The sequence below is a fragment of the Xenopus laevis genome, chromosome 1L (genome assembly GCF_017654675.1).
Source record: "Xenopus laevis strain J_2021 chromosome 1L, Xenopus_laevis_v10.1, whole genome shotgun sequence".
Taxonomy (NCBI): domain Eukaryota; kingdom Metazoa; phylum Chordata; class Amphibia; order Anura; family Pipidae; genus Xenopus; species Xenopus laevis.
Genome location: NC_054371.1, coordinates 175,425,427 through 175,550,720, shown reverse-complemented (window position 1 = coordinate 175,550,720; position 125,294 = coordinate 175,425,427). Strand labels below are relative to the sequence as shown.

The window sequence follows — 125,294 nt, the reverse complement described above, 5'->3', positions numbered from 1 at the left end:
GGCACTCCTGGGCTATGACTTGCAGCTGGTTTCTTGTTACTGGACAATTACACAAAGAAAGCTTGCAGGAGGTGATAAGGAAGCTTTGAGACATGCTTTATGTCTATAAATCATCAGCTCATTTAAGTGGCTTTTTCACATCACAAGTAGCTATGGTCATTTAGCTATATAACAATTCATAGCCCAATTGTGTCATTACACATTTCTCTAATTGGCCCTCCTGTCAGTGCAAACGTGTGGGTAAATGTCAATCTCATCTCTGTAGGCAGGACAGAAGAATAAGACTCTTGACCCCTCCCCTGGTATATAAGTTATGGCTCCACCTCCACTTGCCAGTTCTTTGTCCTGCCTCGGAGGTGAAGGACAGATTTTATTGGTTTATTACATTTTTTCTTATTTTATTATCTGGATAATTTTAATTTTACAGAACAAAGGCACAACTCCTAGAGGACACGCAGTGCTGTCCATCAGGTGTGCACAGCAGGCAACAGAGGGCACAGATTAGGGTATGCAGAGCTACCCGCTGCATTCCAGAACTGCTGTTGCAGAGGCAATACATGGCAGGCAGAGCTGTCAGATGTCACAACCTTTAGGGTACGCAGAGCTACCTGCTGCAATCAAGGGTTGATGCTGAGCCTCAGGACAGTGAGAGTCCAATCTCCTTGCAGTGTGCTGTGCAGCAAGTGAATTCACTTAAAGGGATACTGTCATGGTGAAAATTTTTCAAAATGAATCAGTTAATAGTGCTGCTCCACCCGGATACCCAAAAAGACCCCAGACATGGTCCACTCTTGCAGTGGGTGACTCGTTTCAGATATCTTGGCATAGAAATTCATAGGAATCTATCACTATATCTTGAACTTAATCTGACTCCAATTGTCAAAAGCCTTAAACTTAAAGTACAAAACTGGGCGACTCTACCACTCTCCCTCCCAGGGCGCATTAATCTACTAAAAATGATTTTTTTTTATCTAAGTTTTAATATGCTTTTCATAATGCACCAATTATACCCCCCAAAAGGTGGTTCGCAACAGTAGATGGTATTATGCGGGGCTTTATTTGGGCAGGACAACGGCCGAGGATTAAGTGGCAGACCCTACAGGCCCCAGTTGCTAGAGGCGGTTTGGCGCTCCCAAACCTTCTACTCTATTTTTATGCCAGTCAGTTAGTCTATGCCTGGTGGTGGCTGAACCCTAACCCGAACAATCAGGCTGTGGTCCTTGAGGCAGGAGTAATTTCCTCCTTTGAAGCATTGGCCAATCAGTTGCAAAAAGGCCTCTCCTCCATATATTCCCTTACGCCTTGTATGAAACCGGTGTGTACAGTATTCCAGAGGGCAGTGGTGTCCCCATATAGGAAGAAGAGCAAGTGGTCAAGGTGGTCCCCCCCTATGGGGCAATAATGATCTCCCTCAACTCAGATTGCTACCTGATGCGGCCACCTGGGCAGCGGCAGGGATCAAAGTCCTTGGAGATATTGTTAGGCCTGGGGAGTTTAAGCAGTTTCCACTACTGCAGGAGGATTTTGGCTTGCCAAACCGTATGCTCTTTAGTTTTCTCAGACTACGCCATGCACTCCTGACTCAGTTCCCCGAAAGGGCCCCAGAGGTGACAGAGACCTCGCTTGAACGGTATCTGAGACGCCCGGAGCTTCAGAAACCGCTAAGTTGGTTTTTATACCCTTCTTGCACAAGATGCCTTTGACCCACTACAGCACTTTTGCCAGAAATGGCAGCCTGACTTTCCCCAACTAGATGAAGGCTCATGGAAAGATATTCTCAGCCAAATACCTGAGGTAAATATTTCCATCAGAGATAGGTACATTCACATCAAGTTTCTCAATCGAATTTACCTGACACCTCACAGACTGGCCCGGATCTATCCTGGTCTCCCAGATGTATGCCCCAAATGTAATCTTGATCAGGGAAACTACATGCATGTGTTTTGGGACTGTCCTCATATTCAGAGATTCTGGACAGAGGTTTTGGCATATGGTGCACTTAAGCTTGTGCTCCCTAATGTTCGCTCTCCTGAGCTCTGTTTGTTGGGTATTACTGAAGGACTATCGCTAACCCATTATGAACGGATGAGTCTGCTGCAACTGTTACACTTTGCCAAGAAAGCCATCCTGATGACCTGGAAAGCAACAGCTCCTCCGACAATAGGCTTCTGGAAAAAGCTTGTAAATGATGTTCTCCCTAGTCAAAAACTTACTTAGTACGAGGCTGCCCAGACAAATTTGGGAAGATATGGGGTGGCTGGCTAGAAAGTGACATGGATACCTAGATGCTCTTCTCATCGTAGGGCTGGAAGGCAGAGTGATATAGTTACACTATCCGAACCCGTGTCTAGAATGGTACCCTTATACGCTTTGATTAAAGTTCTGTACAGGGGAGCCCTGATACAATCTTCTTCTTCCTTATCCCTTTTCCTACCTTCAATCTCTATCTAATCTATTTGTTTGTAAAAATTCAATAAAAAAAATCTTGCAAAAAAAAAAAATATATAGTGCTGCTCCAGCAGAATTCTGCACTGAAATCCATTTCTCAAAAGAGCAAACAGATTTTTTTATATTCAATTTTGAAATCTGACATGGGGCTAGACATTTTGTCAATTTCCCAGCTGCCCCAAGTCATGTGACTTGTGCTCTGATAAACTTCAATCATTCTTTACTGCTGTACTGCAAGTTGGAGTGATATCACCCCCCTCCCTTTCCCCCCCCAGCAGCCCAACAAAAGAACAATGGGAAGGTAACCAGATAACAGCTCCCTAACACAACAGCTGCCTGGTAGATCTAAGAACAACACTCAATAGTAAAAACCCATGTCTCACTGAGACACATTCAGTTACATTGAGAAGGAAAAACAGCAGCCTGCCAGAAAGCATTTCTCTCCTAAAGTGCAGGCACAAGTCACATGACCAGGGGCAGCTGGGAAATTGACAAAATGTCTAGCCCCATGTCAGATTTCAAAATTGAATATAAAAAAATCTGTTTGCTCTTTTGAGAAATTTCAGTGCAGAATTCTGCTGGAGTAGCACTATTAACTGATGCGTTTTGAAAAAAACATGTTTTCCGATGACAGGATCCCTTTAAAGATATCAGCCCTGGATGGAACAGAGGTCATTCAAAGATCAGTAATTCCTTCCCTGCTCATATTACAGCAAGTGGAATCAGTGCACACCATGCTGCTGCTAGGCCCAATACCATTCAGCAGCACTTGTATTAGCGTAAAAGGTATGCTGAGCTACCTATCATTACTCCTTATGGCCAACACTGTCTTGTGTATTAGAGTAAATGGTATGCTGAGCTACCTATTATTACTCTCTATGGCCAACACTAATAAGGTGAGAGTAATACAAACTACAGTTTCTTATAATTACTCCCTTAACCCCTAAAGCGACAAGGTTGATACCTGTGTTTTGGCGCCTTTTCTCATGGAGCTTTTGGCACCACGTGTGTCATGCGGGCGTCAATTCAGGAAGCGGGCGTCTCGTTATCGGCGCCGGTGTCATTATTGACACGGGCATCCAGTTTCTCCCGCCACGGGCGTCAAACCTTGAAGCGAGGGTCAAAACGCCGCAATGCAATGACGCCACAAACTGCACGGACTTCTCAACACTGTGTCACCACAGAGAAGTGCAGCAAAGACGTATATAGTATATTACACTCTGCACCACAAGACTCTACATCGAATGTGAGTTACTAGTGGCCATAGCACAAAAGCACAGAAGCCTTATAACACGGCTCTACAGTGCTAAGTGGGTTACCATTGTGCCATAGCAGCTCTGTAATAACAGCACTATGGAAAGCCAGATTTCTTAAGGGAACTTATGGTGGATGTTTAGACTGCCAAATCCACAGAAAGGCAGAAAAAAGGGCTGAATTGCAAAAGTTGCATACACACCTTGGGAAAATCTGAGCACAATTATTGTTCTGACAGTATTCCATCCAAGGCACCTATATTATCACAGATTACTACTACTTCAGAGAATAACTCTCTGTTTAATACCTACAATGATAAGGGGCAACAGCAAGGTACTACCAGCTCCCCTTCAGGGTTAACTTAACTCCCCAGTCTAAATCTGTGGGAACAACTATCCACATCCCAAATGCATGAAGGGTACTTTCTGGAAGGGATAAAAAACAAAAAAACAAACAAACACCGTCCAACCTCCACCTCAGCATACACACGTGCTAGGAAGAGGAGGGCCAAAGATACCATGTCAGATTCCTTTGAACAAAAATCTTTTTCCCATGAGAAGATGTGGGAGTAGGCAATATTTCTGACTTGCTACTTACTATAGCGGTGTCTAAAGCAGATTGAATACTAGGAGTGCAACAGAAAAAGACGCTCTTTTCTAGTATTTAGGTTACTACTCTAACTATAGACACTGAATGGTCACAGCCAGAGCGCAGCTCAGCCTTGACCAAACAATTTTTACAACACATACCCTATTCCAGACGAACAGGGCAAAACAGGAGACAGACCCTCAGGTTGATCCTGCAGTTGCACCCCTATCAGAACAAACTGCTCCCCCAACAGAGGACAGCAGCTTTTACAGACCCCATGGTCATGAAGGTGGAATCAGCTCTCAAAAGAGCCTATTCACAATCAGTAGCATCCAGTAACCGCAGTCACGGGACAGTCAAGTACAGATAAACACTTGGCCCAGGAACTAATGTATCAACCACCTCAATCAGCACAACTTTAAGCTGCAGAGGTGAGGAATCTCCATGCTCCACTCGCTCTATTAGCAGATTCAGCTTTACACATAGCTCCACTATTGGCAAAATCCACAGCCAGGACAGTGGTTGCCAAAAGGGCTCTATGCCTACTGCACTGGTCAAGCAACACAGCTTCTCACTATACCAAACATAAATTCCAGTTTTCAAACTAGAACAAACTCAAAATTTTAAGAAACCGTGTTTGAACCAGATTTCAAACAGATCCTTACAAAGGTGACAGGAGGTTATAGCACCTTCCAATGGGAAAGAAGGGACAACTAGAGCAACATCAAGTGCTACTATAGTGTAGTGACTTGACGCAATGCTTTGCAATGCAAAGTTTTAAAAAAAAAAAAAACCCACGGTAGTCTCCAGAGGGATCACTGAGAAATAGACTCCAATGGCAGAAACCAGAAGGCAAGCCAGGAAACCAGTCGTATCAGAATCCATATTCTCAGGAAGGTTGCCTAATACAGTTACCGCCTCTACTGGTAAACATGTGTCATAGCAAGGGGTGCTGCACTTCATCCAACTTGGATATAAAATCCCTTCCCAACCCCCCTCCAGAACAATTTGTTTTGGTTTTGCTCTCTCCACTACAAAGAGAGGCATTACATTGAGCAGTCTTTTCTCTGCTACGAGCAGAAGACATCGCTCCAGTTCCAGTAGAAGAAGTACAGACTAATCACTAGTATTCAGTCTTTTCTCTACAAGACAGAGAATCAGCGGCAGATTACTACAGCTACTATATAGTAGTACTAGTGACAGCACTAGAAGTGAGACCTTCACATGTGACTATACAACGCAACTTCCCTCAATGCGGGCACAAAGATCACCAAGATCTTCAGCAGGTCATTTCCATACTTCCTACAACCAGAGCGAGATTATCCTGGTGGACAGTGTGTACTCGTTTGTCCCAGGGCAGAAGCTGGGATCAACCACAGTGACAGATAGCTACAACGCCGGCAAGTTTGGATGGGAGTAGGTTACCATACCTTCACAATACAAGGGTGTCGGGAAACCCGAAAACTGCAGCTCCCTATAAACATCCTGGAACTACGAGCAGTCTAGCTATACAGATGCACTGGTAATTCCATAGACTTTAAATACAATGGATGCATTCCCTCTACTGGTGATTCTACTGAGGATAATTGCCAAGATCACATAGGGGGCCGACCAGACTGCGTAACACTGACTTGGTCTACATGTCACAGTCAGAACTTGCGACTACCTCTACCAAGGGAACTTCTCACAACCTGGCCATGCTCAAATAGATGGTCTGGTTCATGAGGCCCAATTGTATCATGAAAAAAAAAAGTGATGCTGTAGCTCAAGGGTTTCATGCCCTTGCAGTGCAAAGGTTGTTTCACCACAAAAGCATACCACAAGGTATGGTATACAATTCTCGCACGGACAGTACACCACAGGTACTCACAGAATTACATACAGATGGCCTCAGTTCTCAGCCTTATCAGCACTCTCAACTATTCAGTGGGCACAAGACACCACTATATACCTTTTTACAAGGAGCCGAACAGGCCAGTTCACCACGCTGCAAAGACCACCTTTCCAGACCATAGTCTTGTGTGAGCTTAGATGGTTGTCACTCAAGGTTGCATACCTCATAGCCATAACATCAGCTAAGAGGGTATCAGAAATGATGGTTCTCTCTGGTAAAGAACCATGGTTGGTTACAGGATAAAGTCGTCCTCTGAATAGTACCAGGTTTTCTACCAAAGGTAGTAACCAGTTTTAACATTAATCAGGAGTTGGTATTACCATTCCTGTACCCAAATCCAGAGAATGATAAAGAAAAACAGTTACACAAACTAGATGTAGTAGGAAAAATTCGCATCTATTAAAACGGACTGCAGTCTTAAGGAAATCAGACTCTCTGTTGCTATCTTATTCCGCAAATCACAAAGGACAAGGAGTTTCAAAAAGAACCATTGCTAGGTGGTTAGTAGAGACAATCAATTTTGATTATGAAATTAAAAAAAACAAAGCCCTTTCAAGTCAAGGTTCACTCTACTAGAGCACAAAGTACATGGGCCTTACAACACTTGGCTACACCTGAACAAATATGCAGGGCAGCCATTTATTCCCCCAATACTTTTATAAAGTTTTATAAACCACGTTTTTACTTCATCTTCGGCCATGGTTGGCCGCAAACTATTGCAGACTGCGGTGGCACATTAAGCCCCCGTGGTTAAAATACTACACATAACCGTATTCTTCAAATGTCCCCACACGTTTGCACCGACAGGAGGGCCGACTAGAGAAAAAGGGATTTTATACTTACTGGAAAATCCTTTTTGTAGTAGGCCCGAACTGTTAGTGCAATAAGTCCCGCCCAGGCTGATTTTAATAATGGGTCTGTGGACACAAAATTTTCTATATGTTTATGTCTCTTGACCTTACTTCCTACTTTCTTGATACACTCCACCTCATCATGCTTTACAAACGAAATGGCAAAGGGAGGTGGAGCCACAACTTATATACCAGGGGAGGGGTCAAGAGTCTTATTCTTCTGTCCTGCATCCAGAGATGAGATTGGGATATCCAGCTGGAGGCCGGACCACACAAACACAGACATTGATAGCAGGAAACTGGGAATGATTCTTCTAAGCTGTGTGCTCATGCACATAAATTGAGGTCAGCACACACAACAAATTGTGGCGTGCACAAAAAATTTTGAAAACTGGTTTTTTTTTTTTATATTGTGACCTGACAGTTTTTAAAAATGTGCACTCAAGTTTACAAATGTATGCACAAAATAATCTTTTTGTGTACATAGCCAGATAACAATTAGAGGGAACATTCGCTTGGGTTTGAATACTGCACATGCTTGGGCTGTAATTCGGTTGCATACATTGTCAGCCATGCAAGTGTTGACTCTTTCTGCTGCCTATCTCCACATTTGCACTGTGGTAGGACTTTGCAAAAGCTTAAAGGAGACATATTGTGTCAGTCATATTTAATACTATTGTCCCCTTACTTTAAAATGTATAGTACTACTGTATAAAAGGCTTTAAAAACAGTATACTTACTAAAAAATGTACTATACTAGAGCCACAGAGAGATCCTTTCTCCTCAACGTCTAGGCTGGAGTGTCATTTCATTCTCCCTCAGGAAGTGATCATAGCTACCAATGACAATTAAGAGCACTACAGTAGCACCCCAATCCTGCCTCCAGTCCTATTGTCACTTTACTCACACCTAAAATGGAAAGCTTTTTTAGCTTATTTTTTTTTTTTAATAAGAAAAATTGGGAAGGGGGACCTCAGTCTAATTCACATAGCTAAGCAAAATGCCACGAGTAACTGGTTAATATGGATGCACCGAATCCACGATTTTGGATTTGGCCGCTCTCTCGCTTCGGCCGAATACCGAAAACATTTTTACTTGCATATGCATATTGGGATTCGGTTCGGCTGGGCAGAAGGTGTCCGGCCAAACCAAATCCTAATTTGCATATGCAAGTAAAAATGTTTTCCCGGTTGAATCCTGGATTCGGTGCATCCCTACTGGTTAATGACCTTATTTAAGGCATTGCTTGCAAATAATTTTCTACCTAAGTTTTGTACCATTTTATCTTATTTTAAATACAATCAAAATATTCTGTACTGTTTCTGAGTTTATCTTTACTATTCCTCTCTCAGCATCTGTTCTCCTCATTCTGTATTCATTCAGGAGTTGAGTGTAAGATGAATGATCCAATGTATCTTATAGGAGGGGCTCCTTTTGCCTAGATGTATTAGAGTTCACTATTAAAATCACAAGCCTGTCTCTCTACATGCAGTATTTGTGCAAAAGGCAGTTATTTGTTTTGATTTTGTTTGTACTGGAATCAGTTATTTGAATGAGCTCTAATACATCTGCTAGGAAAGGAAGATATATTGGATCTAACTGTCAATGACCATCCAACACCCAACTGCTGCATGAAGACACAATGAAGCGAAACAAATGCTGAAAGAGGGATGGTGAAGATAAACTTGATTATTTCAGAAACAATGCAGCATATCTGATTATATTTATAAAGTTTATTACTTCAGTATGAGGCTTATATAAAATTTTATTTTTCACGATAGTTCCCCTTTAAAAATTATCTGTTAACATTATCCTTCTCGTCACGTCATGCTTTCCCCTGAATGCCGTACGTAACTTCTGACAGCTACAATGTATATTCGGCTCAGTGCTTCTCTACCAAAAGGGATAAAAAACGGCAGCTGTCTGTATCTCACCGAAGCTTCTGCCGAAAGGCTTCAGAGCTGAACATTCCTTGTACACAGAGGCTCAACAAGCTTCTGCATCATAAACAAGCTGAAAGCCATGCCCACCCTTTACTCTACAACATAGTGCCTACAAGTGCTGCTGGCCTCTTGTGAATACTTTCAGAGATAAGAAGCGGAATTTAGGGAAAGGGGCAGTACTTTAGCAGTTTTACAGCTTTTTTATTTTTTTTTTACATAAATGAGATTTGAAAAATATGTTAAAAATAGTTACCTTGGATTTTGAGACAAGTACAAAAAACTGATGGTATATGTCCCCTTTAACTCATTCCAGCAGTGAATATTTTAATATAACTGCAGAGCTTAAATAGAACATTAACCAAAAAATGCAGCACCACGTTAGAAGCATTAATGCAACTTTTATTCTACATTTTTCTGTCCACCTGTCCATCGGATAAAAGACTTAAGCAACAAAAACAAGTCACAATTAGCAATAATGGAAAACTGCTAACCAATTTAGGTTGTTTAAACCTAAGAACAATAAATCAGCGTACTATGAAAATATAAAGGGCCTCATCTTGGCATCAGTGTGCTGTAGAAAAAAAACAAAAAACGCTACCATGAAGTAGTAGCAGTGAAGTAACTTTTGAAACTTCTTAAGTATAAACAAACTGTTTATGGGTATGCCATTTATCCATGATGTACTAAAAGAATATTTAAATAACATCCAATGTCTTATTTAAAAATCCATTAATAAACAGAACAACTTTATTAACATTCGGCCTGATCTGGAGCAATATCTTATAGAACTTTTGATAACATGGTTATGTTCAAAAACATTGCACCAACATGAATATGTCTTCATATCAACAGCATGTGTCGAACAAATCTATCAAGTAGAAACTTAGAAACTAAAATTGCTTCCTATTTTCATTTTTAATGAAAATAGTTGGAAAACATTAACACCGTATCACAGATCTATTTACAAAAAACAATTCTGTTTTAATAAGTTAAAGTCAATGCAATATCCATGCAAGCTAGAACTCTAGCCTTTTGGTTACAAGAACATGAAATATTGACAAGTCCAAAGTAGTAAAGACTTTAAAATTCAAATTTTTCCCCTTCAAACAGCATCCATTCCTCGCATTGATGAAGTAAAACCCAAGCCCATTCCTCTCTGAGTATGAGTTTGTGATCTCGCCATTTCATACTGCGCATCCATGTTTCGGAACATCTCCTCTTGCTGCTTGAGTGTCTTAAAACTTTCAGCATCAACTGAACTAGTCCCAGCTTCTTCCTCATGCTACAATGTTAGATATGAAAAAAATATAAATGTCTGCGGAGGTTAATATACAGTCAGCATTTTTTACTTTATAAAAGGAATATTCACGGGGCAGTGAAATGGTCATATCAATGTAAATCGAGGAATACTTTATTTTTTTACTCTGAACTCAAAATATATATAGTTTTAAAGGAGAAGGAAAGCTACAGAGGCATTTTATTGCCAATAGATTAGCTGCAATAGTGCAAGCTAGAATGCTATATTTATTCTGTAGAATGTTTTACCATACTTGAGTAAAAAGCTCTAGAAACTCTCTGTTTGTTTAGGATAGGAGCTGCAGTATTAATGTGGTGTGACCACTTCCTGCTTGAGTCTCTCCCTGCTCTGGGCTCAGATTACAGTAGAGAAGGGAGGGGGTGGGGGAAGAGGAGCAAACTGAGCATGCTCTTGCCCAGGGCAATGAGGTTTAAGCTGAAGGCAGGAAGTCTGATACAGAAGCCCATGAGTACACAATAGAAGGAAAGAAATGCTGTGTTTCTTTTGACAGAGGACTCAGAGCAACATTACTTTGGGGGTTTACTTCTATATTTAGATGGACATTTCTGATAAGGCTTACTTATTTTTAACCTTTCCTTCTCCTTTAAATGCAAAGCCTCTCTATCCAATACGAACTGCGACACTGGCATGCCTGCTTCTGGGAAGCATCTTTATTAAAGGTGTAAGCACTTCAGTGCAGGGCCCACTTTACATACAAAAACGTATTGACGGTTTTGATGTAATGCAACTAAATGGGCCTTAGTGTCCAGCTAACTATAACCAAGATCAAAAAAACAAACTGCAGAACTCTGCAGTAGCCACTTTTTAAATAAAAAAGTAAAACTATGAACAACCCCACGGAGGCGAATAGAGCCAATAGAAATGTGGCTTAACACGGTCATTAAACACAATGTATAAAACTAAATTTTTTTCCAATTTAAATTAGTTTCTATGTTTACTTAACATTTTCAAATCTCAAGTTTACAGAGAAACATACCTTTATTCCCATTAACTTTCTAAACTTCACATTTTGGTCCTTGTTACCAAAATTTAGTTTTTCCCATATTTCTGCAGATTGAGATTTATCCTAGAGTGAAAAAAAATAACTTGTCAAAACTTCACAATTTACATAGTGAAACGCAGTTTAAGACAATTTTTATTTCATGAATGTGTTATATGCATGTAGGATATTACCTTAGTTAAGTCTAAAAATACAACAGCCAGAAATATATATTAAAAAAAAAACAGAACAAAAAAAAAAAAAAGTAAATCAATGTTATACCATTTAAATTTTAACTTCCTTACCCCTTCCTTTTTGCCTTGCCAAAGCATTTTACGTTTCTTTTCTTGTTCTGCAAATTTCATTGGATTCACTGCTGCTGGATTATAATAGCTGGGGACAGAAATGCCAGTCTGTGCCAATGCTTTAGCTTGTAGTGCAGCCATCTGTGCTGCCATCGCAATCTGAGGAGTTACTTGAGTCCCCGAAGCCAACAGAGCTGCTACATTGATAACTGATCCTCCCCCTGCTGCAGCCACTAACCAGAAGAGCAACTTTGTTATGTCCGTTCAAAAAAGCATGATTTTAAAAATGAAAAGTAAACAATTTTATAGCACACGTTAGAGATTATCATACAGTTATAAAAGCAGAATTGTGGATTTACGAATTATTAGTCTGGCATAGACTTGTAGCACTCTTATTATAAATCAATTTATCTCCAAGCCACTTTGACCTCACTACAATTAAGATGCCCTTTAACAAGTACATGAGTGAAATGGATAAAGATAGTGTACAATAGAAAAAAAAAATCTATTAATCCATCACCTGCTGCTATCTCTTGCTGTTTTTCAGCCGACTCTTTTTCACGTTGCTCCTGCAGTTTCTTTGCTCTTTCCAACCTAAGAAAATGTTGCATAAGAACAAAATGATATGGTGTGCGTTGATACACTTTTTTTTTGTAAACCTACCAATACAGCAAGTAATTTGGAAAGGAAGTAAATCATCCCAATAATTTACTTGGAATGTTAAGTAATATGTACCTTCTAGCTAAGGCTTCTTGTGCATCCATAGCGGCGTTTCTCCCTCGAAAAGCTGGAGGGCTTGGAGGTGTCTGGCTTCGGCTTCTACTGTGCCTTCTAGGTTTCTCTATTCTCTTCTTCTTCTCTCTACAAAAAGATTTTACATATAGATTCAGTCTGCCACACAAAAATGTAACAAGCTTGTGCATCATATTACATAGAAAGGTATAATGAATTACCCAAATCTACCTCCTACACCTTGTAAAGCTTCAAAAAATGTCTATGGCATGTAGACCTCTGAAATACTGGGTTAACATAAAAGCTTTTGGCTGTTTAAACAACAAAGCCACCTTAGGTTGTTGGCAATAATGTCCTCAGAGGCTAGTCACACACCTGTATGCAAAGCAACCACCTACTGTACTTAAGCTATTGCTTAGACACTTTAAAATATTTAAGTACATAGTGGAAGTATGATGACGGTATTTTGTGTAGCCAGAACATTCCGCATTTATTCTGATATATACAAACCAGAGGTGATGAAATGTTAATGGTTAACAGATTTACAAGAAATACTGCAACCTTCTCCAATACATATAAACATAAATATGTAAACTTGGTCCAAGGCAACTGAGGTTATGCCCAGATGTATATTTTTATTGAGAAAGGAATATTCCCTTTAATACAATCAACATTAAGCAATGCCAAGAGAACAGAAAAATGTTCAAATTTTAGACTTACCGACTTTTGCTTCTACTCTTGCTTCGATGTCTATGTTTAGATCTTGACCTAGAGCGTGATCTGGGACGCCTTTTCTTCTCCCTACTTCTTGAACGTGACTTTCTTCTGTCATGGCTTCTACTACGATGGCGCCTGTAATTTATGTATATTTTTCATGTTAACAGTAAGAATCGGGGATGCACTGCACCCATACATTTTTGATTCAGCTAAATACATCACAAAGGATTTTGGTCAAATAGTGAATCAAACCACACTTCCAGAAATTACCAGGTCTCAAGCTTTCTGTCTAATAATTGTCATACATTAACTTGTGTATATAACTCCACACTATAAAATGTTTACACAAAATGTCTTACCTCTCACGTGAGCGAGACCTGGAATAACTTTTGCCTCTAGAGGATCTTTTTTCTTTTCGTCTGTGTTTTTCGTCTCCATTTTCTGATGAATTTAGTCTGTCTCGGATCTTGTCGGAATGATCTCTGTCAACCGTGTCATCAGATCGATGTTTTTTGGAGGACTTCGCTTTAACTTCATGTCTTCTAGCCTGTTTTAAGAAGAAGTTGGTTCTTTCAGGAAAATAGTGCAACAAAGAGAGTTAGTATGAATGCCAAAGGATAGATATGATATGTTGTGAAGCAGTAATTGATTAGCTTTAATAGTGAACTACTTGATGTTGCACTTAGCACAACACAATCAACTGCAAGGCCGAAACTGTAAACTCCTAAATTTCTTGAAAATCTGAGGCTACATATTAGCAGTCTTCTAGTATACTGAGTGTATGGCAATCACACAAATTACAGTGAAGGTCCTTCAACAGAACATATCTCACTAAATCCACAAAGGCAGGTTAACACTTTTTTCTTTAACAAAGTCATCTAGGCTTAAAAATGTTTTTTAATTGTATTCTGGCTGAGCCTGCTTTGGTATTTCAACCTGTCCTTTAAAGTGAAAATGATAGAAAATAAAAACCCTTTAGACCCACCTAAGGAGAAAGGAAAAAAAAAAGGCGGTCAGAATTTGTCGTTTTTACAGACAACATAAAAATGATACATTAAGAAAATTCATCATGAAGTTGTAAATAAAAGCATAGCATCAATAATTAAAACATTAGGGATATAGTGTGATTTCCTTGTCCCTCAACATAGAAAGTTGAATTTAACAGGAAATTTTATTTACCAGAGATGGGTTTAAAAAAATATTTGTTTAGTTAAACGTTTCTTTCTGAGTAAAATCATAGGGGGTCATTTATAAAGTTCATGCAGTGCCTATTTATTTGCAAATTGTTGTATTGCCCATGCTATTTACGAACGCTAAAATATTGCACTGCTGTGCTCGATTTTCTGTTTTTTTGGGAATTTGCATTGTGAATACATTTTCACAAACGGCTAGCTAGGAAATGAGATGGGAGTTTGCGAGAGCGCACCCAATTTGCAAGGTTGTTGTGCGCGAAAATAACGTTGACAGTAACTTAAATTTGCACTTTTTGAAACTGTTTTGCAAATATTTTCTCCGCCACCAAAGTTGTGGCGTAATTCAGTTGCAGAGTGTGCGTATAAATATTCGCAATTTTGCGATTTTTGACATATTTAAAAAGCTCTTATAGACATTCACATTGTGACAAAAAAAAAAAAAAAAAAAAAGGGCCATCCTGTTTGCACCGCACTTATTTAACTTTATAAATATAACCATGCGCAGGGCACTTTGCGAACGAATCTGCCTTGTGCAAAGTTTATAAATGTCAGAAATGTTGTTTAAAAAAATTGCACTGAAAAGTAAGCATCACGTGTTATATATAGCAAATATTAAAATTTTAATTAACATAATATCTATGTATATTAAATATAAATGACATGCTAAACTTTAGCTCCGATTTGTGGATTTCCACCCTCAAGACACAGGTTTCCGAACATACAAATCATTTGTAATTTTGGCCTTACTATTCAAATATCTAGGAAAGTGTGACTACCTTAGAGACAGATTAAAGGAGAATTAAAATCACTGGATGGTGCCAAATGTTCGGCACCCTCCAGCGATTGTGATATATTATCTGATACCATGGACCAGTGCTCCTGTTAGCAGAAAACTGCACAGGCCTGGGTTATATCTGCGCAAATTTTCTTCATCTTCTCTCCGGGAATGGCCATGTGCACTAGAACGAAGAAGCCGGCTTTTTGTTTCTAAGTTCGGCTTTGGCTCTACTGTGCATGTACTTGCCCGAACTGGAACGAAAAAAGAATCTGGAAGAATCAGAAGTAGACGGTGGCAGATATTCTGCAGAAATACCTTTGGCCGGTGCAATTTTTAGGCAACAGAAGCAAGCACTTGTTTAATTTTAATCATTGTGCCTAACATTTTGCCCCCCCCCAATGTTTTAAACTTTAGCTCTCATTTAAAAAGACCATCCCAAAAGCCTAATAAAACCAGCTCCACTGGTCCATACAGAAAACGCCATATGGCAATGCCTTGTCAATAGGTCATTCGAAACAGCACAAGGGGAAACGGTCAGCTTCCTTTATTTCTGCCACTGTGTGGATGTACGCATCAGACAATAAATTGCCATTTATTCTAATCCACTACTAGATAATCAGTCATGTCATGCAAGGGACATGAGACTCTAGCATAGAGGCTCTTTTATTTACCCATGAACCACATTTAAAGGTAGAAAGTGCTGGGGAGCCACACATGCCTTAAAAAGTTTTCTATGGCTTGCCAAAAAACAGGGGCTCTGATTTGCTGTTTGTTAGTCCCATCTGGACTGCACCTTGCAGGTACTGACTTTTAGATCACTATGAGCAACATCAAAGAGGATAGCGAGCGACATGAGCCACTGATGTAGCAACTAGCTAGGGACTGCTCTGAAAATGTATTAAAAATGTGTAGTTTATGCTTTTTACTTCCTTGATTGTTTCTGCCCAAGATGGCTATAAAACAATTGCCCACTATAATCATACAGAAAATATAAGACATAGTTTTAGGCATCGTGCACATTACAGTCTAGAGTTCAATTCCAGACAGACAATCTGTCTGTCATGTAAAATAAACAGTACAGGGGTCCATACTTTCAAATATATTTAGAGGCTTCTACTGAAGTGCAACATATTCACCAACTGTGCAACCTTCCAAAGCCAGTCAAACTTTGAGTTACACAAACTGGATCACACGGAGCACAATCATCAATCAGAAACCTATTGTTGCAAGGATCAAGGTGTACAATTATGGCTTGATCTACATTATGAGTGGCACAGCTGAAATCAGATTTAAGTTTGTAGTATGCATGAAGGCACAGAAAGGACATTTTTGTGGGACAAAGTAAAACAAACAAACCCCCTTAAACAGTCGGCTTAAAAATATCGTATAAGGCAATTATTAGGTTGAATAGCTGATAGTTACCTTATCATGAAGTAGACTTATTATTTTGCTATGTGAATCTGCAGCGTCTTCAGTTCAGTCTCTTCGTGCTTTAGCACGCTGAGTGTGATTTATTATAGAAATGTTATCATGTGGACTAAGCAAAATAATCATTAAATATAAATGCTTCCTATAGTAACTGAAAACCAAAACACCACATCTGAGTTATGAGTTTGGATTTTAAATGTTACTTTCTTGAGCATTTTTATGAGAAGGAAAGAAGCATCCATGTTATAGACCCAAAATGTGAACTTGTGCACCATATATATTTCAAAATGCTTTTTTCCCCCCAGACTCCTGTCTGCTCAAAAATGAACAGAGGAGGATGGTGATCATTTTAAGGCCATCTGATTTCAAGAGGAAAGGAAAATAAAACAGAGGAAACACATTCACATTAGTGGTAGAAACAGGATAACAATCATTTGAACAACTGCCCATCAACATTATATAAAATCAAAAACTGCCAAAAATAAAAAATAAAGTATATAATAGAAATATACTGTCAATGATTTAACATACTGTTGATTAACAGTGGGAAATGAAACAAATAAGAAAACTAGGAGCATATTTTACCTTAGGGCAGCAACCCAATGTGCCTTACAGTTAAATATACTTACCATTTAGTAAAAACACATTTGTACAAGCAGTATACAGTCAAAAGTTACCATACACAACAAAGTAGTATTAATTACCTCTTTGCTTCTGCTCCGACTTCTGTGTTTTCGACAATCATCTATAGAAGGGAAGAAATTAAATACCAACTTAAGTATTTTTTTTTTTTTACCATACCATAATTAACAGTAAACGTTAAGTTTCCAGCCTACCAGATTTTCTTTTATGTTCCCTTGAACGCGAGCGGGATCTTGTCTTGTGTATTACTGGAGAGTGTTTTTCTGGTGAACCACCATCTCGTTCTGTATCACTTGACTAAATCAAGAAGCAAGGCAATATTAAACATGGAAAGAGAAAGCAGATTTGAAAAAATTATTATATTATAGATTTTAGAAATGTTGGTAATGGTAACTTAGTATGGCACATATAATAGATTTGGTGTTCATTAATTAAGCTTTCTAGAACTGCAGAAGGCTGCAAATCCAGTGCTGGTTAGACTTTAATGGTAGCACTCTGTCCTGCACTTTCTCCTACAGCAGAATTTTCCTACTTTTTCCATTCAATGACACAAGTATTACACATACTACATGTTAGAGGGCTAGATACTATAACAATAAAAACCTAATGGCCTACAAAGAAGTCTATTGTGTTCCTGGGTCCGCTGGGAATGAACAAGAGACCAGTGCATAAGGCTTCAATATACCATTTTATCTTAAAAGGGACAGGAATGATTTTTATGGTGTAGTTTTTATTTCTAAATGACGCTGTTTACACTGCAAATAATTCACTCTACCATATAAAATGTCATTCCTGAACCAATAAATGTGCAAACTGAGAATATTATAATAGCCACATCATACTAAAGGTGAATTTAAAGGAATACTACCTCTATGCTCTTCTGAAAGAGGCAAAGCCTTTGCTGACAGCATGCAACATTTAGCAATGCTCCCTATGTACTTAAAGGGGAACACCACAAAAACATAAGCTTTTTGAAAAGTAAACACAATTTCAAGCAACTTTGCAGTATACATTAATTAAAAAATATGCAGACTTTTCATGATTTTTAATGGTTTCTGACAGTTCCCTAAGCCTAGCCCCCTGCTCTTCTGCTGATCTGTCTGACTACTTTGCTGAGCTGCCGGACTACTGTTACTTTGTATCAACAGCCAGCTGTCCTTATCCTGCAGCCTCCAAACCCAACAATTCCCTGCACACAGGGAATTGTGGGGTTTCTGTGTTATATGGGCCGCTTTATCAAATTTTGGTTTGGAAGCCGGAGTTCCCCTTTAAGAATAGCGATTTATCATGTTAAAGCGCATTCATAGATAACGCAACTCTGTGATCTAGAACTCATAATAAACAAGCAACCCCTGGTGATAATTCGTTTCCAGGTCCTACCGCTTCTCTTTTGCCATGTAAGGAAACGTGAGACGCACGCCAAGTTTGTGTTTCAGACAATATAAATAGCAATAATGTAATCACAAAAAAAAAACCAGTTCCCGTCACAGGCTTAAAACAGCAGCAAGTGAATACTGGAAATAAATGTAGGGCTTCCCGTTAAGCCAGATCGGTTAAAAAGTACGAATTAAAGTTGGGATGGCACCTTGGAATCATGGCCGATACGACAATACACCACGGGCGCCATTTTCTACATCTAAATCTTCCCAGCTCTCGTTTTTTAACTTCCTTGCACCTACCGCCATGTGTCGCAAGGTATGTTTTCGGCTCCTACGATGACTATTCACCGTCTAAATCGGGGAATACAAGTCCATCCACATCAGCTAGAAAACGAAACCGGACGAGAAGGGTGAGGTTCACAGAACCGTAAGGAAAGACACAAAGAACGTAGCTGGCGCGCAACGCATGCCGGGAAGTTGCAGTGACGCGTGCGGGTCACAGTGACGCGTGCGGGTCACAGTGCTTTACGTCACGTCTGCGGACCCGCCAATTTCGAGCTTCCACTGAAACACACCGGCGGCTGGTAAAAGTTTCCTCGTTTCGCTTGGAGGGGGTTTGTTTAGGAAAAAATAAATAAACAGGAGCCGGGTGGGGGAATTACATGGAGAACATATGGGTAGATAGCTCCGTGTTAAGCTATTTAAAAGTTGTTGGTCTTTGCTAAATCTGACAGGTCACTTGTTTGGAGGGGTAGTTGCTGTCTGACAGTATGTGAGGGCGCTGCCGCAGTATCAATACAAATGACACAATTACTGCTATACAGTCCTGAAACGTTAAAATCATTGCAGCCGGGATATCGCTTTTATATCGGTGTTTTATTTCGTTTTAAGAGATATTTCTTACTAGATAGGGCAGATATTCGGCTATGTTATATGGTGGCGCAAATAAATTCATTCGGATTAGAAACCTGTTGAGTGAATTCACTTTCCAATTAACTTTTAGTTGGTTATTTAAAAAAAGCATTAAAAAACCTTTTTATTCTTTATTTTGTATTTTTTTCCTACTTTTTGAATTCTTTGCCTTCCACTTCTACCCCATCTTTCAAATAGGGGGTCACTGACCCCAGCAGCCAAGCAAGACTATACATAAAACTACATAGGAGACTTTGATCAGATTTTGTGGGTCAGATTTTATTTGATTTAGCCACGCAACACCAGGCATCTCCACGTGATTTGTAGTAGTGATTTGAGGGCCGGCCATATACCCGCTGGTATGGGCCGACCTCTCACCCCTATTACCGGGTCACGGGCCGGCTTCTGACTTCCAGGTTGAACTTTTATAGATGAGCGCCTGCACGCCCGCCCCTTTTGTGACATCATTGGCGGGTCGGTACAGGTCTGTAAAAGCAACACAGAAGTCAGGCCCGTGCAGGCATGGGTGGTTTCGGGTTCGGGAAAATCTCGACTCACACTAATTTGTAGCATGCTATGAAATATGATCCTCCTATAGCTCGAATGTGAAGTCAGATGAAAAAAATTTGGATGGTGTAGTATGTTCATGCATCTACATCCGACATTCAGTGTATTTCAATGGGAACAAAAGTCAGTCAGACACTTTCAGAATTGATCTTGTCAGATGAAGATACAGCATTTGCATCCAACAATTATGTGATGGCGGATGAACAATTTTTCATGCAGTTTATACATCAGCTTTTGGTATCCGTTCCATTATATTTTGACCCATGCAACTATATACGACTTGTAGGATTCACTTTGTCAATCCAACACCATCCTACAAAATACCCCATGGGGTTTAGCCCTATTTCGCTGTTGTTTTTCCTTTAAATAACTTATCTTTCTGTTCAGGCTCTCTCCTAAAGGTGGCCATACACTGGGAGAGCCAATCATTGGGCAATATTGGGCTGATTCGATAGTGGGCCCTAGGGCCCAATAATCGGATCACAACAAAAAGTATACGGGCCAGCAAGGACCCTTTCTCAAGTCACACTTGAGAAAGGGTCCTTGCTGACTCAAAACATGTATTGTATTTTGGAATAAAAGTTTTGCAGCACAGTACTGCGGATGCTTTGTGGCCTCCTTCATACATTGTGTATTGATGAATCTTTTGGTCTTTACGGTGTGACCCAATTAAGAAGGTGAGCCCACTTAATAAAAGTTAAGGGAAGCGCTGGGAAAATTGCATAGGATTAAAAAAGTATACGGGCGGTCCATTCATTATCGCCATGTGATACATCATGTGACAAATGTAACCCTTTCATTGTTGCATTTGTCCATGGGTGAAATATAAAAAGATCAAAGTTCATAATAGTTCATGTGATGTATTGCTTGCAAAATGTAACAATAAATATTGTTATAATCTTTTTAAAAACAGATGTATATGTAAACATAAAAAGATACATTGTACAAATTTATAAAAAAAAAAACCATTGTAGGTTAAAACTCTACTTTAATCCTATTGGTGAAAGAGAATCTAGTCTTTTCATCCATACTGCTTCCCATTTTAATAACTGTTTACATAAATTATGGGTTTACATGTTCTAATATAGTCCACCTCAGTTGGGCCACTGATAAGCATTCTTTCTATTCATCCTATTTTCTACTTCCATATCTGGTACAGATTTTTTTTTATACTGCTCTTTTATGTTCATTTAGACGGACCCTTATAGACCTGCATATCTGTCCTAAATAGGGTAGTCCACATGGACAGTGCTGTATAAAAAATGTCAGTTAATTTTGTAGGATATTCTATAGTTTCGCCACATACAATGCCAGCATAATGGCAAGTTTCCTCGCAAGGCAACTTCGGGGGACTTCAGAAAACTGAAGTGCTGTGTATGGTTTCCCGTGATTTACTTTAGTAGGATAGTATTTTGGGGAGATTTGTCGCCCATGCTAGCGCAGACTTAAACACTGCAACACATCTCCCTGTCTGCCAGTACCCTTGGGGCACACTTTGGATTTTGACTCTTCTCAAATACACTGCTCCCTAGGTCGGCTTTGCAACTAAGCCTTGTTTTGAAATCTCCCTGCCTTAGGTTTTCGACAGCCTGGGGATTCCTTACTATATGAAACAGAAAAAGAAAAGGTGCTCCACAATATCAAAATAAATAGCTCACCAAGTACATCCAGTGGTCCAGGTGCACCAGCCCCAGACCCTCCACTTCAGGGAGCGGCAAACCAGTATATGCAAATAGAAAAAACCAGGGCTAACGGCTAGGCTAGGAGATTGTGGTTTAGTTGGATTTTTCAAGATAGGTTGTTATACAATGAAAACATTGTTAGGTTATAAAAAGCATATAGACATGATATATTCGCCGCATTACTGTGATATTAATTGTGCAGATAAATGTTTACTTTTGTACTACTTAACTGTCACAGTCCTATATTGTGGAAAAGAGAGGTTTGATTGCCATGGCTCTTTCTAAGAATACTCCAGGATACATATGTCCTCTGTGCCATTGCTCTAAGGATTATTTATCAAGCATATAAATTGGTTTAAGGTTTGCAATTTTCTTCTGCTGTAGATTAACACCAAAAACATGTGGAATGACATTGAGCTATTAGCAAATGACGACACTGGGAGTTGTCGACTGAACATTGATTCACGGCAGGAAAGTGGAACAGCTTTGTACCAAGTGGATACCCTACTTAAAATTTCTTCCCATGAAAAGGTAAATAATAGCACAGGTTATGGAAAAAGTGCATTTTAAATGTTTAAATAAATTACATTTGATGTAGCCAGTTGTATGGCAAACTAAGCTGAACACAACAACCTTTAAAGTTGTCCCTATAATAAATATAATCAATAACTAATTGAAAAAAATGTATCTCCTGTAGCATACCCAACCCAAAATGTTTTGTTTGCCAATAGGAACAGCATGGAGAACAGTTTTAAAAAGAACTACCCATTTAATTTAGTGGGGAGCTTCAGTAGTCAATAAGTTGAACAAGGATGGAACTGTCACCTGTGAATTTGGCCAGCAGGCGCTAGTCCTTTTCTGTCATCTGTTGTGTGGGAAACCTGTGTGACAGTACTCGGTTGTTCATTAAAGGGATACCATAATTAAAAAAAAAAAAAAAATAGTATTAGAAATATCTATCTGCATCTGTTGTTCTCCAGATCCAATGCAACCCACAACTGTTTGCCTGCAGTTCTAATGAAGGATGCGTAATTGTTGCGGACAGATCAGTATCTCTTCTTGACAGCATTTGCCAATCTCTACAGCTTCAGCTACAGTTTGGTGAGCAAAATTTATGTTTTAAGCATTTTAAAAACTGCCCTACCTCAACTGAGGCCAAAGCTGATTATTGTTCATGATGTCCCACAGGCAAATATCTAAAATGTGGGTTGAAAGATAATGCAAACTTAACCCTTAACCCTCTAAAAAAACCAAAAAACTGCAGTATAGGTTATGTCTTTTTGGTGTTTGTCAATTTTACTGCAGCTGGGATATTGATGACAGACAGCTTTCCAGATTCTTATAAAGCCTTTATTCAGACATGGGCTATGACTAGGGTTGCCACCTTTTTTGGAAAAAAAATACCAGCCTTCCTATATAGTTAGATTTTATCCCTATTAATAACATTGGGGTCAATTTTTACTGGTCAGGCAGGTAAAATACTGGCCAGGTGGCAACCCTAGCTATGACCCGAATAATAGCAACGTTTCCAACCTGTTTGGTCTTTTATAAAGCTACTAATCAATTCAAAGTTTAACAACATGGTGCCTTCTACTGGTAACTCACATTATTACAACATCCCAAACCTGTGCAATGTTGCATTGTTACAAAACATTCTACATTTTCCACATAAAGATAATATCCCGAAGAAGAATAAATAGAATAAAACTAATGAAAAACCAGACTACAATAAATGACCAATATAGTGCTATGGATATATTTTTTGTTTAGGCCATGGGGTGTTCGTGTTTCTAACTGGCTAAATTAAATTTATCTCCACACAGACCCAAATTGGCAATATTATTAGTAACTTAAAATTGTAGTTGTTGCACCCCATGGCCGTTTTTGAGAAAATTATCAGGAACTGCTTGATCCATTTTTTTTTTTATATTTGTGTTCCTGGATTCTGTCCCTAACACTTTGAGATGTATGTCCTACGTATACTGGTCTAGATGGACATTTGATCACAATTTATGAACTCGCACATTTATAAAATACTTTAATCTTTTTTTGTATACCCTTCTTTGGGTTGTATTTCATACCCCCTCCTGACAATTAGAACAGCAATTGCATCCCAAATAAGAGAAGTCCCAGTTTTAGGTAGCATACTTCCTATTTATGATTTCACTTGCATATAACCAGTAGTTCTTGACTTTTTGTAGGACTTTAGAGGGGGTTCCAGTATACCATAGTAGTGAAGGGACCAGTGTCTCCTAATCACCTTTTACACTGGTGTGCTCACTTTATTATATTAAGAGACAAAAGGAATCCAGTTCTTTGTAGTTTATTTCATGTCTTGTTAAACACATTTTTCGCAACTTCTATGCGCAGTTTTCCAGCAATGTGGCAGGTTATGTCTTAGGACTTCTTTATTAGGATTGAGGCCAAATATTTGTTAATTATACTACTGCTTGAAAATGAACAGACTGACCACTAAACCAGTCTTTATGTTTTGTGTTTATGTAAGATTTTATACATCTCCGACAACACATTTTTTTTTATTTAGATACTGAAGTTGATGTTGTTGGCCTGTGTCATGAAGGACAGTTTCTTTTGGTTGGAGAGAGAAATGGCAATATTCATCTAATTCATGTATTATCCAGACAAATCCTGATTACTAAAGTAAGTGAATTTATTTTTTTGGTTTATCAGTGTAAACCAGGGGTGTCCAAAAGGTAGATCGGGATCTACCAGTAGACCTTTAGCTGGTGATCAGTAGATGTTAAGACACTGTCAACAAACAGCTTGTCTAAATCTCGCTCCTGTTTCATTCTTTTTATTCAGATATTTATTACGTTAAGATTACATAAGAAATAGTTTTGTTAAATATAGCAATATACATTTTCTCATAAATCAATATTTAAGTAATATTTCCCATGGAACAGAATGCTAACTGCTTTTATGGATGTATTAGATCATAATGGGACAACAACACTAAAAGTAGATCTCGCATTAGTAAAGTATGGGCACTCATGGTGTAAACATTTAAAGTTGACTATAGGTAGTGCAAGGCATTTCATCTTTGATATGATCAACATTATTCAGCAGCCTTGTCTTGTTTCCTTGTTACATAACACTCAGCTTCATTAATCAACACTGATCTCCTGGGCAGTAACCAACAGCAGAACAAGAGTCAATTTATTTACTGTATATACTCGAGTACTCCAAAATGTGCTGAAAAAGTCTACCTCGGCTTATACTCGAGTCAGCGGTACCCGACCCGAGTAGCTGAGATTGCAGTCGCTTTTGATCATTCCTATACCAACAGTTCACTTGGGGAGAGACTGCAATATCCCACAATGCCCTCTGTTGGTTATATGAAAGAATAACAGTGCGCCCTCTGTTGGTTATATGAAAGAATAAAAGTGACTGCAATATCACACAGCGCCATCTGTTGGTTATATGAAAGAATAACAGTGACTGCAATATTACACAGCGCCATCTGTTGGATATATGAAAGAATAACTGTGACTGCAATATCACACAGCACCCTCTGTTGGTTATATCAAAGAATAACAGTGACTGCAATATCACACAGTGCCCTCTGTTGGTTATATAAAAGAATAACAGTGACTGCAATATCACACAGCACCCTCTGTTGGTTATATCAAAGAATAACAGTGACTGCAATATCACACAGCGCCCTCTGTTGGTTATATTAAAGAATAACAGTGACTGCAATATCACACAGCGCCCTCTGTTGGTTATATGAAGGATTAACAGTGATGGCAATATCACACAGCACCCTCTGTTGGTTATACGAAAGATTAACAGTGATGGCAATATCACACAGCACCCTCTGCACATGGTAGTGGGACAGTGGGACAATGCACACAGTAATCCGTTTGGCAATTCTCTGTCACCATCAACTTTGCAAAGAAGTCCGGTTGATCGCTGGGGGGTCGCTTTGGCAGAATGTGCGCTGCTGGGAGACAGGGCTGTAGTTGTGTCTAGGCTTATACTAGAGTCAATAAGTTTTCCCAGTTTTCGTAGGTAAAATTAGGTACCTCGGCTTATACTCGGGTCGGCTTATACTCGAGTATATACGGTAGTGCAGATTCATTACTGGGTGCCCCCTGTAACTTATATATTAAAGGAACAGTAACACTAAAAAATGAAAGTGTATTAAAGTAATGAAAATATAATGTACTGATTGCTGCACTCATACAACTGGTATGTTTGCTTCAGATGTGCTACAATAGTTCATGTTAACAAGCTGCTGTGTAGCCATGGGGGCAGCCATTCAAAGGTGAAAAAAGATAAAAGGCACAGGGTTCTCAACAGATAACCGATAAAATATAAAATGGGATTCTTCAGAACCTATATGTGATCCATGTGTATCCTGTGCTTGAATAGCTGCCCCCATGGCTACAAAGCAGCTTTTATATAAACTATAGTAGTGGTTTGGAAGCAAAAACAAAGTTTTACTAGTGCAGGGCAACACTACATTATATTGTCATTCCTTTAAAGCACACAATTCCATACACAAAGTGCAGACTTTGGTTAGTACTGGAAAATGTATTAGCCATTTTTTTTTAAAAAAAAAAAGATGATATAGGAAGGATAATATAAAAGAAGAGTGATGTAATTTTTCTGTCAATAAATGAATCTCTGTGCTGTCAGATACATCATATTGCTCATGATTGTTTCAACCTAATTTAGCAGAATAGGTAAGTAGGTATAACTCTGCAATTTCATTAAAACATGACAAAAACTGTTGTAACTCGGCTTTGGCGCCAGGAGTAAATACTGACAGCACTTTAGGAAATTTAAATCTCTGCACTGCAGTGACACCCTCTGTGACAAAAATTTATTTTGTGAACAATGTGTTTTAAGCAACCTTGTTATCTCCATTAAAGTTTTAAGAAAACAATTGTTTTGTATTGCTTTTCTTGTAAATTAAACAAGTTTATATCCAACTCTACAGCATGCATTTTACTGCCTTTCTTAATAGCTTGGCTATTGAAGAGCATTTGCTTGTTGGATATGTCTACCCAGTCAGAATAGCTGCCTAGTCTCATATGTGGTTTGATATATGTCGAGTTTGGGATTTAAATTTATTTTTGCTCTATTCAACTTGAATGGCTGCACCAAGATGGCTAAACCGCAGCTTACTTTATTTAAAATGTAGTAGTGTTTCCTGAAATAAACATAAAATGTTTCACAGTGCAGGCAACAGAATATTTAAAATTCACACTTTAATTTTTTTCGTGTTACTGATCCATTACATAAGGTTGTGACCAAATGTTAAACTCAGGGGTATGATTTGAACAGAAACAGTCCTTAAAAATGTCTTCTGTATAGAGCATGAATTTGCTGGGTTCTGAATAAGATCTGCTTACAGTGTTGTAAGTTTGTGGAACAAGCATTTAATACAATTTTGATGTTATCTTGCCCCACAGCCTTTGGTCCCGAATGGATCAAAAACCAATGAACAGACATATCAAAAGCTGTTACTGGAAAGGGATTCTTCAGATGAAGGTTTGTACAGCTAAAAACATTTTTATAGAGGACAAAATACATATTTGTGGATTTTCAGCTGCAAAAAAAATATGATTCGAAAACATTTATTGAAAATATATTTTCTTTTGACTTATTTGGCTTTTTTTATGCAGGCAAATTTTTTTTTTGAACTTGAGTTCAAACTCTGAGAGAGGTTTACGCTAGTGTCTATGCAGATCTCGGAGAAACGCAGGCTGAGAATCCGCGCTTCTGCTGCTGCCCCGATGCTCGTTGTGATTGCACCCGAATACCTTGACTCAGCTAAGGTGCAGACAGATGTGGTGGATTTCAGCACGTCTGTCTGCACCTGAGGCAAGGCACTTTTTTTTGGTGCAGGTACAACAAGCATCAGAGCAGCAGCAGAGGCACCCAAATAGGGCTGAAATTGCACAAAAATTTAGCGCATATGCCAGAGAGCCGAGATAAGATGGCGGCGACGAGGCAGCATGGCCTTCTACTCCCAACATGCAACAACAAGCTCCGCAACCGCCGATACAAGGCCTGCCGATCAACCAGGTCCTCACAGCAATTGCGCAATTGCGGAATGCCAAGCAACAATGATGTCTACCTTTACCAATAAAATAGATCAACTGCCCACTGAGTTATCCATTCTGTGTGGCAGCAGAATCCCGCATTAGCAACCTAGAGGATTCCTGTACTTCGCTGCAGGGAGAAGTTCAGCAACTCTGCATACGTATTAAAGGAGAAGGAAAGCTACAGAGGCATTTTATTGGCAATAGATTAGCTGCAATAGTGCAAGCTAGAATGCTATATTTATTCTGTAGAATGTTTTACCATACCTGAGTAAATAGCTCTAGAAACTCTCTGTTTGTTTAGGATAGGAGCTGCAGTATTAACATGGTGTGACATCACTTCCTGCCGGAGTCTCTCCCTGCTCTGGGCTCACATTACAGCAGAGAGGGGGGGGGAAGAGGAGCAAACTGAGCATGCTCTTGCCCAGGGCAATGAGGTTTAAGCTGAAGGCAGGAAGTCTGATACAGAAGCCCATGTGTACACAATAGAAGGAAAGAAATGCAGTGTTTCTTTTGACAGGGGACTCAGAGCAGCACTACTTTGGGGGTTTGCTGGTGTATTTAGATGGACCTTTCTGATAAGGCTTACTTAGTTTTAACCTTTCCTTCTCCTTTAAACAAGCAGTTGCTCACATTGAGGATCTCAAGAATCGTCACCGGCGCAACAATGTGGCAAAATTGTTAAATTACAAGGCCCGTAACGCAGCCTTGGCGGCAGCACGGCACTTAGGAGACATACAATACCAGGGCAAAAAAATATTGCTTTACCCAGATTTTTCATCCAGAATACAGAAAAAAAGGGTCTCATTTACTGGAGCTAAGAAACGACTCAGGGACAACAACGTAACATACGCAATGCTTTACTCAGCCAAGCTAAGGATACAATCTGATGGGAAAATTTTTTCTGAGCCACAAGAAATAAATGATTGGCTAGATGGAAAAGGCCTGAAGTGGGGATGCCACCCTCATGATAACTATACCGGAGCATTTACCTTTTTACATGATCAGTAAGGGGTATTTACCCCACACCTCTATATTTCTGTAACTACAAGCGACTCTAGGATATCCAGCAAGGAGCCAGACCAGGGCTGTTCTCGCAGGGGATGGTTTCGACTGTCACCTCCACATATATGAAAGGGATACTGTCATGGGAAAAAATTTTTTTTTCCAAAATGAATCGGTTGCTTCAGTAGAATTTTGCGCTAAAATCCATTTCTCAAAAGAGCAAACAGATTTTTTTATATTCAATCTTGAAATCTGACATGGGGCTAGACATATTGTCAATTTCCCAGCTGCCCCAAGTCATGTGACTTGTGCTCTGATAAACTTCCAACACTTTTTACTGCTGTACTGCAAGTTGGAGTGCTATCACCCCTCCCTCCCCCCCAGCAGCCAAACAAAAGAACAATGGGAAGGTAACCAGATAACAGCTCCCTAACACAAGATAACAGCTGCCTGGTAGATCTAAGAACACCACTCAATAGTAAAAACCCATGTCCCACTGAGACACATTCAGTTACATTGAGAAGGAAAAACAGCAGCCTGCCAGAAAGCATTTCTCTCCTAAAGTGCAGGCATAAGTCACATGACAGGGGCAGCTGGGAAATTGACAAAATGTCTAGCCCCATGTCAGATTTCAAAATTTAATATAAAAAAATCTGTTTGCTCTTTTGAGAAATGGATTTCAGTGCTGAATTCTGCTGGAGTAGCAAACCGTTTTGAAAAAAAACATGTTTTCCCATGACAGGATCCCTTTAAGGTTAACAACAAGTTTTAAAAGTTAAGGGTAGTATCTCTTGTAAGATGATACCTGGTGGGATTGGGTTTTCTTTGGGATTTCTTCTTTAGATGTTTAATTATGTTTTATTAATGTTTTAAATTGCCAACAGTACTTTCGCTTCCATATACTTGTATCTGAAAAGGTTGTATGTGATACTAACTGTGACAAGACAACATCCCAGCCCCCTTCTCCTCAAATCCTCCCATCTGTCTCTCTTGTGCTGACTAACACCCAAATTCACTATGGAAGGGACAGTTAGGCTGACTTCATGGAATGTAAGAGGAATTAATGACAGAGTTAAAAGAAGAATTATACTTAAATTTCTCACAGACCACAAATCAGATCCTGCTGCAAAAAACCCATCTCACAGGCAGTAAAATTATGTCTCAAAAAACCATGGATAGCACATCATTACCATTCACACTACTCATCATGCTCATCTGGATTGCCATCCTAATAATAAAGGGAATGCCATTTACATTCATAGCACTGCAATCAGATCCGAGAGGTCGCTATCTCATACTACACTGTATTTTAGCTCACTGCCCCATAACTATATTATGTATTTATAACCCACCTCCCTTCAACTTAGACATGCTACATAAATAATGAAGACTAATTGAGCAGTTACTAAGAATAGGTTGCTCTGACACAAGTTTATTATTAGGCAAAAAGTATTTTCAGCACAAGCACTAAAAGGATGTTTTCTGCCCTTTGAAATAGTTACATTTTGCTCCCATCTGAACCACTGTTAATCATTTTCTACCAATAGGTGTCTATCACGTGTTTGTTTTGACTAATGGAGGCCTTTACTGTATTATGTACTTCCACCTTGCACAAATTAATGAAGGTAAGTAAAACATTTACTGTTAACTACATTTACTGTTAACTGCTACATATTTATTGCTCTATACCTATTTTATATGTTTGCAATGCTTGTTTAATGTTTGGTTAGACACTCATTTGTCTTTTGTTTGGTCTTTCTTAGTACAAGTTTACATAAACTGTGTGTGTGTGTAGACTGATACAAGTGTGTGCATAGACAAGCAAAAGTTCTGCATTCATGCTTTCTACTGATGTCCCAACATCCAGGAAGTACAACGCAGGGTGTTAAACCTGCTTTACACATAATAAGCAACCCCACTGTCTGTATATGTAATCTGCAGCTCACTTATGGCCCTCAGTTATTTGCACAACCTTCCTCATATAAGGACACACTTAACACTTACACAAATAACAGCGGTTGATGCAAAAGACTTGCAAAAAGAAATTCAACTGAGCACTACTGAGCATTACTTACTGAGGGTTTATTACCTGACATTGCATAACTTGACATTGACTATAAATAAAACATCCACTGACCAGCTGAATGAACCATTATATTTATTTATGATATTGCATACAGTATTTTCATATAGCAAAATTGATGCATTTTTTTCACGCAGCAATTGAAAATATGGACTTCAGTTCTTCAAAGGAGGTACGCTTATTTGTTTCCCCCACTAATGCCTCATTATTTTATGTCTTTAATATAATTTCTCCAGGGCAGTGATTTTGAACCTCGAAGTTTAAGCCCCATCTGTGGCTCCTACCACAGTCTACTTTTGCTCATGCAGCTCTAGGGAGCATGGCCAAACCTAGGTATTAACAGTGCCCACCTCCTCTTCCCACTGTATGCTATGAACAGAACACTGCTTTGCCAAGCTGGAATATTCCTATACTTCAGTTTGTCAAAGCCTTGCATGACCCATGGGCACGGATTAGAGGGGAATTTACTTCCTTATTGTACCTACTAATAGCTGCACTTGATAAGAAAAGATCTGAAAAAATAAGTGTAAGGCTTCAGTTAATTGAGCGGCACTGTTACTCTAACTACTAGATTTTCACCAGAGGAGACCTATTACCCTCAGTGGTAAGCCCTTGTAACGGTGTGGAGGCAGGGAATTCTGTAAGTAGAGTTTCCAAAGAATGGGCGCCAGTGGTTCTTGGAACATTAACCAAAACTGATTTATTAGAACAGATCCACAAAGGAGAATATAGCTACGGTACAGTCCTTGAGTAGTCCGTACATACTCAAAATAAAGCTCATTAGCAGAGCAATCCCTCCAATAGAGCTTGATAGAGGAGTATCACACAGTCCACCCAGAGCTTCTTGTGCTTTTTCTGGTAACACCTCAGGTAACAGACCCAGGTGGGAATTTATCCCCATAACCTGTACGCTGGTTCCTTGACTAGACAACAATGCCGAATGAGAAACTTATCCCATGAAAATCTTATCCCATCCAATACTTTTTGGTGGAGCCAAAAGCTGCTCATCTATATAACCCTACATCTGACTGGCTCTCATAGAGAGACCTATTACAGAAGGCTTACCTGTACTCCCTGAAACCTATGTTGAAATAGGGTTCCACTTGTTCTTTCTTCCCTTGGGGAAGCTACTAGCAAAAATCCCATAGAGCTGCATTGCTTACTCTTTCATATTAAAGGACTATATCATCTAGTGGCCAAATCCGGGAAAGCTAGGGGTCAGGCTTTGACCCAGGAAGGGAAAAACTGCTCCCTCCAATAGACTAAGAGCCCCTGTGGTGGCCAAACCTTAGCGGAATGCAAAATAAACGAGGACACACTTTACCAGTGCTCTACATAAGCTTTACATATTTTTCTAAAAATACAAAAAAAAAATTTTAGTAATGAAATTCTAAAATCAGAGCAAATGCAATATCAGTGCTAAATTTAAACAGACAGCAGGATAAAGCAAGATGTTGGGCCAGAATCAGTGCTAAATTTAAACAGACAGCAGGGTAAAGCAAGATGTTGGGCCAGAATTACTATTAGATGGTGTAGTATAATAGTAAGTTAGGTTTAAAAAAGACACATGTCCATCAGGTTCAACCTTTTAACTCTATTTTAACCTGCCTAGTTGCTAGTTGATCCAGAGGAAGGCAAAAAAAAAACATTCAAAGCCTCTCCAATTTGCCTTAGAGGGGGAAAAATTCCTTCCTGACTCCAAAATGGTATTCGGACCAGTCCCAGGATCAACTTTGTACTATGATCTATCTTCTATATCCTTGTATTCCCTCACTTGCTAGAAAGCCATTCAACCCCTTCTTAAAGTTATCTACTGTATCAGCCTGTATGACTGATTCAGGGAGAGAATTCCACATCTTTACAGCTCTCACTGTAAAAAAACCCCTTCCAAATATTTAATCGGAACCTCCTTTCTTCTAATCGGACCTTGTGTCAGCTGGAAAGACCTACTGGTAAATAAAGCTTTAGAAAGATTATTAGATATCATATATTTATACATAGTTATCATGGTGTTATTGGACCTCTAAAGGTGTGGCATGGTCTCTTTTCTGCCTGTTTTATTAGAATTCATTTTTTTGAGAGGAAGATAAAAAACTATTGTCTATTATTTTGTGACTTGCCATACCATACTAAGACTATGTCAATACCTTGCATTACTTGCTAACATATTTTTTTATTTAATAGTTGGAAGGGAAAATCAAGACCTGCTTTATCTCTACAGAGCAGTATCACACCAGTGGCTGCTTAAATTTGGTGATTGGCGATCTGATGAGTGACATCCATCTTATCATAGGGGTAAATAAAGTCTTAATACTGGCATATATATTTTTCATGGGTTAATAAATTACACTATAGATATTGTCTTTTGTCCATTTACAAGCAGGGCTAAAAGGACATTATCATTTGAAAGAAAAACTACACCTGAATACCATGTGTAATGATATACAATTCTATGTATTTAAAATATATATTTTTAAAAATATGTTCATGTCCTTATGCTTTAAAGTGATCATGATTTAACAGGAACATGTCATTATAGCTTTCATAAACTATATGGTACTAATTGTACTTTTGAATTATGTCACAGTCTTGGGCTTCGGCTTCCAACCCATTGTCTAAGTACCTAATAACCATGTTATTGACATAAACTATTACCAGAGGACCCCTGCACAGAACCCTCTTTCCCACCCACTTTCCCCTATCTGCACCAACAAAGCCCCCTCCAACAGCCCTGCTCTCCCATACCCAAAATGTAAAAACTGCTGTACAGCAAGGTTAGCAGCTACCATGTCTGACTGCTTCATTTGCTTTCCCTGGCCCTTTCGTAGTGATTGCAAACCAGAAGCACGCGCACTAGATTTAGAATCCTATCCTCTTAAAATGTGAATGCTCCTGTTCAGCAGTCAAATGCCTAGAATAGAAGTAGTTAGAAATAGAAATTCACATTCTCATTTTCACTTCAAGTATGGGGCCATTATTGGGGGTCTCATTGTTGTGGTTGGTGGGGTGTTTGTACAGCGGGGGCCTACTGTAGTGTACATTCTCACCTGTGAAAAAGATAACAGCTGCACAGTCCTAATACAAATTGCAAATTGCTACTGGATATGTTCGCTGGATGAGTAATGGGAAATATCTCACCCGGTAACAGCAGTGACCTGGGTGTACAAACCCCAGGTCAATCACATAAATGAAGATTGTGGTATAGAGTCTCCAGTAAATGAGGGAAAAGCACTCACCCGACGTTTCAAGTGGTCCGGGTGCATCGCCCCGAACCCGTAGCTGCGGGTATATGCACTTGTGGAGTTTAGGAAAAGGTCAGCAAGCACTCCGGAAACCTCTTGTAGTAAGTAAAAGTTATTGCTTTATTTCAAAATACATTAAAACCATTGCATCCTGACGCGTTTCGTATCCAAGCGATACGTAGTCATAGGCATATGCCTATGACTACGTATCGCTTGGATACGAAACGCGTCAGGATGCAATGGTTTTAATGTATTTTGAAATAAAGCAATAACTTTTACTTACTACAAGAGGTTTCCGGAGTGCTTGCTGACCTTTTCCTAAACTCTACATTCTCACCTGTGTTGATAAGAAGTTTTCCTTTTGTCCCTTTGGAATTACAAGATTTTTATGTTTTTATAAGCTTATATGATGATTCTAATTATTATTATTAAAAGTTTTATTATGCTTGACTGTCTGTGTAAGCATTGATTAAATGTCACCATTCTGCTGTATTTCTCTCCACTCTAGGGTAAAGGAGATTATGTTCTCTCCAAATGGAAAATGGATCCAATAAAAAAGCACATAGCTCTACAAGGTCTTGCTGATTCAAGCATGATACAAGGTAAAATGTAACAGAAAATAAATTAAGGTGATAGACACCTGTATGCAACATGCACTCCATAAATTGAAGGATTGTTTTGGAAATGCATTCTGCCTGTTGTTTTTATTATTTTTTAACAAATAGTACAAAATAGTGAATTTGAATACCAATTTTCGTTTACAATTGATTTATACAATTGGTTAACTTTGAGGGAGATCTAAGGGCTCAATTACAGAACCTATTGCATGCATCTTAGTGCTCAAGCACTTGTGCCCCCAGGACTTCTGCTCTCTTCAGTGACCACTTAATCAAAAATATGTTGCTTAGTTCAGAGAGCAGCTTCAGGAGGCACAGCTCAGCCCTGTCTTTACCTCCTGACTTTGGCAGGAGCTAAGGACAGGACTCTGATGAGAGCTTTGCTTCCTGCCTCTCCCTACCTTGTTCAGGCAAATGATGCAGAAGTTAGGTGTGGGCAAGGGGGTGCCTACATTCCTCCTTGCAGCCCTCTTTTTTTTCACTTTGTATGCTACATTCAGATTTGCAAATGAGGCCTATAATATCACAAGAGATTATGTAAAACAAGAAACCTTAATCATTACCCCTTTCTAAATGTCAAAATATATTAACTTTTTAAAATTAAAAAAAGGCAGACTATATTTTCAATTCTTTTTAGTTCATCTTATGTATTCTGGATAATGCATTTTCTCTTTTTAAGGCGCAAAGAAGTTTCAGGTTTTAAACAATCTACTGTTTGTGTTGGATGAAGATGTAAGTTTCTTATCTTTTAAAATTATTCTTCATGCCAGTCTGAATTTTTATTTTGAAACTTGATACTGATGATAATTATAATTTGTCCTATCTATTTTTGAAGGATATATTGAGTGTTTGGGATGTATACACTTTAGTAATGGTATGGGATTGGACTTCGTGTAGAATATCAGATTTTCTTCTATCAACAGAAGGAGATTCTTTGTCTTCTGTATCCCAGTAAGATATTACAAAAATGTTGTTTTTATGGTTCTATAAAGAGTGATTTTGCACATAAGAACAAACTTAGTAAAGTCTTATTCAGAATGCAGGGATTGTCCACTGATTTTACAAGAAGGACACCTTCAACAGGGTGCATTGGCATAACTTTCCCCTACAGTTTTAGCAGCTTTAGGGCCCTTACTTAAGGGCATTTCAGTATGCATTCCTGTTGGCCACTTTTTTTGACCATGTGTACAAGATACATCTGTGTGGTGGAACACATCAAAAACCACCTCACTGGAACACATACTAGTGTCTGTTTGTAAGGGCAATTAAAAGGAGTAATTTTCCCATTTATTTCTGTAAACTGTGTGAAAAGAAATATTCAGTTGGTAGAGAGAGCAGAATTTGAATATATTAGTAAAATGTAGAGATAAAATGGCAATTAGCTGGAACCTGGCAGTGAAATTATGGGCACAGTAATAATCACCTGCCATGTGCACCTGCAGGGTCAGAGTGATTTCTATGATAGTTTATAAAGGAAATTTGCAAGTGTTTTGTGTCTGCTTATGAGTAAGAAATGGTACTGGCAACTGGATCTACTTTTACCAACGCACTGGATCAGAGCTCTGGTAAAAGCAGGCAAGGAGCTGTTATCAGTATAGACAGCAGAATCCTTCAGGAGATGTGTCTGGAAGAGCTGTTATCCTGTTACCTGTCCATTGATATGTTCATATATGTTCATAGGCTGACCAGATCTGTCTATGTTTTCATGATATCAGCAGCTAGTTGGGAAGGGGTTGGCTTGACATCTCTCCAACTTGCAGTGCAGTAGTTAAAAGAGACAAAAGCTTAGAAGAGCACAAATCCTCGGGAATTGCGAAAGTATTTCTCACCACTTCACATTTTATCATTTAAATATTAAAAAAAACTTGATTTTCTGAAAAAAAAATATGAATTCCGTGTCCCATGATAGTATGCCTAAGTTAGTACTGTCTGTGTACAACTGTGTGTCTTCATGAAAGCTAAGTCTTGCTTGTAAATAAGACACATGTCATTGTTGGAGCAGTCTTCATAAAACCCATAACATGGGAGACTCAATGCACAAAGCCACAATATAATTTAATATAGATGACCTGACCCAAATATGCATTGTTTATTTTATGCTGACTTGAAATAGCTTACAACTTGATGTATAACAAGTAAATTATCTATTTGCAGGCAAAGACATGCAAACCTTAAACTCGTTGCATTAACTGTTCCAAATACCAAGCAGGTAGGTTTTGCAATTCTGATAAGTAATCAGTTTTCAAGTCATCTGGCTAGCAAGGCTTTAGTACTTCAGTTGTTCTTAATATACAGTTGGATGAAATTTTACTGTGTAATTATTTAAAAATAGAATTACATAAAATATTATGGCTGTTTTCAAGAATTATTTTTACTAGTACAATTAATTTTTGTTACCGTCCTTTAATCCTCAGATGAGAAATTTAACAGTTTACTCTTTGCCTGCCATGAACCTTTTGTATTCCATTGAAGTTTCTGATTTATCCACACTTGTGCAAACTGGAATTAATATGGTATGTATTTAATTTTTACTGTACATAGTGCAGTTATTAGATTTTTATGAAATGCTTAGTTGATTTAATTTGTATATATACCAACATAGCACCGTAATTCAACATTTAATTTCTGGGAGCTGCAGGACATTTTTTATTACTAGATTCCACACCTCTCACTCTGAATCTTGATAAATAATCAGAATGATCCGGTGAAGAGTCAGCCATTTTTGTTTATAATATAGCGTTGAGAACTGGTTTACCCCAGTCAGGACACCTTATTACTTTGTTTCTGTAGCCACTGTGTCTTTTAACCTTAAAAGCTTTCTATTACCCAGTAAGACTAGCTTAAGTACTAACTGAACTGTATAATTAAAATTTTATTTGTGTTGATTTTATTGCATTTTAAGCAATTTTATGGTGTTTTGTTCCACTTTGCTGTTGGTTATTTATTTTGCCTCTTAAACATTCATTGACCAAAGAAACTAGTAAAACTAGTTCCTGAACTTAGACCAGTGAGACTGGGATCTTTTATAATCACTTTTTTAAATCGCTTTTGCTCTTTTTTATTGTATTACTTCTTTTTTGCATAATGGGCATAAAACTATTTGGTAGACCCATAGCATTCATATTTATGATGCTTTACCCTTGTACCTCAGAATATACTTTAGATAAGATGCTTTAAATTGAAAACTCTGAGCCAGTGTTCTAAAATTTCTAAAAATGTGTTAATTTTAGCAAAGTCTCTCGTCTTGCCAGCAATATATCAATACTTAAAATGACAGTACCTTTGTAGATGCAAAGCAAAAGGGTTGTTTTATGTGATACTTGTTTTGCTTTTGTAGTCGAGGATGAGTAGAGTATAACAGTGCTTTATTAGCAGGATCATGCAGCCAATACACAACAGTAACTGCCAACTCTATCACTCTTAAGCAGTATAGAAAGTACTATGTATACACAGTATAACTCATGTGCACAGTGACACCTGCAGGCCATTTGTATAAACACCACAATACTGGCATGCTATATATTTCTTTATATTAATTAAATGTTTTGTAAATGCAGTGCCTACATCTTTTTCAGTGCTGCGCAGTAAATGGGAAGTATATTTGTACCTTGAACATACATATTACTTTTCAAAATACGACTGATAACCAGTAGTAGAGATAAACAGGGCCCTGCTCAAAAGAGTTTATAGTCTAGGATGGGCAAGATCAGCAATTAGCATAGTGAGAAATGTGGCATTGAACATTATATTTAGTAGCAAATAAATACCTTGGCTAGATGAAGGTTAGCCTCTATAAATGTGTTGTGGAATTTAAAGTTATATACAGTATCTTGTTATAGAAGTGGAACTGCAAATAATGTTTAGGCAGATTTAGAAAGCTTAGGTATATGTTAGTATATGTTATTCTAGTTAAAAAAATAATGTGAAAGCACAAAAAGCTGTTGTTACCACTTGAATGTTTATAGCTAATTTAATGTGTTTTGGAACAAAATGTTAAGTATGATAATTACATAAAGGTGCCTCAATGATGGGTACTTTACTATATATATATATATATATATATATATATATATATATATATATATATATATATATATATATATATAAAGCAAATATGGGCCGCACTCCATGATGATAGATGATACCTGGGTGCTCATGCATGCCCCCCTCCGTACGCCCGGAATCCCCCAAAGTCAGTGGCGCGCGAGCTGCCGGGGGGCCCTAAGGGAGTGCAAGCCCTGGCCCAATCACACCCCCTGCTCCCCCGGTAGTCACGCCACTGACGCAAGGGCTTGGCCCTGCTTGCACCTGCCTTCGAGTGCCTGTGATTCCTGTTCTATCTATTGGTTTCCTCTCACAATCCAAACACATACAAGCAAGTTTATTGTCAGCAATGTAATGTAAAGCTGTGTGTAGATAATTCATATATATATATATAATATATAAATAAAAAACATTTTAATAATTAAAAAATGATTCAGCTGCATTTATGTTTCTTCATTAACTAGGATACCATATATCTTCTAGAAGGAATTTATGACAGCCATGAAAGGTATATTTCCTGCTACTTATGTGTGAGACTGCATTTCTGATGCTTTTGATTTTTTAATATATATGCATTTTTAATTCTATTTTTAGGACTCCTGACTGCACAGTGTCTGTACTTGCCTTAAGATGCTTAACAGAAGCCTTGCCAGAAAACAGGTGCTATATCGCAAAATTATTTTTTGTGTCATTTTTTAAAAGCAACATTTTTAAAACGTTTCGTTTGGTTGCTTTACACAGGTTAAGTCGTTTACTTCACAAACATAGGTTTGAAGAAGCTGAGAATTTTGCTATTCAGTTTGGATTGGATGTTGAAGTAAGGAAAAATTTTAATTGATATCTATATTAGTGTTGTGCACCTTTCGATTTAACGTGCTGCTGCAGCTTTATAAACAATGAAATACTGCATTCCTTTGTAAAAATGTTGTTTATCCTGTTGTTACATGCACATGGAGATATATGTGTAAATGTGTTGTTAAATGTTGTTTATCCTGTTGTTACATGCACATGGAGATATATGTGTATAGCAGTAGCTGCTATACATGTTAATGGAAATTGTCTTGTTCCCAAAGTTTAGAGCCCCAGTGATCTTACTGTGGACCCATTCACTAATCAGTAGTAGTTTATCTAAATAGTAAAAAAATAATGAATTCATGTGCTAATAAGACAGTAGTAGAATTTACCTTAGGTGGTTTTCATTCGGTGGAGTTTGTCCTAAGCTAAACCACACCACACCCACCTACCTGTTACGATCATTGCTTTATATGTAAGTTTTTATGTAAAGTAAGTTTTTGAATATGTAACATTTTTGCACCATTTACATAAATTGCGTGAGTTTAGGGGGCCCAGCGATCTTGCTTTCTCTGGGGCCCAGTAATTAGATACTCCAGTGCTAAAAAATTCATGTAGGAGACAATCATATATTGATCAAATAGATCCCATATAAACAACTGGATAAGGGTTTTTGTTACTTTTTCTTATCTTCTTAAAAATATTTAAATATTAAACCCAGTGTTTTGCAACCAATATGGATTTATGCAGTTCATTTACCATCAAGTGCAAGGTACTGTTTCATCATTACAGAGAAAAGGGGAGTAGCTAAAAAAATGAGAATTATATGCTTAAAATGTACTGGGAAATGGCCTTACAGATACTGGGTTTCTGAATAAGAAATCTCAAACCTGGGGGAGATTTAAAAAAAAAAAAAAAAAAATAATGTGGTTTTCCCTTATTTTTGTCAGCTCGTTTATAAGGTAAAGCTAAATATTGTATTAGAGAAATTGGCTTCAGCGTCAATTGGAAGCTACGGACAAATCCTTTGGCAGGAAATGGTTGATGAAGCAAAAGCGAACCTCCAAAAAATAAAGGTATGGTCAGTATATATAAAGTGGGGAGAATATATTTTGACACATGCCATAATTTATACTTTCTTTCTGTGCACAGGATGATAATTTTGTTGTTGAGTATTGCATCAATGCCCCTTGGCCAACATATGAGACTACTCTGGATATGCTAAATTATGCAAAGGCAAGAGTAAGTACAGTTTCTTTATTCAGTTGTGTGCATTTATACATGACATATTACTAATTACTGATTACTGTGTAACATGTAGTTGTGATTTCTGACATCTGTTTTTTCAATCACAGTGAGCTATTTCTTTTTTGCTACAGATACAGTATTATGTGCTATCCCTCCAAATTAAAAACAGCAGATAATGGAATAATTTTAAAGGGAGCCATCCATGGGCCAACTCACAGTTGAATCCTAACGATAAATCCAAAGGCCAAATAGATAAATAGATGGGGTATAACTGGCAATACATATGACTGGCCACATTGTATGTTTCAGAAATGCAAATAGTGAACAGATGTGGCTTATCTATGTTGTCAGGTGCAAGTTAATTGACTTTTTTAGATTGGACAGATCATATGATGGTTTGCATAAACAACCCTCATGCTTACATACTGTACATGCCTAGATTATCTGACAGTATATTCAAATCGGCTAATCTTAAAGGAGAAGGAAAGTCGTTGTGCACTTGGGGGTGCCAAATGTAATCAACTTACCTAAAACCCCGGGCCGGTGCTCCTATGGGCAGAAAACTGCACTGGCCCAGGGTTATACAAGTGAGCACCACGGATTAATACTCTTCTGCCTTCTTACACGCATGCGTAATAGCACGAAAATCTGAACTTTAAAAAGTCTGCTATTTCTCCAAGTCTGCTTGGGAGACACAGGGACAGTGGGGTATAGCTAGTACCACTAGGAGGCAGGACAGAACCAAGGAAAAAACTTACTCCGCCTCCACTGGCTATACCCCCAGCAGGCGGAGCTTAGCTCAGTTTGCGTTGTGTCCTCAGGAGGATAGGACATTTATTTTATTTTATCTTGTTTTTGGAGTGTGATCAGCTGAAACTGACACCAGGCGATAGCCAGGTCCCCTACACTGATTAGGGGTACCCAATTGGCATCTCCCAGCGGGGGAACTGTTTCTGGGATCTTCTAGTGTTCTTCTGCACAGACTATCCAGCTCACTAAACACCCTTTCCCTTATAGGGGCGCAAGAGCTGGCCAGAAAACAGAAAGGAATGATCCACGGGGTGAGTATTGCCCAGTTTCCTCCCCAGAGATCCCCAGACATTCCTCACACATGCACCTGGGTTCTCACTACCCTCAGGAAACTGCCACTCGAGTGCTCTTACTGCACATAGAAGCAGAGGCACACCAGAGCAGTCCTTACACGCACACAAGCAGACCTCTCAGAGAGCTGATCTCTTTGCGGCTCCCTATGGCAAGGGCCGGTCCCCTCAGGCAGTGACTCAATGCAGGCGCAAGTCTTTGGTCCCTCTCCAGCCGCACACAAACCTTTCGGTTCAGTTGGAGGGGACCGGGGTGGCGTGCCATTTTAAAACTGTCCTTCTAGCGCGGGCCGGCGCTCTTGTGTGATCTCGCCGCATATGATCACGGCCGCCAATTTGAAAGTGCCCGAGACGGACTGAGTTACAGCAAGGCTTACACAGAGCACAGCGCAGCATTCCTGAGGGGCAAGAGAACACAGCACAGGGAGGTATCGCTTGTACTACTATTAGCAGGACTCTCCCTAGGAACCACTGCCCCTCTTTTCACTTGGCAGCTCCTATTAGACAGGAATATTTGATTGCAAGCAGCGCCAAAACTGTTAACCTTTTCAGTTTGAGGGACTGTTTATAGCAGATTCTTAAGGGGTCTCTCTCTCCTTCTGTCACCATGTCTGAGGGGCAAAGAGATAACCTTTTTTCCAGGGTAGCACCTCCAGCTCAAATTAGATTACTGGCTTGTGCCACTTGCCGCAAACGTTTGCCCTCTGGGCACAAAGAACCATTGTGTGCTAAATATAAGCCACCTGGGAAAAGTTCTGACCCTCCAGAACCTACTCCCCCCCCCCAGATGAGTCAAGCTATACAAGGGGAATCTACTATTGTCAGAGACTCCTCCCCACCCAGAGCTTCACCAACTAGAAAGCCCTCCACCCCTGAGTGGGCGTCACAACTGGCCACAGGGATTCCAATACTGGCTCAGTCCTTAAACAAGCTCCTTTTAAGACTTGACAATCCCAAGGGAAGACCATCCAAACGCAGGGCTTCCCCATCCGACGAGGACTGTGACTCTCCACCCAGATTTTTCTCCCCGCATCTACTAGATTCGGGGGATGATTGTGACCGCTTGGAAGGCGTGCTCTCTTCCAATTCAGATCCAGATGAGGAAGATTCACCCAGACTATCCTCTGAATCAGTGGACTCTCTAATCTCCTCAGTACTAGAGACTCTCCACCTTCAAGAACCAGAAACCTCATCAGACTCTTCCAAAATAATTTTCAAGCGCCACAGCAAAACTTCATCAGTTTTCCCCTCTCACCCACAGCTGGATCAAATCATCCAACAGGAGTGGGATAAACCAGAGAGACGTTTTCAGGCCAATCGTCGATTCCAAAAGCTCTATCCATTTCCTCCTGAGCTTACAGAAAAATGGTCAGCACCACCCTCAGTGGATGCACCAGTATCTCGACTTTCAAGAAACACGGCTCTCCCAGTTCCTGATGCCTCGTCATTCAAAGATTCAATGGACAAGAAGTTAGAGAGTCTTCTAAGATCTGTTTTTTCAGCTTCAGGCTCTTCACTGCGTCCTGTTTTAGCGTCCGCCTGGGTGAGCAAGGCTATCCAGTCCTGGACGGCTTTGCTTCTTGAGGCAATTGACTCCGGGGCTCCTCGACACAAACTCTCCCAATTGACTTCCCAGATTAAAGAAGCAAACGACTATTTATGTGAGGCGTCTCTAGATGCCGTTCAGATAATCAGCAGATCTTCTGCATTAGCAGTGGCGGCTCGTAGATCCCTTTGGATGAAATTATGGTCTGCAGATTTTTCCTCCAAGAAATCTTGACCTCTATTCCCTTCAAAGGAAAACTCCTATTTGGCCCCGATCTGGACAAAATTATCAGTCAAGCTACATGGGGCAAGAGTACATTACTACCTCAACCAAAGGCACGCTCATCCTTTCGCAGGGGCAAGTTTTTTCGTAGCTCCCAAGCCAAGAGTACGAGATCATCCCCTCCAAGACAATCTTTTGGTTGAGGGCGCTTCAGCAGTAGACCAAAGCAAACCTGGAAGAACAGGAAGCACACCACAAAGACCTGAGACAAGACAACCTCGGCATGACGCTGTCCCTATTCATTTGGACACGACACCAATAGTGGGAAGGTTAGGTTAATTTTCGGGGGCATGGCTCTCACTTGTTCAGGACGCTTGGATCCACGAAGTAGTATCCCAAGGTTACCACCTAGAGTTCTCCTCTCCTCCCCCTCATCGCTTCTTCATGTCCAGAGTTCCATAAGAACCAAGCAAACAAACAGCCTTCCTAAGCATCATTTCCAATCTTCTCCTCTCAGAAGTAATTACTCCCATACCTCACGGAGAACTCTGCAAAGGATACTACTCAAACCTATTTGTAGTACCCAAGAAGGATGGGACCTTCCATCCCATCTTGGACATAAAGGAGTTGAACAAATTCATCCGTCCAAGACGATTCAAGATGGAGTCTCTAAGATCCGTCATAGCAGCCATGTCTCCTGGACAGTTCCTAATTTCCCTCGAAATAAAAGATGCTTACCTGCACGTACCCATTTTCCCTCCTCATCGGAAATACTTGCGCTTTGCCTTTCAAAATCACCATTACCAATTCACGAGCCTCCCTTTCGGCCTAACATCGGCTCCCCGGTCTTCACCAAGATCATGTCAGCAGCCACAGCAGTGATCCACAGTGCGGGAGTCTCCATCACTCCGTATCTGGACGATCTGCTGATCAAGGCTCCTTCTCTTCTGGAAGCTCGCCATTCACTCAAGGTGACCATAGACAAACTCCAGGAATTGGGCTGGGTCTTGAACCTGAAGCTGGGTCTTGAACCTGACGCCCAGCCAATCCATGAATTTTTTTGGGTATGCACTTCAACACTCAGAGAGTTTCTCTGCCTCAAGAGAAGATCCTTCATCTTCAGGAATTGGTCAAGTCTCTCCTACAAAAACCTCTACACACAGCCAGGTTTTGCATGAAAGTGTTGGGTGTAATGGTTTCCACCATAGAGGCGGTACCACTTGACAAATTTCATCTGCGGGATCTCCAATGGAATATTCTAGCAGCCTAGAAAAGGAAATCCCTGCTTCAGGAGATCCGACTATCTCGTAAGACGAGGACATCCCTCCTCTGGTGGCTTCAGACCTCTCACCTCACGTCAGGCAGACTTCTGAGGGCCCATGTGGCACATCCTCACGACAGACCCAAGTCTCTTCGGCTGGGGAGCAGTTCTCGAGGGAAGGTCAGCACAGGGGACATGGAATTCAGAAGAAAGGAAACTACCAATCAACCTGCTCGAAATCCGAGCAATCCGTTTAGGCCTTGCTCATTGGCAACAGGATCTGAAGGGGCAGGCTGTAATGATACAAACAGACAATTCCACAGCGGTGGACTACATCAACCACCAAGGGGGCACCAGAAGCAGAGGTGCACTGAACGAGGTCAGGCTCATTTTTCAATCGGCCGAAGTTCATCGGACTCTACTGTCATTTACATCCCAGGTCTACTAAACTGGGAAGCAGATTTTCTAAGCAGGCAGTCCTTAGACCCAGGAGAGTCATTACAGGACGAAGTGTTTCTCCAGATAACACAGAAGTGGGGGATTCCGGAGGTGGATCTCATGGCAACTAGACACAATCGAAAAGTTCCCATCTTTCTAGCCCGATACAGGGACCCACTAGCCTTAGACGCCGACGCCCTCACAGCAAGATGGCAATTTCGTCTAGCATACGCATTTCCACTTCTTCCCAGAATTCTCAGAAAACTGCAGAGGGAACAGACTACTCTCATACTCATAGCACCAAGGTGGCCTCGACGTTCCTGGTTCACAGACCTTCTCAATATGTCAGTAGCAAAGCCATGGCCTCTACCTCAGGTCCCAGATCTGCTAACACAAGGTCCAATACGACATCCAAATACAAAAAATCTCAGTTTGACGGCGTGGCTCTTGAGACCCAAATTCTGATGCAATAGGGTTTTTCTAAAGCCGTGGCACACACTATGTGCGCCGCTCGTAAACCAGTCTCAGCCAAAGCTTACCACAGAGTCTGGTCTACCTACCACCAGTGGTGCATCCTTCACAAAGCTGACTTCAAAGTCTTCTCAATTCCAAACATCCTGGATTTTTTGCAAGAGGGACTGTTTATAGGTCTGTCACTAGGTTCACTCAAGTCCCAAGTGTCAGCATTATCAGTTCTTTTTCAGAGACGTCTGGCTCTTCTAGCCGATATCAATAAATTTATGCAGGGGGTAGCCCACGTGGCCCCTCTTGTACGAACGCCAGCTCCACTCTGGGATCTCACTTTGGTGTTACACGCCCTACAAAGTCCCCCCTTTGAACCACTAGGCTCAGTATCTCTTCAGTGGCTCACCTGGAAGACAGTTTTTCTCCTGGCAATCGCTTCAGCGAGGCGTGTCTCAGAACTCAATGCCTTATCCTGCAAATCGCCTTACCTTGTCTTCCATCATGACAGGGTGGTTCTCCGCACAGTCCCATCATTTCTACCTAAGGTCGTGTCGGAATTCCATCTAAATCAGGAGATAACCATTCCAACATTCTGTCCTTCACCTTCAAATCCTAAGGAGGCGGCACTGCACACCTTGGATCCTGTCCGAGCTCTAAAATTCTATCTACACAGCGTTCAAGATATTCGGAAGACAGACTCTTTACTGATTTTACCGTCCGGACCTAAACAAGGCACTCTGGCCGCCAAGGCGACCATTTCCCGTTGGATTAAACAGGCAATTCAGCGATCCTACATTGCTAAGGGGCGGAACCCTCCAGTTAGACTTACAGCTCACTCTACCAGGGGGATGAGTACGTCCTGGGCGTTCAGAAACCAGGCTTCGGTAGAACACAGGTGTAAGGCAGCTACATGGACCTCTGTCCATTCCTTCTCAAAATTCTACCACTTTGACACCTTTGCGGCAGCTGACACTCGCTTTGGCCTAAAGGTGCTCCAAGCCGCAGTGGCTACTTAAGCCTCATCTCCCACCCGAGGGTATAGGGGACAGCTTTGGTATGTCCCCACTGTCCCTGTGTCCCCCAAGCAGACTTGGAGAAAAGGAGATTTTGTGTACTCACCGTTAAATCTCTTTCTCTTCAGTCGCTTGGGGGACACAGGGCTTCCCTCCCTGGATTGAGGCTCATTCTCTTTTCCGTCAGACATGTTTACGGATTGGTGTATTTTCATTGTTAATTCAAGTTATTCTATGCATGTTTTGCATTAAAGATTCTTGTAATTTAATTCCTGTTGACTTTGGCACAAACTGAGCTAAGCTCCGCCTGCTGGGGGTATAGCCAGTGGAGGCGGAGTCAATTTTTTCCTTGGTTCTGTCCTGCCTCTTAGTGGTACTAGCTATACCCCGCTGTCCCTGTGTCCCCCAAGCGACTGAAGAAAAAGAGATTTAACGGTGAGTACACAAAATCTCCTTTTCGTTCAACTGCGCTCACGTCTGCCCCGGGAAATTTGAAGAAAGAAGAAGCAGGAAGAGGATCGCTCTGTGGTGCTTGCTGGTATAACCACAGGCCGGTGCAGTTTTCTGCTGATAGAAGCACTGGCCCGATGTTTCAGGTAAGTAAATACAATCACTTGGGGGTGCGTAACATTTGGCACACCCAAGTGCAAGATGACTTTCCTTCTCATTTAATGACCAAATCTGGGCATATATTACCAGCTTTATTATATGAACCAAATCCATCATTTTTGGATTTTTCCAAATTAACTTCTGACCGCTTTCCTTGAAAGGTCTGTTTGCAAAGGATGACAGTTGCCTGTTTGAGATCTTACTTGATAGATGTCTTGATTTAGAGCAATCATGATGACACTAAACTCAGCATATTTTCCAAATTTAGCACTTTTTTATATATATTGATTTTCACATTTATTTTTATTCTTATAATATTTTGTTGTGAATACCTATATATGTAGGGCTATTTCTCTCTTAATTTGCATTTATGGAATGAGTAAGGTTATCCATAGGAGCAAATAAGATCCGTATCAAATTTTCAGATTCTAAAGTCAATTATAATTTATACAGTGAATTAGCTTTTTTGACTTGTGTTCTTGGAAGTTACCAATATAATGCAATGATATGCTAAAAAAATGAAACATTCTAGAACAGGACATTGCAATTTGACCACCAGGTGGCAAAGTTTAGTGGGAGTTTATAAGTAACATTAAATAGGTTACTGTGATGTGGAAGAGTGGGCAGATCCTACTTAAAGGATGCTGTCATGGGAAAACATGTTTTTTTTCAAAACACATCAGTTAATAGTGCTGTTCCAGCAGAATTCTGCACTGAAATCCATTTCTCAAAAGAGCAAGCAGATTTTTAAACCGACATGGGGCTAGAAATATTGTCAGTTTCCCAGCTGCCCCCAGTCATGTGACTTGTGCTCTGATAATCTTCAGTCACTCTTTACTGCTGTACTGCATTGAGTTACATTGAGTTCCATCCTAAAGTGTTGGCTCTTTCTGAAAGCACATGACCAGACAAATGACCTGAGAGGCCTGCCTACACACCAATATTATAAATTAAAAAAGTACACTTGCTGGTTCAAGAATGAAATTTTACATGGTAGAGTGAAGTATTTGCAGCCTAAACAGTGTAATTTAGAAATAAAAACGACACCATAAAAATCATGACAGAATTCCTAAATAAACTCAAATATTCAGATAATTAAGGCTCCCTAAAAAGAATAACCTATGCTATGTTTTTTTTTTAATCTATTAAAAATGGTATGTATGATGGTAAATCATACTTATAAATTATGTTTTACCTTTTGAATCTTGCCTCTGTGTACATATTTTTCAATGTCTAGTTTATTCTGTGCATTTTTGCCAGATTCTGAGGAAGGAGGAGAAGACTCTTCCAGCATCGTCAGATGACCTTCAGGTGTCTATTACTGATGTAAGTATCCTTTTTTAGAGTTTTTACATTTATTTTTAACACTGTATAAAATGATTTAAAACTGCTTTTATCACAGTAATGGAAAGATATATGCTCATATATGGCGTTCTTTGCATCACAGTTTTTTGTGATCTATTATGCTGCAAAATATGTTGCCATTTAATATATACATGTTATTAATAATAATAATGATAGTTATTTAGAATCTGTGGAACCTGTTTTTTTTCCAGGTAAGGAGTCTTTCCATAACTTTTGGTTAGCATTGCATTCCTTAAAGCTAATATAAATATGTAACCCTATTTGGGTTTTTTTCCGCATAATCAATTTGATTCCTGCATTTGAAGAGCTATTTTGCTACTCCAAGTTTTAATAACTGAAATTTTTTTATATTATTCAGGTACTAAGAGCCCAGGCAAGACTTACTACTTTTTATAGTGCCTTTGGAGCAGAGAAATTCAGGTTTGTAGTTATAGATCTGTAACTTTAAAATACAAGTTAATTTGGTATATTTAATCTTAACAAACAAACATTCCCTGTATTTGATTTGTTTTTTTTTTGTTTTTTGCAATTTATTGCTTTAGTGGCATTGCCTGGACAGAGTTTTTAAACAACGAAGATATTTTGAAGGACATCCTTTTTCAATTAGAAGAGATTAATCTACCTTGTGCTCAGTATCTTTGGCTGAGACATCAGGTTGGTCAGTTTGTTTTATCTCTCTAAAATATGGGGTTGTTTACTTTTTTTTTTTTTTTTTGCAATAGATGTAATTTGCAGTGAGATGTACACAAATCCAGTAGTGCTGGATGGAGCCATTGGGAACTTGATATAAGGTTTAAGTTGGGGATGTCCAACCTGTAGCTCTGGATCTGTGTTGCCATTCTGCTTAAGAGACGGGATAACCGGTAGCTCAATCTCACGTGAACCTGCAGCTTCTTTTAAACAGAGGAGAAACTGCACACAGACACCATTCTTATCTTGCTTCAAGAAGACATAACTTTATTAACACTTATACATTAGCAGACAAAGATCATGTTACATGACACTTTATCAGTGTCAGATAACTATGGGATCTGTATGAAAACACACACATTAATACATATCTTAAAACCCCCACTTGCTCTCATATTACAGAAAAAAATATTTAGCAGAAATGTATAGTACGCTGGTTTATACTCCAAATATGTAATGTACAAATTCTCCAAGTTTAAACTTTGTTACTGGCTTAGTCATAACATCTGCTGCCATTTTATTTGTGGAACAATACTCAAGAATTATCTTTCCCTCACTTAGTACAGATCTAAGAAAATGGTATTTGATATCAACATGTTTGCACCTTTGATGGCAAACCGGTTCTTTGCGAGAGCTATTGCACCTTGATTATCTTCAAAAATTCATACTGTCTCATATTGACATTCACTGTCCATTTCTTTCAGTAACTGCACAAGGTATAAACTCTCATGTGTGGTAGCAGCCAGTGCTATATATTCAGCCTCACTGCAAGACTGTGGGTTGTTTCTTTGACTTCCAAGAAATCAGTGCACCATTTGTGGATAGACCAAAACAAGATCCTGTTGTGCTTCTTCTGTTATTTAGATCTGAGGCTCAACTAGCATCACTATATGCCTCAAGTTTTAAATTCTCCTTACATTTCCTGTTACATTTAGCAAATGGTTTAACTTTATATGTTTCAGATCTATCTGTATTGCTTTTTATTGCATAGATCCATCTACCCTACATTGCATTTTTACCTTCTGGTAGAGTGGTCAGTGTGAATGTATCATTCTCTTTTAGTGAATCTATTTCATCATGTGCTCTGTAATAGTAATCAATGTTTGTCAGTATCTCCTCATTAAAATCTGACTTTTGTACAGTCATCTAAGTACTAAGGGGCTGCCCTTTTGGGGTATCTTGTACAATGGCTGTCATGTATTTGGCCATTATCATTGCCCTCTGCACTCTCAACTTCAGATACTGGGACCTCCCCTGGATTTGGGTTTAATACAGGGCGTACTTACCTTTCCTTATAAATGTTATCTTCAGCATCTAACACATCAGTTTGAATTTGTGTCTCATTTACACTCTTTGTAATTAACTTTACTAGCCTGTGTTTAAATACCTTTCCAGTACTTGGGTAATACACCAGGTATGAAGGACTATTTTTGTCATATCTTACAAAAATTCCCTTTTTACTCTTTGGGTCTAGTTTCTTTCTGTCATACTGGTATGCAAAGCATTCTGACCCAAACATTTTCATCTTTGATAGATTAGGCTTTCTGCTAGTTATCATGTAGTATGGTGTTTGCCTTAAATGATTGTTAAAACACCTGTTGCAGTCATTACTGCTCTTTTGGCAATTTAATCTCAAGTAACATACACCTTGCCATTTTAAATAATGTTCTACAAATTTCTCGCAGAAGTCCCATTTTGAAGGGTTGAGTAAGATGCTGAAGTCTCATGTCTTATGCTCTTCTTACTGAGCAGTTACTTAAAGTTCTTTGCCATAAATTCTGTGCCATTATCAGACCATATACATCTGATAGTCCCATAGGGGGCAGTATAAGCAATGAACTTTTCTGTGGCTAATACTGTACTGCTCTTATTTTTCAGAAAGTACACAAATACTGCACCAGAGTAATCATTAGTAAATGCTATGGCATATCTAAAACCGTCTTTTGCTATTGGCTCTATGGGGCCTGCTAAATCAGTGTGTACTAGTTCAAGTGATTGTTTGGCATGGGTGTCAGACTCTCTGTTTCTGTTCTGAACAAATTTTCCCTGGGTACAAATTTCACAATTTAGGTTAGACTTATCAACCTTCCCCTTAATCCTTATTCCATCAACCACACTTTGTAGTTTTAAAAGATCATAATAATTACAATCACCAAGGATTTCATGCCAGGTTTGAATATCATAACAACCATGACCATAACAACCATGACAACTGTCACCAGTTTTCTGTCTCTTTAAATAATTTGTGTAAGTTCTATGGTCAACAAACACCATTCACCAAGGTGATATTTAAGTATATTTAATGTGTAAAAATGCGTTACAGAAAATGCATACAAATTATCAATACTTTATTGACAGCCTACCAAAATAATACAAAAATGTCTGTATTGTGTGAGAGTCAGTGTGTGTGTGTGTGTGTCCTGTGTGAAAGAGAATCAAACTGTTCTTCACGGATATATTCAAACAACTGTTGGATACACCTCCCCCAGCCTATCCATAAGACATTCGATATGTTTCCTGCAGTAAAGTCACATGAGTGCACAAATGAAACCTATTCAAACTTATTTAATACTGGAATATAACCATTTTTGTCAATACCCAATATGAAACACCAGTCTCATAAAAAGTGTTCAGATAATAAAATTGATTATATTTCTTGATGGTGAATTTGGTACCGTTCTTATGGATCAGTTCACTTCCATCTTGACAAAATTTAACAGATGCGCCGTTGCTTGTTGCTGCTTCAACATAGAAAATGTCCTGTGGATATGTAGGAATATACAGTGCATAGTAATGTTGTCCTTACTCTGTTCCCCTTGCTGTCAGTCAGGCACACTTCTGCGTCACTTCGTCTCAGCGCTACACCAGAAGTCTTTTTATCATCTGCCAACTCATGTGGTGGTTCTCCGGCTTGAATGTCTCTTCAAATCTTTTAAACTTTTTAATGTTTGTAATCATATGTGTATCCACCATTAGTCCCTTTGGTGTTAAACTGTTGACTGCCTCTCACTTATTTTGAAGGCAAGTGCTTGCTCTGTGTCATTAACTGCTTGCTTTACATTGTCCCGCCCCTTGCGTCTGCAAAATGCCTCTTTATGTGTCAGGCTCTTCTTCTCCTTCTTTTATTTAGTTTGCTTGGGCATGCGTTAGCTTTGTGGCCCTTTGGTCGCAGTTGTAGCAGACAGGGTTATTGTTGCCTCTCTCCCTTACTGTTGTAACAGGGTTGCTAACCTGCATTACATTATAAGTGCTTGGGCTGACAAAGTATTTCTCAGTGTCCTCAGAACTTCTTAACTGCTTTTTAAACTCCGTGAAAGTCAGTTTTCCATCACCTTGGTCACTTTAAGGAAGACTTACCTGGCGTCCCAAGATGGCGGCGTCTCCCATGACATCACGCCAGCATCAGATGCGTTGCCGGCATCGGATTGGACGCCAGGGCCGAAGCGTCAGTTTGGACACCAGCGTTGAAATGCCTGCATGAGCACGCCAGTGTCATGGCGTCACTGCGTCCATTTTTGGCGCCAAAGGAGGCCTATAAAAGACGCTGGAGCACTGTTTACTTTGCCCTACAGTAGGTTCCATATATCGAGTTCCTGGGTGCGCTATATTCTTTTACTATTGATCCTGATCTTGCCTGTTTAACCGTGTATTGAACCTTTGCCGTCTGTACCGACCTTATTGCCTTTCTCTTAACCCCTTGGATACGTCGATCTGGTTGGACTGTGCTTCCTCTTTGGTCCGCTACCTCTGGCTGAGCCTTCGGGCCCCTTACAGTCATCCGTTTGGTCACAGTTGTAGCAGACAAGACCAATGTTGCCTCTCTCCCTTACTGTTGTAACGGGTGCTGACCTGCATCACATTTAGTGTTTGGGCTTACACGGTAATTCTCAGTGTCCTCAAAACTTTGTAACTGCATTTGAATAAAATCCGCTCAGGTTTTTTACGCTCATTTATTATTACATTTTTCCATGAATTTGCTTTGTGGAAAAAACAAAAAAAAATCTGATTTTCACAATTTTTTCCCATCCGATTTTCACCCGAAAACTTCGGGGTATTGCACGAAACCCAGCGCACATCAAAAAATCACTGGGACTACTCCCATTGACTTATACAGGACATCGACAGGTCTGAGATGCTGGATTTTCAGATTCTGACTTTTCCATCCTCGAGGTTTAATAAATTCCGAAAAATGTATTTTTTTTATTTATTTTTTTTTAAGTCTGATTTTATTTCTCAGTGCTGTAATGGCTGTTTCTGCACGTATTATAGTCTGTGACACTTTCATTTGCATTCTGAAGAGATGTTAACGCTGTGTATAAGATAATTATTTGTGGCTTACCTTTGCCAGCATAGTGCTTTCTCAGGATTTGCAGTGGTTTCCTTCCATCATCAGCTGCTTCTCTCATAATCAGAGACAGACTTTTATCATCCAAAAATAGAATTATCTCTGCATAAGCCTCCTCTTTCTAACTTCTGTCCTCATCCAAGTCTGTGACCTCTGTGGGTTCATGCAGGATGGTTTCTTTAAGATTCATTAGGCACATGTGGCCTAGAAACTTTGCCTCTCATAGTTCATAGTTATTTTCATCTCCATCAAATATCAGTCTGCTCCATCGGTTTCCTCCCTCTCTCCTGGGCACATAACCTGTTGCCATTCTGCTTAAGAGATGCGATAACTGTAGCTCAGGCGTGCCCATACTTTACTAATGCGAGATCTACATTTAGTGATGTTGTCCCATTATGATCTACATCTATAAAAGCATTGTTAGCATTCTGTTCCATGGAAAATATTACTTAAATATAATATTGATTTGAGAGAATTTATTTCCCTATATTTAACAAACAACTATTTCTATGTAACCGTAACATAATAAATATCTGATTTGTTTGTTGACATGAGATCTACTGATCACCAGTTAAAGGTCAACTGGTAGATTCCGATCTACCTTTTGGGCACCCCTGCCATAGCTTAATCTCACGTGTGCCTGCAGCTTTCTTTTAGATAGAGGAGAAACTGCAGACAGACACCATGCTTCTCTTGCTTCAAGAAGACATAACTTTATTAAAGGAAAACTATACCCCCCAAACAAGGTAGGTCTCTATTAAAAGATACTGAGTAAAACAGCTCACGTGTAAAACCCTGCTTCATGTAAATGAACCATTATCATAATAATATCATTTTTTAGTAGTATGTGCCATTGGGTAATCATAAATAGAAAATTGCCATTTTAAAAAATAAGGGCCGCCCCCTGAGATCGTAAGATTCACTGTGCACACATACAAACCACATGTAAGGTCACATGAGCCAATTAACAGACAGAGTTCTGCCTTTTGCTTCCACACTTCTTCCTGTTACAGTTAGTGTTGTAGTATTTCTGGTCAGGTGATCTCTGAGGCAGCACAGATAGAGTCACGAAATGGTGGTTCAAGGCAAGAGATGTAAAAGGGCAATATTTATGTAAATGTATATTCCAGTTTGGTAAGATTCTTTAATATGTCATTCAATTTGATATAAACTATCTGTTGCTTAAGTATTCATTTTGGGAGTATAGTTTTCCTTTAACACTTCTGGATCAGCAGACAAAGATCATGTCACATGACACTATCAGTATCAGATTACTATGGGATCTGTATGAGGGCACACCCATTAACACATATCTTAACAATCTGTTTGATCTACAACTCCCAGAATCACACCTAAATTCTCTCTGGGATACTATGTAAGATGTATTTCATCAGTTGCTGAAGGACAGCAGGTTACATATTACCTTAATTAAAACTAAGTAAACAGTAACAATGTCCTTATTTAAAGAGGTTCTTTGCCCCAAAAAACAGTTTTCTTTTTTATTTATTTTTTTTTTTTTCAAAAAAAACAACACCAAAGCAACCAAACTTCTAAGCAGCTTTCGGGTATATATTAATGAATATTTTTCATTCGATTTTAAGTTAACTGTAAAGTAATTGCTACTTAAACAAGAATTATTACGTTTTTACTCTCTGCAATCTTGTTTCCAACTCCTGAATCAGCTGATTAACAAACCTGTTGACTTATGATACATTGTGTAAAGAGTCAAAACCAGAAAATGAAAGGGATAAGCAAATACTGTGTTTACATTTAAAAAATAATAAAATCATTATATTGTGGGGCCCATTCACTAAGCTCAAGTGAAGGAATAGAGTAAAATAGAGGAAAAATGGTTCGAATTTCGAAATGGTTTTTTTTGCTACTTAAACAAGAATTATTACGTTTTTACTCTCTGCAATCTTGTTTCCAACTCCTGAATCAGCTGATTAACAAACCTGTTGACTTATGATACATTGTGTAAAGAGTCAAAACCAGAAAATGAAAGGGATAAGCAAATACTGTGTTTACATTTAAAAAATAATAAAATCATTATATTGTAGGGCCCATTCACTAAGCTCGAGTGAAGGAATAGAGTAAAATAGAGGAAAAATGGTTCGACCATCGAATTGGCTACTTCGACTTCGAATCGAACATTCGACCATTCGATAATCAAAGTACTGTCTCTTTAAAAAACCTTCGACCCCCTAGTTCGCCACCTAAAACCTACCGAGGCCTATGTTAGCCTATGGGGAAGGTCCCCATAGGCTTTACAAGGTTTTTCTGATCGAAGGATAATCCTTCGATCGATGGATTAAAATCCTTCGAATCGTTCGATTGAACGATTATTCCTTCGATCGTTCTATCGAACGAATTGCACTAAATCCTTCGACTTTGATATTCGAAGTCGAAGGATTTCAATTCGGCAGTCGAATATCGAGGGTTAATTAACCCTCGATATTCGACCCTAGGTAAATGTGCCCCTGTATGTAAAAGTTGCTTAGAATTATATTTTTTTTCACTATGCAAAAAAGCTGTTTTGGGATGTAGGTCATTTTATAATAATAATCTTGTTTTCTGCACTCTCCTACTATACAATATTTATTTAACCTTTAAAAAATATTTGAATGCAGTATCGTCTTTCATTCTCACTCATATTTTTCTATATTTTATTTTTGCTTTTTAGGGAGAGTTTGAAAGCAAATTTGATGAAAAAATGCTGGAGATCCTCCTTAATACAATACCTGCAAACATACCTTCACATGAATTGTGTCCGTGGTTCAAAAACATCTTGATTCCCTTTGTAAGAAGGATTGTTCCAAAAGGGCAGGTGCATATTACATTTAAATAGTTTACTTTCAATATTGTTTTTGTCTGTTTTTCAATGAGTTCATCCCTTTATTAATCTAGTTAATCTAGGTTATTTTCTTTTGCTCTGCTTAATATAGAGGATCATCACAAAGTGGTTAGAGCACAGAGCGCGAGGCCTAGAGCTGACTGACAAGGTAACTGAGCGCAAAATGTGCCACAGTACACTTCTAGTTCAATTTTTATGCAATGATATTTTAAAACATTTTGTAAATGGCCTGTGTATTTGTTCGCTGTGGTTATTACTCTTCATTCTGCAATTCTCCATTTTACAATTTAAATAAAAATATCTGGTTTCAAAGTCCTAGTTTCAGAACCAGGAAGTGGTTTAAATGACTAGATCAGGGATCCCCAACCTTTTTATTTTATTTTTTACCCATGATCTACAACCAAATGTAAAAAAAATGTTGGAGAGCAGCATATGCATGCATAAAGCTCCAAAACTTACTTCCATAACTAAAATTAAAAATTAAACACCTTTTTGAGTGCTAGTGTGCCACTGGTTGTATTGCGTGTTATTTTCCATTTAAATAATGCCATGTATTCTCTTCCCCTCACCCCCCCTTACCCCATACTGGATTGGTAATGAGGGCCACTATGTTTATTGTTGTTTTCTTATGGGTTTTCTTTTTTCTGTAACTCAAGAAATTAATTAACAAATAATTTGACAAAAAAAATAATGTCATGTATTGTTTTAGTGGTATACTGTGTACAGTCTTGCTGTTGGATAACATTTTAATTTGAAAATTATGAATTTGGTGCATTCTTATTAAAGGCATATGTATATGTAACAATGTTTCGTTTTGACAGGCTAACTGGCCAGAAAATGGATATGAAATGGCAGAAGTATATTTTGTTTCCAAGAATCCAGGAGAACTTGGTTTAGCTTCATCTTGGCTTTGGATCCCATTGGTGAGAATAACCAACTGTGTATAACTGTAATAATCAGCCAGTGATGGACTATACTATATTTAAATGCTGTTTGTTATATTCTGTAGAAGGAAGATGGTGATTGTGAGGAAGTACAACAGTTAATGAAGCTTGTGACTAATCTTCAGGAGTTGGTTGAATTATACAGGAAGTATAACTGTAAACTTGTACTTTCAGACTTTGAAAAGGTAATGTGTCGTATAGGCATATATGATGTATGTAAATTCAAATATACATAGACACCTTTTAATTCTACTATATGGCCTTTTAGGAAACTACAGTCACAATTGTGTTCCGTATGTTGGATAAGGTTTTGGCTCCGGAACTTATTCCATCCACTCTGGAAAAAGTTATTCGCCCCTACATGTATCAGCACAACCTCCAAGAGGAAGAACTCTTGCTTCAATATATTAAGGTATAATATCGCCATCAATGTTTTAAAATTTTCTTGAAGTATCAAAAAGAAGGCAGTAGAGCAAACCTGACCTAGCCTATATGCTCCATATATTGGACTAAAACAATTACCTTTCCTATCAATTCTTATTTGCATATGTTCAGATATAGGCTGAGGAGCAGATCACACTATGATCCCCTGTATAATATATTATTTGAGCTAAAATTGCAAAAGTTCTACCAGAAATATTTGGCACCACAGAGAAACAAGAGGATACTCTTGTGTATTGCAAGGTTTATTATAAGACCGCATCATTTGGTCTTTATCAAAACATACTTTTTTTTTTTTACTTAGGATTTACTGGAACGCTGCAGTTCACGTTCTGCATCATTATTTGAAACAGCCTGGGAAGCAAAAGCAATGGCAGTGATTAGTTGCATGTCAGACACAGATGTAAGTAAATTTTGTTAACCTGCATGATGTCAGAATGCAGCACTTTGTAATATAAAAACAATTGACTCGTATTTTTGTAATGCAACAAACTATTTTTGTATTCTGTTTACACCAAAGGGTAATCGTTTTATAACTATATTTTCTCATTTGGATATACTTATAGTCCTTGTAAAATAGATGTTTCTGTAAAGAACTATTTTGAGAAACCTGAATTTTTGATGCAGGCTAAAATAATATTTATTGTTTTTAAAAAATGCCAGTCCTGGTTTATCAGACTTCAGATGTAGATTTAGATTAATATAGCTTTGACTTTTATCTTATTGGTATCCATATTGACTTTTATCTTATTGGTATCCATATAGTGATTTTAGTAAAAAAAAAAAATCTGTGCTATCAAAATATAATGTTTTCAAGTTTTTAAATTATCCCTATCATTTTTTGCAGCTAATATTTGATGCTGTGCTTCAGATAATGTATGGTGCTGTTGTGCCATGGAGTGATGCAGTTGAGCAACTTGTAAAGCAACATTTGGAAATGGATCATCCAAAGTAAGGAGAATCAATAACATTTAAATCTGGAGTAGTTCTATGTTTCAAAGGCCAGTCTTTCCATATGCAAACATCTGCATACAATAAATAACAATAATGAAATAGTATAAAAAGTTATAGGAGCTTAGTTTATCAGTAAACTTTCTATGAAATAAAGATTTAGAAGGAAACCATTGTAAAGCTACTCTTGGTCTGTCTACTTGTGATGTGATACTTGTTTCCTCCAATTGTGGGGCTGATATGTCAGTTCACATTGATGTACAAACTGAAGGCACACATGCTTACAGCTACTACTCAGTTGAATGGTATCATGCCGTCTAAGAAAGATGTAGGTAGGACAGTTTAGTCACTGAGGTTCTTCTTGAGAGGTTCGCTATGATAAATGCTAATATTTTTTTTTTTTAATTTTGCATACTTAAAAAGGTACAGTAAAATAAGAGATGAAAGAAGGAAAAGAAGTGCTCCAGATATTTAGATCTTAGTATCTAGCAATATAAAGTAGATACAAGCAGACATTTGTACATCTAGCTAGGAGCCCCAAATGGCATTGCAGCCTTTCATTAGATACGTCTGTTTCTGACTTGGAAGTGAGTCACTTACCATTTTTTTCCTGAACGGTAGGACAGGGAAGGATCAAGGGTTTTCAAGTGCATTCAAATGTTTTTGTTTTTTTTTTGACGTAATATACGGTAGTATCTTTAAGTAGCACATACTAAAGTGTGGATGGATCACTGATATTTATACTGTGCAAAGTGCTAACCTAGCGTTTTTCTTGAGGGGCAATTGTGTCTTAAAATGGTGCCATTTTAAAAAATTTTCATGGTGTTTCAGTTATTTAGCTTTTTTTGCACAGCAGTTCTCCAGCTTGGTATTTGTGCAGATATCTGGTTGCCTATTTACTTGCAGGCAATGTGATTTCAGCATTAATGTAAACTTTTAGTAAAATTTGATACTTTGAACTCAAAGCAACTCAAAGAAACAAATGTACAGAACTTGACTGATACAGGTTACAGTTGAGCTGGTACCAAGAAATATAGAAGGGTTAAATAAATTGTGGTTATTTGTAAAATGTGTTTATATTATGGAATAAGATCAAAAAAACTTTAAAAGGCGCTATTCACTTTTAGTATGTAGAGAATTTTTTATTTGTTTATTATTTGTAGTTTCTGAGCTATTTAGCTTTTTATTATCCAGTTTGCCATTTCATCAATCTGGTTGCTAGGGTCCAAATTACCCTAGCAACCATGCATTGATTTGAATTAGAGGATGGAATATGAATGGGAGAGGGCATGAATAGAAAGATGAGTAATAAAAAGTAGCTATAACAATCAATTTGCAGCCTTACAGAGCATTTTTACATGTGGTCAGTGACCCCCATTTGAAAGCTGGGTGGAGTTGGAGGAAAAAACATAAAACAGAAAAAAAAGAAAACATGAAAGCCAGTTGAAAAGTTGCTTATAATTAGCCATTCTATAATACACTAGAAGTAAAATATAGATTAATTGTACAATTGTATTTAAAAAGAGAATACATTTTATAATGGACTATGCCTTAAATTTCATTTTTTGTTTTTCAGGGTCAAATTACTGCAAGAAAGTTACAGGTTGATGGAAATGAACAAGCTTCTGCGTGGTTATGGAATAAGGGGATTTAACCTTGCAAATGAAAAACAGATAATGGTAAGACAAGTACAGGTATTAATTGTTTGTGTGCTTTAGATTGTGTTTATTTTACACTGGTATTTATCAGGCTAATGTAGTTGACAGGAGAAGGAAAATTATCATAGTTACTTACAGGCTGTTAATAGTGCTCATGTTCCTATTCTAAAAGTCTAAAATGTGCATACAAACCTTCTAGAATCAGCAGTGATATGTTGGCATGTCATTTAGCCTGCTTGTCATCGCTAGGAATGCAAAATGTAGCCAGGTAGCAGGTGCAGGTTTGAGAAGATTCCACTGCACATACTTGTCCAGGATGGGGGAATCACAAACCAGACATTTTTTAAATGAAACAAAACTTTTTAAAACAGATTACTTTACAGCTATTATTCATCTACCCCGTTCCTTGTTCTATAAAGAGGATCTCCAAAATTGTTTCGCTTCATTAGCATTTTTTTTCTTTTGAGCAACTTTCCACATTTTCTCCGATATATACAGTTCAAATAAGCCTAAATATTTTTCTCTCAGAGTTTAGTGAAATACATTCTTAAGCAAGATTCCCCTTCGTCTTTGGAGGATGCTTTAAAGATTTTCCAAGCATACATGTTGCCTTCTGTGGAGGTGTATATTATTAGGATTGTGCAGCTAATCTACATGAACAGGGTAAGTTCCCATAGTAGGTTAAACTGTTTAGTTCGCATTTGTTTGATGAAAAAAGTAGATTTGTTTAAGAATGCATTTATATTATGTGTCTTGAAATCATAGTTAACAATTAAAAGCAAACTTTCTTAATAAAAGGAATATTCTTATTATGCAGACAGGGTCAGGAATTACCGTACTTCATGGGAAATGTTTTTTTTTTTTAATAAAAATCAAAATGCATGAACTTTATTTAAAGTTCTCTCTTTTGCATGCTAGTTTTTCACCTTCTAAAGCAAGAATCTGATTGCTAGGGTCCATAAAATAAAATAATGAAGACCAGCGGAGTTCACAAGCGACATCTTCTTCTCTTCGGTAATCTTCGAGAAGTAAGTGAGTCATATGACAGAAATGACATTTCTCCCACCCACCCCCCTTTATAAGTGATGATATCAGATCTCACCGTTTATAAGGATATAATTTACAAGATATTCATAGCTTTTGTGTATTATAGCTATATATATATATATATATATATATATATATATATATATATATATATATATATATATATATATATATTATACAGCAAAGCTATGAATATCTTTATATCCTTATAAACAGTGAGTTCTGATGTAATTTCTGTCACATGACTCACTCAAATTTGTGTATTATAAAAAATAAAGTACTCCCAGTTGTAAAATATGAGGATATTAGAAGTTACCTTGGAGTTCCATGACCTGTATAAAAACACTCAGCCTTCGGCTTTGTTTTTAAATGGTCATGAAACTCCTCGGTAACTTATAATATCCTTATATTTTACAAGATGGGGTACTTTATTCACTATATATTCATATAATATTGTTGAACAGAAGACGAATCAGCAAAAATGTTTGAAATACACAAATAATGTTTTATTGTCAACATACACTACTACTGTATATGTGTACTACTGAACCAGTATCTGCACAATATTATTTTCTTAGGGAGATGATTGTCTGAATTTACTGAAGTCTCTTACGCCTGCTGAAGCAGAAATAACCATTGAAAGGTTATCATTATGGGCAAGAATAGCCCTACAGGAGAACCTTGGTGGTTCAGACGAGGTATTTCTTGACATTTATTTAGGTTTTTTTTTGTTTTTTGAGTGCTTTCGGTTCATTCCATTTTTCAGTATTCATCCCTAATAAAATATTTAATAATTTTCCAGTGCAAAGAAGACCAGAAAATGATAGCAAAAACACTTGTAGAGATTCTTAAATTCCAAATGTGTGCTCAAAATGGTGAGTTAGAAAGCAAAGTTTTTGGCTGTTATTTGGGTTGGGGATATACATTTACCAAATACTCATCTTTAATTTATTTCTAGAGAATCTTCTGAAATCTGAACTTTGTGAAGCTAACTTACAGATGTTTGAAGCAATCTCTAGTTTACAGGTAAAGATTTTCATGATTTTAAATGTGTATACTTAGGATTTTATGATAGATTGCAATATGGATTGAGACTGAGTGACCAACAACCCGCAAGCAAGCATTTGTTATACAAGTCCTATGTGTGCAGTTTTTATTTTGGATACTACTCTGTTTAGCATGCACCTGGACAGTGACTTGGGGGTGGGTGGGTGGTTGGGAGGAGAATTACCTGCCATTTCCATAATGGAGAAATATTATGTAAGCAAATGATTACAATAAGAATATTTGTTCTAGTCCCATTGATTACATACAATGGGTTCTAGAAACTTACTTGAAATCTTTTTTGGAGATCTGGTGCCACACTGATAAAAATGTGCAGAATGATACTCTGATTTCTGACATCAGCCACCAACCTCTACAATTTCTATATAAACTTAGAGCAGATGAATGTGATTTCTCCTTGTGGTGTCTGAATGAATACAGTGGGTACATTGTGTGATTTGGTAGTTGTGACTCATACATAAGAATAAACTTCTGTTAATCAATTAGAGCTGAAAAAATGTCTGCTACCCTCAAATCTGAGCATTGAATTTTTAAAAGCAGAGCATTCGCACAGAATACACTTGGAAAGTAGCAAGCGTTAAGAAAATAAAAGTCACAGTATATCCCATTCAACATTTTTGTGAAGTTTTTTGGTTATACGAGCATGTAATGACATTATATTTTGCTTATTATCTAAGGTACTGATTTCTTTGTATTTAAATCATGGTTGATATTGTTTGTCTTCTGATAGCTTGTTTTTGTGTGTGTGTGTGTGTAAAAAGTGTATTCCAAGTGTATTGCATGATATGTAAAGGGTCATTATGCAATGCACTTATAGATTTAATGGATTTATGGATTTCCCCAAGAACAACAAGGGTATTCCCTGTGAGTAAGAGATGCTTCGATAAAGCATTGCAAACATTACTACTTTACCTTATAGTTTGGATACCAGAGAACACTATTGTGAATGAGGATACCAAGTCAGACTCCTCCCACTGACTTAAATAAGCTCAAATATGCAAGTAAATATGCCTCCCTGTGTAAAGTAATTAGTACCACCACATTTTACTTTACATATATTAGAAAAGTGAATGCAAACCCAACTGAATCCAATATTTTATTTTATTTATTCCCTGGTATTTACTGTATCTAGCATTCACATCTAGGGTTGCCACCTGGCCGGTAAAAATTATGCTTGATGCCGATGTTATTAATAGGAAAAAACAGCAAGAATATAGGAAGGCCGGTATTTTTTTTTTCCAGAAATGATGGCAACCCTATTAACATCTCTACCTGGCCCCATTGTACAGTCAAGGGCAACTATCACATTCACACACGTTGTCAATTCCAATTATCTTTAGATTCTTTGGATTCCAAGTATATACACAAGATGGCACTCACAATACGCATTAATCCTGTGTAGCCAAACAAACATTGTAGCTAAATTATCATGTGCACTTGTTATAAATTCTGTTATAGTTAATTGGTAGTAATGCATCCAAGTTCTTGTAACACATTTACAGTTGTTTAACTAGGAGAAAGAGTCATAATCCATAATAACTACAAGACAAAAAACCGAAATATTTTGATGGCCAATCCTTTAGGATGTACAGCATCTATTATCAGCACTTTTTAAAAATGGATTTTTGTAGCCATCTCTGAATGTAAATTATACTTTCTTCAGAACAGTCTGCATTAATAAGGTGCTATGGGTTGACAGTATGCTTGCTCATCAGAATAATATGCCACTAGTTTTCATTATTTTGCAGCATTTCTCTCTCTGGTACTTTCTCGTGATTAAAAATGCTCACCTATTTCTACTAATTTCTGTACTATTTTGTCTAATCTTTGTTTGTGGCTCAGTATAGTGTTTTTAAAGACAAAACATTGTACACAAAATAGCAGACAAGGTTTATTCACATAATGTGAATCATCAGTAGGCATTAGAAACAAATTTCTACTTTACTTTATTTTATCAATACAAAAATTAAATTTTCTTAAAATTCATTTCAGTTAGAATGTCAAAGTTGTATTGTGTTCATAAATTAACCTTCTTCAGGAACATAGCATGCACTGAAGTAGCTTTTGCTAAGAGCAATTTATAGTAGATCAGCAAAAAAACAACATAAACAGTAAATTAGAGCCAGCTACTGTTCTATTCATTCTTTGCCTTCTTAGTTTGTGATATAAATACAGGTATTGGATCTGTTATCCAGAAACCAATTATCTAGAAAGCTCCGAATTACAGAAAGGTCATCACCCAAAGAATCCATTTTATCCAAAAAAAAAAAATCCAAAATTTTAAAAATGGTTTCCTTTTTCTCTTTAATAATAAAACAGAACCTTGTTCTTCATCCAAACTAAGATGTAATTAATTCTTATTGGGAGCAAAACCAGTCTATTGGGTTTGTTTAATGTTTACATGATTTTCTAGTAAACTTAACCCTTTAAATGCTACAGAATGTAGAATCTACGTTCTGTGTAAAAGTCACGTGGAATGCCACAGAACGTAGATTCTACCTTCTGCAGCATTAAAGGGTTTGGGAACGAAGGAGCGGCTTTTAAAGCCGCTCGCTCTGTTCCTGCCACTCACTCTGTTCCTGCCGCTCGCTCTGTTCCTTCTCGTTCCCCAGCCCCCAGGCAACGAGCCTAGGCAGTGAAAGCGTGGCTCCTGAGGATGCGATCACCCAGGGGCCCCAAAGGCAGCAGCAGACACGTGCAATGGATGTGTTCTGCTGCTGCCCGCACTTCATGCCCCTGTAGGTTCGCCCCTTTTACCAGATCATCAAAAAGACGGTGACATCATGCCTTCAAGCCCTCCTGGACAATTGGTGAGCCTGCCACCCCAGGTTAGTGCCCCCCCACACACACACAAACACACCCTTATTTTAGCAATACACACTTACACACACATACATATCGGGGGATCAGGGGGGTCATAAACATTCACAGCACTCATACGCTTGCACACGCACACTTGTGTCTTTTTTTTTTTTTATCACATCGTCTGTTTTTTTGCCTGAAAAAAAACTATTGTGTGTAATTTCGGTTATTATATTGCAATTTTGGTGCATTTTTAGCCATTTTATTGCATGTTTAGCCATTTTATTACATTTTCAGCTTTGCGTAAATGTTGTTCACTTACTTCTGTCTGTTAAACGTTTTTGGCCATGCTAAAATATTCAAACTTTGATTCTAACTGCTGATTACACTAGGCGGAAAAAAAAAGCATTGATTTTTGTCGTTTTGTTGACATTAAATGCCTTTGGCTGTCTATGGGTGCTGAGAAGTGTAGTTGAACACCAGGTCGGGGCTGCAGGATGAACCCTGGAATTAGCTGAAGTGGAAGGTTTGGGTAGGATCCAATGCACACTAAGGGTAATAGCATAGCACCCCGACCACTGAATAGCACATTATTCAACAAAAGCACTGGCTACTGGCACTGCAAGCACAGGGTGAGTCCTGACACCCCAAGAACATGATATAGTAAAATTGGGTTGATGTACCACAATGACATACATTATGACACAGTGGCTCTGGGTGCAGACACAGAAGAATGCAGACATGAGAGTGGATGGGATATTTCTTGGCCTGCACATATAAACAGTCCTGTGTGGCATAAGAGACAGCAGTAGCTACAGCACAGATACATTTTCTTAGGATGGACCCTGTATTCTTGTCTCCCATGTTACCCTTTTTTTTGTATTTGTTTTCTTACTATCCTGACCCTACTCTATTCCTCTCTTCATTTGACATATTTAATTCTGCTTTCCACCATCACCCCAGTTTTTTTTTTTTTACCCATTTCTTTCTCTCTCTTGTTTCTTTTTTTATCCCTTTATCACTTTCCAGGTCCCCTTGTGTTTTTTGTTTGTACTAACCTTGCATTTTGGTGAAAACTCTAATTTAACTTTCTTCACATGAAATACATGATTTATTATTTTCTTATTTTCCTGAGCGGTGGAGAAAAAGGCTGAAAGTAATTCAAATGACAAAAGTATAGAAATAAAGTATCTGCATTCTGGCCCTTGCACACATAACCTGGGGGACTTTTAAATATTCATAGCTGCATGCACAGCTTGATTGGAAAGGAAGTCAGAGAGCAGGAACTTGAGCCTTTTCCTTTCAAAGTGTAAGTCCCGGTCCTGCCATTAGGGGAATGGCTAGGCTATAGGAAGGCTCATATTTCTTCATCCAGTTTAGCCAATCACATTGCAGCTGAGCCAGGACTTAGAACTTGATGGCAAAAACGAAATCAGAAGCTGCAGTTTTGACTGTGATTGCCAGCCCTGTTGGGGATTATTCGAGTTGACCACTTGCAATGCAGGCACAGTAAGAATAAACAGTTGGTAAACTTTTTTTTATATCAGGCAGGTTAAGGTTTGAGGAGGTTTAGCTTTCCCTAGCCTTTATGAAAATTCGGCCCACGCCATTGTTCACTATAGCATCATTTAAATCTAATTATTAGCTGTAAGCTGTGCTAAGAATAAGGAATAGCTCTAAAGCATTTACCAAAGCTAAGGATGAATTGTTGCCATTTTTTTTGTTTTTTCAATCTTCCAGGAGGATTTTGATATTTTCCTTTCACTCGAGGATTATGAAAATCGGTCTTTGGTATCACAGCTAAGAGATGAACACATTATAGCATATGAGACTACAAAATCAAAATCAAAGTCTGGAAAGCCATCAGAACTTCATCCAACTTTTGATGAAAACACAAAAATCCCATCCACTGAATCTAGGCTATACAGACTGGCATTGCTTTTGCAGGTCACAGAGCAAGAGCTTGGAGCAGAATTGGCCTTAAGGGCTTTGGCTATTGGAAAGGTTGAAAAGGCACTGCAAATCTGCAGGTAGCAACCCATACTATCAACTTAATTGTTGGATTATTTTAAAACACTTGCATTTAACTGGTTTTTGGATTTTTTTCCAGATGATTGACTTTTTAATTCAAATATTTTGTAATTCTTTTTTAGAGATTTATATGAGCATCACTGTAATCCCCAAACTGGACATTTACTATTTCTGGTTTCACAAAAACTCTCTGACATGCTAGAAGCAAATACACCAATGGTGATCCCTGCTGGAATGAACCTTCCTGCTGTTATCTATGAAATGTCCTGCCAGGCTTCCACTATATGCAGTCCAGGTATGTATATATTTTATATATTTTTTTAAATCCCAAATTTTGCAGCCCATAAGGGCAGTTAAAAAGTAGTTGTTATCTTTCTTAAAATCCTTTGAGTTATAAATGTTTAGCTTTTAAACTGTTTACTTAATTTATAACAAAAGTATCCGCATCAATGAGTGGAAGCCTTAAAGGGATCCTGTCATCAGAAAATTTTCTTCGTATACATTGGATAGGAAGCTGCCGAAACTTCCATTACTAAGCACCAGGCGACTCTACAGGAGGGTGTTGTGGGTGTGCGTCCGCTCACACTATTTTGTTTGAAAAAAATGTTTTCAAAATGCATCAGTTAATAGTGCTACTCCAGCAGAATTCTGCACTGAAATCCATTTCTCAAAAGAGCAAACAGATTTTTTTATATTCAATTTTGAAATCTGACATGGGACTAGACATTTTGTCAATTTCCAAGCTGCCCCTGGTCATGTGACTTGTGCCTGCACTTTAGGAGAGAAATGCTTTCTAGCAGGCTGCTGTTTTTCCTTCTCAATGTAACTGAATGTGTCTCGGTGAGACATGGGTTTTTACTATTGAGTGTTGTTCTTAGATCTACCAGGCAGCTGTTATCTTGTGTTAGGGAGCTGCTATCTGGTTACCTTCCCATTGTTCTTATGTTTGGCTGCTGGGGGGGGGGAAGGAGGGGGTGGTATCACTCCAACTTGCAGTACAGCAGTAAAGAGTGATTGAAGTTTATCAGAGCACAAGTCACATGACTTGGGGCAGCTGGGAAATTGACAATATGTCTAGCCCCATGTCAGATTTCAAAATTGAATATAAAAAAATCTGTTTGCTCTTTTGAGAAATAGATTTCAGTGCAGAATTCTGCTGGAGCAGCACTATTAACTGATTGATTTTGAAAACATTTTTTTCAAACAAAATAGTGTGAGCGGACGCACACCCACAACACCCTCCTGTAGAGTCGCCTGGTGCTTAGTAATGGAAGTTTCGGCAGCTTCCTATCCAATGTATACGAAGAAAATTACCAGCACTCACGGTCTTAATATGCAGGAAAAACCTTGCTTTATTTCAGTGCTGTGATCACTGCACTGAAATAAAGCAAGGTTTTTCCTGCATATTAAGACCGTGAGTGCTGGTAATTTTCTTCGTAGAAATTTTTTTTTCCCCATGACAGTATCCCTTTAAGCACCCAAGCCAATAACAACCAAAAGGTTGTTTTGCAAATTAAATCCACAAATAAAATATTGTGATTTATTGCTGTTTTGCAATTTGTATTGAATTGGCTAGCCAACCTTCCTAAATTCATAATATAATACATAATAGTTCTTCAATAAAATTTGCAAAACCTCAACACTCAACAATATTTTATTTGTGGAATTTATAAATGTTTAGCATGCTTCCTCAACCCAAGATTTTTTTCCAATGCAAAAAAACTCATCCATGCCATATGTCAGCTGTGAATTACAAATTGCAAGTCATGCTGGAATAAGCCTGATGTGGCACATCATTTGACTTCACAAACGGCCCTTCTCGGCCTGTCATTGCCTAATAATTTGACACCACTCCGTGATTAAGTCTTCCTTTCTCTGTATATTTGTAAAAAAATTGTTAAACATCCACCACAATTCTTTGAACAATGACAGTACCCCAGGAAGTACAAAAGGATACTTAAAGAGGTCGTTCACCTTCAAACAGCTAGTTGTTTTCAGACAGATCATCAGAAATAACGACTTTTTCCAATGCCTTTCTATTTTCGATGCTTGACCTTTTTTTTAATATTATTTTTTAAAATTATAACAGTTTAGAGCAGTGATCCCCAACCAGTAGCTCATGGGCAACATGTTGCTTTTCAACCCCTTGGATGTTGCCCCTAGTTGTCTCAAAGAAGGTGCTTAATTTTGAATTCCAGGCTTGGAGGCAAGTTTTGATTGCATAAAAACCAGGTGAACTGCCAAACAGAGCCTCAATGTAGGTTGACAATCCCCATAGGGACTACTAAATGGCCAATCACAGCCCTTATTTGGCACCCTAGGAACATTGTTCATGCTTGTGTTGCTCCCCAACTCCTTTTACTTCTAAATATTGCTCACGGGTTCTAAAGGTTGGGGATCCCTGGTTTAGAGTCTGCACCTGAATTACTGAGCTGCCAGACAGAAACACCAGAGACACGAACATTCAACATTCACGAACTTTAAACTTAGATTTTGGAAAAACAGTAAAAAATAAATAATAGAAAGTAATTGAAAAAAGTCTTTATTTGTCTAAAAACAACTGAATTGAATAACGTGTTTGGAAGGTGAACAACCCCTTTAAAGAGAATACTCATAGTAACATAGTAAGTTAGGTTGAAAAAAGACACACGTCCATTAAGTTCAACCTTTTAACTTTTTTTTAACTTGCCTAACGTCCAGTTGTGCTTTTGTGCTGTGTATTGCTCACCTTAGCTTTATTACAATCTTGTAGAAAACTCTTTTTATTTATATATATATATATATATATATATATATATATATATATATATATATATATATATATATATATATATATATATATAGTGCTTTTCTTATTTGCTTGTGACCAATTTATTAGTCCATTAATTTTTCTTTTCAGATCTCCTGTTAGATGCCTTAGAGCTATGTAAATATACTCAATTGGCTATGGAATTCTACAAACAATGTCAGATTGAAGACTATGGATTCATGGCAAAAGTAAGGTTACCTAATACATCTTGCACAGAGATCTCTGAAAGAGTTTAATACTGGCAACCCACACAGATTTGATATATTTCTGGCTAAATGGAATGAGTGTGCTTATGTTTTTCCTTAATGTGACTAATTTTGGTAATCATTCAGTAGTGAGATCAAAGAAATTTTGATTAACCAAAAGGCAAATCAGGGCAAAGCACTTTAATTGGCTCATATGAAACAGACATCGATACATTTTCACTTGCTAGTCCTTTAGATCATTGCAGTTTGGCCATTATGTTGGCCATACTGTATGAATATCCATCCAATTAGCGAGCTTATGAAAAAAATTACGATACAATTTTGCTTTTAGACACGGAGACATATCCAGATACTTTAAAGGCACGGTTCACCTTTAAGTTAATGTTTAGTATGTTAAAGCAACTCTTCATTATTTTTTATAGTTTTTGTGTTATTTGCCTTTCTCTTCTGCCTCTTTCCAGCTTTCAAATGGGAGTGTCTGACCCAGCAGCCAAAAACGTACTGCTCTGTGAGGCTATACTATTATTGCTAATTTTTATTATAATTAATCCTATTCATAATATGTTCTCTCAATTTAACCTAAGGCTGGTTGCATTGAGGATAAGACCATAGCAACCAGATAGCTGCTAAATTACCAAACCGAGTCAAAATTTTCCAACTGATCCTCCACTAGTCTTATATGTTTTATCAGGCTCTTCAACAGTTAAATGAGTAGCCACTTCCACATCTGTATCATATGTAGTAATACATTTAAATTACCAAACTGAAGAGCTATTTAAAGATAATTCACTTTAAAACACAAAAAATAAACCTCAATTTTAATTGTCTTAGTATATCAATGTCTACATCATACTACTACTATTTCTGGTCAGTTGTAGCTATTATCGTGAGAGGGAAGTACTTAATTTTTGTTGAAAATCCAATTCTCTAAGCACAAATTTTTTTTTTAAAATGATTATACCTATATCAGAAATAGGATTTTTCCTTTAGGGCTTGTAGTATACGAATTTAAGCATGTGTGTATATATAGAATGCTGACCTTCAAACAGAAGGAAGCTACTGATGTAGATTAGCCAAACTAGTGCAAGATAGAATGCTATATTTATTCTATAGAATGCTTTCCACACCTGAGTAAACATCCATAGAACTTCTCTGTTTGTTTAAGATAGCAGCTGCCATATTAGTTTGTGACATAACTTCCCTCTCCCCCATGCCTTGTGTCTCTCTTTCATTTCTAGTTCTCTGCTCAGATTACATCTGGGAGAGGTAGAGAGTAGGATGCTGCAGCACAGGCTCCTGTTGGGACTGGGAGGTTTCAGTTGAAGAAAATCTGATTCTGTAGTGCATGTGTAATCAATAGAAGCAGAGGACTCACAGCACTGTGAGTGTAACTGGGTGTATTTACATAGACCTTTCTGATAGAGCTTACTGAGATTTATCCTTTTCTTCTCCTTCAAGTTCTCTGTTTTAATGTTAAAAGAAAACTTGCCAACATTCACTTTTTATTTGACATGTAAATTGAATCCTTTTTATGGATTTTAGTCTTTTTTTAAGATTTTTTTCTTTCTCTTTATTTTGTATTTTAGACTGCCACTTTTGGAGCTGATAGAGACCAATACGAAGAGTGGACCTATGAAGATTACTTCAGCGAGGATGGCATTGTCCTTGATCCATTGGTCGTTTTACCAGTTGCCTATGATATAACTACTGCTCTTGTGCCAAGTACTGCAGGCAAGTAATAATCACTATGACATTTATTTACAGTTAAAAGAAACATCATGTTAGAGAGTTCTTTTAGTGTTTCAGAAGGGTCCCTGCACTGACAACATCAGTGTCTGCCCTAGGCAGAGTATTTCAAATTCATATGAGTGGAAGCTGCAGGCAATAAATGGCATTTTGCCAATTACTGCATCAGTAAAATGCCTCATGTGTTATAGGCTTAAATTTCAGGCTGTTTGAAATAGAAATTCAGCTGTCTACAGTGTCTTTCTCCACCTTACACAGTTGTCCTGAAGAACCAAACTGGGGTTGTGTAACCTTAAAAGAACAGTAACATGTAAAAATGAAAGTGTTTAATGGATTGACAATATAATGTACTGTTGCCCTGCCCTGGTAAAACGGATATGTTTGCTTTAGAATCCCATTGTATACTACAGAGTTTATCTGTAATCTACTGTGTAATGTGCTTTTTCTCCTTTTTCAGCTTTGAATGGCTGCCCCCCATGGCTACACAGTAGCTTGTTTATATAAACTATAGTAGCGTTTCTAAAACAAATACACCAGTTGCACCAGTTCCTTTAAAACACTTTCATAATTTGGTGTTACTGTTCCTTTAAAATAGTATCAATTTCCACGTTCTGTAATGATTAGTATGGAAAAATAAAGACTTTCAATGTTTAGGCACAGTTTAGGTCTAATAAATAACCTATTTGCATATTGATCAGTACTCATACACATTTAAACTGAGAAAACCGGTTTCAAAGACAATTCATGAGAATTGTAATATAAGATTCCTGTCTCTTCACGTTTATTTAGGTATATCAGTCATTTTACTAATGTCATGCATTTAAGGTTGCGATTTGAAGAAGTTGTATTACTTTTTGTCAATTTAGGGATTTCAAGGGGCAGATTTATCAAAGGTCGAGCTATTTTCTGTGTACTTTGACTAGGGAATAGTCCAAATTCAATTCAAATTTGAAAACAATTTGAATATCGAAATTTATCATGTACTGTCTCTTTAAAAATTCGACTTCGACCATTCGCCATCTAAAACTTGCCGAATTGCTGTTTTAGCCTATGGGGGAATTCCTAGAATCTACTTGGAGTCAATGGGTCGACTCTGAAAATCAAAGTTTTTTTTGGGGAAAAACTTTGATTCGAATTTGTTCAAATGCGATATTCCTTAGATTCGAACAATTTGAATTTGGCCGAATACGGACTTATTCGACCAAAAAAAACTTTGGTTGGTCTTTTTGGATTCGAATTTCAACATTTTTTCAATTCAAATTAACGCTTGATAAATATGCCCCTAAGTGTCTAGGTAATTGCACTTTTTTGTGCCATTCATTATCAGAGACTTATATTGCTAGGAGTTAAGATCTGTATTCTCTTATACATTTTATTTGGTTTTAGGTAAAAAGATGTATCCTTTGGATTGTGCGTGTCTGGCAAACTGCTCTTATGTCAAAGGTAAGGTGAAGCAATACATGCACATTGTTAAAATAACGAAATATAGTTACTATATTTTGTACTTGAGTAAAGACATATTTTAGTCAGGTATATTTGCTATTCTTGTATTTGTTTAAAGGTGAAGGAAAGGCAACAATACATAAGCACACTGATTGCTCTAATGATTACAGACTGCACCACTATATTTGTTTTTTGCCCTCTTATTTTATTTATTCAGATTGGAAGCGCTGCTCTTCTCCCTATTTATTTTTTCCTCTTGCCTCACATTCCTAGTGCACACACACACTTTTACACACTTTTACTAGAAAAAAGAAAGCTGCGCTGAATAAATACAGGTAGTTGATCTAGTTGACCCAGGACTTCACTGTTTTCCAGACAAACTAAGAAGCCCAAAGCAGCACAAGGAGAATATGTTAGTATTGATATAATGGATGAAATATTTAACTCATGTTGTTCAGAGGCTTTCCTTCGCCATTAATTCAGTCTTGTGTTTTAATTACGGTAATCAGGTAAAAATTTTCTGCTCCCCGCTAAAACTCCAATAAGCGCATTGGTGGAAAATTTGCAAGAATGCAGTCAATGTGAGCTAACTTTAAGACTGGTGATCAGGACTTTTGGAACATGCCTTCAGCATGGGGTGTCAAACAATATGGAAAATCGATTGAGTGCAAAGGTATTTTAAAAAAACAATATTTTTATGTTTGCGCGCACACACACTTTTAAGGCAGAATCATATCAAGTTTATTGAATTGTAGATAAAATATATTCGCATTTTAAGTTATTCTGAAAGGGGCGACTATGCTAATGTTTTTATTTGTATTTTCTGTGTAAAGTAAACATAAGTATGGATTTATTCTCAGGTTTTGTTTTTTTTTTACACTGTTACAGGGGACATGATTTAGTACCTAAAGGTTAAATTATACAGCATAGCTATAGCAGGTACAACTGCCTACATTTGTTCATAGCCTATACCGAAAGATATTTTAAAACTTGGCATGGGTATTCATTCCCCTTAAGCACAAACTTCATGGAAACGGTAAATGTGGAGTGACCGTACAACATTTTTATTGTTGTCTCTATTAATATTTTTTTTTTTCAAAATTCCCTATAGTTGTATGATGAAAAAGTGCTTGCAGAAACCAAAGCATTCATTTTTGCATTTGGAGAAAAAATTGCAACTCTGATAAAGGACACTGCAATGGCACTTCTGCACAAGGTAAGAACCAGCAACCGGTAACTTAAACAGATACAGTTTTATATTATTTGCAAACTCCATTTTTAACATGTAACGTAAGAGTTTAATTTATCCAATATGTGTAGATTTATAGGAATTATAAAAATTTTGTGAAGAAGGTGCTAGATATTGTTGTAAAAATAACATTAAAAACATCAGGGACAGCAACTTGTCGTAGGCAAGATACTTTATCTGCACTACCACCAATCTAAACCATTGTAACTGTTTGCAACTGTCAATTGTTAACTATTTTTGTTTTGGGTTGATTTGTGTTCGTTAAAACAATAAAACGTACCTTTTAAATAAATAAATACGATATTAATTATATATCAAATATTGTACTTTTTTGTTTTGTATTTTTTATTAGGTTTTCAATTGTCGTGTTGTGGACTGTGATCTGGCATTGGGGTACTGTACTCTACTTTCTAAAAGCGAAGTATTCAAAAAACTGTGGGATGTTATAAACAACGCATGGCAAAATTACACCAAAATTCAGGTACCTCCAAAGATGCATGTAGTGGGCAGACTCATTGAAGGGCTTATTTTAAAAATTTCCTGTAAAACAGAATAAAATGTAAATATAAAGTGTCATTTAATTTTAGATGTGTTTGTCATGATGCTCAATGTAAAGATCCTGCATTGTATTTATTGACAGTAGGTCATTTACAACCTCCAGCCGCAATCTTTTTAGTCTCAAAGTTCACAGTAAATAATATGTGTGCACTTAATTTAACCTTACAAGCTAACTGTTCCTTCCAATACTAGCACTTGTATTCTCAATACACACGTTGCTCTTTTTTCTTTAATTCTTAATTGGGAAGGCACTGTTTTCTGCAGTCTGATCTAACTGGGATTCATTTAACCCAGGTATTTTTACTTTTAGCAGGTTTACAACATGAAATATACAATTTTTTTGCTAGTTTGTATGTTTGAGGGTGACAATTTATTTCAGCTTTTAAAAAAACTTATTGTTATGGAATGCTGAACTAATGAACACATTTTATTAATTTTGTGCCATTTAAACCTGTATTTGTTGACCACCTGATTTTTTTATTTTTAATTATTTTAAAGGCTGTTGCTGTGGTTGGTGCACAACTTTCTCTACTCTACAATGAAGAAGAAGAGAAAATGAAATTTGAGGATCTTATTACTGATGCAGAGTGGGGTTTACAGCTCAGTAACTTTGGAGTGAGTACCACATGTAACTGTAATTTTTTCATGATAGTACATCGGATTTTACATTTGACATCTTTAAAATATAATTAGTTTCCTTTTTACAGCCTTATCAATAGAAATGCATCAAGACTCTAAGACTCTTTCGTAATAATTTTCAGAGCATTTTTGCAGCAAACATTAATATATCCGTTTATCAGAGATAAAGCATTATGACTGTTATGTATGTGGTAACACAGACAGTAGTTCGTAGACTAGCTTTACTTCATGGCATCATATTGTATTGTACAGGTGGAACTAGATTTATTTCCTCTGTTTATAACTATTGCGTCAGTAGGTGTACTATCTGCTTCTTTAAACAGCTTTTGATTGTCTATTTATTTTTTAGATTTCATTCCAATCTGTGTTTAGACAACGTTCAGAGAGAAAGAAAGAGTTACTTGGCACTTTAGTCCAGAGTTCACATGTGGATACAGCACTCATACTAAAGTACTGCAGGTAAGGTATGGGTATGAATTGGAAACAGTCTGCAGAATTAACTGTTAGTCCGTAAAGTGGTTGCTCATTTCATTTTGTCTAATGTTTCAGCACATTCAAGCTGGATAGTGATGCTGCTCTCCAACTTTACATAGAAACACTGCTTCTCTCTGCCTCAAACTTTAAACATGGGGAGGATGATTCCACTAAAGACTTTGTGCAGACCTCAAACTCTGACCCAGTTACAAAAGCAAAGGAGATTATTCCTTTGCTGAAGAGTACTCAGCATCTGGTTGTCAGTTTAAGCGGCATTCTTGATAAGGTATGAATAAATCCATGCTTGTTTTTGCTTTGGGGGAATTAAAACGTATGAGTGGATGTTCTAAATCTTCCCTATATCCTTAAAGGACAAGGAAAGCTGGGTTGTGTCAATATGTTACATGCCTTCCCAGTTTCTTAAATTATTCCCCAGTAAGTGTTCCTTTTCAGTAAAAAAAAATGCACCAGCACTTGTGAAAATGTAGAGTAATAGTTTAACTGGCAGACACAGGGACGTGTCTGTTTTTCTGGTGGGTGAGATGTAAGAGGGTAAAATGTTAATGGTTTAATTTAAATGTTTAAGTAATGGTTAATACATATATTTAGGTTGGCCACTAGGGGATAACAATTGTTGAGAGAGGGCCCAGTGGGTGGAGAATAGCAAGTCTGAAAAGGGAAGGTTTCAGGCAGGGATTTGAGAGATGAGCAGTAGAGTCATCTCCTGGAAGAGTTACTGAGCCTAGACATTGAGAGGTCCAGTGGTATAAAGGTATGCTCTAGGATTTGTAAGAGAGCTAGGTAATTAGCATGGGCAGCTATGGCACCAACTAGGAGTTAGTGGACATAGTGTTCCCATTGAATTTGCTGCTGTTTAATTGAAGGCTGTGACAAAGTGGACATGTTTGACTACAACTCTCTGCATCGTGTGTCTTAACTGGAGGCTTTCCCCCATACCAAAGGGCAGTGGTACATTGTGGGTTAAAACGGTTTGGCATAGGAGTTATTTGCCTCTGTTACATTTGGAGTCATCTGCAGGATCCAACCAGTCTGGAGGGGGAAGCGGTGGTAGTTGCAGAGGAGGGAATTGCACTAACAGGCCATGAAAGCGGAGGTGAGCTTGCCAGCCATTGGCGTGCCGCACAGAGTGAGGTATTGTGTCAGGATTGTCAGTCCCAGTGACCCTAGGACCCAATGGTTTAGTTACCTTAACAAATTAATAAGGGGGTTTCTTTGGGCAGGTACACACCCACGTCTCAATATGGCAATACTACAAGCACCGTGCACCAAAGGAGGGTTGGCATTACCTGACTTTCGATTATATTTCTGGGCAAGCCAGCTGATTTATGCCCACTGGTGGTTTACACCAGAGTGGGATAATCCAGCTGTCAGGCTTGAGGCAGCAGCGGCCTTGCACTCTCAAGAAGCTCTGGCTAAGCTTCCCTACCGAGGTGTAACGCCCCATTATAGAATCACTACCCTTATGCGCACTGTGAAATCCCTTTGCTTGTCGGGGAGACCCGGGCGTGGTCCCCGAGAACACCCCTGTGGGGGAACCCTGCACTCTCCCACTTATCAGCATTACCTGACATCTGTCAATGGGCAGACAAGGGTATCAAAACACTGTGGGATATAACGATGGCAGTCTGATGGAGAACTTAAAAACTTTGGGATCCATAGTGATGAGTTTGGGCTGCCCCCCGTCATGTACTTTTGTTATTTACAAATTAGGCACACTTTCTGTTCCCAGTTCCCCGCTTGACCCCTTGCAAATATCCGAAACCACCCTGGAAGTTTACCTACATAGACGCGATTTAAAAAAACCTCTCTCATGGTTCTATACCCTGTTATAGCAAGCCAATCCTGATCCTCTGGCCAGGATAAAAGGAAAATGGCATAACGACATACCAGACCTGAAGGAAGAAATGTGGGTAGATGCCTTAAAGCAAGTCCCAGATATTACAATGTCCGTTAGGGACAGGTTTATTCAAATTAAATTAATTAACCGAGCCTACCTAACACAGTACAGGCTGGCTAAATTGTACCCCCAAGTATCAGTTACATGCCCCAAATGTAATCTTGCTATTACCTTACCTTACCTTCTTTCATGTTTTTTGGGAATGCCCAGTCATTAAACATTTTGGTCTGCTGTGTTAAAGTATATTAATGAGAGCCTGGCTCTCCCTAATATTCATTGCCCAAAGTTATGCTTATTTGGGGTGCTGGAAGATATGGGACTATCATCATACCAATGGTTATGCTATCTCCAGATATGCTATTTTGTTGACCTGGAAATCTACAATGGCTCCAGCATTTACCCTCTGGAAAAAACTAATTAATGACTTGGGCAGCTTGCATTGAGGCTCTGCAGTTGCACATAGCTGGTGGCCCCACAAGCAGCAAATTGGAGAGCAGGTTGAGAATCGTCGTAACTCGGGTCGTCTGTGCTGTAGATGAGAGGGAGGCTCCATTGCTGGTAGCCAAAAGGCGCAGTAGCAGCAGAACAAACACCCAGCCCCAGGGCTGCAAAAGGAAAGCAACTGTGGCAGTCCCCGCACCACTGGAGGAGGAAGCTGTGTCAATTGAGGCTGGTGCAACCACTGCCCTCGTCGCTAGCGAGGATAATATCCAGGAGGTCAAGGCTGAACCCTGGCGAGACTGACCGTCCCACAGAGATCCATGAGGAGATGGCTACCTGTGAGCCTATATTCGACCTTGAGAAGAACAAGGGAGCTTTGCCAGAACAGTCTGGGGTCTGGCAAGAGTGATACCCTCGCCAACCTTGTCTACAGGGTACGAGGACTCTGATTGGGGTTACAGTGTCTCCCAATCGGCCTTACCTCCCCATTCAGTATGAGAGCACATTCTGGGTGCTTTCGGGCCGAGCGGTGACCGGAGCAGTTTGCCGGTTTGCGCAACTGCGCATGTGTGGAAATTGCCAATCTCCCAGTCGGCTTACCTAGGACGCAGAAGATGGACGCGTGGAACTTCGCTGGAAGAATCTGCGCCGAGGGGTAAGTATGGAGTATGGGGCATTTTCCTGGGGGGTAGTTAGCCTGGGGGGAGGAGGGAGGGAGGTCTACCTGGGGTGGGGGGTATGGGGTTTTTTTCTCCACAGGTAGATTTCTCCTTTAAGTAAGGTTCTAGTGTAGGATGTGTTAACCCCATTTTGCTTGCAGCAGCAGGTCTCAGGAGAGACTGTAGAAGAGGGTGTGATCTGTGGTGAGAGATGGGATGTAAAATGCCACAAGCAAAGATATGTGAAAAAGAGCAGGAATAATATGAAAGTGAATGTGGTGCTGCATTGGGAGTGTGGTTTGTGAATGGAGGTAGTTGACAGACACAAGGACGTGTCTGATTTTCAAAAGGGGGAAGTGTGAAGTTGTAGAGTAATAGTTTAATTGGCAGACACGAGGACATGTCTGGTTTTCAGGAGGGTGAGATGTAAGAGGGTAAAATGTTGATCTCCTGGAAGAGTTACTAAGCCTAGACACTGAGAGGTCTAGTGGTATGACCGTATATTCTAGGAAGTGTAAGAGAGCTGGGTAATTAGCATGGGCAGCTATGGCCCCAATTAGGAGTCAGTGGGCATAGTATTCCCAGCGAGAAACCCACGAGCCAGGGCTTAAAGGAGAACTAAACCCCCCTTTAGGCAAAAGTCCACACTGGCCCCTCTCTGCTGGCCCCCCTCCCTGCCTCCCCCCTGCACAGTGCTACAGCATATTGTGTCCCCTCTAGGAATACTGACTTGTACCTGCAGAAGAGCGCAGCGGAGCTCAAGGACGACATCTTTGTCGCTTCGGTAATCTTCTTAAAGTGAGCGGCGCATGTGCAGTTGGAGTAATATTCCGGTTCATTACAACTGCACATGCGGCGAAAGTAGCGGAAATTGCCGATTGGGAAGTAAGAAGCCACAAGAATTAGCCTCTATTCACATTGGTTTATAATATTCAGATTGTTGCTGAACTATAGAATTGCATATTTACTTTTTAAACCTCTGATAAAATATATGTCTTGCAGCTGGATCCCTACGACTATGAAACCATTGAAGGGGTCCTGCAGGTTATAATTGTGGCTGATGAGAAAAACACCTATATCCAGCTGAGCCAGGTATATACAGGAAAAACTGATTTATGAAGTAGATATATACAGCACTCATTTTTTATAAAATTATTTGTTTTAACAAAATATATCACATATTGTATACATCAACATAATTTTATTTCTCTGAAGTTAGATATACATAACAGTAACCGGGTAAACCACACAAGTTACTTTTATTGCAGGCATAGATTGACAGTACAGGTGTGGGATCTGTTATCCAGAAACCAATTATCCAGAAAGCTCTGAATTACAGAAAGGCCGGCTCCCATAGACTCCATTATAATCAAATAATCCGAATTTTTTTAAATTATTTCCTTTTTATCTGTAATAATAAAACAGTACATTGTACTTGAGCCCAACTAAGATATAATTAATCCTTTTTGGAGGCAAAATCAGCCCATTGGGCTTATTTAATGTTTACATGATTTTCTGGTAGACTTAAGGTATGAAGGTCCAAATTATGGAAAGATCTATTATCTGGAAAACCCCAGGTCCCGAGCATTCTGAATAACAGGTCCCATACCTGTACTAAAATGATAGCCGTGACCAACAAATTAAAGGAAAACTATACCCCCAAAATGAATACTTGAGCAACAGATAGTTTATATCAAATTGAATGACATATTAAAGAATCTTACTAAACTGGAATATATATTTACATAAATATTGCCCTTTTACATCTCTTGCCTTGAACCACCATTTCATGACTCTATCTGTGCTGCCTCAGAGATCACCTGACCAGAAATACTACAACACTAACTGTAACAGGAAGAAGTGAGGAAGCAAAAGGCAGAACTCTGTCTGTTAATTGGCTCATGTGACCTTACATGTGGTTTGTATGTGTGCACAGTGAATCGTACGATCTCAGGGGGCGGCCCTTATTTTTTAAAATGGCAATTTTTGATTTATGATTACCCAATGGCACATACTACTAAAAAAGTATATTATTATGATAATGGTTCATTTACATGAAGCAGGGTTTTACACATGAGCTGTTTTACTCAGTATTTTTTAATAGAGACCTACATTGTTTGGGGGGTATAGTTTTCCTTTAACCTAGAAATCTAATAAGAACTATAGCCAGCACTATGTTCACAAATTCACACCAGGGCTCCCCAGTTCCATTTGTGAGTTTGATAAGGTATAACATTGCATTTGGCAATTACCTCCAAACTGTAATGTTGGAGACGTGGTACTTATGCACTGCATTAGTACTGTTGTTTTGGTACAATATGTCAGGCATCATAGCCTTATCCTAGTTATGTTGGTGGCGAGTAGCTAGTCAACCTCTCCCAAAAGACAAACTGCTGGATCAACCACCCTGGGCATACTTAGGTCAGTGACTAGATTTTCCATTATCGAGTACACATTTTTATTCATCTTGATACATTATCTGTATAGTTTAAAAACAATTATTTGCCCTCCTCCATGTTTACAATATAAAGATAACAAAACTTTCTCCTTTTAAGTATTCATGAGTGAGCCAATGACCACTAAGCACCAATGGGTTGCATACAAGCACTGTTTATAAATATATATTTTATTTAATATTCATGGATGTCTATTTTAAAGAGTAATAGAAACTTATAATTAATGGAAAGTAGCAACAAAAAAATTAATTATTTGTATATTTGTAGTTGTTTTTCACAGAAGTCCTAAATTTCATGTTTGCTATCAGAACATTTTTTAGGCATCTTTTGTTTGATGTGTAACAGCTGCACTTAGCCTTTTGTGCTTATTAAAGTGTATGGGCAATGGCACACATAGAGATTTTGGTTGTTGTTTTTTATCCAAATGGTTAATTACTCTGTAGGCAAGCAACTAAAATGTTGAATGGCAGTTGACTGCAACTGCGGGTGCATTCATGTCAGGTTATAGTTCAGAAACACGGCTCAGTCAGTCACTTGAAGTGAGTGCACCCACATTTATAGCGGATTGTTGTTAGTTGCTTGCCCACAAAACAACCTATCTATGCAACAAAAAAAAACAAAAAAACAGAATCACTACTTGTGTTTTTGTAAGTAGAAAAATGTGATGTGCAACTACAGAACAACATCAAAATGTATCTAATTAACCAGGTTTTCTGTCTGTATTTTTTCAATGTTTGTGACTCAAGAGTTAGAAATTGTACACAATACTCACATTATGCAGTGATTCATATAAAAAGATTTTGCAAAACGACATTATAATTTGAACCCATAGTAAAACATAGTAATTTAGTAAGAATGATAGAACTTTACTTCAATTGATATTTAGGATTTTAATATATATATATATATATATATATATATATATATATATATATATATATATATATATATATATATATATATAAATATTCTACTTTATTAGTGAAGTTGTCGTCGTTAGAACAGAGTCCCATGATTGTTGTAGAGTCTAGACCCTGTAGATCCCAGGCCTATGTTGTTTTAACTTTTATTAACCCTTTCCGCACAAACCAGCTTGGTACTTTGGCTACAAGAATATACACCTGCTTAAAAGTACAAATACAACATTTTATGTTGTGGCTGGGACCAGATTGTGTTTGTTTTCCTGCTTTACATATAATGTGTAACATTTGTGATATTTGTAACATCATTCTAAATACCTATTCTATATTTTTTTCTCTTTGAAGGCCATAGGTCTAATAAATCACTTAAAATCGTATAAAAGGATTGCACCCCCGTCAGATCTGGAGCACCAGTATATTATGGAACATGGACTCTCAATGCCCCCTACTGCACAGACAAGACTTCCTTTTCACTTACTGTTCTTTAAGACAGTATCAAGTTTTTGGGGAATTATATGTAAGTGTAAAATTTAGTTTGCCGTAGCATTATTTTTATAAGATTTATGAAATAATTTGGTGTCAAACAAAAAAATTTAAAGTGAGAAACACAAGTTGCACAAATATTTATTTTCTTTGTATTTCATCTGAAACAAAAATCTTTACCAAATGTTAAATATTTGTCATATTTATAAAAGGCTAATGGATACTGTGAATCACTATTGAAAACTGGTGAGTAGTGATCTGTTGGGAGTTTCAATAGTCCAATAATCAGATGTTTCTTCCTGTTGTGCAGGCCACTAAGTAACAGTTTATCACAAATTACAAATCACAATTCTTCTGACCATATACAGTATCTAAAATATACTTCTTACCACTTACTTACTTTAATAATTAGTTATTTCTTTGCAGTCTTTCAATTCCTGTCATAGTCAGTCAGTTTTTTATGCACCCTTTGCCAGACAACAGTCATACATACACAGGATTTTTACAAAATCCATTTTTCAAAACACAAACAGATTTTTTAAATTTAATCTTGGATTTTTACATGGGCCTAGACATTTTCTTAGTTTTCCAGGTGCTCCCAACCATGTGACTTGTACTCGGATAAACATAAGTCACTCTTTACTGCTGCGCAAATTGGAATGATATCACCCCACCATTTTCTCAGCCCCCAGCCTATTAACCCAGCCTATCAACAGAACAATGCCCCATCCAGTGGTATATATGAGAGTGGCACTCAATTGAAAACACCCAAGTATGACCATGACTCCTCCAAGTACATCAAATAAGAGAATCAATAGCTTATTTGAAAGCAGTTCCATTGTGAAGGTCTGGCTCTTTCTGACAACACAGGATCAGGCACAATGACCTGAGATGACTGCTTACACACCAATATTACAACTTGCATTGCATTTATTGGTTCAATAATGACATTTTAAATGGTAGAATGAATGCTTTGCAATGTACACATTATATTTTAGTAATATAAACTACAACATAAAAATCATGATAGGATCCTTTTAAGCCACCTGTCACTTTTGTGTACTGGTGATCTATTACAGCACTGCTGAATGCTAATGACTTACCAATAACTTGAACTATTTATTTTGTAAGAGTTGTTGATGCTTGCACAGTAGGATCGGCAAACTGGAATACTAGTAATTGCACAATAGGACTAATCAACCAAAGTATGTTCCTGTTTACCTGTACTTCTCTGGCCCAACCTTCCAAGATGTGGCTCCCACAATGCCCAGCTGCTGATATTGCTGCCAGTTTTCTGCTTGACACTACATTTCATTGTCAATCCTCCCAATTTGTGTAAAATCTGAAACTGTACTCCTCTCAAGCAGCAAGGTTCTGGGAGATTTATAATAAAAGATTATAATGACTAAGGATGCAAGTTTACAACCCATAGCCCACTGATTGAATAATACTGCCGGTCACTGTCTATTAGTTATCTGACCAGGCCCTCCCAAGGTCCCCATATATGGGCTATTACCCTAGCGTGGATTAGAAAAGAGTCAAACAGGCCTCAATGCCTTCTTTGTGAAGGTCCATGCTAATGTTGAAAGTGGTTACAAATTATGGGAGGCTTTATGGTGTAATTTTGTTTGCTGCAAAAGTTCTGTACCATTTTACATTTATGTTGTATCTGGTTATATGTCCCAATCTATTGCGCAGCTAAATTCATAAAATGGGACATATAACTATTCATAAGGTTGGGATTACTTACTCTATTCAAGGTTGTGTTTCATATACACTTAATTCTACACTTAATTTAGCTCTCTATTTTTCTTATGTAAGTAGAAAATTTGCCATGTTTTCAATAAATAGTTAAAATAAGGGCTTGTTCACTTACATGAAGCAGTGAGTGCAGTTTCAATGCAATTTCCTTGTGTTTTTCACACAATGCACATTTTTTCCCCAACATTAATGTGTCATTACATGTGCAATGCAGGCACTGAATCGGATGCAATTGTGCAAGGTGTCTGGTGCACCTGCATCCAATTCATTACAAGACACGACTGCAAGTGCTCTTTGCTGTAAATTGGACACAGTTGCACCCTGGATGTTGGTCAGGAGGTGGCGGTAGCTCCATGGTTTGCTCAGCACCATGTGTCAAAAGGTGCAGCAGTGTTCAGTTCGAAATGGAAGGCAGGAAGGACTGATCGCTGCTGAGCCCAACTATATGGAAGTTTATAAAGCATATTTGGGCGCATGTATCGTTATTGAAAGTGGTTTTAGACACAACTCACTGCAGGGAAAAGCACAAGTTGCCCACTGGTCTGTGAGTGTAAATGAGCCCTTTTCTCTTTAGGACTAAGCTTGATAGCATCAATAAGTGGTGCACTTTGTATTTGCTTTCTATGTAAACAAAATACTTCATAACTAGATGTTTCCTGACTCCAACATTAATCTTGAATGTTCAGAGTTTTGTTTTTTTAATTTTTTCATTCTTTTCAAAATATCTTTCAGCTGCAGAACTTAGTGAGGAGTCTTTTCCAACGCTGCTACTTATTTCAAAATTAATGAAGGTACATTTTTGTTTATGACTGCAGTTTACTTTACAGCACCTTATTGTTTTTGATAATTATGTTAAAACATTCAATTCATAAAATGTGATTACACAGGAGGTTATATTAAGTACGGTAAAAAAAATTCCTATAGTTTAGAGGTGTCGGCTCATATATCGGGCTAGGGCAACAAAGGCTTTAAACATTTCCTTGTAAAAGTCTTGTAGGCAAGTCTTGTAGGCATTAATGTCTAATATATGGTTCTGTTTTTGTTCTGGGTCAAAAATCAATATCTATAAAATACTTTATTTCAGCTCCCTATATATCTGCTATTATCTCTGTCCGTGTTTCAAATGAGGTGTGAGCGTTTTCCAAAGGTCCATGGCAGAAGCACAGTAGGAGGGTGGTAGCCAATCACAGCCCTGCAGTCATACAAGTCAATATAGGCTTCAGTTCCCTATCAGGTTAGCTTAACTACTGATGATGTATGTTCCTATTCTACAGTGCAGTATGCTTAGTGCTGCCGGCTCCCCTGCACAGCCTGGGAAAGGAGGCAGCAGGTAGTGAAACTGAAAGGTGAAACTAGTAGGGTTTTTAAAAAAAATTTAAATAAATCACCATGAAAAACACATTCTTGCTAAATTTAAGAGAGTATAGTGTGTGTGCGTGTGTGTTTAAGAGCACAGCTTATGGAAAGCATAAATAGGTACATAAGATGGCCCCCTAAATGTGTTTGGCACCTGAATAAATGTTGAATAGGGGGTATTTGGAAAAATTGTGTTTATTCTGTTGATAAAAACTTCCCTGTCTAAGTAGTTGAGAAGCACTGTGCTAGAGAATTCCTCAAGCTAAACAATAAATAGTCCACACAGATTCCCGCCACTTTTGGGTTTAAATGGTTGGTGAGTGTTTGTATATTCACTTTGAGAAAGGCTTGAGTGCAAGCCGAAACGTCAGTTGATTTTTGATCCAAAATAAACACCTTTTTTTGACTTGATAAGTCCTGTGAGTGCGAGCTTCTTCATTCCTTTATATATATATATATATATATATATATATATATATATATATATATATATATATATATATATAAACAAGGGAAAGTTGTGCTCACCACTAGTTTTTAAAATCATTAGGCGGGGGTGCAATGAGGGTGTGACCACAAAATACATATAGACAAATACAAGATTCCTCTGCACTCAACCCATTATCAATATATTTAAGACAGAGACATTTTGTGCATACTGCTACTGAAAAATGCCTTACCCTTTAAACAAAACAGGGATTGTTTGTCCATATATTGCAATATATTTAAGCTGGCCAACTACGTCAAAGTCATCCCATATCTGGCCAGTCCTATGCTCAATTTTCATCTGATTCATTAAGAATTCTATGGTTTAATTATTACAGGGATTGTTTGTCCATATATTGCAATATATGACTTTGACGTAGTTGATTTTAAAAACTAGTGGTGAGCACAACTTTCCCTTGTTTGTTATAGTTCTACAGGAGCAGTGACCAGCTCCATGTTGTAGCTCCCACCCTCTCCAACTATAGTCAGGTGATCCCACTGGTGTCTAATAAAAGGGCAGCCAAGTTTGGGAGTTTTACTTTGAAAGCAGCTAGTAAGTTGCAGGTAAAACGTATTCGTCCCTTTTATAAAATGTATAATTAAACCATAGAATTCTTAATGAATCAGATGAAAATTGAGCATAGGACTGGCCAGATATGGGATGACTTTGACGTAGTTGGCCAGCTTAAATATATTGCAATATATGGACAAACAATCCCTGTTTTGTTTAAAGGGTAAGGCATTTTTCAGTAGCAGTATGCACAAAATGTCTTTATTGTTACATGGTATCTTTTTCCAACGTTTCGATCCCTATTGGGATCTTTTTCAAGGAAGGGGATCGAAACGTTGGAAAAAGATACCATGTAACAATAAAGATTAAAATTTTTCACTAAAGGGAGTGCTGGTTTGGAAACTATTGGTGTATGCAAAAATTACCGTGCACCCCTCCTTATCTTATATATTGCCTCGGAGTGCGGATACTCATTGGAGAATTTTATATATATATATATATATATATATATATATATATATATATATATATATATATATATATATATATATATATAAACTTTAGGTCACTTGCTATTGCCTAAGTGTGATTGTTAAAATGGGAGTCTCATACTGAGTGCAAAATTTTTTGGAGTACAATTGGTGGACATATGAATAATGATTTTGTAAAGTTTCCGATCCTCAGGAACAGAAGAGTGGATCATTTCTACAGAATGCATCGTCTTTATGTCCTTAAACAGTCCGCCTTCTCCAAAGATAATAAAAAGGGAAAAAATCTAGTCCAGCAAACTTGCCAGCTGAGCACATATAGCCCCTACAATCTGAACAGCCAACTGGGCATGAATGGCCCCTATGAACGAAATCCGCCATTGTTGGCCACAGAAATAATAAAGTTGATTCCCCTTTCTTAAATTAGAAGGCACTTAAATTGCGTATAGGCTCTTGTGTAACAAATTAGCCTCAGCAGAAGCCTGTACATAGAAACGGTATTATATGCTGGAAATGTGCACTGAACCCCAGATGGATGCTTTGTACATTTTCTGCACTGAAGCCCCAATGCAGATACCCAAGAGAACCCTGTCTTTTTGGTTAGGCCTGCCTGCTCTGACAAGCAAATCAATTTGTAAGCAAGGAATGATGCTAAATATCCTTGTCAACCTTAAAGGCACTATATACTCAATTTTCAATACGAGTTCAATGAATAGAGCTTGTGCTGAACATAATTTTTGCCTGTTGCTTCAATCTTGAAAAATCTATGTTTTTGATATTTCTCCATGTATGACCTCTGTCATCTAATTTAGCTTAAGAAATAATATAAATCATACATTTTCATGATTAAATCAATAGGCAAAAAGTATGTTTAGCACAAGTTTTATTCACTGAATTTATGTTGAAAGGGGAGTATGCTGCCCCTTTAAAGAAGTCAGCCTTATACTGAAGGGCAGCTGAAGAGTGAAATGTAAAGATTTTAAAATTAATTATCTGGTTAAGTAATAAACTGTAGATATAGAGCTCGCAATGTTTTATAAAACTACAACTCCCTGTATTACGTTCTCCCTGGTAAATGTTGGGGTGACTTTAAAAGAAGTGATTCTTGTGGTAATATGCAGAGATGTGTGAACAATAAAATACAATTTTCATTGTACATTGTACACTGCTGTGCTAGAGCAGGCTGCAATTTAACAGTGGGCACACTTCTTTACTAACATTTATTTTTGAATTGTAGGTTTCTCTAGATACCTTATATATGATGGCGTCCAAGCATGTTTTTGAAAAGAACTTGCGTCCTAAAGCACTGAAACTTAAAAATGCAGAACACTGCTCTATCATTACTAAAGAAACTGCTAGGACTGTTTTAACTATCCAGTCTTACCTGCAGTCCATCAGTAATCCTGAGTGGGCTGCAGCTATTGCTCATAAAATTGCCCAAGAGCTACCAACAGGTTAGTAATTTTGTCTCTATTTTTTCTGTCTAACAGAAAATGGCTTCCATTTTGCTAGGGTTGCCACCTTTTAAAATATATAATATCAGCCTGGACAATCTGGCAGGCCTGTCTGTTACACTAAGGGGCTTTTCAGTGATGTAGGTAGCCAGGTTGTACGCCGGATTGATAAATGCTTTGAACCTGAGAAAAGGTGAAATGCCTTCATTCGAGATGAATTAGGGCAGATATGAGTGCTAAATAGGCTGAAGAAAGAAAAGTAATTACATATTTATTCGCAAATATTTTGGCAGCACATTTGTAATACTGGCTCTGGCAGGTGTTTTACTAGCCAGTACCGTGAATAACAGTTGGGTGGCAAACCTTCATATTGCATAGTATAGAACTATCATTTGCATGAATAGCAAGATTAGCAATAAAATGTTGTTGTTTTTTTAAAGGACCTGACAAAATTCATGCGTTAAAATTTTGCCTTCATTTGGCCGAAAAGTGGAAAAAAAATGTTTCATCTGAGGTAAGAAACAAGACTTTTGTGTATTTTGAATTGTGTGTCTATATATAATTTGCTGTTCCCTCTGTACTAGAGTACTGTCATAATGCTACTGTATGTGTTGTGTTTCAGTACTATTTTCCCTTACATTTTACTTTATTCTAGGGATCATGTAAGCATCTCTTGGGATGCAGAGCTACATTCAAGGGGCAATAAGTACCTAAGGTTCAGCATAGATACATAAGTACTCACATAGTAATTGAGATTGAATAAATTCTGATTTAACTGCTTTTTAGTCCATAATAAGGGAAAACAGCCCTTACTAAATCCAAAAGGAAACTGAACCAGTCCCTCAATCAACATTGTAGTAAGAGTAATAATATTGGAAACCTTGTAATTTATGCCTTAAATTTGCTAAAAAAAAAAAGTATTATTTATACCCAATAGGATTGCTCTGCCTCCAATAAGAATTAATGATAGCTTAGTTGGGAGCACGTACAAGGTACTGTTTTATTATTACAGGGAAAGCGGAAAATCATGTTTTAAAAAAACCAAATTATTTTATTAAAATGGAGTCTATGGGTGATGGATAATGGATCCTCTACCTGCACAATGTTTCTGGGAGAAAATTGCAAATTTGTACGTCTGTTTTGCCCTTTTGAAATATCTACTGATGAACAAAACACCTGACAGTTCATTATATGGTCCTCATATATAGTTAAATATAAGTAAATGTCTTCAATAAGTTATTAGGCTTGTGTTGGAAATATATTAAACCTTAAAAAAAATTAACCTTATTTAATGTTTTTTGTTTTTATTTTTTTCATTTTAAATGTGCTGCATATAGTCAAATTTGGTGTACTTCTTTCGACACAGCATAATGCTCTAGCGCTATCACATATTTGAATACTGCATAACATAGAGAGAGTTGGCAATCATGGTACTTAAGAAATGTGCATAGAAATCCAATTTATTATATATATGTTGTAGGTGCAGGCTTACCACCACCTTGTCACTAATGCATTGTATACCCCTGTAACTGCAGTGCTCTAATCAGCCACATTATACCCATGGGAGTACAGCCTGAAAATTACACAAGTAATGCTCATTGGGATGAAACCTTATTGTTAAAACATTGGGTAATACTTGTCTGTTGTACAGTATATGCATTTCTGATATATTTTCTTTACATCATATTAGAATGATGCACATGAAAAGGCTGATGTCTTTATAAAGAAACTTAGTGTGCAGTATCAGAGATCAGCTACAGAGAATGTGCTAATCACACATAAGCTGAACACTCCTGAGCTTTTGAAACAAATAGGAAAACCAGCCAATTTAATTGTGTCTCTATACGAACACAGCAGCGTGGAACAAAGAATAAGACATCCAACTGGCAGAGATTATCCAGGTTAGTAAGAGGACACAATTCCTTTCTTATGATATTGTTATATATTCTATTTAATTAATACATATTTCATTTTGGTAATTTTCCAGATGACAAAAATAATTTGCGGGAAAACATAAAATGGGGGGACATAAAATTAGGGTTTCACTGAAGAAGTGGTGTAAAAGACTGTGGGAAAACATAAAATTTAATGTATGTATTTAATATTGCACACAGAAGGACGTGACATTTCATACAGACTGACAGGTTGTCCAAACTTTTCCAAATGCCACATTTTATGTTTTGATTTTTCTCTCTGTTAAATTCAATAAATTGTAATGGTGCATTAAAATGTAACAAATATGGCAATATTTAGTGAGGATTTGATCTTTGATCATAAAGGAACAAAACATAATTTAACCAAGATTTTGAGTGCAACTTAAACAGACACTCAAAGTATCCTTGGACAGTCCAAAATTAAATAAGGGTACACGATTAAAGGGGTTCACCTTTATAATTAACTTTTAGTATGGTTGTAGGGGGTGATATTCTGAGACAATTTGCAATTGGTTTTCATTTTTTATTATTTGTGGTTTGATAGTTATTTAGCTTTTTATTCAGCAACTCTCCAGTTTGTAAGTTGCTAAGGTCCAAATTACAACCATGCATTGATTTGAATAAGAGACTGGAATAGGAGAGGCCTGACTATAAAGATGAGTAAAAAAACGTAGCAGTAACAATACATTTGTAGCCTTACAGAGCATTTGTTTTTTAGATGGCTCAGTGACCCCCATTTGAAAGCTGGAAAATAAATAATGAAGGTCAATTGAAAAGTTGCTTAGAATTAGCCATAGGTAATGGCTGGATGGTGAACCATCCCTTTAACTTTTAGTATGATGTAGAGAGTGATATTCTGAGACAATTTGCAATTAGTTTAATTTTTCATTTGTGGGTTTTGCGTTATTTAGCTTATATCTAGCAGCGTTTAGCAGTTTGCACGTTATGCATTCTGGTTGCTGGGGTCCTTATTTTCCTAGCAACCATGCATTGATTGGAATAAGTGAATCAAATAAATATTCTAATTTCTGAAATCAAGTTTATCTTCTCTATTCCACTCTCATCACCTGTTTCTCTTCATTCTGTCTTCATGCTGCAGTTGGGTGAATGATCCAAGATATCTTATAGGGGGACTTTCTTTCCTAGCAGATGAATTAGAGCTCACCCAAATAAACGATTTGAGTACAAATAAAATCTAACAAAATCACTGCCTTTTGTACAAATCCTACATGTAGAGAGACATGATGTCTGGTGATTTTAATAGAGTGAGCTCTAATGCATCTTCTAGGCAAAAGGAGCCCCCCTCTAAGATGTATTGGATGTAACTGTCAATGGATATCTGACACCCAACTTCTACATGAAGAGAGAATGAAGAAAATCACACGCTGAGAGAAGGGATAGTGAAGATAAACTTGATTATATCAGAAATGGTACAGAATTTTTAATTGATTATATTTAGAAAGTTTCTTATTTCAGTATGATGATGCTTATTTTAAATTTTCATTCTCGCAATAGTTCCCCTTTAATAGGAGATGGCCTTCATGTAAAGATGAGTAATAAAAAGTAGCAATAACAAGAAATGTGAAGCCTTACAGAGCATTTCTTTTTCTAGATGACCCCCACTTGACAGCTGGAAAGAGTCACAAGAAGAAGGCAAATAATTTAAAAACCATAAAAAAATAAATAATGACATCCAATTGAAATGTTGCTTAAAATTTACTATTTTATAAGATACTAAAATGTAACTTAAAGATAAACCATCCCTTTAAATCAGCACTGAAAAATGAACATGTTGAGTATGCATCTCACACTTTAATCCCCATGGGACCATTTATCAAGGATACTTGATCGCCCTACATATTTTTTTTTTTTTTTTTTAACTTGTTTTTATTAAGATTTCTTAAGCATGTCTTACAAATATTGGATCATAAGCACCCAGTAGGTGATTATCATTGTGAATGAAAAATGCATGCTATTCAATACAGTAAAGTTAAAGAGAAGGAAAAATAAACAGAAAAATAAACAAAGCTAGCATAACATTACAGTTCCGTTATTTTGCAACATATGACTATCAAGTGTCTGAGAATGAGCAGAAATATCCAGATTCAAGTAAACAGGTCAGGTTCATTTACCTTAAATATGACGTCAAAAGCCTATTAGTACGGTGACTCCTGGGGGGGTGAACTCGTGGATGGTCTGGTGCCTTGAAGTGAGTTTTGGATGTAGTCGTTAGCTTCTTGTAGTAAGGAGTTACCCTTTAAGATTTCCACATCATACCATGTAGTGTTTATGAAGGTGTAAGTGGTTAAATATCTGAGTGGTAAAGGAAGGTTATTGATGTACGTGGTCCAGATGGAGAAAAAATTTTCTGTTTGTAAGTCTTTTCTCATTGTGGCCTCCAGCCAGTCCATATGAAAGATATGGTGTAGTTTCTGTTTCATGAGTGTGGTCGATGGGATTTCCGTAGACAGCCATTGGTGTAGAATTGTTTTCCGAGACGCTGCTGCCAGCCTAGCTGCCAAATGTTTCTCCCCCTTATTCAAAGTCGGATATGGTTGAGTAATACTAAATAGAGCCCATTCTAACGTTGGTTGGATCGATTTGTTTGTCATTTGCTCGCCCTACATATTTGAAGCATATTTATATAAATGTATTAATTTGCTCATATTCATTGTTTTTTGTCCTTTTATTTACAAATAAATCTGTCTATATATATATATATATATATATATATATATATATATATATATAAAAACAGTATAAACTGCCTGTATCTAAGATTAGCTATTGGAGGTATCATTTTTCCAAGTCGCCATTGCAGCGTCTTGGAAAACCAGCATAGTTCCTTCCCTCGCCTTTAAGTTCACAGGACAGAAAACACAAACTACACTTATAAAGTACCCTCTCCTCAGATCCCCCACCATCTTTTTTTTTTTCCCCTGTCCTAAAGTCATTGGATATAAAGTGGGTTAATTATTACTATAGATGCCTCAGAGTCAGATGAAGAGCAGTTATTCACAATTATTCCTTTGCAAGGTTAATTGGATGTTCACTCTCTTCAGTCCAGTATTTAGGGCCATAAGCCTGGCTATTTTTGCCTTTTCACAAGAAGTGTCTCACAAGTGGGTAGAGATCAGATCCAACAATGCCACTGCTGTGGCCGATGTGCACAAATAAGGTGGTATAAAAAGTGCCAACCTAATGAAACCGTTGCCCCCCAAAATTTGGTGGGCTGGTTGCAACAATCTGACACAGAAGGAGTGGAGATTCAATCCCTCAGACCCTCAGAGGTTTAAGACTTTGGAAGCTATTTAATGCATTTCCAAGAGGTAATTGGCTAGCCTAGGGGGAGCTTTGCTTCAGGACTGGAGATATTCTCCTATGTTTTTTTATTTTTCCTATGACATGGAGAGAATTAAAGAAGATATCAGGAAGGGATGTCCATGATAGCAGTGATTTTCTACTGTCCCAGATATTTGTTGTATCCACAGATGTCAACTGTTTTGATCCCAAGCTTCCTGGGCCATGTCTGGTGGTGCAATTTATTTTTTTTCAGGATATTAAATCAATTTCTTTTATGAAATGCCATATATCAGCCCTTGCAGCTTTTAATGACAAATCTTGGGTAGAGGATCATTTTGTTATACATTAAAAAAAAATGGTGGTCTGTCGGTATATTAGCTTTGAGTTCCTCATTGAGATTTGTCCTTTGCCCTGAAGGCAACTGATTTGCATACCACTTTGTAGGTCACCTCAGCTTGTAAGGTGAAAGAGATTCAATCTCTCTATAAAAAAAAAAGCTAGATTCAACAATTTTTCAGGATAAAAATGTAATACGGCAACCATTTGACTTCTTATCGAAAGTTGCCTTTCAGCTTCACATGGAAGTAATTTTGCCATCATTTTGCGCAGAGCCAAAGTCTGAACCAGGGGAGCAGTTGCACACTCTAGATTCAATGTGTGCAGTTAATGTAATGAGAAATTGACCAAAGTGTTGGCACAAGTCAGATAATTCAGAAAGGTCCAAGAAAAGGTCATGCTCCTAAGGCTATCGTTGGCCATTGGATAATCTTGTGTTTTTTGATATCATATCAGTTGCCTGGCAGGGAGGTCGCCAGTGTCCTAAAGGCTCATTAAACCAGAACTGTGGCGATATCCTGGGCGGAGGACTCCAGGGTCCTGCCAGAAGCATTCTGAAGAGCAGCCAGGTGGACATCAGCTAACTTTTATTCAGAATTCCAAGTTAAATGTGGTACATTCCCAAGAACATAGATGTGGAAGGAACACTCTTCAGTCAATCATTCAATAATTTGTTTGAATGAGGAAAAAAATTAGGCAGAATATTGTTGTCACTCCCTTCTTAAGCTTTGGTAGATCTAGTGTTGGTGATTGCTGCCATGGCGACTTGGGAAATTTAGAAATTATTTTTACAGTAATTTCTATTTCCAAGTCACTTTCATGGCAACATGAACCAACCTCCCACTCTTCACAATCTTATTAATGAGACTGTAGGAGCAGGGCCGGCCTTAGGCCTATTGGACCAATTGGGCCCAATAGGGCCCCGCACCTCTGGGGGCCCCGCACCAGAGGGCAGCACAGATAGTATTTCCCCCAGCACATGATGCTGCCTGGCCTGCCCCCAACTTTGAGAGTCCAGCCCATCCCCAAATCCATAGGTCCAGCCCACCCCCAACTCTGATAAGCCAGCCTATGCCCCAACTCCATAGGTCTAGCCCGCCCCCAACTCTCATAGGCCCAGCTTTCCTCCAACTTTGATAGGCCCTGCCTGCCCCCAATCCAACCAAGCCTGCTCCCAAGCTGAATCGGCCCAGCCTGCCGCAAACGAATTGGCCCAGTCCACTCTCCTATTTCCTCCCTCTCTCTCTTACCCTGTGTGCCCCTATTATGTGCCCCTATTTCATCCCTCTCACCCTCTTACCTTGTCTGCTCCTTTCTATTTTGTGCCTGTATGCCCTTGTTTTCCTAAATACTTGGTGTGTCAGTAGCCAGCAACACTTTGTCTAGGGGCCCCGCCAACATGGTTCCAATTGGGCCCCACATTTGATAGGACCAGCCCTGTGTAGGAGATCTGAGGGAAGGGTTCTTTATAGTGTAGTTTGTGTTTCCTGTCCAGTGACATTAAAGGGCAGGGGATTACCCATGTTGGTGATTTGCTGCCATGAAAGTGACTTGGAAATAGAAATTACAGTATATAAGAAACAATTTCTAAATTTATGCAAGAGAATACTTTATTGCTGAATACAACAATAATTTTATGTCTGAATCTTAATCATTTTATGTTGCAGACATTCATACAGCAGCAAAACAAATATCTGAAGTAAACAACTTGAATATGAGCAAAATCTGCACTCTACTTCTGGAGAAGTGGATTTGTCCACCAGCCGTTCCCCAAGCTGATGTAAGTACAAATTAATTGCTGCTTAAACGTTTAAAAGGGGAACTCTAGTCAAATATTAGCGATGCACTGAATCCAGGATTTGGCCTTTTTCAGCAGGATTCAGATTCGGCCGAATCCTTCTGTCCTGCCGAACCTAATCCTAATTTGCATATGCAAATTAGGGGCGGACAGGAAATTGCGTGATTTTTTGTCACAAAAACAGGGAAATAAAAAATGCTTTTCCCTTCCCACCCCTAATTTGCATATGCAAATTAGGGTTTTGGTTCGCCCGAATCCAAAATAGTGTATTCAGTATATCCCTATCAAATATAGATTTCTGAATAGTGAAAAAATTTAATTGCAAATGTAATTGCTGTTGAAAGCAGTATTTGTTTATCCCTTTCTGGCTTCCTGGTCTCATGTACTTAAAAAAAAATATAGCAGAAGTTAGTTAAGTAAATCTTATGACTTTTCTAAAAAAAAATTATCAGTCTGGTCAGATGTAGTATAAGATGAATCATTTTCTGCACTTTAAGTGGAACCCTTCCAATGCTGCATCCCCTTGTTTCAGTAGTTCAACTTGGGAAACATATGCATTACAAAAAACAGAAATAAATGCCCACAATAACCATATTATATTTAGTAAAAGACCATTGTTTGGAGGTGACAGGGTTGTTTCATTTTCTAAAGGGGTTTATTAGCATAGTAGCATAAGTACAAATGTTTTAAAGAGAATTAGTCCTTCATGTTCAAAATGTTGTGTTCACTAAAATTTAAAACCATTAGCAGGCGTGGTTTTAAAGGTTCAATCCATTCCTGTACTAATGACTAAAACAGACAGATTCTTGGTCTTTCTAAGGAAAACAGCGAAAGCACCATTAAATGTGGTAAGCCAGGTAGTTAGCATAACTATAAACGGTAACTTTATCATTAAAATCAATCAATAAAAAAGTGTAAATCTTTGCACAAAAGTCCTGAAATTTGCTAATGCATTTTACAGAAAAACAAAGATGTATTTGGTGATATCCATGGTGACGAGGACCTAAGGAGGTAAGTAAGACAATTTTATCTGCAACAATACTTATCTGATATGCGTGTGTACAAATAATCAAGTTTAAATACAGGTATCATTTAGAGAATTACTAGTTCTATTATATGCCCACCATTAAAGAGGTTGTTTACCTTCCTAACATTATATCTGTTTAGGTATTTTTATATTTAGTACACTAGAAATTGCTCTCTGTACTTTATTTTTGACCGCTTTTTGAAGTGTAAACTTAAAGCCACCCATCATCCAAAAATTGTTTCCCCCATCAGAGGTACAGGCTAACAGAACCCGTGCTCTCAATGGGGGAAACAATTTTTTTTCGCCCTCAAAAATCCCCCATGTTGAGAATATTGTCCCAGCTTTCCCTTATTAAGCATATGAGTTTTACTGCATGACTGCATTTGTCTCCTAAACAGTTAATTTCCCCCAACTGGAGTGCAGGCTATCATTTTTGGACAATAGGTATCCTTTAAAGGGGTGGGTCTGTTATAGAATGGCTAATTCTAAGCAACTTTTCAATTGGCCTCCGTTTTTTAATAATTTGCCTTCTTCCTTGGACTCTTTCCAGCTTTCAAATGGCGATCACTGAACCAATCTAAAAAAATGCTCTGTAAAGCTACACATTTCTATTCAGGTCCTCTCCTATTCATATTCTAGTCTCTTATTCAAATTAATTCATGGTTGGTAGGGTAATTTAAACCCTAGCAACCATATTGCTGAATAAAAAGCTAAATAGCTAAATAAAAAAAACACAAAAAATTACTAATTGCAAATTTTCTCAGAATATCACTCTTTACACCATACTAAAAGGTAATTTAAAGGTGAACAGCCCCTTTAATATCTCTCTTCTGGTGTTTTATTCTGGTGTCCCAGTATTCCAGGTGCAGCCTCTGGACTGTTAGAGCAGTGGACGACAGGGAGGTTTGTCGTCCGCAATAAAAATGCACTGTGGGCGACTATTTTTCTTTATCTGCATAGTATGTGCTGTCATTTTGATTTTATTTGTTTAATATGAAAATCAAATAAAATATTTTAAATATAACTATGGGGCGACAAATCTCCCGAAAATGCCTCTCTATTGGAAATAATTGAAATTGCTGGTTGTTAAACCAACACACCGCTTTGTTTACCCGAATCACCCGAAGCTAACCCAGGGGGGAAACTTTGAGCGGCTTTGCGATAGAGTTTTTATACCTGTGGAATATCAGCAAAGTTGTCTGTTTTAGGGTAGAAAATCTGATGCCTTTACCTTGCGGGGCCAGTCTATGGGTACCTTGTCTTGGAACCTAGTAAGGTGGAACTCCAATCCCCCCCATTAACTAAGAAAAAAAGAATTCTCTGTACTGGTTGATCCACCTGAGTCTGTGCCAAAATACTCGCTTGAGTTGCTCGATTGTATAATAGTTTTTGTGGGTTAATGTTTACATTTAAAATATTACAATTAATAAATATAATTTGTAACTGAATTACAATTAAAACATTATAAGTACTATTGTTCTTTTAGGAAATATATACAAGGACCGGTTACATTCACTTCCAAATACACCTAATCATTTTCTTACCAATTAAACAAACCACGTTCCTAAAAGCAGCCAGCCACATAATGGACAGGTTTGGGCCAATATGACTGTTTGGCCCCCAAGCCAAACAATCAAAATCATACTGCAAGCCTATGAAAACTCATTGAAAGAGGATCAATTTCATATTACTACACTTAGATTGGGAGCTAAATGTTGGACAGGCGGGTGTTTACATACCTTTGTAATGTAGTCTATATAAAACCACCATAACCGTTACCTGCCATAATAATGTCGTGTATGCAGGACAGTATTTGCTCATCCACTTTTTGAGCCTGACCAGCCCTTACAGTTTGGGGACTACTGAAACAGATGATAATGTGACCAGGCTGCAAATATTTATATAACCCAGTAGGGGGTTATTTATCAAAGGTCGAGTTGATTTTTACCCGAAATATTTAAGTTTCCAAGGGTATTTTTCAGTCAAATCTCAAATTTTCAGGTTAAAAAAAAACTAAAATTTTTCGGGTTTCTTAAAAATAACTCAAATTTTATGAGATTTATTAAACCCTGAAGCTGGAAATAGCTTGAATCAATAATATTCCAGCTAAAACCTTTCAAGGTCATCTAGAAGTCAATGGCAGAGGGTCCCTTTAACCATCGAAGATGTTTGTAGCCTTCATGATGTTCAGGTTTTTTTGGTGGGTTTTGCTGGAAAACTCGATTAATTAGAGCAATTCTAGGATTTTTTTTTGTTTGCCAAAAACTCAATTAATTCGAGTTTTCGGGTTTTTTTACCCCGAACTTACTGATTGGATTTTTTTCCATTCTATTTTTTTCATAAATTCGAGTTGTTAGTTCATTTGAGGTATAAAAAAAAAGCTCACAAACCTCAACCTTTGCTGATCACAAAAGCCCACACTATGGTGCTTATTTATCAAATGTCATAAAATGTTCATCTTTGTGTTTTAAAATATCAAAACCCTAACTTTATTTTTTTTATCATAGAGTTATATATTTGCTCCAGCCATACCCTGTGGATTACAGTTCAAGGATGCTTTATGCAATTGCTACATCTGCTACATCTGTAAGTAAAGCTGAGGATCTCATGTGCTTATTGTTTTATCCTTTAACCTTCAGTGCTGCATTTCTGCATACCTGCATTGTCTTAAAACCTCTACATTCACACATTCTTAAGACTAGTGTGTTATGCATGAGTTAACTGATCTCATGGTTCGCATGGATCTTAAGAATGCAATAACTATTGGCCTGAATGTCCACCAGAGACACTAAGTAATATGTAGTTCTTCTATGGCTTTGTGAGCACATATATTTTATACAAATAGAGAAGGTTTTACTGAGGCAAAACTTTAAATTAAATTCACATTGTCATGTACTGCAGATGATTCCATCTGTGTATTATGTATGAGCCGCACTACATCTTTAGTGCTATCACAGAGAAGCAACACATTTTGCCTCCACTTGAAACCCCATCTGTAGGCTCAGGTTTTGAACACGGCTGTTTAAAAGCAAACATATTATTAGTTGCTATGGAATACTGCTCCTGGGCAAACTTGGTGCCTTTTATTACATAAGGGGGTATGAGTTTTAACATATCAAATTATTCTGAAAAGCTGTATTTTTCTTGTTTGAAAGAAGGTGGCCTTTTCAAGGCAGTAGCCCATACATGGGCTGATAAAAGCTAACAACCCCCTCCAGACTGAGTCAGAAACTTATTAGCCTGTGTATGGGAGCCTCCCTGTCCCTCTGACTTTTGCCATAAATTGCTTTTGCCAAAAGAGCGTATCTCTGTATGGCCAGCAAGACACTGCAGCTAGATCTCTCTGATCAGTATTCTTCTTCCCATAGACTGCTTCAAGTCACATTGCACCTTAAAAACTTTTAATCATTAACATCAAGCAAATTAATCCCACAAATAAAGGGTCAAAACATTGTACTATAACATTCTCCATATCTTGAAAATAAATGCTCTTTTGACAAAAAAAACGTCTGTACTGTGTAACCTTTGTGTTTTCACTGCCAAATTCTTTCTGATGTCCTGGGATGCCTGTGACACTTACCATAAAAATATGCCAACCTATGCCACAAATCCCAACCTTTTACACATATCACTGAGCTGAAATGTAAATGAGAGATACACTGGCACATCTCTTCTTCTGTAAAGGAGCATGTATTGCAACAGCAATGTGCTAATCTACATGCTGTTTAGTAGTTGCCAATTACTAGTAAATCTCTACTGCCACAACAGTCACCCAGAAAGGGTTTGAAAGTTATATATACATTCAGTTGTTAAATATTGCCTCTAAATTCATTATATTTGCTTTGTTGCAGCCCATTGGTGATAACCAGTTGACCTATGCTCACAGAAGTCGAGCACTTCAGTGCCTCATCCATTTAGCTGATACAGATACTGTGATTTCACTCATCAAAAAGCCCATTGACCAAGTGAAGTAAGCAATGCAATTGTATTTACTATCCAAGCAATGTTGATGTAATTAATTTCAATAAAAATTGCACATAAATTTTATAAGTTGGAAATTTTTAAATAACATTTATAATGGCATTTTATTTATCTTTCTAAGACTGTTTGCACTACCAGTAAATACATGAACAAAATACCTCTGACACATCAGCACTGATATAGGTGGTTTCCAGCTCAAGAACAAAGTCAAATTGCATTTTCTGCCTGAAAAACTCCTGTATCAGTGGTATTAGATGGTATCCATGGGGAATGGCACAGGTGGTTTCATTTATCTGCTGGCTTATTTCCACATGGTCTGACATAAGTATAAATAATGCACAGATAGTGGAGCACAGCAGTAGATTGGGCAAATATTCATCAAGCTACACAAAACCTTTTATTAACTGTCTTAACTTGACAAAGAGCTCTGATAAAATTAGAATGTTGAGTTTTTATTATAATAATAATGCAGTGGGGCCTATTTATCATGCTGGGTAAAACAGTGAAGAAAAACATCACCGGCGATGTTGCCTATAGCAACCAATTAGATCTTTGTTTTTGTATTGTAACTTGTAGATGACTTGCAATCTAATTGCTGATTGGTTGCTATGGGCAGTATCACCAGTGTTGTTGCTCTCCAATGTTTTTTACATAGCATGATAAATAAGCCCCAGTGAGTAGTGTTTTCCAGTTTGGAGCACTCCATCAATAGAATAGTGTGTTTTCCCTCTATTGTAAAACATTCTTTTCTAACACTGTGTTTTTTTGCAGATATTATCTTAAATGCTGCATCTATTTGTCTGAGTTTGAATTCTTGAACATCCCATATACCCTTGAATCATTTCATAGCAGTCCAAAAGAGGGAATGATTAAAGGCTTGTGGAAAAACCACAGTCATGAACCTAGGGTAAGCATTGTCAACTGTCACAGTGTCATTCAGTTTAGTGGCCACACACCATGACCCCATTAATGGATTTAACATCATCTAGGTTTAATTCATTAAAATGTTTTACTTTAACTTGGGGCATTCTGAATAGCAAAATACCATACCTGTATTTCATTGAATTATTGAGGTACTAGAGATTCTCTTAAGTGTATAATATACTTTCCATGCTAAACATCACATGTGTAATAATTTAAACTGCAGGATATACATAATAAATTATATTATTGGATAAGTCTGTATTTGTAGATACACTTTCTGAAATGCATGTGTTAAAATTCTGTTCCGTACCACTTTTCCTTTTTTATGATATTATTTTGTTATGTTTTATTTTATTCAGCCCTATGGTTTTACTAATAAAAATGTTAGCACTGTAACATGCTTTCATTTTATTTGCAAAGTTGTATGCACCTAACCCAATGTATTGTTTTTCAGGCTGTGAAATTGGTAACCGAACTTAGTTTGGAATACAAAGTATATGATCCTCAGCTCTGGGGTGGATTACTGCAAAAAATACTTGGATTTAACTTAGTGAGTGCATCATAAATTTCTTTGTGGCATTACAGACAGTTGTATCGTTGAGATACAAAATCCATATATTGCAACAAGCCATGCATGTGAAATTGGAAAATATATTGTCACCTAGTCTATTGAGTGCAATGTTTGGAAGCTGACATCCTTTCCTTAAAGGATAAGTAAACCTTTAAAATAAATGAATGTAAAATTGACGAGGGGGCCATTCTAAGCACTTTTTCAATGTACATTCATTATTTATTTATTTTTGATTTCAAGATATTAAGGGATACATGTACTGTTAATATGAATGAATTTTGTTCCAACAGCGCCACCTGCTGGTCAGTTTCCCACCAGTCTGACCAGCAAGTAGTCAAGGAAGTTGTCAGGAGAAAGAAAGAGGCTGCTCTGATGTTCTTCTGCTAAGGAAAGATGTGAGAAAGGTTTCTAATTGTTTTCCTAAGCAGAAGAACATCAGCCTCTTTCTTTCTCCTGACAACTTCCTTGACTACTTGCTGGTCAGACTGGTGGGAAAATGACCAGCAGGTGGCGCTGTTGGAACAAAATTCATTCATATTAACAGTACATGTTTCATTTATTATCTTGGAATTAAAAACAAAAAAATAATGAATGTACATTGCAAAAGTGCTTAGAATAGCCCCTCATCAGTTTTACATTCACTTATTTTCAAGGTTTACTTATCCTTTAAAGGAGAAAGAAAGGTTTAAGCTAAATAAGCTTTATCAGAAAGGTCTCTATAAATACACTAGTATACCCTCTAATTAATGCTGCTCTGAGTTCTCTGTCAAATGAAACCCCACACTTTTTTCTTCTATTGTGTATATATGGGCTTCTGTGTCAGACTTCCTGTTTTCAGTATAAATCCCCAGGGCATGGGCTTAAGCATGCTCCATATACTCCTCTCCCTCCTCCCTACTGTAATCTGTGCCCACAGCTATGAGTGAGCAGGGAGAGACTCAGGCAGGAAGTGATGTCACAACAAGTTGATATGGCAGCTGCTATCCTAAACAAACAGAGAGAGTTCTAGAGCTGTTTACTCGGGTATGGTAAAGTATTCTACAGAATAAATTTAGTGTTGTAGCTTGCACTATTGTGGCTAATCTGGTGGCAGTAAAGTGCATCATTCTAGGTGAAAAGTATATTGAGCAGCATTCCCCATTATCCTAAAATGTCTTTGTTCACAAAAGTAGAGCAACTCTATTATCTGGCGTGAAGCCCTTTTTTTTTACAAAGTCACACAAACACCATTTTAAATATGAAATGGAGTCAGCTGAGTTCCATAGCATCACACGTAACTTAAAAAAGAAGTAAACCAGCTGTATATCTGGCACTGCTCCTGTTCCTCAGGGTGCTTTGTGTAAAAATAAGTGAATGCTATAATAGGAGGAAAATAGAGGAAGTATATTTGGCACACCTTGGGGAATGCTCTTTGATTGAAACATAAAAGTTATTTACATTACAATATCTTGGATATATTCAATTAAAAATCTTAAATGTAAAAAGTTATAAGCAAACATTTGTATCAGCTCTGATACTGATTAGAAAAGACACAGGGATTTCAATGTTGCCAACGTTTTACTTCTGTTCTCCAGATTGCAACCCTTGCATATACCTAATTTGTAACGCATTCACCTAACCTATAACTGATTCTGGCTATTTATACAGTACATGACAGTGAGTGTTTTGTGGACTCAATTAATAGATGTTTAGTGTTATATAACAGACCAATGTATAGAATGGATAAAGAGGGCACAATGCACCTTGCCTTCCTGTCAAAATTTATTACCACAAGCCTCTTAGGACAGAGACCTGCGACTGCCCCATGAATGCAGAGAAGGCATGCATATAAGCACAGGGCTGGAACTAGGGGTAGGCAGATGAAGAATGTGCCTAGGGCACAACAGTGGGAAGTGGGGTGAGGGCTAGGCATGTACCTCTTTTGTCTGCCTACCCCAAATTCAGGCCCTGAGTGGAGGAACTGTAGCTGGAGGAAATTTGTGCTGTGCAGACTGAGGTGCAAATGCAACTGAGAGCTCCTTGGGTGCCTCCGTGACTTGGCTTATCACTGTTTAGGTATCCCCCGCACCCCTTCACACACCCTAAATGACATGCAAATTACTGATGCAGGCTGGGCCTCTTGCCTACTGCTTGCCCTTCGGCAGGAGGAAAGGACCCCTCCTGTAAGGCGATAAATGTATTGTTATTGCTACTTTTTATTACTCATCTTTCTAGTCAAACCATCTCCTATTCATATTCCGGTCTCTTATTCAAATCAGTGCATGGTTGCTAGGGTAATTTGGACCCTAGTTACCAGATTGGTTAAGATGCAAATTGAAGAGCTGCTGAATAAAAAGCTAAACAATTCAAAAACCTTAAATATTAAAAAATTAAAACCAATTCTTGTCTCAGAATATCAGAACAACCCCTTTAAGCACAGCATAGTCTATACCTCCCAAGACTCATTTAAAAGGACTATCCAGTGTACTATTTTCAGTTTCATCTCTGTTGTATGCACTGCTTTTATTCTTAAGTTATACAATTTCCACTTACAACATCTTCCCTTTTCTGTTTTTTAGATGCATTATCTCAGAAAGGTTCTAGTAGCAATCTCTGGTGTGCATTGTCTCTGGGAGGTATGTATTTTGGCATTTATGCAGCATTTTCTCTATATAATTTTCATCAATAGTTTAGAGTATTTTAATCTTTTGCAACTTGATTCTTGTTTGTAGATACCCAACTTCAGCAGAGCTTGGCGAAGTGCTATTCTGTCACCTTTTGTAACAGGTACATTGCTGTCTTTGGTATTTTGCTATACAAATGTTTTTTATTTTTTGCCTTACTATTCCTTTTAAAATATTTGCATGCCCAATAGCTTAAATTTACCCTGGTGAGTTTTCATATGGCTACCATACTTCTGTCATATGGGCAAAGCAGCTTTAGCCCTATGTAACTGAATGCTTGTTTTCCTAGTCACAGATTTTCCTTTTATACAAGCAACACCAGAATTGGTTAAGTTGCACATATTGTGTCCTGCTACTTAACCCGTTCCCAAATCATTCCATGCTGACAATATGAAAGCTCAGTTTGTTCAGCTTAAATAGAAGCAAAATAAAAATGTGGGGAAAACTGGTAAGGTAAGAGAAAAGAAGCATAAATGATAAGGCAAGATGAGGGAGAATAGTGAAATGGGAGAGTTGGGTTGCAGATAAAGAAAAGAAGAAGGAAGAGGAAGGAGCCCATTGAGGTGTGGGAGAGGAGAGGGTGATGTTGGGTAATGGAAGTAGAGTATAAGAGAAGAAAAACAGAGGATTAAGAAAGGCGTACTTGCGGGGAGAAGGTTAAAGTAAAAGAAGGCTGGTAGTGTGCAAGAAGGATAGAAAAGGCAAGGAAACAAAGTAAAAGAGAAGTACAGAAGATAATCAAGTAAAGGCAAAAGAAATCCGAAGAAAACTACATTGGAGAAGCAAGAGAACTTTTTAAAGCTAACGTCACACTGGACTGAAACTCAGCCTGCTGAAAATCTCAGCCGCTAAGGGGAATCAACCACTTACTTTTCCTGCACCTGGATCTTTTGCATCAGCATGGGTGCAGGCACACACAAATGATTTCAGCACCAAAATGCAAGAATTTACATGTCCGAACCAAAATGCAAGTTTGCATGTCAGCACCGAAATCCACCTGCACCTGAGCCATCACAATGCATCCGGGTGCAGGCAAAGTAGCATAACGTTTGCCTTAAAATCGAGCTATCAGCAGAAAGGGCAGGCAAAGATTTATCAATAGAAGAAATAAAAGGAGCAAAGCAGAGGTCTTCAAACAATGGCAGAATATGGGTGGGGAGTTAAACACTATATTAATATGGACTGAAAAGCATTATAAGATAAGTCATTAAAAAACACTTTTCCCATCTGTTACATTTTCTTTTTTAGCATCATGCCCCCCAAGCCCCTCTCAGATGGAAGAATGCTATGAGTGTTTTGTTGTTCTACTTAAGTAAGTACATTGTGATAAACAAGATACTTTTATGTAACCGTTAAAAAAAAAGTATCAAATGGAGGATATGCTATTTATCTCATCTTGGATCGTGCACCACTGGCTTCGTATTGTTTTGAGTGCTGGTACCGTCGGACACTTTATTGATTATATATATATATATATATATATATATATATATATATATATATATATATATATATATATATATATATATATATATATATATATATATATATATATACAAATTCATTAGGTTTAAGCACTCCCATGCGAATATCCATCAGACCCAGGTGCTATTCCTCGCCAGTTGTATAGAATTGTTTGAATATAGGAATGCACACTGGGATTTAAATCCCAGTGTGCATTCCTATATTCAAACAATTATATATATATATATATATATATATATATAATGTTTGTTTATATTATGTCCCTTAATTTAGTATTTAACACTAAAGGGCTGACTACTGTACTTGCATTAAGATACCCCTACATAATTTGGCCCTCGCTTTTCCTATCAATTTGTTGTAAACTTATTTTGCTATCTGGAAAGTTTCAAAATCATGAAACCATTTTACAGGAATCATTCACATATTTTTGTGTGCATTTTTTAGGTGTCCCGTATTAGCTGATCTGGATGTTGTCGGTATTGCCAAGCAGTATGCACAGATTGATCTTCCGGCTTTTACTTTGGGGTGCCTTTTGTTAATTCCCCACATGGAAAAGAAGGAGCAACAAATTCAGGTAATTCCCAAAAAATGTTTAGAATGGGGAGATTGATCTTCCAGCTTTTACTTTTGGGTGCCTTTTGTTAATTTCCCACATGGAAAAGAAGGAGCAATAAATTCAGTTAATTCCCAAAAAATAAATGTTTAGAATGGGGTGTACTTTCTAAATAGAGATAAATTTAGGGTGAATTTACATCCCCCTCCTTTCAAGGAGAGCTATTCACAGCAAGCATCCACACTTCCACACAATTCAGCTTCCCTCTATTTTCTGTTTAGATAGGTATGCTTTTCTCAATGCTGCTTCCTGTCTAAGAATTAATTATCTATATTTACATCTGTTCTGCCATTCTGTTTAACAGCATGTTGTATTTCTCCTCTTTCTTAGATCAATCTATGGGCCATTCTAGTCTCCTTTGGTAGCAACACTCCTCCTATCACAGGCTCTATTTGCCCCCCCACCTCGAGTGCAGGAACCAATTATACTGTGCCAGGTGCCATTTAACTAGGGTGAAATTATTTGGGGTAAAGACTTTTGTAGCTAAAAGGGTGATACAAAATAGTTTTCTTATATCTATAATTTCGCTATTAATCGAAGGGGGCCCTGATATTGAACCTCAAATGGGGACTGCATTGAATCCACTGTACTATGGTCCCATGCTGCAGATTTTGCCTTCTTAAGGCAGCTTAATGAACATTATAATCATTTCTACAGCTTCATTTTTGTATTTTTATTTTTTATGTTTCAGGGTTTCCTGTCTACATGTAATCCAGAAACTGTTTTACAACAAGTGGCTGACTGCATGAACACTGGTGAAGTGGCTGGCTTTGCTTCTCAGGTAACAGAATCACATTTTACATTCAATCCCTGTAGAGTGCAAAGTATCCTGGTGTCATTTCCCTTTATGAGCTTTACTGACACAATCTTTTTTATATGGGGAAACTCTGCTTCGTGTCTGTAGTCCTCAGGGTCATGTGTAACAAAGATTATTCGAAGAAGGTGGCAGTATGTTGGACATTTCTCACTATACATGGCTGCTGCTTAAAAGACCAGTAACATAGAAAAAAAATGTTTTCATATAACGAAAAAAAAAACACCAAGACACATTTAACTTTAAATTTGCAAAGTCTTTATTAAGAACTAACTTACCAATTCTCTGCTTGCGCTCCTCTTCAGAAATGGCGACAGGGTGACGATCCATCATGCGGCACTCGCCATTAAGTTAAAATGCAGGTGTGCCTTGAAAAGCATCCTGTTCTGCTCAACCCTCCAGCACCTATATTTGAAGGGTTGTTCACCTTTGAGTTAACTTTTAGTATTATGCAGAGAGTGAAATTCTGAGACAATTTGCAATTGGTTTTCATGTTTTATTATTTGTGGTTTTGAGTTATTTAGCTTTTAATTCAGCAGCTCTCCAGTTTGCATTTTCAGCAATCTGGTTGCTAGGATCCAAATTACCCTAGCAACCATGCATCGATTCGAATAAGAGACTGGACTATGAATAGATGAGAACCGGAATAGATAGAAGAGTAATCAAAATTAAAAACTATATAAAATAAATAATGAAGACCCATTTGTAGTTACTAAGAATTGGCCATTCTATAACTTAACTTGTAGGTGATCTGCCCCTTTAACCTATTTCACCACACTATATAAATCTATGTAACCCATAGGTAGTTATTTATCAAAGGTCGAATTGTGAGGTTTTTTTCTACCTCGATTAAACTCAAATGTTTACTTATTTATGAAAAAACCCAAATGTAAAAAACTTGATTAAATGCGATAGGGTGGAAACTCAAATACCTTGAATAGATTGGGTGTTTAAGTGCAAACCACTGAAAAAAAATCTGAAAATCATGAAGGCTGAAAACATCTTCAAATGGTTCAAGGGGCCTCTGCCATTGACTTGTAAATGACCTCAAAAGGATTTAGCTGGAGTATTTTCGGATTCTGACTTTTTGGAGCTTCAGGGCATAATAAATCTCGAAACATTCGTTTTTTTTTTTTTTTATCCCGAAAAATACTCGAGCACAATTCAATCTTTAATAACTAACACCCGTACAGTTGATCTACCAAATACTGATATGAAATATTCTGCTGATTTAATTAAATAAGTTAGCTATTTGACACTTTGCCAGTAGGTGTCACTGTATCATTATTTCATCAAACAATTTTAAAGACCAACGAATAATAGTGTCTTTTAAGAGTATGGGAGGAAAGGAAGAGGAGTTGTACTTCCTTTTGGGAACTGCTACATGCAGTCATTTAGAGAGAATCGATCACTCAAATGCATATGGGGTAAGACCCCCAGGGGAGTCCTCTCTTACTTTAAGTTATCGAACTTGTGTTAGGGTAAGGTCACACTGTGAGATTCGGGGAGATTTAGTCGCCCAGCCCTCTTCTTTGGGGCGACTAATCTCCCCAAACTGTTTTCCCCTATCTTCTGCCTGCTAGAATGGAAAACGCCTGCGGCATGGCACTCATGGCACTTCATTTTTCGAAGTCGCCCAAAGTTTCCTTGTGAGGCGACTTCAGGCGACTTCGGAAAACAAATTGCACAAGTGCCATGCTGCAGGCATTTTTTCATTCTAGAAGGGGAAGAAGAGGCGATTAGTCGCCGGGCGACTAAATCTACCCGAAACTCACAGTGTGACCTTACCCTTATAGGAGTGGGTCTCCACCCACGTACTGCCAGTCAGTAAAGCAAGCAGCCTAAATCTCCAAAAGGAGGTAAGTGGGTTACTACCCTGTACACAAGTAGATGCCTGGCAACCCTGCATAGAGGCCTCAGGGATAAGGATGGTGTTTCTCTATCCCCATTCTACATTCTCTTTGTTAATATATTAGTTAATAGGTTTCATTGAATTATTATCTAGGGGAACATATGTAAACTATAGGGATGACAAATCCTCCCTTTAAAATTAGACTTATATATATAGTCTAGGACAGTGATCCCCAACCAGTAGTTCGTGAGCAACATGTTGCTCACCAAACCCTTGGATGTTGCTCCCAGTGGCCTCAAAGCAGGAGCTTATTTTTGCATTCCAGGCTTGGAGGCAAGTTTTGGTTGTATAAAAAACTCTCTGCCAAACAGAGCCTCAATGTAGTTTGACAATCCACATAGGGGCTACTAAATGGCCAATCGCAGCACTTATTGGGCACCCCAAGAACATTTTTCATGCTAGTGTTGCTCCCCAACTCCTTTTACTTCTGAATGTTGCTCACAGGTGAAAAAGGTTAGGGATCCCTGGTCTAGGAACTGTATCCTGAGTTTATTATTTGTCTACTTACTGCAGACTGCATTGATTCTTATGTAGCCATGACATTGGTTAAATAGATGCACTCTAAAGTAAAACTCTCTGGTAACTCCATGAAGCTCATATGACGCAGCTGACAAACATTTCTACTCTAGGCCATAATGTATTTTTGGGTCCATTTGGCTTCTTTGGGACCAATGTTCTCTAAAGCTATGTCCTCATGAACATGCATACAAATTTTGATTCCAGCACACACAGTAAAGTGTGGTGCACCCATTTTGGGTGAAAACACATAATTGATTTATTTTGCCCTACACGCACTATTTTTTAAAAGTATGCACACGCGCTTAAAAAGGGTGCATACAATAATATTTGTGAACACAGCCAAGAAGACATTAGAGATAACATTGTTTGGGACTTTTGTTCTTTCAACTTAAACACCTCTGTTCACAAAGGCAATACCCAATACTTTCTATGTCTGATGCCCCACTGCGTTATTTTAATTACATAATTAAAATTATTTAATTAATTATATAATTAAATAATTTTAATTACATAATTAAAATGATTTAATTAATTATATAATTAAATAACCCCAGTAGGCTGGTTTTGCTTCCAATAAGGATGAATTATATCTTAGTTTGGATCAAGTACAAGGTACTGTTTTATTATTACAGAGGAAATAATTTTTAAAAATTTGGCTTATTTGGATAAAATGGAGTCTATGGGAGGTGCCTTTCTGTAATTTGGAGCTTTCTGGATAACTGGTTTTCAGATAACTGATCCCATACCTGTAATTGAAGTTATTTACATGAGTATGTTATTTAATGTGTGTAACAAATTAATTAGATAATTATTCAGTGTGCTCCCAAAGTCTCCAAAGTTGTATGTATATGAGAAAGGGGAAAAATACGGTGTATATCAGAGTGTTTGTACAAAATGCCTAATGTTTATAACTTGCCTAATGAAAAAACATTTTTTGGTTTATAGATAAGAGACCTGATATTAAGCAACATAATTGAGAAACATCAGATTGAAAGGTTTGTGAAGACTAAGTACTTTAGTATGTTGAAACGGCAAGCCATCCAATCCGACAGAGTGAGATCTATTGCAGAATGCCTTGCAAACACACATTGGTAGGTTAACTGTTATTAGTGTAACTTTTACAGCAATCTAATTCAACATGCTTGTGATCACCTTTTTTGAAACTGTGTATACTACATTTTTTTTTTATATAACTTTTATTAAATTTTCAATAAAATAAATGGATGCTATTACAAAAGTAAATATCAAACAACCGTGCAGAATACATGTTTGTTGCTTTGTAGCCACATTCAAGTTATAGATGCTTACATACGATATGTGACCTTAGCCACGGTTCAACACATCCTTTTGTGAGTCCCAGTTGCACGGTAACATGCATTTAGCATATGAGTAACTTAAAACAAATTAGAGTAGGAATAGAATAGAGAAGGGTTGAAAGTGAGGATGGGAAGGAAGAGGAGAGGGGTGAATGGATGTCTTTTCCATGTCGTTTGTTGTCTTCTCAGGGCAAATCGCCCTGCACAGGATTTAAGTGTTGGAGGAGGAGGAGGCGAGCTTCTTCTTATCTAATTTATGGATTTTCGTCTGAGTTCTCCCCTGAGGGAGGCTTTGGTCCACCATTTAGTATATCAGAAGGGTGCTAGTAGTTTGTGGTATTTTTGTCCATCAAGTGTGTCTAAATATTTGCTCCAAATATCAAAGAAACAAGAACCCTAGGATTCCTTGTCTTGTAATTCTAGGACCCAATGTAGTTGCATTGTATATAGCAAATTGCATTCCCACATTTGTGTTGAAGGGGGTTGCTCGTTAGTCCAGAATTCCAGGATGGTCTTAACTGCGGTTAATACCATTGTATCAGCAAGTCTGATGTTACCTTTGATAGTGTTGTTAGGGGCTGCAGGGTACAATCCCAGTACAATTTGTGGATTTGTCCGTGTTGTGTTAATGTAGCACAGATTTGCGATTTGTGATAGGACTACATTCCAAAGGGTATTTAGTTTTGTGCACGACCACAGAGCATGTTCTAGTGTGGCATCTGGGTGGTTGCACTTTACGCAGTTAGGAGTCTGAGTTATGCCTATCTTGTGTGCTATTTTGGGCGACACATACGCTCTGTGGAGGAGTCTAAGAGCCACGTCCTGATAGATTTTTTTAACTTTTTGGTGTATACTACATTTTTAAAAGTCTTAAAGAGAACAGTAAAGTGCCTGTTTATGTGGATAACTATAAACATGGAGACAATGATGTTCTAAGCAGCTTATACTGTGTTTCCAGAACAAAAAAATGGAAAGCAAAACCTGCTCATTAGAAGTGCATTCGTAAGCATTAATTGCAGGGAAAAAAAATTTTTGTATATCATATTGGCACCAAAAACTAAATTTTAAATTTTTTTTTTTGTAAGCTGGGATGAGGCTGCCGACCTTGTGAAAGAATATCTTAAGTGCCGTGGAAAACCTATCCAAAAGAATGCAACTTCAGCTGACACTGTAAAGGTACAAGTATTACTAACATAACTTATAGCATCTGTTTCCACAAAATGTTTTTATTGTAAATGTTCTCTTATCTAGAGCTTCATGCACCACTGACCTTCTATGGTTTGCATTGTAAAACCATTAACCTTTTCACTGCCAGCTGCTTTTGATCATCTGTTCACATTAACTGCGAAGCACTCGTGAGAACAATATGTTTACATTAGGTTTTTACATAACAAGGTTGGCTTTACCATGCAAACCCTAATCTGTAAATTTTCTTAGCTTTACCCAGCACATGGCTAAAATGAATGAAAGGTAAAAAGGGAAACATTTTATATTTTGAGTTTGTCATAGAAAACAGTGGAAAATTACTACGGATGCACCGAATCCACTATTTTGGATTCGGCCAAACCCCCTAATCCTCGGCCAAATATGTAAATTAGGGGTGGGAAGGGGAAAACATGTTTTACTTCCTTGTTTTGTGACAAAACGTCATGTGATTTCCCTCCCAACCCCTAATTTACAGTTGCAAATTAAACAGAAAATTTACAGATTAGGGTTTGCATGGTAAAGCATATGCAAATTAGGGTTCGGCCGGGCAGAGGGATTTGGGCCGAATCCTGCTGAAAAAGGCCGATTCTGGAACTGAATCCTGGATTCGGTGCATCCCTAAAAATTACAAAAAAATATTAACTAATGTTCCTTTTCCAGATCCCACCCTGACATTTTTTTTTTAAAAAAAAAAACAACAGAATAAAACAGATAATCACATCACTTTATTGCCACAACCAACTTGTAAAATACATCACTGGTTAGATATTTTAGACTTTTTTTATTATTTTAAAAGCAACTTCCACATATTAGAAAGGCAGTATTTGTCTGGCTGTTTATATTCTTTGCACTGAAACAATATTGGAGAAGAACAAATCTGAGTCAGAAGCAGAGAACAGAAAGGGATAACTAAATACTGCTTTCAGTTGTAAATACACTAAGAAATAACTTCAAACTCATGTATACAGTACAGTAACCAAACACAAAGTAAAATCCAGAAAATACCCTCAAATAGAAAAAATGGTTAGCTGTTATTGCAACAGTTTGGGGCCGATTCACTAACTTCGAGTGAAGGATTCGAAGTAAAAAAACTTCGAATTTCGAAGGTTTTTTTGGGCTACTTCGACCATCGAATGGGCTACTTCGACTCGAAGGATTCGAACTAAAAATCGTTCGACCATTCGATAGTCGAAGTACTGTCTCTCTAAAAAAAACTTCGACCCCCTAGTTCGCCATCTAAAAGCTACCGAAGTCAATGTTAGCCTATGGGGAAGGTCCCCATAGGCTTGGCTAACTTTTTTTGATCAAAGGATATTCCTTCGATCGTTGGATTTAAATCCTTCGAATCGTTCGATTCGAAGGATTTTATCGTTCGATCGAAGGAATAATCCTTCGATCGTACTATCTGCGCTAAATCCTTCAACTTCGATATTCGAAGTCGAAGGATTTCAATATCGAGGGTTAATAAACCCTCGATATTCGACCCTTAGTGAATCAGCCCCTTTGTGTCAAATTGGCTGTTCGAGAAAGAGTTAAAGCCAATATGAGTGAATGCAAGAAAACTGTCATTACTTCTGCTTATGTATTAATAGGAAACTACTATTTAATTTGCTGCTAGCTTTGGTCCACACACATATTCATTATGAAACTGTGTTCCTTTATAGAGGATTGTTTTAAAATGACTGTATGGACATTATACTACAAATTAATAAACGTAATTGCTACAGTCATGAAACCATTTTACCTGGTTTCACATTACTTTATTAGAATCTCTGGTTTTTAAGTTACCTTAGCAGAACAGTAGTATTTAGCAGTGTCAGCTCTTTAATAAGTAAATATATCAAGTTATCTGTGAAAAGTTGTCTGTGCTTTCTAAGTGATATAAAAACCCAAAAAAAACGTAACCATGATTAATACAAGCCATTGTTTTATTCATAATTTTCCACAGATGCTTTTGTTTTATTTATATTTTGTTTTTCCCCCAACAGGCCTTTTTAAATGATCATTCAGATATATAAATGGGAGTATATGTTGGTTAGTCATCCTGTGACAAGATGGTCCAAAAACAACACTTTTGAACGGACATTATATATTGCATTTATTTAAGTGTTTGTCTTTTTAATGTTTTTCTTCTTTTGTCCCAACTATTTCCTGTATATACATAAAAATACGTATAAAATAAATTGAAATGTTTGTGCTAATAAAATGTCTATATGAAATGAATACAATGGGATTCTGCAGAGTGCATATGTTATCTGCTATATATAACCTGTGTTTTGAATGGCAAATTGGAGAGGCTTCAAATGTTTTTTTTTACCTTTCTCTGGATCAACTAGCAGTTAGGCAGGATATATATATATATATATATATATATATATATATATATATATATATATATATATATATATATATATATATTCAGAAAGTACCCGCACTCTTGCCAAAGCTTCCTTGTAGTGGGTGCTTGGTCAAAATATATACAGAATTTTTCAAGAGGGACCAGCAAGTGTTTATTATTATTATTATTCAGCCCCGAAACGTTAGATGCACAGTGATGTGATAATAAACACTTGGTGATTTAAAATAGGGACTGCTGGTCCCTCTTGAAAAATTATATATAGGAGAGAGAGAGAGACTTAAAAGGTTGAACTTGATGGACATGTGTCTTTTTTCAACCTAACTTACTATGTTACTATGGCTGCCCCATGGCTACACACAGCAGCTTATTTACTACATTAGTCTTTCTAAAGCAAACACATCAGTGCATGAAAGCCATCATTATATTTTAATTACTCTACAACAATCTAATTTTTTGTTGTTACTGTTGCTATAATTTAGGCTTTATAGCCAATTTGGCAAGGAGTTTTTGTTACATGCATACTTTTTTGCACTCCACAATCTTTCTTCTCCTTTTTATCCCTCAGTGCTTGCTGGATTTCCAGCTCTGAGGCTCTAGTAACTTTAAAAGGGGAACTATCGCGGAAATGGAAATACAGTATAATATAAGCTTCCTGAACCTGAAATAATAAACTTTATAAATACAATCAATTAAATATTCTGCATCATTTCTGAAATAATTGAGTTTATCTTCATTATCCCTCTCTCAGCAGCTGTTTCTCTTCATTCTGTCTTCATGCAGCAGTTGGGTGTCAGATGAATGATCCAATATATCTTTTAGGGGGGCTCCCTTTCCTAGCAGATGTATTAGAGCTCACTCAAATAACTGATTCCAGTACAAACAAAATCTAACAAAATAACTGTAGAGAGACACAATGTCTGGTGTTTTAATAGAGTGAACTCTAATACATCTTCTAGGCAAAAGGAGCCCCCCCTATAAGATATATTGGATCTAACTGTCAATGAATATCTGACACCCAACTCCTGCATGAAAAGTGAATTAAGAGAAACAGATGCCGAGAGAAGGATAGTGACGATAAACTTGATTATTTTAGAAACAGTAAAGAATTTTTAATTGATTGTATTTAGAAAGTTTCTTATTTCAGTTTGCTGAAGCTTATATTACATTTTCATTTTGAAGATAGTTCTCCTGTAAAGGAGATCTACAGCGTGAAAAACAAGAATGTGCCAGTGCATTATACAGTTTTAATTATAGAAGGAAAGTGCAGGTTAATTGTTTTTTTAAATTTCTTCAAAAACCCTACTAGTCCTGCCCATATGTTCCATTTCCTGCTGCCTCCTTTCCCAGGCTGTGCAGGGGAGCTGGCGGCACTCAGCCCACTGCACTGTAGGACAGGAACATTCAGTAGCTAAGCTAACCTGATAGGGAACTGTCCGCCTCCTACTGTGCTTCTGGCAGGGACTGTTAGGGAACCACCCTTCATTTGAAACAGGGACAATATTAGATCTATTGGGAGCTCCAATAAAGGGCTCATTTTTAAAGATATTAAAGGAAAACTATACCCCCCAAACAATGTAGGTCTCTATTAAAAGATACTGAGTAAAACAGCTCATATGTAAAACCCTGCTTCATGTAAATGAACCATTATCATAATAATATACTTTTTTAGTAGTATGTGCCATTGGGTAATCATAAATAGAAAATTGCCATTTTAAAAAATAAGGGCCGCCCCCTGAGATCGTAAGATTCGCTGTGCACACATACAAACCACATGTAAGGTCACATGAGCCAATAACAGACAGAGTTCTGCCTTTTGCTTCCTCACTTCTTCCTGTTACAGTTAGTGTTGTAGTATTTCTGGTCAGGTGATCTCTGAGGCAGCACAGATAGAGTCACGAAATGGTGGTTCAAGGCAAGAGATGTAAAAGGGCAATATTTATGTAAATATATATTCCAGTTTGGTAAGATTCTTTAATATGTCATTCAATTTGATATAAAATATCTGTTGCTTAAGTATTCATTTTGGGGGTAAAGTTTTCCTTTAACTTTTAGCCCAAAATAAAACCAGTACCATATATTATTCAGTATATACATATTGAATATATCTATATTATCAGAATGGCTTTTAGCTATGCTATATGTTTGCTTTAACAGATACAGTAAATGCACAGCACTCCGCTTCATTTGTTCTGTAAGACCCACATAACATTAAGTTTATTATCTGTAAACTACTCCCTAAAAGCTTCTATTTAATTATAAAAATCTGACTGCAATGAAAATGGAAACTATTCTATTTTGATTTGTCAGCACAGTAAAAGTGCCCGACTGCTATAGTAGTTTATGATATGTGCTTGCTTAAGCAAACAATGGGACACATATCGGCTTGTCAAATGGAACTTTGTTTGCAATAAATTCTATGCAAGAAAGGAGGAAGTGTTGCTGTGCAGGACTACTGTAATTACAGCAAAGTTTATGGTAGAATAAATATAAGATTATATGTAATTGATGTAAGGTAAAGCATGAAACCCAACCATGTGTATTGTTTTAAACATAGTTTTGTTTATACTCATTTAGATAGCTACATGGTAACACTAATTCTAAAACATTTGTTTTCTTTACATTGTTTAAAAAACAAAACAGCCATTACTTTAGAAATGGTAAGTATTTTAAAGAAGGGGGGAAATAGTAATGCACAGTTTAGTGCTTTATTGATGTGCCATATTAGAAACAGTGCTAGGAATTAAATTGTTTTATTATAGAGCTGTAAAGTACAATGCACGCTCCATCAGCAAAGCAAGTACCTGGGATGTCAATTAGAATCGGTTTATTATCACACAAATTCATTTTGAGCGAAGGCAGATTTGTTGAAGAACACAGAAGTCTGGCAGAGTATCATCACACTCTCAGCTTTTCGTCAGATAGATTTAGAACTCTAAAACAGGTACTCTGCAGCTCTCTTCTAATATGATCATATCATGTATAAACTAATAGTGAAACCTGTACTTACATCTACCAGCACAACTCAACCTCTCCTTTGGGCAGAATACATGGAAACTAACCCAGGGTGTGCTGATAATTTACAGTTTTGTCTTAAAGGGATCCTGTCATCGGAAAACATGTTTTTTTCAAAACGCATCAGTTAATAGTGCTACTCCAGCAGAATTCTGCACTGAAATCTATTTCTCAAAAGAGCAAACAGATTTTTTAATATTCAATTTTGAAATCTGACATGGGGCTAGACATTTTGTCAATTTCCCAGCTGCCCCTGGTCATGTGACTTGTGCCTGCACTTTAGGAGAGAAATGCTTTCTGGCAGGCTGCTGTTTTTCCTTCTCAATGTAACTGAATGTGTCTCAGTGAGACATGGGTTTTTACTATTGAGTGTTGTTCTTAGATCTACCAGGCAGCTGTTATCTTGTGTTAGGGAGCTGTTATCTGGTTACCTTCCCATTGTGCTTTTGTTTTGCTGCTGGGGGGGAAGGGAGAGGGTGATATCACTCCAACTTGCAGTACAGCAGTAAAGAGTGATTGAAGTTTATCAGAGCACAAGTCACATGACTTGGGGCAGCTGGGAAATTGACAATATGTCTAGCCCCATGTCAGATTTCAAAATTGAACTTAAAAAAAATCTGTTTGCTCTTTTGAGAAATGGATTTCAGCGCAGAATTCTGCTGAAGCAGCACTATTAACTGACTCATTTTAAAAAAATGTTTTTTCCCATGACAGTATCCCTTTAAGTAGGGATTTCATTTAGTTCCTTTTAAGAGGATGTAAAACCGAAAATATATTTGCCGAATGAAAGGAAAGCAATTCTAAGTTTCCAGGATACAGTTACTACATTTTTTTTAAGGTATTATGGTCTCATTTTGAAACAATGTAGCAGAAGCCAGCTGATGATTTAGTACTTGCATGGCACGAAACACACAAGGCTACATGATTTGAGATGTTTTTTGCTAAATAAAATATACTTTTAATCGCATCAAGCATTTGTAGTGAAGTCCGGTTTGTGCCAGTCCTACTATCAATATCTTATTGCATCTATTGCCTCCCAAAAGCTGACGGTCTGGGGCTTGTGCACCTGGACCCCCATACTTATTGGTAAGTTAACCATGTAATCCATACTACAATCAACACTGGACTTTCATTTGAAAGAATCTGTTTATTAGGAGAAGCCAGCTGTCTGACATTTCGTACACACATAGTTTCCCGGTGCCTGCTGCAGCCTAAGGGCCCCTGGGCGAAAATGCCAAAAATGTACCAACTCCGACTTCTACCAACTTTAAATAGGAGGAGGATATAGCAGAATCAATTCTGTTCTGAGAACATTACATTTGTTAATTTTTGATTGTATTTAACAGCTATTCTACAGCTATAGGCCAGGCTCAATTCATATACAGTATATGTTGTTTTAGGTTTTCCAATTGGTTTATGTAGTTTAACTTTGAATTTGTTTTTGAATTACTAAAGGTTTATATTTTTGAGCTTTCGCATTATTAAGTAATAAATACGTTGGCAGTAATAAGTAATTAACATATAATATACTGTTGGCATGCACTAGTAAAAACTGTGTGTTTGCTCCAGAAAGACTAGTATAGTTTATATAAACCAGCTGCTGTGTAGCCATGGGGGCAGCCATTCAAGCTGCTGGAAAAAAAAGGAGAAAGGGCACAAGTTACATAGCACATAACAGATAAGCCCTGTCCAATACAACAGTGTTTTATCTGTTATCGGCTATGTAACCCTTTTCTTTTTTCCAGTTTGAATGGCTACCCCCATGGCTACACAGCAGCTTATTTATATTAACTGCTTTCCAAAGCAAACACACCGTTTTTACCAGTGTAGAGAAACAGTACTTTATATTTTAATTACTTTGATACACTTTGGGTTTTTGGTGCTACCATTCCTTTAAAAACAGAGGAATTGGAGAGGGAGGTAACATAAACTGAGTAAGATTCAAAGGATTTATGTACCAACTCCACAGCCCTGGCCCCAGAGACTTGTTGCCATGGGGCAGGGGAATGAGTGGGTCATGAGGGAGCGGCTTTAAAAGCTGCTTCTCTGCTCGCAGCCCTGGAAGTGCAGCAGAACGTAGAATCTATGTTCTGTGGCACTTCAGACTTTATCCACAGAATGTAGATTTTTTGTTCTGTGGCGCGTAAAGGGTAAAAAGTAAATAGTCCAAAGAATATATAAGCAGTGGGGAAAAAGTGATAGTGTTCCATTAAAATGTACAGTCATGAAAAAGTTTGGGAACCCCTCTTAATTCTTTGGAGTTTTTCATTGGCTTAGCTTTCAAAGTAGCAACTTCCTTTTAATATATAACATGCCTTATGGAAACAGTAGTATTTTAGCAGTGACATCAAGTTTATTGAAATAACAGGAAATATGCAATATGCATTATAACAAAATTAGACAGGTGCATAAATTTGGGCACCCCAAGAGAGATATTACATCAATACTTAGTTGAGCCTCCTTTTGCAAATGTAACAGCCTCTAGACTCCTCCTATAGCCTTTGAGGAGTGTCTGGATTCTGGATGGCTGTATTTTTGACCATTCGTCCATACAAAATCTCTCCAGTTTAGTTAAATTTGATGGCTGCCGAGCATGGACAGCCTGCTTCATATCATCCCATAGATTTTCGATGATATTCAAGTCGGGGGACTGTGACGGCCATTCCAGAATATTGTACATCTCCCTCTGCATAAATACCTTTGTAGATATCAAAGTGTGTTTAGGGTCATTGTCTTGTTGGAATATCCAACCCCTGTGTAACTTCCACTTTGTGACCGACGCTTGAACATTATCCTGAAGAATTTGTTGATATTGGGTTAAATTCATCTGACCCTCGACTTTAACAAGGGCCCCAGTCCCTGAACTAGTCACACAGCCCCAAAGCATGATGGAACCTCCACCAAATTTGACAGTAGGTAGCAGGTGTTTTTCTTGGAATGCGGTTCTTCTTCCACCACATGAAGCACTTTTTGTTGTGACCAAAAAACTCCATTTTTGCCTCATCAGTCCAAAGCACTTTGTTCCAAAATTACTGTCTTATTGTCTAAATGAGCTTTTGCATACAACAAGCGATTCTGTTTGTGTCATGAGTGCAGAAAGGGCTTCTTTCTCATCACAATGCAATACAGATGTTCTTTGTGCAAATTGCCCTGAATTGTACAGATACACCATCTGCAACACGATGTTCTTGCAGGTCTTTGGAGGTGATCTTTTGGTTGTCTGTAACCATTCTCACAATCCTCCGCATATGCCTCTCCTGTATTTTTCTTGGCCTGCCAGACCTGGGTTTTACAGCAACTGTGCCTGTGGCTTTCCATTTCCTGATTACATTCCTTACAGTTGAAACTGACAGTTTAAACCTCTGAGATAGCTTTTTGTAGCCTTCCCCTAAACCATGATACTGAACAATCTTTGTTTTCAGATCTTTTGAGAGTTGCTTTGAGGATCCCATGCTGTCACTCTTCAGAGGAGACTCAAACAGAAGCACAACTTGCAATTGGCCACCTTAATTACCTTTTCTTATGATTGGACACACCTGCTTATGAAGTCCAAGGCTTAACAAGCTAATCCAACCAATTTGGTGTTGCCAGTAATCAGTATTGAGCAGTTACATGCATTCAAATTAGCAAAATGACAAGGGTACTCACATTTTTGCACAGTCAGTTTTTCACATTTGATTTAATTTCATACAACTGAATTCTGCTTCACTAAAAATCTTTGTTCATTACACACCCCAGTACTCAGATGTTCCTGGGAAATGAAAGACATACCACTGTTATCTGTTTTTGTTGAAAGTGGAGTAAATTATTATGCAGGCTGAGAGGGGTTCCCAAACTTTTTTCATATGACTGTATCTTTCTACAGAAGGCTGGGAAGTGGTTGTGTAAAATACAGAAATAAATGGATGAAAACACACACAAGTGGAAATATATGGATAAACAGATGGATGAATAAATAAATGTAAATAATTGAGCATAAATCAAAAATCTGTAAAGAATCAGTTGGGGAAATTACATGAAGAATATCGTCAATGTTACTGTTTATTCTAGTGATATTTCCTGCCTCTTCACTACTCTGAACCACTTCCCCAGTCTCACCCCCACATAACAGCTAGCATTGCTTCTTCAATTTTTTTTTTTGACAGTTCTGGTTAAACTCATTTTCCTTTAAAAGGGTTTTTTTTTTAACTTGTAAAGTTATTTTAAATTTCCTATGGGGCCTCTGACCACAAATTGTATTTTTAACTTGTATGAGGGGGGGGGCCTGGCCACCATTTTTAAAAAAAAATAAATTATGGGGCCACTGACCATCGATATTTTTTTTTTTGCTTTTCATTTTAAATTTATACTGTTTTCCTCAAATCTAAGTTTTCCCAAAAGTCAAGGCACTTAAATATAGCGTCCACATATAGCTTATATGTGCATTTTATTAAAATGCAAGTTAACTATTACAGTAGTTGCTGGGAATCCTCTGAAGCTGCAGGGAGATATATCAACCATTGTATCTCTGTATCACTGTAAAAAATGAATTCATATAAGAGAATTGATACTTTCTGCCATACTGTTAGAAATGTGTAACATCTATGTTTACGAAAAGTGAATTACCCCTTAACTTTGTCTCTATAATCTTTAAAAGTTTGCTCCATAAGCCTACAAACTAGGCTGGTTTCGTCTTTCCCTGGAAATAAAACAACTATTTTATTACCAAGGAAAGACAAACCCAGCCTTGTTTGCACAGTTACTTTCCCCGCTATAGAATTTATATCATCTACATTTCATACCTAGGGATGGACGAATTTGACCCGTTTCGTTAAAAATTCGCCGCTGGCAAATTGTCACCTACGCCCAAAGTCTATGGGGTGTGAAAAAAGCTTTGAAGTGCAGCAAAAAAAATTTTAGTCGAACAACGCCATACAAGTCTATGGGCGTCATTTCAGGAATTCTTTCTTCAGTAAATAAAAAAAAACAGTTTAATTCAGATTAATTAGTGACATCCTAATAGTACCTAGCATTTGAAAATGTTGAAATATCTCCATTTCCTCTTGTCATTTCTTGACTGGATCCAATATTATACACTGGTCGAAATGCACTTCTGAAGAGAGTGGTTACTTTAGTCTAAACCCTAAAAACAAATATAGGTAGAATGATGTCTATTTCATATACTGATTCAACTGCACCAGGCTAAAGTTTCAGAATATTTCTGTCAAAGTTGTGAACAGGAGCTCACCATCTTGGATTTTGTTAGGAGTGTCAGTGACAAGACCATACTCTGTGCTTTGAGCAGCTAAGCCTTGTACTGTGACTTTTATATTCTATATATACATTATATTATAAGTTGGTCCATAAGCTCTGGAACTGACATCAGCACAGAGCATGTTCAGGGAATCCGTAAAAAAAGAAGACGAAGAGCTACTGGGGCATCTTTAGAGACCCTGATCTTTACTGATAAAGGGTTGTGGTTGCCTTGGGCTTGTCCAGAACAACAAAACATAATGTACAATATTTCTACCCTACTTCTTTACTACGCTTTAGTTATTCTTTAAAGGGGAAATATCATGAAAACAAACATTTAGGATGTTGTTTACTAAAACCCGAATTTATCTCCTATTTTATTTTTAAAAAAAAAAACACGACCAAACTCCCATTCTCATTTTGAACGTATTTATTAATAAAATAACCCTAATTAATTGGATCGCAGAAAAACTCAATAAAATTGAGCTAAAACGTGGAACACTCTATTTTTAGGGCTTTTACCCCCGAATCGCTCGATTTTATTTGAGTTCTTGTCGAAAACCCCGAAAAAGTCAGATTTTCAGGCTAAACTCAGACCACAAAAACTTCAAATTGGGATAGTCCATTGACTTGACAGGTCTGAGGTGGTGGATTTTCAGATTCTGGTTTT

General features: G+C 37.7%; 2 protein-coding genes across 8 annotated transcripts; one reads left to right on the top strand and one right to left on the bottom strand.

Moving 5' to 3' along the window:
- Positions 1-9,356: 9,356 nt before the first annotated feature.
- rsrc2.L (arginine/serine-rich coiled-coil 2 L homeolog) lies at positions 9,357-18,906 on the bottom strand. Of its 6 annotated transcripts, NM_001087391.1 has the most exon segments (11): positions 9,361-10,260; positions 11,273-11,362; positions 11,581-11,813; positions 12,101-12,174; positions 12,316-12,441; positions 13,033-13,164; positions 13,389-13,598; positions 16,423-16,500; positions 17,133-17,173; positions 17,265-17,367; positions 18,750-18,885. In NM_001087391.1, coding segments are annotated over 8 exon segments (1,053 nt in total). In that variant the 5' UTR covers positions 16,431-16,500; positions 17,133-17,173; positions 17,265-17,367; positions 18,750-18,885; the 3' UTR covers positions 9,361-10,080.
- Positions 18,907-18,944: 38 nt separating this feature from the next.
- kntc1.L (kinetochore associated 1 L homeolog) lies at positions 18,945-116,081 on the top strand. 2 transcript variants are annotated; one of them, XM_018263080.2, is made up of 64 exons: positions 18,945-19,033; positions 21,995-22,141; positions 22,591-22,711; positions 24,156-24,271; positions 27,052-27,130; positions 30,237-30,314; positions 30,910-30,944; positions 32,957-33,067; positions 34,523-34,616; positions 35,311-35,363; positions 35,467-35,582; positions 36,786-36,840; positions 37,046-37,144; positions 39,140-39,183; positions 39,270-39,335; positions 39,417-39,492; positions 40,418-40,543; positions 40,620-40,709; positions 48,630-48,695; positions 49,093-49,154; positions 49,277-49,388; positions 56,453-56,596; positions 56,715-56,771; positions 57,445-57,546; positions 57,633-57,752; positions 57,836-57,979; positions 58,313-58,411; positions 58,856-58,959; positions 60,536-60,638; positions 61,146-61,280; positions 62,243-62,362; positions 62,467-62,539; positions 62,623-62,690; positions 67,272-67,561; positions 67,685-67,857; positions 70,462-70,559; positions 72,164-72,308; positions 73,710-73,766; positions 74,276-74,439; positions 74,878-74,982; positions 75,368-75,496; positions 76,072-76,188; positions 76,562-76,671; positions 76,762-76,972; positions 80,707-80,796; positions 83,426-83,597; positions 86,057-86,115; positions 89,403-89,619; positions 90,060-90,133; positions 91,310-91,520; positions 96,860-96,972; positions 97,952-98,001; positions 100,525-100,603; positions 101,869-101,987; positions 102,770-102,905; positions 103,377-103,472; positions 106,052-106,108; positions 106,205-106,259; positions 107,405-107,468; positions 108,086-108,215; positions 108,946-109,035; positions 112,445-112,590; positions 113,901-113,991; positions 116,010-116,081. In XM_018263080.2, the coding sequence occupies exons 2-64, from the start codon at positions 22,010-22,012 to the stop codon at positions 116,037-116,039; spliced, it is 6,678 nt and encodes a 2,225-aa protein (XP_018118569.1). In that variant the 5' UTR covers positions 18,945-19,033; positions 21,995-22,009; the 3' UTR covers positions 116,040-116,081. The 2 variants fall into 2 exon arrangements, with proteins under 2 accessions (XP_018118569.1, XP_041423530.1); XM_041567596.1 differs by lacking the exon at positions 103,377-103,472.
- The last annotated feature ends 9,213 nt before the right edge of the window (positions 116,082-125,294 follow it).

What these genes read in the sequence shown, in the direction of transcription:
- kntc1.L (XM_018263080.2), top strand. Translation starts at nt 22,010, where the DNA reads ATGTGGAATGACATTGAGCTATTAGCAAATGACGACACTGGGAGTTGT. An exon ending in GACAAATCCTGATTACTAAA is followed by an intron (nt 24,272 to 27,051) that starts GTAAGTGAATTT and finishes CTTGCCCCACAG; the next exon opens with CCTTTGGTCCCGAATGGATC. An exon ending in TTCCACTATATGCAGTCCAG is followed by an intron (nt 67,858 to 70,461) that starts GTATGTATATAT and finishes TTTTCTTTTCAG; the next exon opens with ATCTCCTGTTAGATGCCTTA.
- rsrc2.L (XM_018226739.2), bottom strand. Translation starts at nt 18,697, where the DNA reads ATGGCGCCCGTGGTGTATTGTCGTATCGGCCATGATTCCAAG. An exon ending in GTATCGGCCATGATTCCAAG is followed by an intron (nt 17,368 to 18,655) that starts GTGCCATCCCAA and finishes TTCTTGATTTAG; the next exon opens with TCAAGTGATACAGAACGAGA. An exon ending in GAAAGTTAATGGGAATAAAG is followed by an intron (nt 10,261 to 11,272) that starts GTATGTTTCTCT and finishes CTAACATTGTAG; the next exon opens with CATGAGGAAGAAGCTGGGAC.